The sequence below is a fragment of the Centroberyx affinis genome, unplaced genomic scaffold (assembly GCF_046629955.1).
Source record: "Centroberyx affinis isolate AG114_WGS23_722 - 3 ecotype Tasmania unplaced genomic scaffold, CSIRO-AGI_Caff_v1 ptg001908l_1, whole genome shotgun sequence".
NCBI classification, from domain to species: Eukaryota; Metazoa; Chordata; class Actinopteri; order Beryciformes; family Berycidae; genus Centroberyx; species Centroberyx affinis.
The window spans coordinates 75,465-209,215 of record NW_027280271.1 but is presented as its reverse complement, the minus strand read 5'-3'; the positions used below and the strand labels follow the sequence as shown (position 1 = coordinate 209,215).

The window sequence follows — 133,751 nt, the reverse complement described above, 5'->3', positions numbered from 1 at the left end:
ACTTGAACTTGATGCGGGCAGCAACTGGGAGCCAGTGGAGGGAGATGAACAGCGGAGTGACATGTGCTGTTTCGAGCCGATTGAAGACCAGACGCGCCGCCGCGTTCTGGATCATCTGCAGAGGTTTGAGCGTACATACCAGGAGCCCTGCCAGTAAGGAGTTGCAGTAGTCAAGGTGTGATATTACAAGAGCCTGTACTAGGAGTTGTGCTGCATGTTCAGACAGGTAGGGTCTAATCTTCCTGATGTTGTACAGGGCAAATCCACATGACCGAGCAACAGAAGCCACAACGCTCTAACGTGTTAAAAGAGTAAAAATGTTAAGGAGGTGTAGGTTAAAGTAGGTGAAGCGATGAAGATTGGGATATGTATGAAAGAGTATGGAAGACTGATGCTGTTAATGGGGTGTCAGGGTGGCATGTACTGTAGTAGCTATTGTACACAGAGGTGTTCCAGTTGCCCATTTTGCTTCTTCTATTATTGGTTTGATGGCTGGGTTATTGGTGGCTCTGTTGACATATTTCTACGTTCAAACTGTGGCTGAGGAGGCTGATAGGTCTGTAGCTGGTGATATTTTGTGGGTCTTTGCCAGGCTTATGGATCATGATGACAGTGGCGGATTTCCAGGGTTTTATGGCTAGTAGTCACTATTTCCTGAAATGATTGTAATATGTATAGGAGACTACAAATTGTATAACTTATAAATATAACTGTATATGTGTGACATTTTATATTTAACATGATGTCCTTGTTGGAGCTCCCCTGTTGTTAGTTTGGTCCACTAATTAAGGCACCTGGGTAGTGGAGTATATAAGAGGTGACTTGCAGTGGTGGAAAGTAACTAAGTACATTTACTCAAGTACTGTACTTAAGTACAATTCTGAGATACTTGTACTTTACTTGAGTATTTCCATTTGATGCTACTTTATACTTCCACTCCACTACATTTCAGAGGGAAATATTGTACTTTCAACTCCATTACATTTATTTGACAGCTTTAGTTACTTTTCAGATGGAGATTTGACACAATGGATAATATAACAAGCTTTTAAAATACAACACATTGTTAAAGATTGAACCAGTGGTTTCCAACCTTTTTGGCTTTTGACGTCTTACAAAAAGCAGTGTGTAGTCGAGGTCACATTTCACCAAATAGTGATTTTCCCTCTAAACCTCACATGGTTTCATTTCAATAAATGTTCAAATGATCCAATATTTCAGCAAAAATCAAAGATTAGAGAAAAGTCCAAAAACTGAAAACAGATTTGTGTATCAGAACTTTGTTTTTTCTTCTTTCCTCTCCCATTAATCATCTCACGACCCCTCAGATTTATCTGGTGACCCTTTGGAGGGGCCCGACCCCTAGGTTGGGAACGACTGGATTAAACTAGCTAACTGTATATAAAGTAGTTCAAACTAGCTCCACCTCCAGCAGCTACAACAGTAACATGCTGCTTACACACTGATGCTTCAGTATTAATAATCTAATGAATGAATCTCCAGTTTAGGCCAATGTTACACAGTATATACTATAGAAAAATTTTATAAACTATGATTCTCTTCAAAATATCACATTATGGATTGTACTGCACTATATACTATAGTAAATACTGTAGTATATTCTTCAAAATACTAAGGATAGTAGTGCACTACTAAATGCTGTAGTGTACTATACGGTAGTCTTTCTCACATTACTGGATCTACAATACTATAATAAGTTAATATGAAAGAATAAGTGAAGTGCAACTGCTACAGTAGAGCTGTAATACAAAACATACTATAGCCTACTAGAGAGTAACATATACTGCAGTGGACAAAATAGACCCTCACATAAATTCTGTGGTAAAGCTGGTAAAACAGTATTTCATTCATAACACAAAATCTACCACTCAGTATTTACATAATTGATTGTATTTATTTTATTTTAATTACATTTACAATTTTATGTAAAGCATTATTTTGATTCATCTGAACGTGATAAATTATTAGTTAGCTTATATTAGTCTTCATCTTTTTTTTATTATTATCATTATTATTATTATTATTATTATTATTATACCATTACTACAGGTTCCCAGGCTCTCACCAGCTAAAACCAGCTGGTCACCAGCATAAACCAAGAACCATCAACAAATCTTTTTTCTCTCTCCTCACAATCTTGTGGGATTTCATTTCGTGACAAAGAAATTTCAGAAAGTCAATATAGCGTATGACAATAGTTTATACTCAGGGGAGAGGGGGGGAATGAAAAATTGTAAATGTTTTTGGGCAGGACTCCAAGGAGGTTTTTATAACCAAGGTGGGTAGTACCACGACCGGCCGCTTCATACTGGAACGCCGTCGTCAGTTGTCTATTTAGTCTAGCGCGTCACACTTTTAACGCGCAATGTATTTTGTTGACGTGTAGCGCGCTATGTATTTTGTTCGGGCTAGGAAATTCCAGTGTTTGGCGGCGTTGCATTCAAGTGCGCCTAGGAAATTAGGGCATTTGGCGATGTCATGGTGTGTTGAATGTTCCATTCAGGCTAGGAAATTCCAGGGTTTGGCGGAGAGCTAACTACAGCATAGCTAATGCTGTGTTGCTTATGTTTAGTCTACATCTCAATATGAGATTTACTTGTTAAGTGTTATGAGGTAATACTTACAGTAAAATATATATTCTATCGTGTATAAACTGACCAAGTAAGATCTAGTGGTGCACAGTTTCGTTTTTTGGCTTTCAACCTCAATGTAGCAGGTTCAATCCATAGAATAGTAGTATGAGGGAGATATTATATTTTATTTTTTCCTATCAGGAATGGGAATTAGGTTTTAATATATCTTAATTTCTTTCCATTCTTCTACAATATTTTCTCTACAATATAATGTTGCCCTATGGGCACAAAAGTTCATGAACAAAGGCTGGGAACACACCAATATTTTAAAAGGGAAAAGTATTCCTCCCCAAGTACTAGAATTTTGAAAGCCAAATAAATAAACCAATAAATCACAGCAAACACATGCACTCTGTTAATACAACTTTATCCTGCCTGATCTGCTAAGTGAAACTACATGATCACAGCCATTGTATTGCCCGAAGTGATAATAATATTCTTTCCAATTTTTTATAGTAATCTCTCTACAATACAATACTCAAAGATATGTTATCAATAATACCCCTCCTTATTCTCTCACCCAAGGACACATACAATTAGCAAAAAAAAAAGCTTTTTATTCAGGAAACAAAGCCACAATATGAAATTAAATTAAAAGACATTTTTCATTTTTCAAAATAAAAGCAAAATCCCAATGCATGTTCTACATTAAGACCATTAAGCTCTACTGTAATGCTCAGTTCAGGAGCTTTAAAGATGTAATCCGTAACTTTGTCATGTTTAAAAATCCAATTTTTGTTACCATCACTCATATCAATCATCCTCACAATGATGATTAATTCCGATCAATTACTCTGCATTCCCCCGTTATACTGAATGGAAATTCCAGTGTCGGTAGCTGGGAAATAAAATCACTTCCAACCACAAACATAGAACACTGTCAAGGGGGAAAAATGTATACCAATAATCGACTACAATAATGGAATTCCACTCTCCATTTTCTCACAGAAGTGCAGTGAATAGGCAGTTTTAACAGACACAAAGCTCTAAGAATACAAAGTTAACTTTTTATATGAACACTTTTTATTATTTAATTTATTTAAATTCTGTTAAAATACTAAATGTGTTACTTGTGAACATATTTTGAAAGGTGGCGTGATGGAAGGGTGCAGGAGAGGGAGGCTCTATTTACGCAGAGTCCGTGGCCCCTCGCCTGAAGGTGGGGTGATTGGAAGGGTGCTACCAGTTCAAGGACCCCAAGAAGGAAGATGTTTATTCCTAATGTTTGTCTGGAACCTCCAAGGGGATCAATGTGTCCAACAAGTTGCTGCAAGTGAGCAGTGTCCAAAGTGTACTGGTTGAAAGGTACAGTAACTTCCTGTGACCAGTCTATCTCAGGTGCCTCTCCTGCTGCAGAGCCAGCTACCCCTGACCCAGCAGCATCACCCTGTCCTGTTACTGCTGCATGAGCTCCTTCTGTTGCTCCTGTTGGTGCAGTACTGTTTGCTCTTCCACCTCCAGAGGGCCTGGCACCAAAGAGGTCCTGCATTGCAGTGGTTGGCTGATTTTGGTGTGCTGGGCAACCCCTTACGAACATTTGGAGGGGGCTCTGACATCTCTCAGTACTCAGGCCATGGTTGTTCCACTGGTTGCAAAACATCTGCAAGTCTCTATTTATTCTGGGCAAGTATACGTAATGCAGAGCCCATATGTGCATTACGTTGTCCATGTCCAGAATGCCATCACTCTCCAGGAAATTGAACAAGTCATAGTAGACATTGGTCAAGCCACGCCACAGGTCACCCCATAGTCTCTCAATTCCCTGGTTGTGCGTGCTCCTTCCTCTGAGAGAGCTGCCTCCTTTGAGAGCCTCTGAAAATGTCCATGAACGCACAGCGCACAGCATTGTTTTCTCCCCCATGGTCTGTCCTGACCCTAGACGGTACTCCGTATTTCGTCACAGCATCCACAAAGCACTCCATCACAGTGCTGCTGCGATTGTTATTGGAGGCACACAGAAAGACCACAAGGCGGCTGTAGCCATCAATGCCCCTATGAATGACTATCCTCCACTTAAATCAGCAGAGAAAGGAGCAGGGAGACAGAGTAATAACTTAAGACATATTATGACAATACTGTGAGCTTCCCGTTTCCAAAAAGGACATGTATCATGGTTTTTATGAACGCAACAAAGGATTGCATTGGAGCCGAATATTGACGCTGGTAAGTTTCTCAATACTGAAACGCTCAGTGAGATTATGGACTGTATTTGTCACAGGCATGCCAGTCTATTGATAAATAGGGCCTAACTTCAAAAATAGTGGACCTATCCTTTATGTAATGATCATTATAAAGCAAATGCTCATCAGATGCAACATTTAGTATATTGCAGTTTATAACAGAGATGTTGAAAAGAAACTACAAAACAAAACCCAATAATGTTAACAATCTATAACCATTCATCTGCACGGTAATGACTTCCCTTAAGAACAGTGATATTAAAAAAAGAAAATAAATTATTTGTTATATTCCAATTTATTACAATGAAGATATATTGACCTTATCAATTTGTGGTTCCCATCGAGGTGCCACAGAGAATTTGGCCCAGCAACGAGAAAGATTGAGTTGTCTGAAAAGGAAAAAAGAATGGCATGTTATAGTGCTGGCATCACATAAATGCAGTTAGCCCCATAATTATTTGGACAGTGACACCTTGTCTCATGTTTTTGCTCCATGGTCTTTTGGCTGTGGAAGTGAAATGATCACATGATCAACAGTAAATATAATTTTCCCAATACTATTTTCACTGAAGTTTCTTAGAAATTGTTGAAGCTTTATCAGTCTGCTTTGAAACCGAATGTCTTGACCTTTAATGTGCAAGTTATTGTCTTCCAGTGTCCACAAATAAATGCAAGCACAACATGTTAGTCAGTTAATCTCAAGTTATCGTATTTTACCTGCCTTCCTGCCTAAATATTTTCATTGACTAGTTCAGGATCACAACAGTGTAACTGTTTTGAAGCAGTGGAGTGAAAAAGACATCATCACCCTAGGGATGCTTCTTGTTTGTGCAAGTTCTGGTTGTTGTTTTCAAATGTTAAATATTTAGCTTCTCAAATATATAGTCTATGTATTCACATCTACCTTTTGGTAATGAATTACTGGCAAAATATGCACTGAAAGACCAGAAACGATATTAGATGCATGTGTTGGGTTTTGGCCACGGTGTCCTTTTGTATCTTTTAAATGTAATGCTATGTTTTAAATAATTGGCGCTCCTATGTTGACTAGATTAGACTATGTGCACTTAATTAAGTGCTGTAATTTTATGCAAAGGCTGACATCAAAAACTCCTGTAGTCCAATAATTAAAAGTTTGCCTATAATTCACAACAAAAAATATAGAACAGTCAGGCATGAGAGACTATGCATGAGCAACCAGATGCTAGTAAATGTCCAACCGTATAGCACAGCCTGATGCTGCCACCTACTGGCATGAGATGATTAGCAGGAATTTGTCAACTACAGTTATAAAAGCAAGACATTACTATCAACTTGCAGCCCCGGGGCATTATTTTTACAATATCGTGATGAAATTGTATATCCCGATAAATTATGGAGAGAATATAGATTTTTTTTTTTGTGGTAAATGAGCAAACTATGATAAAGAAATACAGTAAATGGTTTTGGATTGTATGTGTTATGACCAACAAAATACATGCACAACATACCTTAAACGCCGCTTGACTGTAGACAGGGAAACATGTAGCATCTCAGCCATCTGTGCCAGTGAGAAACCACATGACATAAAAAAAGACAGTTGCTGTCGAGTGATGGCATAGCGTGGTGGACCTCTAGCTCCACTCCAAATCACTGGAGCCTGGTAACCAGATGGGGCTGAAACGACAGATACAAGGATCTTCAATTTAAGTATCAATTTGGGAGTCATTGACATGAAGAAGTTTGAGAACCCTACAGTAAAGTCTAACTTGACCTTGACAACAGTACATACACAGAGTGTAAAAAATACTAGGGACACCCACCCTTTCCTGAATTAGAATTAGACTGACCAGATCCAGGTGAAAGCTTTGACCCCTCATTGATTACACCTATTAAATCCACAGATGAAGATGCAGAGACAGCTGTTTAAGCCTTTAAGCCTTGAGACCACTGAGATGAAAGTATACCAAAACGCATTGCGAGTCTGTCGTCACCTGGCCGTTACTAGGCAACGAAGTTGTAACCCTTCTGTGGTTTTATAATGATGGCATCCCCTTCTTCACCAAACCTCTTTACTAATGCAAGTAAATAAACTTTTTTTGAGTACCCAACAGACGTCAAGCTACTCTAAAGATGTTTTCTTTTAACTGCCAATTGATAATTAAAGTGCACGTTTTGTTAAACTAATTTGAGCTCGTTAACGGTAACATTAACATTAAGGTCTGTTGTTCGGGAAGGTATTTAGCTATATCTCTAGCTGCAAGTTATAAGGTACATAGCTTATTGTAATGTGTTTTTTGTTAATGTCAGCTAGTGATAAGTCCAAAATGTGAAGGAAACCGCACACCTGGATTGGCGAAGTGCTGGCTGTGTGAAAATAAACAGAAAAAAGTAGCCGCACACATAACTCTGATGCATAGAATATTTATTCACCGACATATGGTCGGAAAACGCCTAGATGGGAGCGTTGGTGAATATTCTTTTCTGTTTAATGTCAGCTAGTGACACATACTGTATGTGGTTGGCTTTGAAGGAATATTGGTAACTTGTCAAATGTTAGCTGAAACATTTGTTTATGCGACTGGTGAATGCAGATGCAGGTTGATGATGAATGATGATGAATTAAGTGTCCGAATTCACTCATTAATCATGTGTGATTTACTGCTAATTAGTGCACTAATAGAGCAGCACTATATAGGGAAATACAAATGAGGGAATAGTGATCCATTCCGGTCACAGCCCATATTTTTTTTATTTTATAAGCGTTGTTTTTAGTTAGAACTAGACACAAAACTTAATTGGCCTTAACCAAAATGCAAGTATGAATAAAGATACAAAAAAAAAATCACAGTGGACATTAACTTAGCGTACCTAGTTAGTTAACATACGATTAGTTAACGTCAGCTTGCAAGTTCACAAATTCTGTATTTTTATTCTAGTTAACTATTTGAAGTGTAGTTATTTTTTCCAAAGACGTAACTCTTACCTTGTTAGTGTTGACTGAAGCACATCGGGTCCAGCATTATCGGACAAAAGCAATCGACAACTGTCAAATTTTGCTGGGCTGGATTGACTCAGTTGCGCAGAATCGATTTTCCCGCCTTTTTCTGCTTCTTCACTGGTGGCACGTAACGACGGGTCGCCGTTACTAGTTCTCGATTTGAATAGTAATATTGTCGCTAGAAGAAATGGCTTAATTGATACAGATTTGCATATATTGATACACAGGTTGAATAAACACACATAGTCAGAGGCACCCTGCCCTGGTGGCTCACCGAGTAGGGCGCGTACCATTTGGCTCAGGCCTTCCCGTAGCGACCTGGGTTCGAATCCGACCCGTGGTCCTTTACTGCATGTCCTCCCCTCGCTCTTTCTCCCATACCTTCCTGTCTCTCTCTCACTATATCTCTCGAATAAAGCATAAAATGCCAAAAATACAAAATCTTTAAACACACGTGGTAGTATAACAAATGTATTTATTTATTGATTGTTTGTACATTGCAGCTCGCGTGTGTCAGGTGTTTCACAGCGGGGACGCTGGGCTGTTCCGCCTCGTCGTTCACCTGTGAACGTGAAATGCGCATTGATTTATAATTCAATTGTAGCAAAGAGTTAACGAGTATAATGTGAGCTAATGCAATGCCAAATAACAGTATCTTAAAATGTAGCGTCACGCAAACTTACCTCTGCCTCTTCTCCTTCTCCCAAGGTGTGTGGGCAAAAGAATTCCCCGGGAACCCGCGCGCCTATTATTAGTTCCGGGAGGGTTACAACAAGCGGGAAGAGGGTAGAGGGGTAGTTTGGTGTACTGTTTAAATGTATTTATTGATTTAGGATATTTATTAGTACTTTGTGTATATATTTTGGGTATGTAAATATTTATAGGATTGTAACTATTTTTGTAAGAGTTTTATGTAAGATATTTAGTGTATACTCATGTGTGTAGATATCTGTGTTAGGTACCCCCTGTAAATGGTACGTGCCAGCTCATTAGTAGAGCAACACCCTTTATAAGGCGGTCAGTCTGTATATGTGTGGGGTGCTCGAAGGTGTATGCTGGCCGGTGTTGGGAAAATCTGTTGTTCACGGTGCAAGAAAAATAAATGTTTCCTGTTGGAACGCCACCCTGGTCTATCGCTCTCCTCATTTGCCTCCTCGACCGCTCGGGCAAACCTCACATGGCATTTTCATTGAAGACAGAGATGTCGGATGGAAGCCGGTTCCGTGGACGCATTGCCGAATTAAGGCACCAAATGAACCGCCTATTACAGCAAACATCTCCCGAGGACGAGGGAACTCTTGTAAATAGATAAGAAAAGATGTGTCTCTCCTTTATGAATGCACATTTCTAAAACACTACTACTACTACGCTAGGTACAAATATGCACTAAAGTTAGCTAAACATAGGGGGGACAACGAGACTTTTTGTCCCCCCACTTTCAGGTGTTATGGTAACTAACTGTTAAGCCAGGTATTACGGCAAGCCTACTCTAACATGATGGACCTTTAGATCCAATCATAATCAACCATTGTGTAATTCAAATGAAATCAAAGTGATCTGACATCCAATAAAATAGAAGGGGCGCACTGAGATAAAAACATCTCAACTTTTTGGAACGCTAGTTACCTGGAGAAAGCCTGGGAGATGAGAAAAAAAGCTCTTTATCAAGATAAACCGTAAGTTTGTAGCAGTTCTTTTCAGTGTATTGTTCATTTGAAACTTATTTCAAATATGTTATTTGAAAGAATATAGTAGTACTTTATAATGTGGTAATTTATTTTATTTATTTTTGCTCTTATATGTACCACCGGAAGATGTATGTTTTGTAAAATGGTGGTGTCCTGTAATCCCATGGGATGGGCCAGATGTTTGGCATGACACAGAAATAAAAACAAACTAACTAACTAACTACTACTGCTAATTATAGTATTAAAGGTATCTCATGACGATTGTGTCCTATATAGCCTTGCCTTAACTTGTACTATTCTCTCTGTTGAAAGGTTTGAAATGTTCCGCAATGAGCAGTCCTGGAGTGGACCTGCTCATGCTGGGAGGACAAAGAGGACTGTCACCTCAACTTTTAGATTGGTGTTGCTTAGACCCTTGGTGCAGCACAATGGCACACCCAATACCAGAGGTATATGTAAGAAGTCTTTTCAATGGTTTTGCTCCTGTTGCTACCTTTGTTGAAAATATATTACCTAAAATGTTGTGGTGTACATTTTATTCTGTTTGAAACTCAGAATAGTACAACGAATTCCAAAAGTGCTATACAAATTAAGTTTGTAATTATTATCTTTATTGTTACCATTCCTGTAAAATTACCCTAAAACGCCTATCCAAGGCATACCCAAATAAATTGAAAGCTGTTCTTGAACCATTTGGAGTACATGCATAGTTTTGATCTCTTTTGAAAGGTAACACACTGAAGTTTTCCCCAGCAGTCAGCATCACTGTAAGTGCTACTGGCATTGAGTAATAGCAGTTTGAACACACTGAAGTAGAAGGTTTTTATTTCCGCCTGAATATTTTTTTTGCAAACAGATGCCTGCAGATGACTATAGCTGGGACTTATTAGCTGGAAAACACAATGGGACCACAGCATGAAGCCTTACCTAGGTCCAAGTTCAAATTTGATAACAATACCACAGAAAATGAAAGTTTTACACATGTTTTTCTAAGGGTATGTCTAGGTGTTTTCCAAAAAAGGCCATTTGGAGACTCCAAAGGACCCTTGGTAACCATGGTCACATACCTAGGATAAAAAGGCTAATTTTGGGCTCTAATGAAAGGTGACACTTAGAGGTATCCTATCCCATATCCAGATTCACTATCAGTATTGCTGACACAGAGTAACTGAAGTTCCCATTTCCCCTGAACTACCCACATCCTTTTAATTTAAACACATAACTTTTAATTTGCTTTATTTTATAGAGGTCACTGCTATCCAGAGATTGGTGGTTCCCAAGCATCAGTCTGAGGTGGAATTCTTGGGTGCTATACATGGCATTTTCCCTCAGCTTGTTGGAAAAGAAATTGAGTTTTGCCGTGTAGATGGGCAGAGGAATGTTGTTCCATTGAATGCACAGTTGAAGACATCTGCATCAATAATTGACAGCCGCGTATTGGGTAGATCTGCCCTCTACATACGACAAAAGGTAATATCACATAATGCACCCAGTGGCCACCCTTCCACCCGTGCAGCACCCAGTGGCCACCCTTCCACCCATGCAGCACCCAGTGGCTGGGAATGATGCATACATCATTGTTTCCAATGATGATGATGATGATGATGATGAGTACGTAATAACTGTAAATTGTTTATTTTGTCAATTAAATTATTTATTTTTTAAACCACGGTTAACGGCCCCTTGCTCACTGTTTAAACCTGACAACTTGTTCATTACACCAAGAGTGTATGGATACCAATTATGCCACAATACATGCAAGCACACATTTATTTTTATGCAAATGTAACCTCTCTACTATGAGATATGAAAAGGAAAAATGTGGAGGAAGCACGGGAAGCTGTGATAGAGGTGTCCGACCAGCTCAACATGTTGGGGTTCTGTCCGCTTCGTTCAGACTCTCGAAGAGAGGGACGCCTTGGTGGACTCGGCCACAAAATTCTTTTTGGAGAGCAGGCTGCGGGAAGCTGTGGAACAGTGAGTTTTAAAATATCTACAGTGCCATAACTTGAGGTCAATTCAACTGACTGCCAGAGGTATTGCTTAATTATCCATCTCATGTGCACATACAGTTGGAGATCTTCTACCAGTAAAGTAACTTGTGACATAGGCTCATGATGCCCTCTGTATAAAACAATCAACAGAATCAACCAGCTCCTTTCATCTTCTCAGATCTGGAGAGCAGTGTTCAGACAGCACTTTGGTTGTGGAGGAAACGGCTCTTGTAGAATCTCATAGAGTAGTTACATTTTTTTTTAACATTTGTTTTCTAGATTTAAAGAGGGACTGCAGTGTCTCGGTCTCCTAGGACATGTAGACCGTCACCCAAACCTATTTAAAGAAGTCTTCCTCCATACTGAAAAGCCTCTCCTGGCAAAGGATGTGGTTTCCCTTTTCAGACCAGAGCCGTCTCCTGCTGGCAGCAACTGAAGAGCTCTGGAAAACAGAACCACCTGTTTCTGGAGGGACTGGCTGCTAGAAGTGGACGGTAAGACTATCACAAGAGGGAACACTTGATACTGATCATAATGGATGTGATGCAGCTGTGTACGGGCTTGAGTGTGACTTTGCAACAACTCTTTTACTTCACAGTTCAGTTTTACTTTATTTTTAACCTTAGTTTCAGCTCACTTTTTAAGTGCTATTTTTAATCACGAAGTTTTAACATATACTGAACAAAAATATAAACGCAACACTTTTGTTTTTGCTCCCATTTTTCATGAGTTGAAATAAAAGATATAAGACTTTATCTATGCATACAAAAGGCTTATTTCTCTCAAATTTCGTTCACAAATTTGTTTAAATCCGTGTTAGTGAGCACTTCTCCTTTGCCAAGATAATCCATCCACCTGACAGGTGTGGCATATCAAGATGCTGATTAAACAGCATGATTATTGCACAGGTGTGCCTTGGGCTGGTCACAATAAAAGGCCACTCTAAAATGTGCAGGGTTTAGACACAACACAATGCCACAGATGTCGCAAGTTTTGACTGCAGGAATGTCCACCAGAGCTCATGTTGCAGCATGATAATGCACGGCCCCATGTTGCAAGGATCTGTACACAATTCCTGGAAGCTGAAAACATCCCAGTTCATGCATGGCCTGCATACTCACCAGACATGTCACCCACTGAGCATGTTTAGGATGCTCTGGATCGCCGTGTACGACAGCGTGTTCCAATTCCTGCCAATATCCAGCAACTTGGCACAGCCACTGAAGAGGAGTGGACCAACATTCCACAGGCCACAATCAACAACCTGATCAACTCTATCTGAAGGAGATGTGTCGCACTGCATGAGGCAAATGGTGCTCACACCAGATACTGACTGGTTTTCAAAAAATGCATATCTGTAGCCCTAGTCAAGTGAGATCCATAGTTCAGTGCCTAATACATTTCTTTTTTCAAGATAAAACTGCACATTTTAGAGTGGCCTTTTATTGTGACCAGCCTAAGGCACACCTGTGTAATAATCATGCTGTTTAATCAGCATCTTGATATGCCACACCTGTCAGGTGGATGGATTATCTTGGCAAAGGAGAAGTGCTCACTAACATGGATTTAAACAAATTTGTGAACAAAATTTCAGAGAAATAAGCCTTTTGTGTGCTTAGAAAAAGTCTTTAGATCTTTTATTTCAACTCATGAAAAATGGGAGCAAAAACAGAAGTGTTGCGTTTATATTTTTGTTCAGTGTAGAAGTGAATGTATGCTTCTTTCTAACTCATTGCATCACAGTATACCAATATGGCGGTTGTGTGAATAAAGCAAATGACAAAAAGACTTTCTCTTTTTTTTTTTTTTCAGAAGGAATGTCAGGACCTTTGACACTGGAAAAGATCCTCATATTTGTGTCTGGTGCGTCAGCGATTCCGAGGCTGGGGTTCCCTGTGCAGCCAGAGTTGCATTTCCTGCACCAGGAGGGGAATGACGCTCTGAAGATATTCCCTGAGGCAAACACCTGCAGCATTATTTTAAGACTGCCAATTAACAGCACGCATGAAGGCTTCCGAGAGAAAATGGAGAGTGGAATCCTGCGGTCTCCCACTTTCGGGGTCATCTAAGGTCTGAGGGGCCACGGACCCTTTTGTAAATAGAGCCTCCCTCTCTTGCACCCTTCCCATCACCCCACCTTCAGCCACCAGTTGTCTTCTTTATTCATCATTCATTATCTGTTGTATCCATTTTCATTGTGTTGGCCGATTAGAATAACAACACTATTATTCAGAATCCTACCAATAATTATAGTTAATCGAGGCAATATTATCCATACCCTACTACTCCTACTACACCCTTCCATCACGCCACCCTTCAAAATATGTTCACAAGTAACACATTTAGTATTTTAACAGAATGTAAATAAATTAAATAAAAAATGTGTTCATATAAAATGTTAACTTTGTATTCTTAGAGCTTTGTGTCTGTTAAAACCGCCTATTCACTGCACTTGGAGAGTGGAATTCCATTATTGTGGTCGATTATTGGTATACATTTTTCCCCCTTGACAGTGTTCTATGTTTGTTGCTGGAAGTGATTTTATTTCCCCACTACCGACGCTGGAATTTCCATTCAGTATAACGGGGGAATGCAGAGTAATTGATGGACAGGACTGGGTTGAATCATCATTGTGAGGATGATTGATATGAGTGATGGTAACAAAAATAGGATTTTTAAACATGACAAAGTTACGGATTACATCTTTAAAGCTCCTGAACTGAGCATTACAGTAGAGCTTAATGGTCTTAATGTAGAACATGCATTGGGGTTTTGCTTTTATTTTGAAAAATAAAAAATGTCTTTTCATTTAATTTCATATTGTGGCTTTGTTTCCTGAATAAAAACCTCTTTTTTTTTGCTAATTGTATGTGTCCTTGCGTGAGAGAATAAGGAGGGGTATTATTGATAACATATCTTTGAGTATTGTATTGTAGAGAGATTACTATAAAAAATTGGAAAGAATAGTATTATCACTTCGGGCAATACAATGGCTGTGATCATTTAGTTTCACTTAGCAGAGCAGGCAGGATAAAGTTGTATTAACAGAGTGCATGTGTTTGCTGTGATTTATTGATTTGGCTTTCAAAATTCTAGTACTTGGGGAGGAATACTTTTCCCTTTTAAAATATTGGTGTGTTCCCAGCCTTTGTTCATGAACTTTTGTAGGGCAACATTATATTGTAGAGAAAATATTGTAGAAGAATGGAAAGAAATGAAGATATATTAAAACCTAATTCCAATTCCTGATAGGAAAATCTTTAATAAAATATCTCCCTCATACTACTATTCTATGGATTGAACCTGCTACATTGAGGTTGAAAACCAAAAAACGAAACTGTGCACCACTAGATCTTACTTGTTCAGTATATGATAGAGTTTATCCACGATAGAATATATATTTTACTGTAAGTATTACCTCATAACACTTAACAAGTAAATCCCATATTGAGATGTAGACTAAACATAAGCAACACAGCATTAGCTATGCTGTAGTTAGCTCTCCGCCAAACCCTGGAATTTCCTAGCCTGAATGGAACATTCAACACACCATGACATCGCCAAATCCCCAAATTTCCTAAGCGCACTTGAATGCAACGCCGCCAAACACTGGCATTTCCTAGCCTGAACAAAATACATTACACGTCAACACAATATACAGCGCGTTACACGTCAACAAACTACATAGCGCGTTGTCAACAAACTACATAGCGCGTTAGACTGACGCGCTGTCTGTTTAGATGGCCTTCCATATAAAATAGACAACTGACGACGGCGTAAACGACAAGCGAAATGTGACCCCCGTGGCGTTCCATACTATGACCTCCTTGGTCACGTGCCACTCCCTGTGAAAACACAACGACCGACCAGTACGGAAGCCCGTAAGGCAGACAAAATGGCGGACTCTGAAAACATGAGCAACGTTAGAAAGCCACTCGATTCTGACGTAGAACCTCTTAAACTATCCGACTTCTTAGATCGTGGATGGAAGTTATTTGAAGAGGTAGACACTACAAATGAACCGACTGGATCTAACCCGATACAGGTTAAAGTGAAACGGGGTATAACGATGTTGGAAGAGGCGTCCAGAATGGTCGCTCAGCTTGACCTATTTAGCCGCAATGAGGACCTGGAGGAGATAGCGACCACAGATCTGAAATATCTGTTGTTACCCGCGCTTCTAGGAGCCCTGACTATGAAGCAGACGAGCCGAGACAAGCGCTTAGATTTCGTCCAAACGGCTAGGGCGTACTTTCATGATTTCTTGCGGAGATGTAAAGAGTATAACGTGTCAAAGTTTGAATTGCCAAAGCCGATGATTGAAAACGCGGCTCTTGATGAAGAATCAGAAAACGGAAATTCTACAACCAAGGTACTTCATGTAGGCAACACATGGAAATGACAATAATCAGTGACATAATGCAGTGATTCTCAACCACCAACTCATATCAAGGACCCCTAATTTAGTCCACATTAGAGCCATGGACCCCCTTCTTATGAGATTTTGTCTCTCAGGCCCAAATCTGAGAATATTTTCATTGTTAGATATGATTTTGTCCAGAATCCCATGACTATCTGTATTGTAGGTAGAGAGATAACAGTGAAACTATGAACAAAACAGTCATTCTTCTACATTCTGTCAGTGGTGGAAGAAGTACTGAGATCTTTTACTTAAGTAAAAGTAGCAATACAACAATGTAAAGATACTCCATTACAAGTAAAAGTCCTGCATTCAAAATCTTACTTAAGTAAAAGTACATAAGTATTGGCAGCAAAATGTACTTAGAGTATCAAAGTAAACATACTCATTATGCAAACTGTCATAAATTATTGGAATATTAATACTGATTTATTGACATGTACATGTACATGTAAGCAGCATTTTAAAGTTGTCAACGTGAAGCTAATCTTAACAATTTAGCTATACTTTTGGGTAGTCTAATCTATAACAATGCTATTTTATAGTTTTATAAAGATGAAACATGAAGATGATCAAATGTTTTAAATATAAAATATTGATCTGAAAAGTAACTAGTAACTATAGCTGTGAAATAAATGTAATGGAGTAAAAAGTACAATATTTCCCTCTAAAATGTAGTGGAGTATAAGTACAAAGTAGCATAAAATGGAAATACTCAAGTAAAGTACAAGTACCTCAAAATTGTACTTAAGTACAGTACTTGAGTAAATGTACTTAGTTACTTTCCACCACTGGATTCTCTAATTGTGTTAACTCCTTGCAAATGAAATAATGCTGACGTTTATCAATTTGCTGGGGACCCCTGGAATCCCCTCAGGGACCTCTGGTGGTCTCCGCACCCCACGTTGAGAACCACTGACATAATGAAACCATAAATTTAAGTGTTTGTTTCGTCTCCCAGCTTTCCTCCCCCAGCCCTCCAGACCTGGTTGCCATGGCATCGCAGAGGCAGGCCAAGATAGAGCGGTACCGGCAGAGGAAGGAGATGGAAGCCAGACTCTCTGAAGTCAGGATATCCGTGGAGAGCGGACAGGCCGATGATGAAGTTACCCGAGATTTCTACCTTCTCAGCGTGCGGAGATGGGTCACCGTAGCTTTGGAGGAAATTGACAGCATTGACCAGGAAGTGGAGATTCTGAAGAGAATGGATACTATGAAACAGATGTCTGCTGAACCGCCGTCCCAGTGTAAACAGCAAGCCAGGACACCTATGAAACCGTTCATCCTCACCAAGGACGCAGTACAGGTGAGGCACTGTAGAGGAGACTGACATGAAGCTGACCACAGTGGCCAGTGGATTCATACTTTACCAGCCAATTCAGTTTCTTAGTTGCCATAGTAGGTGTAAGAATGGATAAGCAACATTGGAAATGAGTTGACTGAGTGCAAAATGGCATTTAGGGTTTGTATTTTTTTTTTTATTTGGCTGATGGGTTGTCTTATGCTGCATTCATGTCCTTTGGAAAAGATGGCAGATATGACTGTCCGACTAGAACAGTGATTCTCAACCTTTTTCATATCAAGGACCCCTAATTTAGTCCACATTAGGGCCACGGACCCCCATTTGATGCAATTTTGTCCCTCGGACCCAAATCTGAGACTATTTTTATTGTCAGATATGATTTTGTCCAGAACTCCATGAGTATCTGTATTGTTGGGAGAGAAATAACAGTGAAACTATGATCAAAATAGTCAGTCTACATTCTATAATTGTTCTTGTAAATGAAATAATGAAGTTTAACGATTCATCAATTTGCTGGGGACCCCCTGGGATGCCCTCAAGGACCCCTGGTGGTCCCCGGACCCCACGTTGAGAACCACTGTACTAGAAGATACCATTCACCTCAACTTACAGGTGGTAAATACTATTAGAAAAACTGTTCATCTCAACATACAGCTGTTGCTGTCTACCAGTGACTCTCAACCTTTTTCATATCAAGAACCCCTAATTTAGAACACATTAGAGCCACGGACCCCAATTTGATGAGATGTTGTCTCTGGGACCCAAATCTGAGAATGTTTTTATTGTTAGATATGATTTTGTCCAGAATTCCACGACTATCTGTATTGTAGATAGAGATATAACAGTGAAACTATGATCAAAATAGTAATTCTTCTACATTCTCCTTGTTAACTTGAAAATGGAATAATACTTAAAGGAATAGTTTAATATTTTGAACCCTGGGCCCAAATAACACGTTTTCCGTCATCATCCCTATCAGTAGAAACCATAACTTTGCTAGCGGCCTGCTCTGCCCGTCCGGTAACACCGGTGTTATACCCTAACTGGTTCCGACACTATATGGTTACCATACGCGTGCGTGAGAGTGTTTTACTTACTGCAGCAGATGTTGTACGCCTCTGTCAGCAGATTCACCGCAACTCCACAAACTGGAAACTGACAGTACCACATCGCTTACAGCTTTAGTGTCGCTTTTACCGGTGACTGGCACACATATATATCGTTTTGTTTTTTTTATCATTGTCAACATAATGCTAACAACCCTAAAACAGGAAAACAAAAACTTACTTTGTGTCCAGTGGGATTCGAACCCGCTAAGCTCTGTTTATTATAAGATATTAAGATATTATACTTATTATAAGAGTCATGTTGTACTAGACACGCCACACAACAACAACATAATGTGTCCTATGTAAGATTTGAATGGCGTAGCCGAAGTGAGGACCTCAGGAAAACTAGCTGTCATTAATTTGGCAGAAAATGGGCATCCTAATAAAACAATAACACAATAAGACATTGCAACATAGCAGAGAAATCACTGAATAGATTAATAACTGAATAGTTGACAAGAATATGATATTATGGGGATATCTTCATATGAGCCTAACATGCAATGTTAGCCCGACTTACAGACATATGAAGAAGTTGTTTTAGTCTATAGATCTTTTGAAAAGAATATTACACCAAAATCGTCAATCTGAAAATCCATGTCAGTGAAGGTAGCCTACATCAGCCAGTAGCCTAGCTTGTGGTAAAACATAGCGATCAAAACACAAGCTTTTATGTATCCTGTTTAACACAATATGTGTGGCTGTAGCATAGTAGCCTAGTCGCAAGTGCAAACAGGGCTTCGTAGCTCCTTGCCTACACTGGATGTGATTTTAAGTAGCCTAATCACTAATCATAATAAGGCTTTTAATTCTGATTACAATTTCAAGCTATTTTCAGTGGCCTCATACCAGAGATCACAGCCATTGTCAGTTCTTGTAAACCGTGCGGTCCAAACTATCAGCCTGCAGCGAACAGTGCAATATCTTCATGGGTAACAAGTTAATTTAACAAGCTTCCATATAGGCTATAGCCAATCACCGGTGTTGCACAGCCAGTGAATTGACTAGGGTAACTACAACGAGACCTGTAGCGTAGAATGATAGAGCACGGGTTGGGGATGATACTAGTTTTTGTATTCGCTAGGCCTGCAACTAACGATTATTTTCATTGTTGATTAATCTGTCGATTATTTTCTCGATTAATCGATTAGTTGTAGTCTATAAAATGTCAGAAAATGGTGAAAAATGTGGATCAGTGTTTCCCAAAGCCCAAGATGACGTCCTCAAATGTCTTGTTTTGTCCACAACCCAAAGATATTCAGTTTACTGTCATAGAGGAGGAAAGAAACCAGAAAATATTCACATTTAAGAAGCTGGAATCAGAGAATTTTGACTTATTTTTCTTAAAAAATTACTCAAACCGATTAATCGATTATCAAAATAGTTGGCGATTAATTTAATAGTTGACAACTAATCGATTAATCGTTGCAGCTCTGGTATTCGCGGGACCGAAACCCGCAGGTGTACTTTGTTGTTATTTTTATCAGTGTGATCAGTGCTTTGAAAAGCTGTAATAGTTCACCAATATATTTGTGCCAATCGACATGAAAGCGAACATTTTAACCAGACCAGGGAGAGAGAATGCCAAGAGAGGCGCAATATTTGTTAAAGGTGAAATGTGTCAAAATACCATTTTAAAGTAAATATTGTGGTGCTGCAGAGATGTCCTGGCCTACACATCATATTCTACAGACTTAAGAAAACATCTTTGTTTGGTACAGATCCCCGCAAAAATCACACCATAATCATTTTAATACGTTTTTCAATGAAAATGAGAATAATGATGTCAAAATGATCATTCCCTCTAATATCGCAAATTATATTGCAATTGCAATATCGGTCAAAATAATCGCAATTAGATATTTTTTCAAAATCGTTCAGCCCTAATAGAGAATAGAATAGAGAATAGAAAGCCTTTATTATTGCTGTACAGAATACAATGAAAATTAAGAGCGCTACTCCTGATCAGTGCAATTAAAAGACACAGGGAAACAAAACAGAAACAAAACAAAACAACCTCAGCAAACAAACATCCACAGCCAACAACACAGGTTCTAAAATAATAAGTAAAATAAATAAATAAATACAATGTAATTTTGCACTAGAATAAGTGTACTTGTTGCACTAGAATAAATGTAATTATTGCACTTATTCTAGTGATTTTTTAACAGTATTTCCGGTGTTGTGTGAATGGTAGCATTACGTTATGGAAAGGCATATCTTGTCAGAACAACAGAAACTGCTACTTTTACCGGGAAAAATCAAAACAGCAATTTTACAGGTCTCGTGTGTGAAAGAGGCTCTTGTCTAATTCTATGTAAGGGAATATGTTTGTTGTGATCCACAGGCACGGGTATTTGGAGCCGGTTACCCCAGCCTTCCCACCGTGACAGTAGACGAGTGGTATGAACAACATCGGAAACATGGAGCCCTGCCCGACCAGGGGATACCCAGGAGGGTCGCCGTCGAGGAGGACGTTGACGCGAAGGAGCAGGAGGAAGAGGAGAAAGAGAAAAGGGTGGAGAACGACAACGAGGAGTCCCTGCAGAAAGCCAGAGATTGGGACGACTGGAAAGACACTCATCGAAGAGGCTATGGAAACCGCCAGAACATGGGCTGAACAAGCCCAAACAGCCACAAGCAGCAGGCATGTCAAGATAGGCTGGGGCTTTAATTCATTTTCATTCAAAGCAATCCAGCAAGTGGATTTTCTTCAAAATTCAAATACTGAAAAGCTTTTGGTATGAGGTCATAAAATCAACTAAAAAAAAAGGAGAAGCTGCAGTTGATTTACTAACGCTAGATTATTTGGTCTCAGTTATTTGATAAGCTGGATATGACAACCTCTTCTTACAAAACGTTTTTCAGTTTTCTTTTGAATTGATTGAATTGAACCCAGCCCTGACGCTATCTGGTCTGTAGTGTTTGTTCCCTAATACTGTCATTTAGAAATAATAAAGAAACAGATCAAACCACATGGCAATCACCTGGGCATATTTCCAAATAAAGTGATATTGGTAACACTTTACAATAAGGGTACATTAATTAAAGGTTAGTTAATGCTTAATAAGCATTAACTAATGCTTAATAAGCATTAACTAACCCTTAATTAACAGTTAACTAATGTGTCTGGTAATCATTTAGTAATGGTGTTCATGTTAACTAAGGTATTGATTTATACATTATTTAATAGTCATCTTTATAAACTATTAAATAATGTATAAATTAATACCTTACTGAGCATGATCACCATTAGTAAATTACACATTAGTTAATGCTTACTAAGCATTAACTAACCTTTAACTTAGTGTACCCTTATTGTAAAGTGTTACTGTGATATTTCTCTTGAGTAGAACATTTTCAGTTTTTAGCATGAACACCGTCGTAAGAGTTGATTAACAGCCAGCTACCAGTACCGGCTGCACTGGGGACAGATGGTCACCACCACTTACTGACTTTTGTTTTGACAACCCAGTTCAAAAATAGATAAATAGCCATAGCTAAGTGATCCCAGTTAATATTACACACATTTGCAATCAATCAAGCTGGGAGAAGTCCGAGTGCCAGTGTATGTGACTGTGACAGTACCAGGGCAGTCTATGTTCTATGATATAAATTGCGTATAGATGTAAAAGTTCAGATATATATTGTGTGACCCACTCAATAAGAATTATAAACCCAAACGCAGATCCTGATAGTATCTTGATACACTGTTAAATGCCTTATTATAAAAAATAGGATGTGGTCTACTGCAAATTTGTAACAGTGATGGACAATGAGCACGAAATGACAATGGGGAAACATGGCTACCACAACTTAGATTAATTAACTTAAACTTTACATTTCTTAATAGCATTTAATAAGACTCACATGGAACACAGACATATCACCTTGTGAAGTGTTTTGTTTTTTTTTTACTTTGGTTTTCACTTTTAAGTAGAAATGTGATTCATTTTTGAAAAGGTTTTCAAATTGAAAATTAGGTGGTGAGTACGTGTACCCAGAGTGACAAATACTGGTATTTGACCATTCATAAACTCCAATAGAAGTATGTACACAAGAGAGGAAATATTCTACCAGAGAGAAATACTACTGTTAATAAAATGGGTAATCCAAAACCTTTATATTGCATGATGAATCTGCCTGCTATTGAACAGAAATCAGTTTGACATTTTCTTCTCTTTTTTTGTCCACTTTTGTAAAACTGCATTATTGTGTTGTGTTGTCCCAAATTATTACTTTTCTGTAAATGATTTTATGTCATTGCATTGAAATATTCGCAGAATAAATATATAAGCCAGCATGGTCAAAAAATGTTTCTGCCCACAAGTACGTCAGGTAAACATCATGGATGGATACAACAGTCAGGTCCAGCTTGGTGACAGTTGTCACTCTACCAAGATCTTTAATAATTTTACAAAGGACACGATTTATCTACGTGGGCCTAACAGTCTGAAAACATACAATAAGTAAAAGATGAGTAACCATGCAGAAAACAGATAGTTTATTTTGCTATAAATAGTGCTGAAAAAATACGAGCATGTAAAAGCAATAGCCTTGGCCTACCTGCATCAGTGTGGACAAGGCCTCAAGCTTTAAGTGTTATGTGAGATGGAGCTCACCTTGTTTCTTTGATCTCCTCCTTTTGAAGATCATATGGTGCTCAAACATAGAAGTGATCAAAATTTGCCTCTGATTGCCTCTCTGGCTATGTCACACCTACTTGGTGGAAGAGGAAATGTGTTGACCAAATTGTTGCTCTTACATGCTTGTGCTTGAACCCCTAATAATTAATAATTTAACGAAAAGTTCCTTGTTATAGCGCAACCATCTGGCCAATGTATGTGGGCTGCCTTGCCTGAGGGGCCATAGTTAGTTAGGGGGATTTCACCATTCTCAACCGTGCTTTTAGTGGCAGCCTCGTTGGGCTTTTATTTTGAAAAGAAAATGCGCTTCGGCAATACAACCGGAAGTGACATTGTGGCTTCATGGAACTTGCTTAACTTGACGAGGACCAGAAGTGACCCTGCTTGGCCTTCATAATAAAAGCGTCAAATTTGTCACAGAGAGAAAAAAGGGTGTACAAAATAACTTGTATAGATTATCATTATTAATATATTTTTTTTACAAAGTGTCCTTTTCACAGCCTATATTAATAGACACATAGGCCCAGTGGTGATCTTACCATTCAGCAGATAGGCCACTTAGGCCCTACAGCCAGAGGGCCCCACAAAAGATAAGGATATTAAGTAATATGAGGTTATTTTTCAGCAATTTCAAATATATTTACTTATTGAAAAACACTCTTTGTTACAATAAAAAATATTTAAATATTGAGGCATACCAACCCCAGTCAGACAATGTGTGGGCGATTCCACTTCCACAAGATTTGCCTCTTTACTGTGAGCTCATATTCTTTGTCAATGTACCAGTTGCTGCGGGAGAAGTAAAAAAAAATAAAGCAAAGCTGCCTAATGGCACACACAAACACAAAAGAGAGGAAGATAAAAGCTTTGTTGATAACACATTTCTCTACCATTTACAATAGCCTACTTTTGAAGATGAAAACACGAACAGCACCGAAAACATGGTGATTGACACCATGTGTGTATTCTTTCTCAGTCAGGTGAGATCAGATCCAGTGTCAGTGCACAGCCCATGTCATGGAACACCAGCCCTTGCTTCTTTACTTTGCTCCAGCTTGAATGCAATGTATACAAAGGATAGAAAGGTGCTATATAAATAAAGTTAGAATGATTTCTTGACTAAGGAATTCTCAAACACCAAACCTATTTAAACAAGTTGGAAGGGTGTTAACTATTTTATGAAGCCTTGTGATTGGAAACGTATTCTGAGTGAACCCAGGAATTGGGGCTCCCATTATATAGCATTTAGGGACAATTGTGCTACTGAAAAAGATTAAAGTTAGAGTTAGATTAGAGTTTATAAGATAGTAGACAGCTTTCCAATGTGCCCACACTCCCAATGTGTGTAATTTAAGTTTCGTTTTTGAATATTTCTTTGTATATTTTTGGCAGCCCCTTTACATATGACGTCTTGCCTGTATGACTATTAATCTATGCTATGTAAAGGACATTTCCAAAAAGACAGCAATTGCATTTTCATTGTCTGTTCCCTCTTTATTTTGACGCGCATTGGTAAATAAAGGTTTTATTTTGAAAGTTGTGACCGGAAGTTTTTTTTTTTTTTAATAGTTAGCTTGACAAGTGGTCCAAACAGGTATTCGCCCTCTGACGCCAGCTGTTAGCTGTTAATGCTAATACCAGGAGTCACAGCAAGGCCAACAAACTTCCCTGTAGTTTGAGGTACTATTTCTATCTTTCTGTCTGTCTGTCGTTTTCAGCCGACAGTACATCAACTGAGACAGAGAACCAAACGGCAATGAATGAACGAACCTAGCTAAACAATTTGAACTTAAGGCAGTAAACGAATAACTGTTTTTGAACGACTCACGTTTTTGAACGACTGAAACACAACTTTCTACGGTCACATTCGGTAATTTTGGCTGTCACTTTGAACGGTCAAAGTCATTACATTTTTTGAGCCGTTATATCAGTTAAACTGTAAGTTTCAACTGTCTATGAATGCTAAACATGGTTATCTATTGTTTTTGCATTTGAATGTTCCCAGAATAGCTATACAAGCCAGCATGATCAAAAATGTGCAGTGCCAGTGTTACAGATCCACTGGTGATATGAATTATCTGGTGATATGCGCGTGCATGAACCAGATGTTACTCACCGCTGTCTTAGCGTGGTGTGTCGGTTAACCAGGAAATGAAAATTCAGCTGATTTGTCACTGCCTCATTATCACATTATTTTAAAATACAAGGTCAAACATTTGTTTTATCAGTATAAAATAAATGATAAAAGTATTAGCCCTCACAGATAACTTTTCATAAGAACACACTAAAAACTGTCGAGATTTGATTCCTTGGTTGAGTGTGTATATACACATACATATATCCTATATGTGATAACCATGTGCTCTCTTATACTCAGATTAACTTGTAATAGTTTACTGTGTCATCTCATCTACTTCTACAAGTGCATTGAATTTTGTGGAAACAGTCCTTGTAGCTATGACTTTGACCACTACTACGAAACTTACTGCAACTACTACTACTACTACTACTACTACTACTACTACAACTACTATTTGATACAACTGCTACAACTACCACTACTGCTGCTACTATGTCCAGGACTACTACTACTACTACTACTACTTAAGCTGTTACTACTACTACCACTACAACTACTGCTACTACTGCAGCTGCTACTGCTATTACTCTCAGTACTATTGTTAGTCTAAATACTACTACTGTACTACTACAAATAATATGACTGCTAATACTACTACTACTACTACTACTACAACAACTATATTGAAAATATTATTAACTAAAGGACTTCTGGCTAACTAATGAATTGCTTTAGCTTCAATAAATCAAATCTAAACATATTTAAACCTTGTCTAATGAATTATTTCTAAATTTCAAACTGAAGCAAGCACACATTTTTCTTTTCTTTTTTCTTTTCTAGTTATGATACATTGATGTTTAAAATGCTATATGTAGTACCTTTAAGAAACCATGTGTACTCATGATTACCAATCTTATTTATGGGCCATTTTAGTTCTGTAGGCCTTATCAATCTACAGAGACTCAGACTGTTGTGAATAAACTGTGTGTCTGTGTGTGTCTGTGTTTCTCTAAATACCAGTGTGTGGTCTGTTGGTGTGAGCCATCTGGCTCTTTGTAGACATGCTTAATATTTGCATGTGTGTGTGCATGCATGCCTTTTTCTATGGGCCTAGTTGGTCTAAATGTCAGCTGCTGCCGGTTCATGTTTTTGAGGCAACTGGATATGCTGTACCAAAGGCTAATTGCACTATTTTATGGAGGCATGAATAAAGTGTGTGTCTCTCTGTCTAGATGCCAGTTGCTGGTCCATGGGTCTAAGCCGACTGGATGTACTTTACAGAAGGCTGCTCCTCACCAAACTCTTCATTCAGGGATGGGGGAAGCCTGAAGACCTCAAGAGGTAATGAAAAGGAGTGAACACAACACAACAGAACACAGCTGGAAAGAACAGTGTGGAGCATAATGTAATCATATAGAGCATAACAGAAGACAAAGTTGCTGCTGCAATTGGTTTCGGTTAGTGATCAGAGATTGAAGACTTGCTGAACATTTATGGGCAATAATGGCTTTTTCTGAAGCCCTAATGCAAGGATCAATACTATTTGGAAAGAAGGAAGCAAAGATGCTATTTTCATTCGTTATCATTCCAGCCTGCAGGTCAGTCCATCGGGCTGCCATTTTCTCCATATCCATCACTGACTCCTATATCTGTCTGCACATTGGCTATTGCTGTTGAGTACAGAGTAATATTGAATCACTCAGAAAATACCCATTGTAAGCCATGTTAATGAAATTCTTTCAGGTGCATTAGCAGCTCCTTGCAATATTCCACTTAGTTTTAACATGGAGGGTTATTCGGCTCTTGACTGCCATGAAAACCAGAATATAATCTACTCACCAAGATCGGATGCAGTGGGGACGAGTTTGTAGCGTTTGGATTTTTACTTCCCATTCCCAATGAGGCCACGAAAATAGCCTGAAAACATTTAACACGTTGGTGAACAGATTCAACAAAAGATCCCGCTACTGTGATTTTCAATTGAAGTTTGGCCATATTTTTTAGAACGTCATTTCGCCAAGTAGTATATTTATTGATAGACGAGAAAATAACAACATAACACGTTGGTGAACATAGCGGAGGGATGCTATTTTCACCAACGTGTTAAATGTACGTTTTCAGGCTATTTCGTGGCCTCATTCAAATGAATGGGAAGTAAAAATCCAAACGCTACAAACTTGGCCCCTTGCTTAATCACTTAAACAATGGCTCATGAAGTACAATAGAAATTCAGATTACAAGAGAGCATTTTGAAGTGTTTGCCCATGGTCAGAGAGTCTATGGTGACCAGCAGGGTTTGAGTTTGAGAAGGCAAAGATACTTGCTTGTGTTGTATGCAAATCTCATGTGTAAGTCGCTTTGGATAAAAGCGTCTGCCAAATGTGAAATTGTAATTGTAATTGCAAAGAGCAAAGACTGTATATAACTAGAGATGCACCGATTGCAATTTTCTTGGCCGATTCCGATTTCCGATTTTTTAAAAGTCTGACCTGCCGATTCCGATTTTGGCCGATTCCGATTTTCTTTCTAAGAACTATAATTGACAGCACACACAAACATTTTTGTAACTTTTCTTTAATTGAAAATTAAAATTCAATTGTATGTTCATAATAAAACATTGACTATTAATAACTTACATTTTCTCCAAAACTGCACCAGGTTACAGGACCTTCTCTCACTCTCACTCAAACAAATCTCAAAATAAAAAAGTGCTCCAGGTTACTGGACAGAGCTTTTTTGAACAAATAAAATCCAAATGAAAATGAATTGCAGTATATCCCACTTAATACTTTCCCGAAAGAAAACAGGTGCAACAGATCTATATAACAACACACGGACTATTACTATTATGGACTATTATACAACAGGTAGTTCCGACTAAGCAATCTGATTGGTCAACTAGACATTTAGAACGTGATCAAATCAGCATGACAGCACACCTAGCCGTGCTCATCACTAAATATTACTCCGCCATATTATCATACAATATATTTAAATATAACGCTACGCTAACTCTGTTCAGCCTTGATGTTACCAGACGCTCTGCATCCTCCATCAGCTGTGCCGGTGAGTCGGTGACACGGCGCTACTAGCTTAAAAATACATGTGAAGTTCGCGGAGATAGTAGCTAAATCTGTCCATGGAAAAATTATTTTTTTCAGCAGATATCTTAGTTACAACAAGATTGAGCTAGCAAGGCAGTTTTGTGTTTATATGTGTGGTATTTATTCAGTTTGGGAAATCCCGCGATCTCTAGAAAGCATTAGCTCAAGTTGGCTGGCTGACTCAACAGGGACTAGAAATCGTCTCTGTTGCAGGTCGTTACTAAGGCTCCGCCTACTTGCTGGAGGAGTAAACTAGGTTCCATTACATAGGAGTCTACTGACGTGACTGATTGTTTTCCAGTTATTAGTCAGACCTCATGTATTTCCAGGGAAACGGAGATAACACTAGCACGTTTTTTATTTTGAGAGCGAATTGCACCACGATATGAATACATTTTGTTTGTATCTTTTATTTTGTTGGTAACTGTTGTATAATCGCAATATTACACCCGAGGGTGTGCGTTACCGTCATTATTGGCACGACAGTGATGCGGTCAGGACCGAGGCGCTTGCGCCGAGGTCCGTAAGCATCACGGTAACGCACACCCTCTCGTGTAATATTGCTTAATTACAGCGGAGTTTTTACTGTTGTCTTAAATTTGACCGGCACAGAATCGGATATATGAGACTGATCGGCCGGTCACCGGTCATGGCCGATCAGCTGAAAACCGGCCGATTCCGGTCACCGGCCGATCGATCGGTGCATCTCTATATATAACTGAGGCATTCAAATGATGATTTATCTGCCCAAGATAAATTTGGTGGGTGTTAGTTAACCCTGTTGTACAGTCAGTGTATAATTGAATCAACATATATTGATTTTTGACTGATCATCTATTGCTGTCTTCTTTTCTTTTCTCCAGAATCTTTGAGTTCCGTAAGATCATTGGGGACAGAGAGAGGTGTAAGGACCTGGTGCCCAAGGACTATCCGGTTTACATAGATAAGGTACTAGATCTCCTCCTCTGTCTCTTCATAGCACCCAGATCGTCTACCTCTGTTTTGTGCCAGGCTGTTTTGTCATGTATTTTCTAAAACTAGTGCAGTGCCCGTTCAAAATAGGCGTAGGCTATCAGTCGCTTTTCGCTTGTTTATTCAAAGTTTATTAATATTGACCGTGTTGCGTGTCCAATCCGACACCGCACGTCCCTGGGTCCCCAGCAATACACCCGCCAAGTGTGAAGTCGATCGGACGAACGGTTCTCGAGATATGCAAAGGACACACATACAGACAGAGATTCCTTGCTTTATTTAGTATGATGCAATAGTTACTAAAAATTAGCCGCTAGTAGTCCTACTTCTTTTTTAGTCTTGTCACTATTCTACCAGCTACAAGTCGCTATTGTAATTTTACTAGTTGCTATGTAATAGATACTAGTTCTAATTTAACAGGTACTAGTGACTAATTTGGTTTTTACTAGTCACTTTTATTTTTTTTACTGTCAACAATTTAATAAATACTTGTACTTATTTTATAGTTACTAGTGACTGATTTCAGTTTTAATATTCTCGTGCAGGCACAAAAAATTAGGCGCTAGTACTTTTTTAGGGATTCATATTTTTTCTGAAAATACATTTTCCATCCCAGGAACAGAAGCATGTTGTCCCGGGAATCCCGGGAAAATTTACTTGTTTTCAAAGCATAAGCAACCAGCCAAGACACAGTGGTCATTTTCAATAGGAAGGACTAAATAAAATAAGGAGAAATATGCATTAAACTTATGGGTTCCCAATATCCATACCCTGTCACCTTTAGTGTATTTGGTGTTATTATTATGACATATGTACACCAATTATGTTATTAATCAATATTAGAATGCATTCAATACGAACTTGGGATGCACAGCATGCAAGCAATGTCAAATTCTGAAGTTCATTGCCCGTGATCTGTCTGCTACAAGAACAGCCTAACGTGGAATTGATGTTTGACAATACTTCATTGTATATCGTATCGTATACCATTAAATATCGTTAAACCCAGAAATTTGGCACTCTCAACAAGACATTCCATTAAGATGAGATTATGCATTCAGAGGCCAGTGGCACAGGCATATGTATATAGCTGTTCAGTAGCATAACATGATAATGATGGACCCCAGTGCAAATGTTTTTGTTGGGCTTTTCCCCACATGCATGTACACTACCACCTTCTCCATCACATACAAATTAGCAGGCATATCTATCACAGAACAGATAATTCCAAAAGTGTGAGTACCAAGGGTCCACTGCTCTACCTCTCATATCACCAACAGTAACCTGTCCAGCACCATGGACAGAAGTCCTCTGATCCATCATATAGCCTACAGCTTTAACACTGAATAAGGGGCCGTGTCCACCAAGTTACCTCTTGAGCGCTTGAAGTGCTGGTGCAGAGCGCTTGGCAGCACTGGGTGAGCAGGGAGCAGGGAGAGCAAGAGTAGGAGACAGGACTATGTTGCCCTCTTTCTATCTTCCTTGCACTGGCTTTCTGGTTTTAGAGTTGATTTTAAGATCTTATTGCTAGTTTTCCTATATCACCACAAACTCCTCCTGCATTCATATATTACCACCACCTCCTCCACTCCCATATTACATCACCTCCTCCTTCACCACTCCCGGGCTTCAATACCATCTCCTTACTTTTTTATTATAACACCATTATACTAACGAACAGCATTCCCAGTTTCAGATCAATGGAATTGTTGTGTTTTCTGTTAGTATTATTATTATTTGTAGTAGTAGTAGTCACAATATGCATTATGTATTATTAGCATGATTTGTTGTTGTTGCCTATTTGTTCAGACAGATGACCAGGTTGACTGTCAGATCCATGATGGATTCTTCATCTCACCTCTGGAGCACTTGGTTCCTGGAATACTGCCACCAGAGGCTGTTAAAGCCAGGTATAAAACATTATATTATACTCTACTTCTTCTACTGCTACCACTGTAACTACAATTTATCTATTTAACAGCTGGTCTTAGGAGGGCGGGCGTCTAACCGGCATCTAACTGGCAGATATAGAGAAAAACCTAGGGTGTGTATCCCAGCGAGCGGAACTCTTTTGAATTCTTTACTGTATTTTATTCCACCAAGCAACAAAATGCCAACTCGTTGTTGTGTGCCAGACTTCAAGGCTCAAATTTTTTCATGTTTATTGATGCTCATATGTGCGCACTTATGTCATATTTTCTTTTGTTTTTATTTTATTGTTTTATTCTTTACATGATCCATTTTACTTTGTCTAAGCACTTTGTAACAATTGTTAAGAAGAGTGCTATATAAATAAAATTATTATTATTATACAGTTACTTTGTTAGTGACAATTTTTGATTGCAGACAAACACTGTCTAACCATGGTGACCATTTCACACACAAACTGTACTGAACAAGATTTAGGTTACTGTTAGTGACAACAAAATGCATTAGCTTTTTTATTGCAGTTTGAAAACTTATTTGTACTTACTTGGTGGTCAATGTGCTAGTTTGGGGATCCTGAAAAATGTCTCCAAAGGATCTCTTTTCATATGGGGTTCAAAACGTGATAGGGGACTGACTCTTCACTCTTTGTCCTTTTTTTTTTTTTTTTTTATCAGCCATTGATTCCAGCAGAAACAACATGGTCACATTCATTACAACAGTCAATCTCCATTAGCAGAGCAGTTGTCACACAAACACACCACCCGCTGTTTACTGAAGGAGGCCAAGCAGTAGTGGCAAAATCTCGGCTTCTTCTCCATCTTCCCCTCAGCTCTCCTGCAGTGTATTCAGGCTATATCAGATTCAACAAATTCACCAAATGTATTGTCATCCAGTATGTCATCCTCTTTTATACCGGAAGCTATGCTTGGGATATCGGCTAAACCTAGCTAGCTTTAAGTCTGCTACTGACTGTAGTGAACATGAGTGCTCCCCCTTCGGGCAGGTCATAAAAATCTCCCTGCTGTAGTTCTTCCTGAACAGCAAAGGTGAAGAGGATTACATTATTTTGATGTTAGCCTCATTCCAGAAACCGTGATTATGAGAACAATTTACAATTTACAATTTCACATTTGGCAGACGCTTTTATCCAAAGCGACTTACACATGAGCTTTTTATACAACACAAGCAAGGTTCTAGTTAGGAGAGAACAACGAGAGTAAGTGCTATAAAGCTAAGTTCTGGTCCAACAGGACATAGGTGCTACGAGGCAGTGCTACAAGGCAGTGCTATGAGGCAGTGCATAGAGTGCATAGAGGCAAATTTTTTTTTTTTTTTTTTTTTGGGTTGGTTACACGGGCCATTAGGTGAGAAGGTATTCGCTTAAGAGCTGGGTCTTTAGCCTTTTCTTAAGGATTGAGAGGGACTCGAATCGGATCGAATGGAGTTTGGTAACTCGTTCCACCACAGAGGAACCACAGAAGAGAAGAGTCTAGCTAGTGACTTAGGGCCTTGCTGTGGTGGCAGCATCAGGCGCCGCTCCTTGGCAGAGTGTAGTGAGCGGGAGGGAGCATAGACCTGAATGAGGGAGTTCAGGTAGGTCGGAGCCGTTTTGGTTGCTGTTTTGTAGGTGAGCATCAAGGACTTGAACTTGATGCGAGCAGCAACTGGGAGCCAGTGGAGGGAGATGAACAGCGGAGTGACATGTGCTCTTTTGGGCTGGTTGAAGACCAGACGCGCCGCCGCGTTCTGGATCATCTGCAGAGGTTTGAGCGTACATGCTGGGAACCCTGCCAGTAAGGAGTTGCAGTAGTCAAGGCGTGATATTACAAGCGCCTGTACCAGGAGTTGTGCTGCATGCTCAGACAGGGTCTGATTTTCCTGATATTGTACAGAGCAAATCGGCATGACCGAGCAACAGAAGCCACGTGCTCCTTGAAGGTTAGTTGGTCATCAATCATGACACCCAAGTTTCTGGCAGACTTTGTGGGAATGAGCTGAGTTGATTCGAGCTGGATACTGATCTGTTGTTGTACAGAGGGACTAGCTGGGATGACAAGGAGCTCAGTCTTTGATAGGTTAAGCTGAAGGTGGTGTTCCTTCATCCAAGCCGAGATATCGGCGAGGCATGCCGATATCCGTGCCGAGACTGTGGGGTCGTCTGGTGGGAACGATAGGAGGAGCTGGGTATCGTCAGCATATGAATGGTATGAGAAGTAGGGCTGGACCCGAATATTTGACTATTCGGATATTCGTTCGTTGGGTAGGTATTCGGTTTTCAATTTTGGGATTCGGATATTCGTTTTTTTTAAATGTAATTTTATATGTAATCTGTAAGCCGGTTGCCATTGACCCTGCGAAGCAGTTCCCTTTTTTTTTGCATTCAAATGTCAGTCACATTTGCTGATCGCCATGGTGGCACAGAGAAAAAAGTACGACCTGAAATTCAAGCTGTCAGTTTCAAATTTGCTGAACAAAACTCAGGAGAAGCAGCAGCAAGACATTTCTCCATTGATCTTTTTTTTTTTTTTATCCTTTTTCTAAGGTAGGCTACCGGTATTTTGATACGGGGCTCTCTCTCTCTCTCTTTCTCTCTCTCTCCCTCCTTCTCTCTCTCTCTCTCTCTCTCTCTCTCTCTCTCTCTCTCTCTCTCTCTCTCTGTCTGCGCTTTAGACCGTAACCGCTGTGAAACAATCAGAAAATAACGTTTTATTTCTCTGATTCACCGGCTTTCTCGTTACTACCGCTCCCTCTCTTCATTCACTTTCTAGCTCGCTTGACCATCTCTCTCTAGCTTGCTCAACCATCTCTCTCTCTAGCTCGCTCGACCATCTGAGGAGGAACTGTGACTATGTGTGAACTTTGTCAGGTGAACTGTTACCCGTGTATGGAAAGCCAAGCAGTTTGAAGGTTAACACGCTTAACACCACCCCCCACCCACCCGTGGCCAAAGCTTCGAATATTCGCTGTTGATTACTACCGAAGCTCTGAAGCCCAAAAAATGGTATTCCGGACAGCCCTAATGAGAAGCCATGTGAGCGGATCACTGCACCCAGTGAGATGGTGTATATTGAAAAGAGAAGGGGTCCAAGCACTGACCCTTGAGGTACCCCTGTGGACAAGCAGTGGGATTTAGACACTTCCCCTCTCCAAGACACTCTAAAGGATCTCCCTGAGAGGTAGGACTCAAACCAGCAGAGAGCAGATCCTGAGAAGCCCAGCTCAGCGAGTGTGGAGAGGAGGATTTGGTGGTTAACCGTGTCAAAGGTGGCCGATAGGTCAAGTAACATTAGGACAGAGGACTGACCGGCAGCTCTAGCTGATCGCAGTGTTTCCACTACAGACAAGAGCGCTGTCTCGGTAGAGTGTCCGCATTGGAAGCCAGACTGGTTAGGATCATACAGGCTGTTCTCAGAAAGGAATTCAGAGACTTGATTAAAGACTGCACGCTCAAGTGTCTTGGAAAGGAAGGTGAGTAGTGAAACCGGCCTGTAATTATCAACCTGAGATGGGTTGTAGGGAGTGTAGGTTTCTTTAGCAGTGGGGTAACCCGAGCTTGCTTAAAAGCAGTGGGGAACACACCCGTTGTAAGTGAGGAGTTGATGATGTGCGTGACCGCAGGGATAAGTGATAAGAGAATTCATCACAGAGACTGATTTGTCTCTGTATATATGTCAGACCTAAAGCTTTTATATTAGCTCAATGTTATTATGCGGTGGAATATCCCTTTAAGCCAGAGGGGATGGTATGCCTCTGCAGAATAGAATGGTACTTCTGTTTGGTCAATGTGTATTTGATCCTGTGCAAGTCACCAACTCTCCATGAGGCATCCCCGCACCTTAAAGAGGGGATATCCTAGGATCTGGCAATTCTTAGTATTTATGGTGGTTTTGGTACTTGGGGATGTGAAGTAATCACAGCAAAAAAAACTGAATCATGTTACTATGCCGTTTACCCACAGTCACCAACTATAAAACATGGCCCCTTGTACAACACTGGAGCAAATTCTGACTGAATGCTGATTTGATTTTCCCTGTCATTAGCGCATAATAATCGTATAATAGTGATTTTTCCTCACACTATAATCGTACCATCAAATGCTCAAACCGTTGCCACCTGTGACCTGGCCCAAAGAGTATTTGATCTATGCAATGATTGGGCACATAGCAGACTCCATTAAGAGTAACCTGGCTGCTAGAGTTTGAGCGACAGACAGACAGGGACACAGACATTCATAACTAGTTTGTGCTCCTAGACTTTGCTGTGTGCTCCTATGTTTTTTTCAACTTAGGACTCCCTGGCAAAAAGCTTACCGTAGAACCCTGGTTACATGTTCTATTTGTATACCAGTGTATACAGTATATATATATATAGTATACCATGTCCAAATTTAATAGGGTTGCTGGTAGAATTCTTATTTTTTAGCTATGACCAGCAGCCAGTATAAATCGGTTTGTTGTTAGGGTTGGTTGGGTCGGTCTGTTGCACACACACCCGCCCTCCCCGAAAAACAAACAAACAAACAAACAAACAACACTGCACATATAAAGCTGTGGTATACAAATGCGGCACACACTCAACAGTAAGCCTAAACTACAGATCTTTGATTAGGCCTATTCATGAACTGCCTTATTAGTGACTACGCAGTCTAAACTAAAATAGGCCTACTTTAGGCTACCACTTGTCATAATTGCCCCAGTAACCTGCGCCAATCTAGTCGCAGCTCATTATGAATTTGCAGATGTCGGGAGGTCAAACAAAAAAAAAACCGAACAAACAAAAAAACCCTACTGCGCATGTACAGCAATGGGATACAGAAATACAATACCTATACATTTTTCAGCTAGCCACACTGGTGCTTTAGCTCAACTGGTAGGGCAGCGGACTTCGTATGTATATGCTTATTTATATTATATACGTAGCTTAGATATATTATATGCATAGTCAATTGAAAGTCCTCACAAGTATAGTTATCCAAAGTGTGTGTGTGTGTGTGTTTCCAGGTTCCAGTTCATAGTTCCTAAGAAGTGGCAGAAGAACAGACCTGTATGTATCCACCTGGCTGGGACTGGAGACCATGTAAGGATCTTAACCCCTTATCCTAACCTTAACCTCAGCCTATATTTACTTAGTCTTAGCATTGTTTTCTCCTATTACTTGTTTTCTCTCCATTAGTATTATATGCCTTAATATATACAGTATAAAGGATTAATCATTTAATGTATATGCAGGGTTATCTTTAACAGTGGAACAGTGCTGATGCACCACCTTGCAGGTTTCCTAAAGTAGAACCTCACTGAGAAAATCTCATAGAAGTTATATAATTTTAAAGTGGATACAGACAACTTTTCAACTTTCCCCCCATTGTCCCCCCCTAGCGTTTCCAAGTGGTATTATTGTTTGTGCCGCTGTCGCAAAGACAACCAGATTGCCTTCTGTTAGAGCCTAGCTCTGTGCAATAGAACAAACCACCTGTCTGCTTATCAACTCCTTGATCATAATACAATATAGTAACTTTCACCACTGCTCATTTTAGAAAGGCCACTGCAAGAAAACATGTTCTTTGTTTAGATTATCAAATGGACAATGGATCATTTGTTTCTGGCTGCTAGTGTAGCTAGCGTTAGCAACAGTTGCTAACGCTAGCTAACGCTAACCGCTATTCTTACAACCGTAAGAATCCCAATTAGAACTAGAAACCCCGATCTCAGTGCCATGATAAAGCCAGAGTAAAACATCCGGTAGTATGAATAAGTAGGCAGGTTGTGTGTTTTCCCCGGTAGCTACTGATAGCTACCGATAGCTACCGGGGAAAACCTATTCTATTCCTCTTTTGGTTGCGCAATGGATGACGCACTTCCTTTGTGCCGTAAATCGAGCCTTCATTCTCCTGGGAGATCGTACCCGGTGGCAGACAGAATTGCATAGTGAAAGCGAGGCTTATAGGGAACCAATCTAAACGCAGATGTGTCATTATTCTATAGCCATTACACTATGCAATCAACATTTACTTCATAATGATAAATTAAAGCAAAAAAGTTGTCTATAGGGTCTTTAAGAATCTGTTTTAAAAATACAAGTTAGGGAAAATAATAAATACCTAAGACTTGGAAATACCGTTGAAATGTATTCAGAATCTTTTTTGCTGAAGTGTAACATTGAGCTTGGCTCCAGGTAGATCTTTTGAAGTCTGTGGAAGAGGCTGTGGAAAAATTGGTTCTCAATGGGTCAGAGAAAATAGAATAGAAATGGTGGGAAACCATATAATGCACAAAACAAATAGTTTATTTGCTATAAATAGTACAGAAAAAATACAAACACTTCAAAGCAATAAATGAACACAAATATAGGCTTGGTTTAGCAGCTACTCAGTTGCAACACATTTCAAGCTGTGGAAGTGCGCCAGGTTTGAAAGCAAATAAATGATTTGTTTCGTGCATTATACAGTTTCCCACCTTTTCTATTTTATTTAAGATCTTTTGAAGTAACACATTTCCTGATTCATTAAATCCCAAGTTAAAGTTGTAGCTTGCCAAAACAAGACCTTGGACATTTAACTCAGCTGATGAACAAAAAAGGGAAAATTCACATTGACACTGATAATAACTGATAATTCAAATTGCCTTAAGCCCCCATGTGATGCTCTGACATCACTCATAGTAAATAGTTTTTTTTTTCAAATATTATGGTATATAACACATGAATTCAACAAATTGAACATCTTCTACAGACACACTTCTTAGAGAAATGAGAGGAATGAGAGAATATAGATATAGAATATAGATAATGGCTTCATATTACAATGGTTTGTGATTTTTGTTAAATTTTCGACAAGACCTCAGGCCAAAGTCCTGTTCCCTGACCTGACTGGCTGTGTTAAGTGCTAGATTATCCCCGGTTTCTGTGGGGATGTCAGGCTTGTTTGATACCAAAATGCCAAATGTACTTCTGGACCACTCATCTAGATTAATAATAATTATTATTATTATAATAATAATAATAATAATGCAATGTTAATAGATGTTCCCTGTGTCTGTAGTTTTGATATTGTAATATTTAAAAAATTTAATATTCTGTGTGTGTAGTTTTTCTGGCGTCGTCGGACCCTGATGGCCAGACCTATGATCAAAGAGACAGGAATGGCTTCGCTACTACTGGAGAACCCTTATTATATCCTTTCATAATTCTACAGTATTTGCTTCTTTCTGTTTTGTTTTTCTGTTTTTCTTTATTACTTCTGCTAGTCACCCCTAATTTAGCCTCTGTATCCTACTCTGCTTAAAATTATACTATTTTTGGCCTCTTGTAATGAGCACAGAGATGTGCTGAGTGTCTGAGTCTGTCCTGTTTCTCATTAATTGGCCAATACCAAGGAGGTTTTATCTAGGTTTTATTGTGTAGATCTTCTTCTAAAAATATTTGTGCCTTGTAGATTAGGTGACAACTGTTGATTTTAGAGATGTTCCGATACCATTTTTTCCTTCCCGATACCGATTCCGAAACCTGAACTTGCGTATCGGCCGATAAAATTTTAAATAGTACAGTAACAGTATAAATTTAGTATACAAGTATAGATTTCCGGGAAAATGGCCGTTTTATCCGGGTGAAACTACTTTAAAGTAGATTTTTTTCGGGGCTAATAAATTACGTGATATCGGATAGACTCGCGTACTCGCCGATACCCGATCCAGCAGTTTAGGCTGTATCGGAGGCATTTCCGATACTGGTATCGGTATTGGAACAACTCTAGTTGATTTGGGTGAAAATAACCAAATGCTAAGGAGTTAAGAATATTAATGTTTGTGCCTTATAGATTAGGTGACAACAGTTGACAACAGAAAATAACAAAATAAAACGTGCTAGTATATCTAATTAAGAACTCTATTTGTGTGTTCTTGATATCCTTTACATAACCTTACTTGTATAGAAATTGATAAACTGTCTGTAAGTGTTTCATTCCTTGACTGATCTTTCACATGGCTACCGCAAACCCAAAGACCAACTGTAAGTCAGCTGACCTTCACGCCCTAGTAACTATTTGCTAATCTCAGCTAAATCAAATCTCAGAAAATCAAGCTTTTCAGGAAAATTATTATTTTTAAATTTTCACATACACTCAGTCGCCACTTTATTAGGTGCTTGTTCATTCATCAAGGGTGGGATGGGGTGAAATGTGGTTGGCCCCCCTTGGTGCGATCACCTTTGAACAAGACAGTATTTGTTTTTGGGCTGTCATTGGGCGCTGTCTTTTTTCTTTTTTTTTTAATAAACAAACTATAAGAAAGTTTCAGTAAGGTGGCGTTCACATGAGCATTTGTGATAGGTCCAAAAAAAATATATCGCAACTCCATCCGTCAAAAAAGCTGAAACTGTTTACACTTTTTATAGAACCACAGGCTTCGTCCATCTGCCAAGACAACAACATAACAGGTTTTAAGAGCAAATCATTCCATTGTAAAATCACTCGCTTCATCCATCTGCCAAGACAACAACATAACAGGTTATGCCGATGATATATTGCTCTATATAACCCCTCATCCTCCCTTCAATCAGTCCATAATCTGATTGACTGTTACAGTAGGGTGTCTGGCTACTCTATTAATTGGTCGAAGTCTAAGATTCAGCCTCTAACCAACCCCAACTGGCTTGCTGAGGCCGGGGATCTCCCGTTCCAATGTACCACTTCCTCCATCAAGTGTCTTGGAATCCATATCCCTTCTAATCCCAGCAATCGCTTCAAACAAAATTTTGGCCTGCTACGTCAGATGATAAAAGCTGACATGAACTGCGCTTACATGAGCGTTATTTTTTCATTCTGAATTAATTCATTCCGATTGAGGATTCACCCCCAAGTGTTTACATGAGCGCCAAATAAAAGGATCGCATGGTGTGTGTTTACGTGCTCCAATGTATGTAATCATAATAAAAGTTTCTGACGTGCAAAATATAGAATCCAGCACTCTAACATGGGCTTACGTTTTTAAAAGATGGACCTGCGTTGGTTATTTCTTTACTGCTGTTCTTTCTGATGAAGCAACAGTTTTATTAAAACATACGACTCCATAAGTGTCAGAAAAAGACGTTTTGTTTTGCCCCCGCAATGATTGGGTCCATTTGTAATTTTCACCGCTGTAAACCAAAACTGGCCCGGAGAGGCGGAGTCAGCACTTGATATAAAATTGGGCTGCAGCACCTACATCAAGCCCGAGCGCCCGGGGTTCATAACAAGCTCATCCATTCAAATTCTCCCGGAAAAAAAACTTAATTGACATTACTTACGTCAAATGCGCGAGCATGTGCAGAAAGAGTCGAGATATTCCAACCAAAGAAAGAGATCGGAATGAGTGTTTACATGACAAAAAAGCTGGACAGCTTGGCATGTGAGGTGAAAACAGACACGCATGTTGTGCGATTAGAGCAGGTTGTTTCCCCACAGCCTGTAACACACAGTGAAATGATTTTTCCTGTTCCAGCCTGCAGTGATGTAATAAATTGACCAAATCATTTTGAATTAATACACGGTAATTCATATCTTGAAGGTTACCGAAACCTGGCCAGTTTTGGAACTTAAGCCTTGCATACAGACTGTCCAGACTCACTCCAGATGATCAATTGTTGATTTGGTGTGTTGGCGTAGGTCGGGGCGGAGCATTTGATTGACAGGCAGATGGCACAATGTCAACTAACAAATGACTACATCAAATGACGACTACTCTTGCAGCCATCAAATAATGAATGTCCATGTCAAATAATGAAATCACAACATCTAGTGGCGAACAGTAGACCCACACCTGAACATAAAAATTTGATGTGGTTGTCTGTTACTGTCTGTGTGTGGAGAGTTTTTTTATTTGACTTGTTCTTTGTTATTTGATGTTTGGCTTTTCATTTTTTGACATGAATATCCATTTGATGTTTGGCTTTTCATTGTTTTACATGAATATCCATTTGATGTTTGGCTTTTCATTATTTGATGTGTGTATCAGTTACTCGATGGTTGGCTTTTCAATTTGACGTGAATATTCATTATTTGATGATGTTAGCATTCCTTATTTGTTGTGGTCATTTGATATTTGTAGATTGCATGTTGTTATCATTAGATGTGATTATTTTTTGTTGGGTTGTGGCACACAAAATGTTCCATAGATTAGGCAGAAAAATATAACAAAAATAATAGGCAATAGGTCCAACTTTATCTGTGATTCATTAGAATTTGTTGATGAAACTGGGCCCTGTTTGAATATCTCTACAATGTATCTTTTTCTCCGCCCACCATTTCTCCTATCCTTTACATTTAAGAGCTGCTGAAGGCAATTTTTGTTTCCAGTTTGTCTTGCTTTCACAAGTCTAACCATGTTAGAATCAGTTCTGAAACACAGGGCTGAACAGGGCTGAAGGATTAAACACCCTTTGAACATTCTGATCGGGAGCCGTATTTCCTGGTTAATTTAAATGTATTGTGGTTATTGTAGTCTGTGATGTAGTTGTGAATTGTGAGTATTCTAGGCGGTCCAGTCTGAAGAATGTGTCAGACCTGTTTGTGATGGGTGGTGCTTTGATCCTGGAGTCAGCGGTGCTTCTCCATTGGCTGGAGGGAGAAGGGTACTGGCCACTAGGAATGACTGGCATCTCCATGGGTGGATATGTGAGTTACCATAGCAGCACACACACAATTTTACCTTTTTAATACACACATTTAAACCCACATAGCACTACATAACTGGGATGCACCAATCTCGATTTTTGGAGCCGATACAGATTGCTGATATTCTGCCAGCCATATCGGCTGATACCCTGCCGATAATGATTTATTTTCTGTGTGTGGTGGTGGGGGGGGGGGGGGGGGTAGCAGTAGTATGCCTGTAGAGTAGAATTTATTTTTCCTAAATTATTCTAGTCCATTCTATTAGATAGAACTGAAACATTGATAAACGGCCTGATTGTTGAATATCTATGTATTTTTAAAAATTATCTGTAGCCTACTATAATGAAAAAGGTTCAGCCTTGATTGAATTGCTTTACCCACTGTATTACACTCATAAGTTAACAACTATTCTATTTTGCTGATTACTGGAGAGAAATGTTCATCTTTGAGCTAATTGCCAAATAAATAGGCTATAAAATATTTAGAAGTAGGCTAACTTGTAACTTGGATTACTGGGAGTTAGGCTACAACTGTATTTAAAGTTTGTTTCAGATCAAGTGCAAACTCAGCCCGGGCTCACCATTCCCGCCCCGCAGGTTTGACCTTGGTTGATATTCCAATCCCCTTACTCTAAGAGCCTATGCTATAATTAGCCTACTTTTATTGTCCATGAAGATTTGAGACTTTTTAATAATCAAGTAGCCCAAAGAAATATGAAGTCTAGAAGTAAAACAAATGGTGACAGTATCTCTGCATCTCCACTTTTTTGGCCGACAGTCTGTTTGTCTTTAATTCCAAGTTATACAAGGCATTTCTGAACAAGTGCTCGCTATCCACACATAGAACAGTCATATTTTTGATGACCAATTATTAAGGCAGCTATTATAGAAATAGGCCTAATTCACCCAAAATTTTAAATTTGGTCCTTATATACTCACCCTGATGACAGGAGTGTGTCCACATAACATAGGCTTATAGTTTAGAGCTCTAAAAAGGCCAAAAATGACCATACAATTACTTGTGCAATTCCTGCAGCATAGTCCAATTCTTCTAAATCCAAACGATTGCACTCGGGGTCTGAAAGTCCAATATTTACCTCATTAGCTCCAAGATTTCCCACACTCACAGAGCTGCAGCCACCCTACAGCGATCTGGTGGGAGAGTCTTGCTGCCTTCATGTGCTCCTCCTAAGTTTGTACTTCAGAGTTTACTTTTATTCAAGTACTTTTTTTCTGCCCAAAGTTACAGTATTTCCAACGGTATTTGAAGGCAGCATCGGCTTGTTGCTACTGTTGTGACAGTTGGTGGTGCAGAACAAGTGCGGCAAATCTAGAAGGTAATGAGATGAATATTGGACTTTTAGAGCCACAGTGCAATCATTTGACTTCAGAATACATGGATTATGCTGCAGGAGTTGTTTGGAGTAATTTTGTGGTTCTTTTTTTTTTTTTTTACCCCTTTTGGAACTGCAAAGTATAAAGCCCTGGCAGAAGGTCGACACAGAGCCGTGTTAGCTAACTCTAACTAACTGTGTGTTATGCGGATATACAAACTTCACCGTTAACACTGACATGAGGGTGACCAGATGTTCATTTCTGGGTCCTTGATTTTTCCAGAAATAGGCTCAGCATAGGGCTATTCTAAATTATGTAATTTTATAATTTTGGTTGGCTTTGGTTGGCATCATCGATCGGTTCTCCTGATCGGCCAATTCTTCAATCTCATATTTAGAGTAAATATTGGCCGATTTTGATCACAGGCCGATCGATCGGTGCATCTCTACTATATGAACAGTCAACCTGCTGGCCACTCTAGAGACCCATAGCCACCACCACTCCCTCACTTTAAATTTGAAAACCTATTCTAAAAGTTTTACATATAAACACATATACAAACACAGAAAAGTAGACTAAGGGCTGGTTCACATGCTGCGACTTTTTTTAGAGCACTGCATGTGAATCAGCCCTAATACTAATACAAATAATACTTACTTATACCCAAAGGGCCATATTTTTTCAAGTACTCTGTGTGTGTGTGTGTCCATGCGCGTTTGTGTGTGTTTGTATGTATCTCTCCAGATGGCGTCCCTGGCAGTAACTAACTGGCCTAAGCCCATCCCTCTGATTCCCTGTCTGTCTTGGTCTACTGCATCTAGTGTCTTTACCACGGTAATACACTCCTCTGTGTGTTTCTCTCTACTTTCAGATAAAAGCTGACATGAACTGCTTGAGATTGATAGAGCTTAATTAAAGCTTATAAAGCTAATAAAAACAAGAATGCTGTATTTCCTCTATGTAGTAGCCCAATATATTGCCATTTTAACATATGGCACAGTAATCACTAGGAATGCTGCCCCTTTTGAACAGCCCGGTGGCTGCCGACACAAAGGAACACCTGAGTTCTCCTCCCACGTCCTGTAGCGTGGGAGGAGGAGTGCTCCTCATCAGCCTCAGCTCATCGCAGAGAGGGTGAGAGAGGTTCTCTAGGAAGGCATTCATCTTTCCCCTCATACTCCTCTCTGCCACCACCTCCAGACTGCCCAGTTTGAGTCCCACAACAGAGCTGGCCTTCTTCATCAACTTGTTCAGTTTGTTGGCAACCACCCACAATGGCGTCGGAGAACTTCCTGGAGTACAGATGCGTGCCTTCACACTTCTGTGTCCTGGGTCACGCCATCTGGAGTTAACAAAGATGGCTAGACCTCGTCTTTTCTTCTTACCGCTTTGTTTCTCCCTGTCCGCCACACTAGCGTGAAGCCGGCTAGTCTGGTATATTCCCATTTAGCCATGTGTCCAGTGAAACATAGCACACTGCACTCCCAGTACTCACACTGGCTGCTCACAAAAAACGTACAGAAAAAAAGATTTAAAAAAGTGGGAACTGGTAATACATAAATAAGAATACAGAATAAGCGGCCAATCTGCTAATTCCCGTCCCATTACTCCAGCTTTGCCATTTTCTCACACAGAGAATGTAATGACAAGCAAATTAACATGCATATCAGTATTCATTAGGGGCGCTTCATTAACCATCTATGGTTAATTGTGGGAGATAAAGGGCCGGAGTATGAGGCTTGTGCATGTGCGTACCATTTCACAATCATTGGTATTTATAAAACGGGGATTGCGTGCCGGTGTGCATATGCACAGTTTTATAAATCTGATCATTTTTGTCTGTACACACATTTCCATTTGTGTGGACCAAACCTTTTAGTGTGGAGTCTACACACAGTTTTAGAAATGCGTCCCCAGGTTTCTCATAATTATGAGTATGAGCTTACTCAGGTTATTCAAACCTGTTTATGATGTGTCAACCCAAAACCTGGTACATTGAGTAACCAGATCCCTTCTCTTATGTTCTGCATCCATCTGTGCAAAAAAGATAATCCAAAAAAACACCGCAGCCTGAAAAAAAATTGCTGAATCATTTACTCATCATAATGAGTCAAAACTAAATTTAAGACATGCATAAAGATAGACAATACAAAATGGATTGCTTCCATAACAAGGCTACCATCAGTATAGAGCCATCTTGGAAAAATATTTAGTATGAATTTTTTCAGCTATTGTATTTTTCCATTATTCTATTAACCCTGTGGAGTCGACAGACGCGGCTCTGCATCCATATTACATCATAGATGTTCTCATTAATAACTCATAGACAAGCGGGCAAAACATGTCAAAAGTGTGGACTTGGAACTTTCAAACGGTAGTTTATGTCTGTAGACCAAGGGGAGGCTTTTTTTTTGGAAAACCGTAAAATTCTAGTGCATATTTTTGCAATTTTTTGACATAAAGACAAACAGACAAATGATCTTGAATCTGCTGTCTGGCCTCTCATTGCATTTACTCAAGGAAGTCTCCAGACCAATCAGAAGTGAGCTAGGTTTAAAGGGCTCACACCAGCCAATAGGCTGCAAGCATGCCATTGCCATTGCCCACCCCACAGACCCAAGCCTGAGGGCCACACAGGGACGCAGGATCTGTGAACACTGCCAGACTGTAAAAAAGGAAAATGTGGATACCTTGGCAGTGGAAGACCTGTGATGTGGCACTGTGCCTCATACTGGACAGAAACTGTTTTGAAAAATGGCACAGCTAAGAGGACACAGACAAAGAGGACTGACCACTCCCAGAATGCCTGTGTGAAAGACCTTTTTTATTTGTGAATAGTTCTTTATAGGTTCATTGTTTTTTATTTCTAAAGTTTCTCTCAACATCTCTTGGCATTTCTGAATACAAAATGTGTGATTTTCTATAGGCAAGTTTCTCTTTATTGTGTGTTTTTGGATCTGTTGGATCTATATAGTATCTGAAAGTGAAAAAAAATTGATATATTCTAAAAGCTGAGGTTGTGCTGATTTTTTAAGGTATTAAAATAGTGCAAAATAGAAACTATAGCAAAACGTAACGCTTTTTTTGGCTTGGACTTTTTTAAGATCCTCTTCTTATTAAGTCATGCGTTCCAAATGTATAGTTTTTCCACTTGTGCCTTTAAATAAAACTGTATTCAATTCAGTTTATTGAATTCAATATAAACACTGATAATGAACACTGTGCTAAGGCCTAATGGTATCAGGCCTAATAATATCCAAAATACAAAGCAGAATGACAAAAACATATGTTGAGTGAGCAATTATTTGGTCATGGCGTCTAGAGTATAATCAACAATAAGAGCTGTTCATACCATACCATAAGGAGAAAGTATGTATGGGTCCATGTTTATATTTTCCCATGGTCTGTAAAGAAGTAAAATAATGAATTTGAGAGAACACTGATAACACTGACCCTTGGTTGTATGTGTGTGTTTGTTTATAGGGTGTACTGAGTAAAGCAATAAATTGGAGAGAGCTGGAGAAGCAGTATGCCGTTAATTCAGTCTATGAAGAGGAGATCATTCAGCTGTTGGAGTACTGTGGGGTAGGTTATCCCTAAACTTTAACCATTACATGATAATACATCTTGTCTTACAAGAGAAGGCAAAGGGAAATAGCCCTCCTTGAAGACCACTGACTTAATTTTGCATAAGAAATTAAATAGTGATCATTAAACCTGGAAAATAAGCTTGCAACTAGATTACATCTAGTTGCCAAATTTGAACTGCATGAAAATTGGTAAGCAAGTTCAAAAGAGTTCAAAATAGAGGTTAAACATGATTAGAGTTTCATAGTGATAGTTCAAATTGTCTGATGAGATTAGGTCATAAACCATGCCCACAAATAACCAAAATTCAGTTTTTGTCTAATACATGGCCCTTGATCATGTGTTATGAAGAATTATGAGTGCTGGCTTTTCTTTCTTCATATATCAGCCTTTGGCCGTGCACCTAAGGAGGATCTTTTTTGATCGAGTTGTGCTCGCACTTGGCGGACCTTGATCATGTGTTCCAAATTTCATTACATTTTGTCAACCCGGCCAGGCAGCCATTGTAGATTAGATGTAGATAATGTGTACAGAATGTTCACATGTTCATTACTAGCAGTCTACCCCATCAAAAACAGGGTAATGTCGTAGCAGTTGCTAAATAATTTAGGTAGGTACTTAACAGGTCATACGTAAATCAGTAGTTTGTGGGCAGTTAACTGATAATGTGTAAATCCCATTGTATCTGTCTCTTGGTCTGTCTGCGTCCTTGTCTCCCAGGCTGATTCCTTTAAAATGGGTCAGGACCTTGTCAAGAACTCTCCAGGTAGTTTGGGCTCTCTGGCGCATCTGCTGGGCCTGGCTGGGGATCAGGGAACGTCGGTTGGCCAGTACTCCAGGGCTGGAGGGGAGGCTGAGGCTGGACGGGGGCTGCTGATTGGTGGAGATCCTGGAGAGGGTCGGGCTGGAGCCAGACTAGACCAGTTATTTTTGTCGGTGAACAGCAGGAGCTTGGACAGTCTACCAAAGTAATTAAATGTTATTTTTGAAGTTATTGTGAACCGTTGCTATGTGTCCCACAATTATTTGCACTTCAGATTGAAGGCAATACTTCACATCATGATTTTGTTTACATTTGAAATATACAATTTTGTGATGCTGCCTGTGTTGCATCTAAAAATGCATATGTGCCATGTACATTGTCAGTTGAAAAGCTAGTAATCTGCGTATCAAAATCTGCACATTATATATCTAATATATATATCTAATTATATATCTGTAAATTGAATATATTGATAAGGTGAATAGTTTAACACACCTAGACACTTTCTGTAAATGTGTATGGTCTTCTGTAGACCTGATAATATGACTACAACACACATTTTGCACATCATGTATATAAGCTGTAATTTATTTTTTATGAACTAATTAATTATTATTTTTCATCACATTTTCATTCTCATCTCATTTGTTATAGATGTGCATATTTTTTTTTAATATTTTTCCCACTTATATTGCATTTCATATTTTTTTTGTATATTCTAATACATATTTTTAATTCGTTTTTTTTTTAATCCCAGTAGGTTCTATTGCTACGACTACTATTTTTGCACACTGCCTCAATGCTGTAATCCATACATTCATGCTTTGATTAATACATTTCTACTTTGCATATTCAAGTTATGAAATGTCAGTTGTATATGCTTTCATAATTCTCATTGGCTCTATTGTTATTGTCCCCCACACTGAAATCGGGAGGGGGGCTGTGGATTGGGCTGTTTATATTCTGTTTTTTTTTTTTTTCTATGGATGGTATTGTTGGTTGGTCAGTCAGTCGGTCGGTCCTCTGCAGACTCTGAAGCGGGAGACCCGAGTTAATTCCTGGCAGAGACTCTTCCACAAAATTCTACATTGCGGGGCTGTTAGACTCTTAGTCTTGTTCTTTGCTGTATCCTAAAAGTTTCTGTTGTAGTGACCCAGTTTACCCACAGGGATGACTAAAGTTTCATCTAATCTTATAATTTTCTGCTCCTAGAAGCCTCCATGCTCACAATACCCTCCATGCAAAGAACACGGGTTCAGGGAAGGGCCGTCGACCGTCATTACAGAGAGAGTCTCTAAGCTTCATGAAGGGAGTGATGGATGAATGTACACACATGGCCAACTTCTCGGGTTAGTATCATTGCACACACATACACACACACACCTACCTTGCTTCTCTGGTTGGTGCTTGCAGGTAACGGTGGTTGATGATGCTCATCCGGTTGATGTTTGAATTCTCAACTGTCTGTCCTTTTGGCTATCTACAGTTATTTTTTGCAGTACCCATTCGTAGAAACAAACAACCCCCAAAAAGGGGGTTGTTGAGATACACATTCTGTTATGGTAAAATATTTGACCGTATAGTTTTGTTCATACATTTTTTTTTGAGATCCTCTCAATTTTAAAAAATGAGGCCAGGTTTAATTTGATAGTACTGTCCACTTTTTTTTTAACATACTTTTTAAAAGATACATTTGAGAGTGATGTCAAGGTATTTAAAATCAGGCACCACCTTGAGATTTTCTCCAACAAAAACATCAGGTTGGTGAGTTTCTGTGGGCCTTTGTGAGAAAAACACAGACAGTTTATGTTCAGTTGTACACGTGAATTGCTTAATCAATACAGATACATGGACCATGCTGCAGTCAGTTTGTATGCAGCTTGCTGTTTGTTTTTAGTATGTATATAAAGTACTGTATCATCCGCATACATTTGTAAGTTGATAGATGGACAGACAGGAGGTAGATCATTGATATACAAGCTTAACACAATTGTGCTCAGTATTAATCCATAAGGAACACCATTGGTACAGTTTAGGTATGTCGATTGAGTATTGCCAATGCATACACTTTGCTTCCTGTTTGCTGAATATGACTTCATCCATGGATAAATTACAAAAATGGTTCATTGCTTCAACAATGTCTTCAGTAAAAACATGAAAAAGTTGTGTATTTGTTTATTTAGATTGTTCAGCTATTATTATCTGGTCTGAAGGTCAGTCATTTTAAGAGCAATTCATTTAGGAATCCAGTTAGGGTTCACAAACTTTTTTCACAACTCTGTATATATACATATACACTCACTGAGCACTTTATTAGGAACACCTTACCAATACTGGGTAGGTATCAGCTTTCACCTCAATGTCAACCGGCTACCAAAGTGCCATCCGCCTCAAGGTTCGATGTGTTCTGAGATGCTTTTCTGCTCACCACAGTTGTAAAGAGGTTATCTGAGTTACTGAAGCCTTTCTGTCTGCTCCAACCAGTCTGGCCATTCTCCTCTGACCTCTCTCATCAACAAGGCGTTTCCGTCCGCAGAACCGCCGCTCACTGGATGTTTTTTGTTTTTCGCACCGTTCTGTGTGAACTCTAGAGACTGTTGTGCGTGAAAATCCCAGGAGATCAGCAGGTTCAGAAATACTCAAACCAGCCCGTCCGGCACCAACAACCATAGCATGGTCAAAGTCACTGAGATCACATTTTTTCCCCATTCTGATGTTTGATGTGAACATTAACTGAAGCTGCTGACCTGTATCTGCATGATCTTATGCATTGCACTGCTGCCACATGATTGTATAGCTATATACCCTACTAAAGCAATGAGTCGGTTGTTTGCCTTTGCAAGTCAAAGTACCCTGGTATTCTTTTAACATCAGTTCTCTGGGTGATGTGCTGACTCACTCACAACACCCAGAGAAGTGCTCCTCAAGCATTAATCTATGTAGTTCATAATATCACGCAGCTGTTTGTCCCTTCCACCCTCACAGTCCCTGTAGACCCCAGTGTCATCATTGTGGTCCAGGCAAAGGAGGACGCCTATGTCCCTCGTTCAGGGGTCCTCAGTCTGCAGGAGATCTGGCCAGGTTGTGAGATCAGATACCTGAACGGAGGACACATCAGCGCATACCTGTTTAAACAGAACCTGTTCAGGTAAACTACTGGCTGGATAGATGAAAAGATGTGTGAGGCCAAGTATCAGAATGGACGGACAAACCAGTGCCTTTATCTGTCTTTATACAGGTTTATAGAAAAGTGAGTGCCTGTGACTATTTACACAGTGACACATTGTTTGATATTTCGCTATACTCTTATTTTGGATGTGGAATGACACAATAACACAGGATTTGATGTCAGCTTGACTGTTAGGATATTTTCTGTCATATGAGTTGAAGTCCCAATCTCTAATTGCAGTATGACACCCCCTGTTGAAACACGTCACGCTGTTATTTAGCATCTCTTCCCAATAGCAACAACTAATAGCTGATAGAGTAAAGCATTAGTGCAACTGTAATTTAATGTATCCAAATAATAGATATGGGAATATGTGTTATATAAGGGTCTGGTGAAAATGTTCTCAGCAGTAATGGCTTAGCTCTCTCTAATGCACAGAGTAAATACAGCGCTTTTTCCCCAAAGTAATGCTACTCAAGATGAGACATGCTGGGATGGTACAATTAATTTCCGAAACAATGAATGATAATTTTTTTGATTGATTTGATAAGCTTTATCAAAATTACCCTACGAAGAACATTCAATCTTTGATTAGAAAGCATAGAAAGAACTAAATTAAGGTGGTCAAATCCCAGACTTTATTTTCAACAAATTATAATCCTTTTTGTACATGGTCTTCCCGTTTCTGGAATTCATTGCATATCTGCCTGTTTTATTTCCAGGCAGGCCATCTACGATGCCTTCGACAGATTCCTTCAGAAATATTCCAACCTCCACTAGCCATGGCAGTATTTAATTCTTCCCTCCCATCAACACCATCAGGGCTGTATTTGTAATGTGACGTGACTGGTTACCATTTCCAACACAGGCTGAAACATGTCACCTGAATGGATGGACATTCAAGAAAATAATGCCTGTCGGTATTTCTACAAAATTGTGGTTTCAGTATCAAGTATGGCATTTAAGATCTTGAAAATTCTTCTTTAAGATTCTTCCAATGGGATTTTGTTTAGGTTTATGGTCAATTGAGCATGGTCTTATTCTATTTAGATATTTACCTTTTGTGATTCTATTTAGAGAATGGCATGTAACATTGATGCACCAAAACCTACTTCCTTTTCATTCAACATCAGTTGTATTATTTCAAAAAAAGCTTTATACCTTTATGAGTATCGAAAACTTCCCATGACCCCCAATCCTAGTGACCTTAGAAAAAAATGGAATTGATTGAAAATCAATGTAAAATATTTTTCAGATTGAAAAATGAGAGAGGGATGATGTTTTTTCCATAGGTTTCATTTCATAATATTTGGGCAGTCAAACAAAAGTTTTTGGCAGATAAGTTCTTGGATCAATTCAACATTATGTGGTGAAGACTGGTAGCAGTTTCACTTATTTGGGTCCAGATATCATATAGTTTGATACGATGCATGTTATTCTTTAGCACAAGGCACATTTATTGGATAGTACAAGCTAATTTAGCACATCTCAAAAGGACTGTTGTGCATTAAATACTAAACATGTGAACATGAAATTACTACCACTCTTCTTGTCAGACCACATTAAGGTGAGCAGTATGCTTGCCGCAGAAACTACTTTTGGCAGGTTCTTATGGACAAAAGGACATCTATGTGGAAAAACAAAGCCCTGATTAGCTTTGGACTCCACAGTGTGAATGGGTTTGCTGGCGTCAAATTCTCCACACACCAGTCTCCACTGTGTGTCCGTGTGCAATTAGTTTGAAATATCATGTTTGCTTGTGTTGTCTTGTGGTAAAGCTTCTCCTTTCCTCTTCCAGTTCATGATCTTTGTTTACATCTTGGTGCTAATGTCTCGTGCTAAACTCTAGGGCTTTTCACACAGCACATTCTTAGCCTAGGGTTATCTTAACCCTGGGCTAACAGTTGGCCCAGGGTTAGCTTAACTCCTGTTCACACACAGACATTTAACCCATGGCTAACTGTTAGCCCAGGTTTTACGATTCACACATCATTCTTGTTAACCCAGGGCTTATATGTCTGAATATTCTGTGGTAATAAAAACACTTGACCCTAGGAATGCCATGCATCGTTGCTTAGCAACATTGTGAAGGAGAAGTTTGATTTGATTTGATTTGATTGGACAACACACAAATGACACAAAATGACAACAATTTGCCTGTGTGAATTGTTTCTTAGCCCAGGGCTAAGTGCCTCCTTAACCCAGGGCTAAGGATGCGCTGTGTGAAAACCACTTCTCTGTCTTGTCTCCTTGGCTTTGTTTTTTTCTGGAAATGTCCTTTTGTCCGTAAGAACCTGCTAAAGCTAGTTTCCACAGCAAGTATACAGCCCACTTTAGTATACCACCCGCCTAAGAGATTATTTGCCAAAAAGTTGTATTGTGTTGTATTGCTTTAGTTTTTACCAAGATGTTGTTGTGTTTTTCCACACTAAGAACCAGTCTGGTCTTAGATTTTAGATGCTTTATTAAGCAAGCCACAGTCATGATCCAGTCAGTATGCCATGTTTTGTTGTTAGTAATTAATGTTATTTGTGTGCAGTGGATGTAGAGGACTTGTGTGATTTCCTAATGGAGCCCTCCATCTCAAAAGAGTTGTAACACTGACCCCACTGAGGCCCAAATAATTCCTTGTTCTTGAGAATATTGAGTAGCCAGTGTTTCTAGGCCACAACAGTTCCAGCAAGAAAGCAGTTTTTGTCTACTGTTGCTCAGCAGCTTCATTTCCAAATCTAGAAATTTCTACTATTTGTGAAAATAAAAAACTAATGGCCTTACATGGGACCAGTATTCCTGCTTGGTCCAAAAAGAATGCAGATCCTATGGTTGCCAAACTTCATCTTTATCAAGAAAACTGTGCTTTTTTGTGTTTTCTAGACCTGAGTAAGAGCTTGTATTCTTTTAGATTGAGTGCTCAGATTCTTATCGATCCTGAAGGATTTTAAAACCTCAGACACGCTAATCCCAGAACGTGCTGCGGTCACGTGAAAATCTCACATCTCTCTATTTTTTTAGGGATTAAGGGAAGAAAATAATTATTTTCAGATTGAGGGTAATTTTTGGTTTTATACAAATGGTTTGGAATTGGTTTCATGGGCCCTAGGGTCATGAAACTTTGCCATGTAACCCTAAAATCCATGAAAAAATGTAAAAATTTGAGATCTATCAGACAGATTGATAGATGATTATATACGTAGACAGACAGACAGATATACAGATAGTAATTTTTATTTACAATGAAGTGAATGAGCCCAGTGTTGCCAACATGTTGCTCATTGCCATGGGGGTAAACACATTTACTTTAAACTCATGGGATGGTAGATATTCCCCATTAACTTGTGGCACGATACTCCCATTCATTTTAGTTGGACTGGATAGATAAATGGATGCTCAGATTAATCTGAATGGGAAGTCAGAGGTATCTCTCTCTCATGGTCACAATCTCACCCCACTGCCTTTGTCTCTGCCCACTGTTAAACCAGACTCTCCAGGAAATGCTGTTTGTTTGTAAACTTGTCTTTGGTTTAATCAAAACTTCTCTGTATTCTCCTGTAAATATATTGCATGGGTTACAATTTTGGCCAATCACCATTGTTCAAAGGACCACAATTTTTACAAATCACCACCGTTTTAATGTGATTAACAGTCCAATCAAAGCACAAATTATTTCAACTTTGACTTCAGTCTTCATCAATTCTCACACTCAACAATAATCACAGTACACACCATAAATTGCCTTGCATTTAAGCAGTTAAGTGTTTGGTGGTGCAGGGATTTCAAAGGTATTCCTGGAGGGACTGCTGATATGGAAGACCCACAATGATAAATGAGTAGAAGAATAAGTAAATGAATGTGGAAATATGAAGAGGAATAAAAAAAAAAAGGAAAATATACAGTACTGTGCAAAAGTCATATATAGAAATATAATTTGGTGTGAATCAGAATTTAATGCTTTACTTTTTCCATTATTAGGAGCTGGCAGCAGCTCTGCTGCAGAAGCGAGAATATGTCTCAACGTCGCCTTTTGTAGTTAATAATCACAAAACCAAAACATACCTTGAATATTTGATTTTCACCTGTGGGTCGGATTAAATACATGTTGCTGCTCATTGGCCGATCCTGTGACTGGTCATCACTATATCCAGTTCAACAACCTCCCCTCACCAAAATAAGAGTTCAGGAGGTTAATTTTATAGTTTTAAAGAAATCCACACTGTTGAGCGATATTTCGGACAGAATACAACAAATTACTAAATATATAATTTAATTTTGCAATGCAATGTGTTTGATCTTGAAGTAGGCTATTAATGACTATGTAAAGTCAGAGGCCTACTGTTTGTTCTGTGGATGTCTTGAGTCAGAGGGCATGTGTGTATGATCACTGCAACGACTTGGGTTGCAACAATATGACAGAAGCACTGTGTGAACACTGTTTAGGAGTTGACTGTGTCTTTGGAAGACTGAAATTTCATTATAAAGTTAACACAGCTACTCTCCAATTCCAGAGAGATGTCTCATGTCTTTGTACTCTCATATATCATATTAAACCATGGATTATTGATCAGATAGAGACTTCTTGACTCCAGGTTTAATTCCTTTGCCACACATATATCAAATTCTAAAAATAACAAATGTAGCTTCCACTTAAATAGATAAAGCCCCGCCCCGCCCCTCTCTGTGTCCTCAGCTGTTAAGCAATCATGACATCAGTAGGGTAAAGGGTCAATCAATACAACATCTTATGGAATCCAGTAGTCAAAAGTGCAACAAATTATCCCAATAATTGCATATTATACAGAACTATACACAGTATGTATACAGGGATTAGATACCATTGTAATGGGACATCGGTTGTGCTTGACTTTCATTAATCATTACAAGGGTCTAATCTAGCAACACAGAGAAAGAGACTCCATTCAGTCCGTTCGGTGATAGGGTTTGTAATGTATATATCCAATATACTTCTCCCTGGTTTAAGATCTTCTCTACATTGCCACCTCTATCTGGTGGGTCCACCTCTATACCACAGAACCTGAATGATGAGATGCCATGTTTACAATCATTGAAATGAACTGCCACTGGGCATTCTCTATCATTTCTCCCGATAGAGCTCTTATGTTTGCTTATTCTGTGTTTTTTAGAGGGCGAGACGTTTTCCCAATGTATGCCAAACCACAAAGACACTTTATGGATGACATGAGAAGTAAAGCATGTTATTACATCATTAATTGGAAATGTTTGCCAGTATGAGGATGAGAGTATTCACATTTTATCATGCTGTTGCATTGTGCACATGCTCTACATTTGTAGCAACCATTGCGGAGTGGGTGTAAAAGAGTTTGAGTGACGCCCTTGCTAGGTTTGCTGTTGCTGTGTGTCCTGGAATTTCTTCAATAAACAACTCAGTTGACTGCTGCTGATTATGCTTTTATTTTACGTGCTCAGGAGAAAGGTCATCACCCAAGTAGCGAAACGCCCGTCTCACCGGACATTGAGTACCGGTCAGTATTTACACTTTGCTCGGGGGTGGAGCTAACAGAGGAAGAGTAGAAGCTTACATACAACCAGCCTGCAGTGACACCTACAGGCCTAGTGGCACACAATTTATACTGTATACAATTCCTCCACACCTGCACCAATCTATCCCTTAGATCAGTGGTTCTCAACGTGGGGTCCGGGAACCACCAGGGGTCCTTGAGGGGGTTCCAGGGGGTCCCCAGCAAATTGATATTGTTGTTATTGTTAAACCATTAAACAATAACAATTACGTTAAATTTCACCAATTGTTAAACTTAACCATTTTTATTATTGTTATTATTATTATTATTATTATTAGATAAAAATAACAGTACAACACAAAACAAACATAACTACATGGCAACTGTAGAGCAAAATGTAGTAAGTAGACAGAACAGAAATCACACCCCAATTATGAACAAAAAAACCTTCAACTTCTTAAACATCACTATTATTTCATTTACAAGAAGTTAACACAACTAGAGAATGTAGAATAATGTAAAACACTGTTTTGATCATAGTTTCACTGTTATCTCTCTTCCTACAATACAGATAGTCATGGAATTCTGGACAAAATCAAATCTAACAATAAAAATATTCTCAGATTGGGGTCAGAGAGACAAAATCTCATCAAATGGGGGTCCCTGGCCCTAATGTGGACTAAATCAGGGGTCCTTGATATGAAAAAGGTTGAGAATTACTGCCTTAGATTACGTCCCCTTCTGTATGGGAATATTTTTTTTTAAATAGTGCCCAACTTGTGAGCATTAGGGGGGTGTGTAGTGCTGAACATTACTCAAAGGTTCTTCTTTTTGGGAAGACTCTTTTGCAAGAGTTCTGCAGGGTTTATCTAGGGCGTGGGGTCCGGGGACCACCAGAGGTCCTTGAGGGGGTTCCAGGGTGTCCCCAGCAAATTGATGAATTGTTAAGCTTCACCATTATTTCATTTACAAGAAGTGAACACAATTAGAGAATGTAGAAGAATGACTGTTTTGATCATAGTTTCACTGTTATCTCTCTACCTACAATACAGATAGTCATGGAATTCTGGACAAAATCATATCAAACAATAACAATATTCTCAGATTTGGGTCCGAGATACAAAAATCTCATCAAGTGAGGGTCTGTGGCCTTAATGTGGACTAAATCAGGGGTCCTTGATATGAAAAAGGTTGACAATCATTGAACTAGGGCCATTTTAAAGGCCTCATGCAGCAGCTGAAGGGGATAACCACGTTCAGTAAACCTGTGTTTCATGTCTGTAGCTTTTTCTATGTAGTCATCAGTGGTCTGGCAAATATGTCTGAGCCTGCAAAACTGAATCTGAACAATATATTTCTGTCCATTTCTTTCCTGTACAGAGATGTGCATAGAGAACCACCGCCTTTTTCGGCCCACATATCTAGGAAATGTACCTTTTTTTTTTTTTTTTGCATCGTATTCCATTGCAGCCCAGGTTGTTGCAGTGATCTACACACATGCCCTATGACTCCAGACATCCACAGAACAAACAATACGTAGGCATATGGATTTACATAATCATTAACAGCCTACTTCAAGATCAAACACATTGCATTTCAAAATTTAATTATATATTTAGTAATTTGTTGTATTTTTGTTTATCGCTCTACAGTGTGGATTTCTTTAACCCCCTGAACTCTTATTTTGGTGAGGGGAGGTTGTTGAACCGGATGTAGCGATGACCAGTCACAGGATTGAGCGCTCATTGAGCCAATGAGAGGCAATGTGTATTTGATCCGACCCACACCTGAAAATCAGATATTCAAGGTATGTTTTGGTTTTGTGATTATTAACTACGAAAGGAGTGAGACATATTCTCCATTCTGCGTCTTGTTAAAAAAAAACAACGAAAAAACGAGCCGTAATCTCGTGTCTGCTGTTTCCAGTCGAATGCAGAAAACAAACCTCCCACACGGGAAAATCAAATAATCAAGTTGTGTTTTGGGTTTCTAATATAAACAATATATATATTTTCGTTTCTGCGTCTTGTTAAAAAACGAGAAAACAAAAAACAACTCTTTTTTTTCATGCAAAAATCAAACTGTTAGCCATCACAATTTTTTTAGAGACCTTTATTTTGCAATGTTTACATTTGTGAAGTGCAGCCGGAAGCACTGCGGTGACGTCAGATTGTCAGTTTACACCAGCTGATCAGAACAAAGTCAGACTCATCATCATTATTACCATTTAGGCCGTTGTGCAGAATATCTCCGATTCCAGCACCAGACCAGCTAACCTGGCACTAAAATACTGCTTATAAGCGGCGTCATGTTCAGTTGACATGTGAGCTTGACAAGGCCTGCCTGTTTTGGTTGGTACACAACCGAGGCCCTACCTGCGATGCTAAGCTAATGTGCTAACTGTCACCGCTCGCTGTTTACTGCAAGACTCAAGAAACTAAAAAACGGCTGGTGAAAATGGTGGACAGTCAGGGAATATTCTTCGACCCATTCTTGGCCAAACGATGAAGGTTTGACGGACGGCCGACGATTTTAATTTGACATTTTACACCGAACTATCACTGGGAAATTACGCAGAGTGGCGACTAATTTAACATAACGCTTCGGTAATCCAGTGATAATAGACGGGAACATCAGACAGAGAAATAATCTCCAAACTGCCATCCCCCGCCTCACCGAACTATAAAATGTGGTTAAAACTCTTCTTCCTGCTCCTGTATTTCATGGTGTTGTTTATGCTAGCGAGGTTTTTCGAGGCGGTAGTTTGGTATGAGACTGGTGTGTTCGCAACTCAGCTGGTGGATCCAGTCAGTCTCAGTTACAAGAAGTTGAAGACCATCCTGGAGTGCCGAGGGCTGGGATACTCGGGACTGGCCGAGAAGAAAGATGTCAGCGAACTGGTGGAAAAATCAGGTGAGAGCCTCTCGAGAACATGGAGGGGGAAAAAAAACCTAAATTATCTTAACATGGTCTTCGTGGAGTTATTGACTTTTGTAATGTACCACTCAGTAAACATCTTGAAGTAACTGAAGTGAATTGGCTCCAACTCCGAAACTTGCAGTCTAATCCGTGACAGTGTTTGTGTTCCAGTTATCAAAGACTATCACCCCCTCTTTAGGGTGAGTGTATCTCTGAGTCCTGGGGCCTGTCTCATGAAGCAAGTTTAACATAGTCAGGGTATGCCTGTGATAACGGGCTTCACAAACATAACAACAGCGGCCCTGAACTGGTGATGGGAGAAACGATTCTTTCTGAAGCTTTGAACCAATTGAACCGTGAAATGATTCACTGTTTCGAAACGCTCGAAACACCGCGCGCTGGCGACATCTGCTGGTCAAATGCGTGTAAATGCAGTGGGAATACCCAAAACAACACCTATAATGATTCAACGATTTGGAAGTTACTTGCATATATTTTCATTTAAGAGTAGTCAGTGATTCTCAACCTTTTTCATATCAAGGACCCCTAATTTAGTCCACATTAGGGCCACAGACCCCCATTTGATGAGATTTCTTCTCTCGGACCCACATCTGAGAATATATTTATTGTCAGATATGATTTTGTCCTGAATTCCATGACTATCTGTATTTAAGGTACAGCGATAACAGTGAACGACAGTCAAAATAGTCATTCTTCTCCATCCTCTAATTGTGTTAACTCCATAATGGTGAAGTTTAATAATTCATCAATTTGCTGGGGACAACCTGGAACCCCCTCAAGGACCCCTGGTGGTCCCCAGACCCCACGTTGAGAACCATTGGTCTAACATATCCTGAAATAAACAGACCTGAAGTTATGTAGAATATGGAGGCCTTCATATGGTTGTATTTTAATAATTTTCATATGTGTAAAGTATGTATGACAGTATAGCTTATATAGAATATTTATGTTCTATTTGTAGACTTTATAGACATATATAAGAAGGCATTTATATGCTTATACCTTAATTTGTGTATGAAATACTGTAATCTTAATTTGTGTATGAAATAAACATTTGTGTATAAAAGTAGTGTATGGAATAGGAAATTCTGCGTGTTATCAGGAATTATTTTTATTCAAGAAAACAATTTGTAATTGTTTATATTTCTTGCTCCCTCCATTTCTCCAAATCAACTAAATCTCTCTGAATATCAGCCAGAATGACTCTTGTCTCTCTCCTACATGAAAACCCACAACATTTGGCCATGTTTATTTGTTTTTATTGTAAATGTTAGTGGGAAGGTACATCAGGTGATCTGCAGGAGACCTGGGGCCTATACTACGAAGCAAGTTCAACAAAGTCAGGGTGTCTTTGAGTTAGCCGGCTTCACTAAACCTAACATTGACGATCCTGATAACCGGTCTCACGTAGCTGGTTATCAACTGTCTCTGTCAACCCAGGATTTACCTATCCAGCTATGGGCGCGTTCACATGAAAGAGGCAGGGTTTGTAACAAATAGCCAATCACATGCAACATGGACAGATCTAGATCAGACAATTCGGATAAGATAAGATGAAACTATTGATCCCCGTGGGGAAATTAGATTGTTGCATAGCAAAAGTAATATGATTCAGCGGAGAAAAGGACATAGAATAGGCCTATAAGCGCAAAACTATAAAATAATAGTCTAAAAATAGGCCAAAATAAAATATATTTTATTATTTTGATTAGCCTATAGGCTAATCAAACAATAAAAGCCATAGAGAATAGACCTAATTATAGGATGATATAAGCCCTAATATTTTCTGCTGACATTTTCAATCGGAAAGAAATGGATAGCAACTAACATTGGGTTCTTCTCTCAAGAAGAACAAATTCTTATAATGAATAACTGTCAGCATTACAAAACATAACCCCGAAAAGTAAAAGTTGTTTCTGCTTCCAAGCTAGAGAGGATTACTGGAGGAACTGTCTGTCATCAGGACACAGTGGGCATATTTTTCATTGGTAAAATAGTTTGTGGACACACTGAGGCTGTAAAAAGATTTTGCATGCTGCACGGCTAACCTGCTCCGGAGCAGCTTAGCCGTGCAGCATAAGTTGCCATGGTGATCTACCCCGGTAAGAAATGAACCACCTTCGTGAGACTGAAAACCCAGGGTTAAACCTGAGGTTACCTCGCTAACCCCAAATCCTGCTTCGTAGTACAGGCCCCTGGAATCACTGACTGCAGATCAACTAAAACTTGTTTGAGTCAGTCAGTTAGTATGAGTCCAAGTTATGACAACTGATTCGAGATCAGTAGTTGCCAGAAATTTGACACGGGTTCACTTTAGGCTCGAGCCCCTAGCGTCCAATCACCAAAACTGCGACACGTTTCGAAACAATTCGATGTAACAAAGCTTTGTTTGCTGAAATCATGTGACTTGGCCACTGTGATAGCATTGTTTCAACAAGCAGTGTCGCAAAAGTGTCGAAGCTTTCAAAACGCTGTTTCGAGTCCGCCCCAAGGTTAATATCGTTAACCTTGGGGCGAAATAACAAAAACTAGGTGTGAAAAAACATTTTCGTTAACTGAAATAAAAATAAAAACGAGGCTTTACCAAAAAAACGATAACTAACTGAAACTGTATTGTGTGTTTACAAAACTAATTAAAATAAACTAAAATTATAGAGAAAATGTCTTTAGTTTTCGTCTTTGTCAATTTATTTCATACATAAGCCTAGTATTTTGGGTGGGTATGAAATCTATCTTCCAATTTTTTTTATTATTTTTTTTTACCTTTTTGAATCTCGCCCCTGACAAATACCCCATATTACAAAAAAAAGACACTGACACTGAAACTAATAAAAACTAAACTAAAACTAAGCATTTTCAAAAAATAAAAACTAAACTAAACTAGCAAACCCGCTTTAAAAACTAATTCAAACTAAACTGAAATTGAAAACAAAAAGTCAAAACGAAATAAAAATAAAAACTAATGAAAAATGCAAAACTATAATAACCTTGGTCCACCCATCACTAAAGTCTAGGGGCCCTGACAGCAAAGGCCCTGTCTACTTTGTTTTCAACCTTGGAATGGCAACATAATAGGTTCTCTGTGTCGTTCCCACAACATACACATCTCGTTCCCAGGCGTTGGTAAATTGTGGCCACGACAATTTCCGAGCATAGGTTAACTTTCAATCATGGTTTCCCTTAAAGGAATAGTTCACCCAAAAATGAAAATTCTATCATCATCTACTCACCCTCATGCCAGTTGAAACACAGGTGAAGTTTGTCCATATAACACACAGGGAGGTTGCCAGCACAACTCCATAGCAGCCTTCTCCAAAACAACTAAAGTCAGTGGGGACCAGTTCTTCAGAATTTTTGTTTTTGGGTGAACTATTCCTTTAATGTGTGTATTCCTCCCTAAAATTGTCCAGTATCGGTTTGATTGATAGCCTACAACGCTTCAAAGAAAAATGCTGACATACAATTTTGTCCACAAACTTTATTTTACCATGGAACGTTCTAAAACCTAACTACTACCACATTGAAACACTCGCCTATTTTCATCATGGCAGCCATCTTTGTGAATGTACCTTTGACTGATCGATAGGAAGTCCAGCCAGTGACAGCAGTTTCAGTGGGAAATATGGCATATGATTGGCTTGAAGTTCGAGACTGGATGCCAGGATCCGTAGCTCTGAAATTTCAACTGCTGAAAAGTAGTGAGGAGAGTGTTGTAGCTTTGCGTGTAAAAGTTTTGTGATTTCATTGCGTGTAACCATTAATTAGACTAAAACAAACATTAAGTTACAAGCATTCCCATTTTTTTCAAACTAGAATTACAAAGACACATTCTTTTATTTCAAGTTTGCTAAACTTTAGGGGCGGGACAATATGCTTATCTCATGATACGATTCGATGCGCAATATGGGGTTCACGATTCGATACAACCATGATACGATGTAATAAAAGTTCAGTGACAACAAACAATTGACTGTGCAGAATTATGTTTATTTCTGAGACACAAATCTTTCTAGCAATGGCATTGGCTTGCTAGGATGTAATTACAAAATGTAGATAATAGAATTTGGATGGAGAGCTTGTGAAATTGTGATGGGCAAGCTGTCTCATTTGTGATTACTACAGCAGAATAAAATGGAGCTAATATCGTGATTCAATTTTCTACCCCACAATATGTATTTTCACTTTTTTTTCATTGCGATATATTGAATTTCGATATTGTCCCATCCCTACTAAACTTTATTACAACCACAGAACTCCTAAAAAAGAAAGTACACAGGAACTTCTATGGGTGGTGATGCCATTTTTCCAGAGAGCTGACTGGTGAGGAGCTGGGCTTTTTCTTTTCTTTTTTGGCCCCATTGAACCCCATTGAACATCTTTGGGAATGTGAAAAGGGAAAAGGCGAAACATACTGTAGCATCACATGGCATGGGATGCTCTAAAAGAGTGCAGGAATAATGTCGATTGAGGGACATAAAATGCTAACTGGTTATTAATAGTCGTGCAGTCATCTTGATGACAGAAACGTGTTATAAGCTAGGTTGAAAAACAAAATAAGTGATCACTGCTGGGGGACTTGACCTTGTAGAGTTTCGGGGTTTCCCACACATAGGTTTATTTGTGGCACACTATCATGCCACAAAATCAAAAGTTGGTCAGTATATAGAAATTGATCTAAAGCAATACAGCTTAACTAGGTATCACCGGTTGCATTTCAGTTCCATCCGTTTGTGTCAGAAGGGTCGGATCATATACGCAGCCATTTAAGCAACTTTGGAGATACGCATGGCTTCTGTTTTTGTCGGACTACGCATCCGTCTGTTCCTTATTGAGCAATATAAATTAGAGCTGCCGCGGTTACCGCATTACCGCGGTAAAGAAATCACGTCACGCCCACCGCAGAGTCAAGCTGATCACCGCTTCACCGCTGGGTTTTTTTTTTGTTTATTTTAGGCCTATTGTTTATGTTCCAATTTCTGCTTGTAAAAGTTATGTGATCTGAAATAAATGCAGTACTATTTTTTTTAAATAATAATAATTATAATTATTATAATTGTGTAGCCTATTTTCTTCACGCCAGGTGTTCGAAAGTTTCCACTCACAGTTGCGCAGTTAACGCTCTGATCGGAGGACCTGCCACCCAGAACGTGCTTTGTAACTGTTGGCTACGGAAAGTTTTCGCTTCAAATTAGGCTAAAAGAATGGATCTTGTAGCGAAACCCAACCTTACTTCTCCTGTTTGGGAACATTTTGGCTTTGAGACAAAAGAGGGAAGAGGGAGGCAGTGTGCCGCATTTGCAACAAGAAGATCAACGTCATGCGAGGAAACATGACAAATCTAGCATCGCATCTTATACCCTTATATATCCCATAGACTTACATTGTAAAAAAAAAAAGGCTAAAAAGGCATTTTTGGTAGGATCATATTTAGGTGATTTTCAAAACTTTCCCTTCATACAATTCCTTAGGACTTTTTTTCTCTCATTCAGAACATATTGAGTACACAAAATCCATTGAGTTTGTTTTGGTTGCAATTTGTGGGAGGTCAAGTTACATTATTACTGGACTATTAGGACCACTCATCACCCATTATACGATGCAGTGAAAGGCAGCCGGTCTACCTCGGGAGGTCCCGGCTCGGCACTACGTCAGTTAGGAGTCCCCGAGGCATTTGCCAGAGTGACTAAATACAACCGGGACAGCAACAAGTGGCGAGCACTTACAACAACTGTAACACTGTTCTAAGGTTTAAATTTTTTTTTTTTATGGCTGTTACCGCGACAGTTTGAATGGCTTCGCTAATTTGTGCGGTAAGGAAAAAATCAATACCACGGCAGCTCTAATATAAATGTATATCAATGGCAAGATTTTGCTTAATATGATCATTTATTACCATGCCAGTAAACAAAATAGAGGATACATAAACCAATGTCACTTAAATAAATGTTGGAAATGAGCTTATCTATGGAGCCGCTGAAAAGCCTTCTATTTGGCAACAGTACGCCTATGCTGCACATTTGGTACATTAAAGTTCCTCATGATTTCTTTATGGAAAAAAAACTAAATGAGATAACTGTTCACTTACCCATATGTAAAATGCAGATAGGCTCAACACAAGGGGTAGATTGCAGACGGAGCAAGAACAGCGTGAACCGCAATATAATTAATACCTCCCTAACTAACTTACTACTAAACTACTGACTTTAATATGTTGTATTCCTCTCTTGCAGATTTGTTGCAGGGGAAGTTTTACTAGGTTACAGGAATAGTTCACCCAAAAACAAAAATTCTGTCCTCATTTACTCACCCTCATGCCAAATGAAACACAGGTGAAATTTGTTAGTCCATATAACACACAGGGAGGTTGCCAGCACAACTTGGTAGCAGCCTTCTCCAAAACAACTGAAGTCAATGGGGACCTGTTCTTTAGAGTCCCAAAACAAAAGCAGCCAAACAATCACACTGAATAGAAAGACCTATACACCATTATTTGTTGCAAATCAATCAGCTGTAGTTAAGATTTGCACTAAATGATGGTGTAAATATACTGTAGGTCTTTTTGGAACTCTGAAGAACTGGTCCCCACTGACTTCAGTTGTTTTGGAGAAGGCTGCTATGGAGTTGTGCTGGCAACCTCCCTGTGTGTTATATGGACAAACTTCACCTGTGATTCAACTGGCATGAGGGTGAGTAGATGGTGACAGAATTTTCATTTTTGGGTGAACTATTCCTTTAATCAGAGAGACGAGACTGACTGACTTACTGTTCTCCCCTGTAGGAGAGTTGACGCAGGGGGAGCTGTACTCAGCCATAAAGAGAGAGAAAGAGCAAACAGAGGGAGGAGACGGCAGCACCACCTCCTTCAGTGGAGAAGTGCACTTCTATGAGCTTGTGGAGGACACCAAAGATGGGATATGGCTGGTTCAGGTAAAAACATTGAAATATGAGCATATATACACCTGCATATGGTTTCATAAATCCAGTCATAAGCTGGAGGACAACAAAGATGATATCCCATTGGTTTAAAAAATATAATTACAAATACAGATCATTTGATAACATATATTGATTTAAAATTATTTTATTACTAGCTAAATTAATTTTCAAGCTTCTACCAAAAAACTATTCCAGCAGGACTGTCTGCTGTAACCAAGGAGTTCAAGTTCAAGTTTGTTTATTTATATATTTATCACAAGCATGTCTCAGAGGACTTTACAGAGAATGAGCCTAACTAGATCTAACTAAACAAAATCAATGGTTAACAAAAAGATATAGGACAAGCATAGCGAAAAGCACAAGACGTCATTTTGGCTCAAGGTGTCACTATTTAAATTGATCAACAAAATTGACGGGACTTCTTTACTGCGGCATGATATAATTAGATGTGAAACAGCAGAATCAGAAATAACGGACATCAGAATGCCTTTCCTGGCCAATCAGAATTGAGTATTCAACAAAGCTATGTAATCACTATGGTTAGTATGCTGCCTATTCTCTTGAGCTGTCTGAGATCTGTGATGGCATTTTTTCTTTTTTTATTAAGTTAAAAAGTATATATCAAGTTCAAAGACAGACAATAAAACACATGGAAATCACATCACCTCTATGATGAGCCGAAAGGAAATTATTTCCGTCTCATTCTCCTCATTGTGTAAGCCTCACATAACAATTTCTATCATTTCAATTTAAATAAAATTTCCTATACCATGTCCATTGTAAAAATATATTTTTGACCCAGTATCCACAGCAGATACTGGGCAGTACATTTTAATGACGCAAAACATGATATTGCTTCAATACGCTTCTGTGGGATACAGAAGGTGACATTGCCTCCTAGAGGGAGAAACTTTGAATTTTTACTCTTCAATCCCTTTGTTCAAAAGGGTTGAATGAAGGAGTTACCTCTGAATGTCATGTCGTGATGGCCAAATGTCTGCTGCACTGAGAGAAAGTGTATTGATTATTGTTGTGACAATAATAACAATAATAATGACAATAATAATAACTAAAGTGAGTTTAGTAACTCAGCAGCCACACCATTAGCTATAAACATTAACGTGACCCCTAAAACCTCATTCAAATAATATTTTTCATAGTAACGTGTTTATGTGCAAGTGAAGGCTGGTTGCGCTTTTCATGGCCATTTGTACTTCATGATATGGGTAAACGGTACAGTGCTGGCAGTGCCTATATTAGCCAGCGATTAGCCACACAAAAAAAAACAGTTTTCAGTCATGCTAATAATTCCACTGTTTTTCAACCAGAAAAAAAACGTATTTGATGGATCATCAGCACTAACTCTATGAGCCAATTAACTACCTAAGAAAACAGAGACAAAGCTTTTTTTTTGACAGTAGCTCTCAGGGAACTGCTATTTTGCACATTTTATTTATGTAATGTTTTATTTAAAAGAGAATTATTTTAGTAACTTTTATTTATTCTATTCCAATTTTTTAAAAGCGGATATATGCTTTGTCTTCATGTTTGTGTCAGAAATATGTCTTCAGACTGTTTACAATACCAATGACAGCAAAAGAAGAGGGAAAAAAACTTTTGTTGATAGTATCTCTCAGGGCACCTTTATTTTGCATTTGCAATATCCCCTTTGTTAATTTTGTTTATTCAAACAATTCATCAAAAAGGGATTTACTCTAGTAATAGTTTTCATTATTTTTTGCATAGTAGTTTTCATCGGCACAAAATATCGTCTATCAGCAGCTTCAGTTAAAAAATATCAGAATGGGTATCAGGCTTAAACACTATCGAACCCTAGTCGATAGTGTTGAATGCGGCACTCGGGTTTAGTGGACAAGAACTGATACAAAGTCAGCATCTGCAATTAATCTAAGATCGTCAAGGACTTTAGCCAGGGCTGTCTCAGTGCTTTGCTTTGCCCTGAAGACGGATTGAAATGTCTCTCAGATGTCATTCTCAGAAAGGTGTTTAACTGTTTGGAAACCACGTTCTCCAGGACTTTATTCAAAAGGGGTAGATTAGAGATGGGGCGGTAGTTACTAAGAGCAGAGGAGTCCAAGTTTGTTTTCTTGAGTAAAGGTCTAACTATAGCATCCACTATGGTGGATATTAGTGTAAGGATGCTTGTCCCACAGGTGTTGCACAATTGCCGCCAACCACTACACTACCAACCACCGGGAAGGACGGGCTGTCGTCGATACATCCCCCAGCGTGGACAGAGTAGTTCCGAGGGAAATGATTGGAGGCTGGGAGCTAGCGCTCCGTGGGCGGGCAGCCTCAGGGGACGCAGAGCGCGCGGGCCGGGGCAGACGGTGACTCCGCTGCCGAGGCTTCCTCCGGTCAGGGGACACCACTCTCACGGCAGCTGAGGTGGAGGGCACATCTGAGCAAAACTGTCGTTGGCCAGCGGTGAGAAGCTGTTGGGGAGAGGGAGAAGGTCCTCCTCTACCTCAGGATTGAAAATGGGTAGGGTGCGCCTTGAGCCTCTCTAAACCACATCCGACCAGATGGCCCGAGGCAGCACCAACCACTGCCGGTCGGTCCCCAAAGCTCCGCAAGAAGGGCCGCATGCCCCAGAGTCCTCAAGGGAGGCCTGCCGGGAGCTGACCTGCATCTGCCGGTTGAGGACTGCATGGCAGGCGCTCTTTATGACCTAATCCTTGAAGTGCTGTCAGAATATGCAGAAGAGGGAGGACAGAGTCAAATTGACGCACAGGTGTTACTACAGCAGATGCAAACAAAGAAATTCATATTTCTCATTGTACGCTTTAAAGAACTGTTCAATAAGTCAGATTTTGCAACCAAAGGCCTACAGTCCATCAGCGTATCGGTGACAGACACAGTAGATTTGATAGAAAATCTTAAACAATCACTTACAGACATCCGCTCTCATGACAGCTGTAACAGTGAATTCCTTAAGATGCTGACAATGACGAATAAGATCATGAGGGATAATAATTCAGCAGTTGGGATATATCCTTGCCAGTGGTGGAAGAATTACTGAGATCTTTTACTTAAGTAAAAGTAGCAATACAACAATGTAAAGATACTCCATTACAAGTAAAAGTCCTGCATTCAAAATCTTACTTAAGTAAAAGTACAAGTATTGGCAGCAAAATGTACTTAGAGTATCAAAGTAAACATACTCATTATGCAAACTGTCCCCATTTAGAGAGTTATATTTTTCATAAATTATTGGAATATTAATACTGATTTATTGACATACATGTACATGTAAGCAGCATTTTAAAGTTGTCAACATGAAGCTAATCTTAACAATTTAGCTATACTTTTGGGTAGTCTATAACAATGCTATTTTATAGTTATTTTATAAAGATGATCAAATGTTTTAAATATAAAATATTGATCTGAAAAGTAACTAGTAACTATAGCTGTGAAATAAATGTAATGGAGTAAAAAGTACAATATTTCCCTCTAAAATGTAGTGGAGTATAAGTACAAAGTAGCATAAAATGGAAATACTCAAGTAAAGTACAAGTACCTCAAAATTGTACTTAAGTACAGTACTTGATAAAATGTACTTAGTTACTTTCCACCACTGATCCTTGCCTTCCCGCTCACGAAAACTCCCTCGTCGTTTCGGGGACAGTATTGTTACTGCCTCGCTGGGAAAGTCTACAAGGGTCCGGAGTGACAATGACCTGCGGGCTATGTTAAACCAACTGCCGACTGCCAGCTTAATGAACTTAATGCCAGGTTCCATGATGACTCGTATGGCCTGATGAGATCAGCGGCGGCTTTATTGGCAACCTCTTGTGACAGCAGTTTGGCAGAAAAGTCTAAATGATGCAGGAAAGCTTTTCCATATCAATGTGACAGAGTCTGAGCTTTCAGTGTTCCTCCAGCACGCCGCAAGGAAGAGGGCAAGAGGAGAAACCTTTAAGTCTTATTGATGTGATGGACATATGCAGGGAGGAAGTCTTCCCTCATATTCATTCCTTCTTAAAAGCAGTGGTCACTCTGCCAATGACATCATGCACTGTTGAGCTTGTCTTCTCCAGTGTCAAGAGAATAAAAACTGCCAGCAGGAGCTCTGTGCTCACCGCTCACCTGAACTCGCTCTGCCTGTTAACATTTGAGAGTGATCTTACAGAAACTCTGGACTATGATGAAATTATTAATATTTTCAAAAGCAAACCCCGCCGACTACTCCTGTAAGGTTAACAAATAGCCCAATGCGGCTCACAGATGAGACTTGTTGACATGAAGTATGTCATAGTAAGGAATTGGATTTCTTTCTCTTTCATTCCATGCAGCCTATTTTCTTTGTTGTTTTTTGGGTTCTGGCATGTTATTGAAAATGTAAACACATAATTAAATGTCAAAGCCTTGACAATGGCTTGTCAAAACTTGTTAATTTAAAGAAAACGTTTTACAGATTTACAAAATAAGTGGATGTGTCTGGCATTTAATCAAGATTTTTTTAAATAAATATGTTGCCTGTAATTAAAGGATTTGGTTTTGCATACATTTTCATTTAATGGGCTATTTCACCCAGTGTTCGATGTTGCTGTAGCAATACGCTGCTGTGTAGAATGCAGGACAGTTGTCAACGCCTATCAGCTGTTTAAGCGGCACAATAATAGCAAGTGGTACATGTTTGGCATGATAGAGCCATAACACCTACTATAAATGAATGCAATAAAAGACATGGGATGTGAAAACATAATTTCTGTAGTTAAAAGGCCCATCCCAAATTATTTTGGCCCATCCAAAAATGAAATCCTGGCGCCACTACTGCTGTATGGATGTGTTTCTCCAGCTGAAGCCACTCCTCTTCAAGGAGGCTAGCTACCTCTCCTTCCCACAGCCCATATCAGTGGTGATAAAACAGATGGCAGTCCAGAGGGCAGATAGAGCGGTAAAATCAGTGGACAGAGGCAGAGATAGATCTTGGACAGTTGAATTGACACGGGAGGTAGAGTGGGCCCAAATAAAGGGCCCGCTGCGGTGATCAGATGCTGGCTTAGCTAGGCTCCACAGCTAGCCAGACATGAGTGGTATTTTGTCCAGATAAAAATGGAATAAGATGTGGTGACTCGTCTGAAGGGTTCCCAACCTCAGGTGAAGAACAGCCTCTCTAGCTAGTTCAGAAGCCTTGCTAACCAGCTGGATAGCTAATAGAAAAAGAAAATAAATATGTAGTAACATTACCGAATAATGGGGATGGACATTTTCAGGTTTTTGTCCTGTCTTGTCTCTTGTCCTTTTTACATTGCATGGGAAAGATCAGATGTAACACTTTTCATTTTATTTAAAGCTGGGGTAGGCGATCTAGAAAAAAATCCGGTCTCTGTGGCTGTCCCAGGCCCTGTAATCAGCATCCCCAAAATCTCAGGGCACCCGGATCTTAACAACCAGTCAGGACAGTTCTTCCGAAAGGAGGTGTCCTGTCCCTAGCTGTCAATCACATGCACACAGACAGTCTAGTCCTGCCTGCCCTGCAAACTGCAGAGAGAAAACAAATATATCCACAGAAGATATGAGTTGAAACAGCCATAATCCAAACTGAGTACTGGGACTGGAATGAACTTGTGTATGGAAGCCAGATATTTTCCCCACTGTACAAGACCTGTTCATCAGGAAGGAGCCACATTCATGTCAGTCAGCCGGTGTTGGGTGATAATTTTTGTCAGCATAGATTAGTCAGCAGGGTTACAAAAACACATTGTGAGACGGACATTGGTCATGTTAGGTTCACTTTATATGGAAAGAGCATTGGGTTAGGCTTAGCATTGACTAAACTTGATAAATTCCAAACCTTTTATGCAAAACACAGTTCTGCTAGCTCAGTCTAGTTATAACTAAAACATTCACTGACCAAAGAACTTTTTTTTTTTGTTTTTTTCCATGAAAACATTTTTTTTTTTAAACGCATAGATTGGTTACAGGCTGTCGTATGGCTTTGTAAATGTGCTAGGGAGGGAGCAGAGAGTGGGAGGGGGAGAATTTTTTGTTGCGTACTTTAAAATTCTTGCTCATTTCTCCAAAGCCTACCCCAGCTTTAAGATTTAAAAAAAATCTCAAGTAAAAGTAAAAAAGTAGTTAATTGAGTAAAAGTTATTAGTGTATTCTTGCTTCCTCACCACAAAGCAAGAACACCAGTGTGTTCCAGTAACTCTCCACCCATGCCATTAACAGGAAAACAATAAACATAGTACATAATTAAGCAATATTACACTTGAGGGTGAGCTTTACCGTCATTATTGGTACTTCAGTGATGCTTACGGACCTCGGCGCTTAATTATACAACGGTTACCAACGAAATAAAAGATGAGATCAGCAGCTAGTGTTATCTCCGTTTCCCTGGAAATACATGGGGTCTGACTAATAACTGGAAAACAGTCAGTCACGTCAGTAGACTCCTATGTAATGAAACCTAGTTTACTACTCCAGCAAGTAGGCCGACCCGTAGTAACGACCTAGCAACAGAGACGATTTCTAGTCCCTGTTGAGTCAGCCAACCAACTTGAGCTAATGCTTTCTAGAGATCGTGGGATTTCCCAAACTGAATAAATACCACACATATAAACACAAACCTGCCTTGCTAGCTCAATCTTGTTGTAACTAAGATATCTGCTGAAAAAAATATTTTTTCCATGGACAGATTTAGCGACGCGACTACGTCCGTGAACTTCACATGTATTTTTAAGCTAGTAGCGCCGTGTCACCGACTCACCGGCACAGCTGATGGAGGATGCCAGGGCGTCTAGTAACATCAAGGCTAAACAGAGTTATATTTAAATATATTGTATAATAATATATGGCGGAATAATATTTTTAGTGATGAGCATGGTTAGGTGTGCTGATCATGCTGATTTGATCACGTTCTTAATGTCTAGTTGACCAATCAGATTGACCATCTCAGAAAGGTTAAAAGGAAAGATGAAGGGAGAGAAAAAGCGAACAAGAGAGAGAGACCCTAACTATGCAGTGTTTCTCATACATAGGCTCATCAGTGCTGCGTCGTCATAAAAAAAAATGTTGGTCAATGTATAGAAATTGATCTAAATCAGTCTCAAATTGATCTAAATCAGTCTCTTGGCGATGCACAGACTAGTAGCATTGTACTGCACTAGCCAACAGAACCACCAGCCCCAATAAGCATTACCAGCAGGAAATGTATTGTTCAAGTTTGGTCAAGTAGTAGATGATCTACCTAAATAAATGACACACACACACTATCGAACATTTCTGTTTATTATGCAAGTGTAAATAAACTCAATTAAATTTGTATTGTGTTTGAATAGTCATTTCTATCAGCTTACTCGTAGGTTAATGAAGTACAACAGTAATTGTATGGAGGAAGGCTGTGTAAAGTCATGGCAATAGCATGAAGGAAATAATTGTCATGAACAAACTTATTAAACGGACTTACTTGCCAATAGAGCTCATGACCAACATTTTAAACAGGGTATGCTGATATTATGTCTTTAAAGTTAGCTTGAAGGAATAGTTCACCCCAAAAATGAAAATTCAGTCATTTTCTACTCATCCCCATGTCGAAACACATAGCAACTAAAGGATGATTTATGGTTTTGCGTCGAAGTGTCCCTGTAGCTGCGCTGTAGATGTTTATGGTGCTGGTACAGAGGTTAGCGCAGTAGGTTTCGTTAGGGCTGGGCAATATATCGATATTATATCGATATTGTGATATGAGACTAGATATTGTCTTAGATTTTGGATATCGTAATACCGTGATATGGCATAAGTGTTGTCTTTTCCTGGTTTTAAAGGCTGCATTACAGTAAAGTGATGTAATTTTCTGAACTTACCAGACTGTTCTAGCTGTTCTATTATTTGCCTTTACCCACTTAGTCATTATATCCACATTACTGATGATTATTTATCAAAAATCTCATTGTGTAAATATTTTGTGAAAGCACCAATAGTCATCCCTACAATATTGTCGCAATATCGATATCGAGGTATTTGGTCAAAAATATTGTGATATTTGATTTTGTCCATATCGCCCACCCCTTACAACTGAACATTTAGCCCACTTCGTAGAAAATACCGAGATATATATCGTGTATCGCCATTCAGCCTAAAAATACAGAGATATGATTTTTGGTCCATATCGCCCAGCCCTAGGTTTCGTGCACCTCCCCAAAAATGTAACTGCGCGTAGGACGATCCAAGACCGCAAGAACTGTAATTGGCCCGCTTTGGTTGCTTTGTATTTCCTCCTACCTTCAGGCTAGACAGTTGATATCTGGCGATAGTTAAGACAACATGGAGCAGATCGACGAGAGACTGGCTGAGGAGGTTCGCAAATATGTAGGTCACCTCATCCCCAAATTATTAAGATTACCAGATGTCACTGAATAAGTGGTGAGAAATATCGTAGAACATGGGTTTCAGAGAATTTATGCACTACTACTTCTGTTATTACTTCCACGCTAACAAAGCATAGCACAACACTGCCATGTAGTGTTTCAGTGCTGTACTCACAGAATCGCCAATGCTATTATGCTCGCACCGCTGTAGCTGTGGCGACACTTTGACGCAGAACTGCAAATGAGCCTTTAGCACCCGTAGTTCCATCTCAGCCTTCTCCCAAACTATTGAAGTTAACCGGGACACTTTTCTACAGCTCCAAATAAAGCATAAAATGTCTGTCAGCTTGTGCAGCATAATTCAAGTCCAATAGTTACCTCATTATCTCCTATATTTTCCATAGTGAAGGGAGGGGGCTACACTGTGCTTTGGAAGCGCTGGTTATCATCAAACCTCTTTTGGATTGGACAAGCAAGTAGTACAAATGTACGCGCATCAGCCTCAGCCACACAAATTTGTTGCCAAATGCTTTGGGAGTCAATACATAAACATTTTCCCCAGTGATCTGAAATGATCTGAAGTAATTAGATATGTCTTTATTCACTTTTGCAAAGGCCAGGCAGTCTGAAAAATTGCTAAATCTAGTGACAAAATCGCTAAGGTAGTAACAGTGACTCCAAAACACCAAATTGTTGCATGAGATGAAGCAGCCCAGTTGACCTGCTGTTGTTTTTGGCTTAAGGGTTAGCTAGCAGCAACCTCATATAGCCAAGCAACTGCAACCACTAGCCTCTCTCACCATGTCTGTCTCTCTGGATCTCATTTCCTTGTCTGTCTCTCTAGGTAATCGCCCAGAACCGGGAGGCTCTGCTCAGTCAGTCTAACTGGGGGAAGATGGTCCAGAAAGTGTCTCAGTTTGGGATCCGAACTGGAACCTTCAACTGCTCCAACGACTACAGGTGGGAATGAGAGTTACTCCTCTCCTTAAAAGTACCATTTTTCACTCCATGCAGACTAAGATAAGATGGCACATTATTGATCCCCTTGGGGAAATTCAGGTACTAAAGCAGAAACTGGCGGACAATGCCAGGGAAGTAAAGTATGTTTCAAGTAGACTAGAGCAAACATTAGTAATTAGTATTAGTAAAGTGGACATATTAGAATTAGTTTTGATAAAACACAGTATTTGATAAAACACATTATTAGGCCTATATATTATAATGTTTGTTTAAGGAATACTTTGATAATTAGTGCATTAATCTTAGTTCTATCCTCGAACCATATAGCTACAGTGGATTTTTAGTTTGTCAGATTAATTTATTTGAAGTAACCCACAGCACAGTCATTGTGTTTTGTACTACTGCTAGCTTTATACTCCAGGACCATGTGTTCTGCTAGATCACATCATCCTAACCCACCAGCACACTCGGAGACAAGGGGAGCATTTGGGGGCAAGTTCGCTATTTTGTGGCTTTGACTGAGTGAGTCCCTGAGAGCCTATCATCTTTGATGTTTCTATCTTTTCAAATAGGGATGGGAAAAATATGTTTTTGATTTAACAGTATAATGCATAGTTGACAATTGTGGGGGGAAAACCATTTTGAAGTCAAAAGTAGGAAGTAAATTTTGTCCGATCTTCTATCTTAAGTGTTATCATTTAGCATTCCTACAGTGGGTATCTGCAAATGGTTCAGCTGCCCCTTAAAGTTGGATCCAGAGGAGGCACACACAGACAAGTCTTGTGAAGTTTGGACACTTTTGATTAGTTATGTTAGCTAGACTTTTGTCAGATTTATTATTTAATTGCAGCCACACTGTTCAGGTATTTACAAGGGCCAAACTTTTTGTTGGAATAGGGCTGAGCGGTATAACGGTATATACCGTGTGACGGTAGAAATTTAGCAACTGGTAGAGATTTGGTTCTACAATTTCTACCGCGGTAGCTATACTGTTTAGTATCTCTGGCTATCAGGGTTTCCATACAACATTCACCGGAATAGTCTAGAGTAAATTTAAATAGCAATAAACAGTATAAATCAAATGCAATGATACAACAAATTAGGTCTGGGCGATATGGCCTAAAAATAAAATCTCAGATTTCTTCACACCTACACCCGATTTTTACGATTTTAATTAAAAAAAAAAGACAAAGGCAGTATTCAAATAAGTTTTTTTTTATTTTAACAATATCAACAAACAAGATGTTTAAGAATAGCAAACAAACACTTCTTGAAGGCTCTTTTGTGTAGGAAGTGGCTTTAGAACTGGAATTGTTCCCTGAGTGCTGCTCCGTGGCTGCCCACTGCTCCTAGTAGTTAGTATGGGTTTTTGCAAATTGCAAAGGATGAATTTCCCCATGAGGATCAATAAAGTGTAAACCTAACTTAACAAATTTTAAAAAATAAAAAAAATGATGCCGCTAATGCGTTTGGGGGGCTGCCGCTAGCTTGTGAATCTAGCAGTGACACACACTTCTCCCACTCGGCTGCGTGTCTTTGATAGCGCTTAGACCCCCTAGTGGCGACAGGCGGTATAACCGGTATGGCTGGTGTTGAGGAGGGAAACAACACCGGATTGTTCCGCTTCAGAACAATGGGATTATGCTGTTTGGAGTAATTTTATGGTCATTTTTTGTCCCTTTTGGAGCCGTCTTTGCACAGAGAATTTAACGCCATAAAGCCGAAAATAAAAATTATGTGTGCGGTAAAAAGGAGAACTAGTTATTCCGGTATTGACCCAACCTCTCCATCTGCCGGAGCAGAACTGGGAATTATTCAATGTGGGCAAACGCATTCGCAATTGCCATGGTAACCAAGTCCTTGAGAGTTTCTTTGAAATATACAGACCAGTTCATGATCCGACCTGACCCGGTAGGCCTGTTGGTTCTGTGTAAATGGGAGAAATGTCTGTATAAATGCCAACCGCGGTGCCAACAAGTTTTATAGGTCACACTGATATCATTTAATTAGGCTGTTGATTGATTTGTCATATTTTCCGTCTTTTTACATACATAATTTAAACACATTTCGATTTACCATACGCTCAGTTTTCCTTCCAAATTTTACACAGTACTTCAAGATCCATAGTTGCACATACCCATAAAATTTTGTGTTGATGGATCATTGCTAACCTTGTCTAATTGCTGCTGATTAGCAGACGGCGGCCATGGTTTTTGGTGTATGACTACATCCTGTCAGACAGTGTTGGGCAGTTGTTTGAAGATGTGACAACATGTGTGCAATATTTCAAATGAATCACACTTATGGCCTATGTGTTATTAGGTTACTATAGCACCTCCTATTGGCAAAATGCCCCCAAATTTTGCAGGTTGGCTCACATGTCCACAAAATTTTACATTACGATAGCACCAAGCATTCAATGAGTTATAGAAGTTTTTGTAAAATAGGCCACGGCCACAACATTTTTCTGAACTTTGGCAACCAATTGTGGCCAAACGGTGTGGAGTATCAAAAATCCATTTCATAACTTATATTCGGTGCAGACCAGATATGCTGTGCACCAAATTTGGTGAAGGTGGGATCAAATTTGTAGGAGTAGAGAAAAATGTGTACAAAATTCAAAATGTAAGTTATAGAAGTTATAGGCCAAAACGTATAGTTGTTTGTTATAGCAGCACCATGCGGTCAATTGATGTAGTTTTTGTTGCCTAAGTAGCGGGTGAAACTTTGGACTTCACTGCCAAGTTTGGTTGCTGTAGATCTTATGGTTTCTTAGATCCAGATCCTTTTAGGGCAGAAGAAGCAGAAGCCAAACAAAAAGGCCCCAGCACCTGTGGTGCTTGACCCCTAATAATAAACCAGCACAAAAACAATAGGGTTTCAGCCCTATGGGTTTGAATCACAAATAAAATAATAGTAATAATAATAAATATAGCCGCATGTAGCAATGAATGGGGGCTCGTACGAGCGATTTAAGAGAACTTGCCGCATTCACCAATTTGCAGTTTTCTCTTAGGTACAAACAAAATGTACGAGTAGTCCAGACCTGTCGTACGAGTCACGTACAATCAACCTGCCGTTCTCCAAAGCAAAAAAAACCAACAACTTTGCTGTTGACTAATGGATTGTATCTCTGTCACTTTGAAGAAATGTTGAGTTTGAATATATAAATGACACTGTAAAGTAAAAAAAATGTTGAGATTAACCAGTACAGTGGTTACAGCAACAGGGAAAATAGCAAGGGAGCACTGATGGCTTTTTCAAAAGAAGGTAGTGCGTAATTTATTTTACCAGAGCCGCATAAAATCTCATAAGTATCCATGTGGGTTACATAGTAGCCTGTGCGCTCAATACAAAGACAAAACAAAAAACACTAATTTGCAGGTTATTTGACAAACACTCAGATGAGACAAAGGCAAGATTAGATTGTATTGGGGGAAATACATTATAGAGGGAGATAAATCTGATTTCTAGGCTATTTTGCTCCAGTTGATAACGTTAATGTGGGTGCAAGTGAATCTAAACTTTAAAAAGAGAAATGGCTTTAGGTCTTACCAGGTTGAGGTGCAGTGTCATGTCCACACCATGACACTGCTATATCGCCAATTATGGCAGGTATAGGCCTATTCTTTCATCTGTCTGTGTAATGGAGAATTCCTCCTGGCCCCCTCTTGTTGCAGTCATGGATCGCCTTGCTTTTTGCATCTAATTTAATGTCAAGCCATTTCTTTTTTTTTTTGTGATGGTGCCCTAACGACAAATCACTATAGCCCTATAATATTCCTATAATACTCCGATATGGACTTAGAGTGTCTGTACTCAATAGTGAGTTTATAGTGTCCTTATCATGATATTTTTGTCTTCTGTAGTATCACTATAATATTCCTATAGGGAATTAAAGCTTTGTTGGGATATTTATTTAGTATTCATCTAAAATGTATAGGAATACTATAGTTGTTTTTCGTAAGGGAACGCACAACAGACCACACTGCATTAACAGCACAAGTTATTTTCTCCCATTCCTTGGCTTTAGCAGGGCCTTTGATGCCACTATTGAATTATATTAAATAATATATGCTTTGGTTGACTTATTTCTGACTTCAGTCTCAGAGCTGGCTGACTTCTCCTTAGTCTTCCGTGTCATTTTTATGAATGAAGCTTCCCGACATATGGGCCCCTAACCTTATGTGGCATTATTGGGGCGTCAATTATGCAAATTCTCACAATTCTCATGAACGCGCATTCATTTAGAACAGGTGGAATTCATCATGTTTACGCAGGTCATTTACGACTGTTTTCTGAAGATACAAGCGTTTGGTGAATCTGACGTGGCACACTCGTACGAGTCCACCTCACGAAAAAAGTACGAGAAATTTAAGATAAGAATACGAAAATGTTCTTGCATGAGGCCCATTATGTTTAGTTGACCATGATATTAATGCTATTATTATGAGCTTGCAGAGAATAGTGCCCTCATGTGACAAAGTCTCGAGACTTGGCAGGTCTCCTATCCTATGCAGTAAGGCTGACTTGGACACAATGATGTTCATTTTATGGGAATATAAGCACCTTTTCCCACTTTAGCAGTACAATTCAATCTCAATCGCCAACTATTTGTCATTTGAGCAACTCAAGGTACAATGGAGGTGAATAACATTAATGTAAAAATATTTTATAAATCAAAAAGTATGAAAGTCATCATAATGAGACTTAACCGGCCTACAGTTGCTTGCTCTATGAGTAGCCTATTCATGAAGTAATTGATTATATGGATGGATGGACAGGTGGATGGATGGAAAGAAGAAGTTACTGGACAAAACGTAAAATTGCTTCTTAAAATTGTTTGAGTAGCAGTGACATAAGAAGGCACTTCTGCAGTTCTTGTAGAAGGCATTGTACTTCCTATACCATTACAACACACAATATGGACCTGCTGGCGTTTTCAGTGCCCTGGTTGACCCAGGCTTCAAAGTTAGTGTTGTTCATGGAACTGAACTGAACTGAACTGGAACTCACAACCCTTGTCTCCAAAGGCAGTTGACATTGTGGAGCCTCAGCAGCAGGGAGACACACAACTGACTCTAGAGGGGACCGTCAGCACCGTGGACAGCGCCAGCCCGAGTGGAGGCTCGGCCAGGTATGCGAGGGCCGGTACCTCCATCTGCAGTTACTGCAGACTTGGAGAGAACACAGCTTGGGCCCAATTAACAATCATCTCCTTGCAAGATGGAGGCGAGCCAGACTCCTCTAGAGTCAGAGCAGTGGTGTGTGAGAGGAAACATCGGAACTCACGGGGGTAAGCAAACAGGCAAGAAAGAGACCGTAATTAGTATATGCTGATACTGGCGACTGTGGACCTGTCTCTCACTGCTCCTGCATTACTGAAGACAGTGGGCGATCCTGATGGAGACAAAGATGCCACACACCGACGAGAAGCGGCTGGAAGCAGAACAGACGCCAAGCTGGACACCGGACTTCCCTCTCCCTGTCCCTCACCGACCTCTCTGTGTGTTCCCCAGGTGCCGCCCTGCCAGTGATTCCCCCTGCACGACAACCTCAGTCCGGGAAGAAACTGAGTTAGTCTCCTCCTCCACGTCCCCTCCCCTTACTTTTTGTTAATAAAGAAGCCTCTGTGTTTTGGAAAGGACAGTCCCCGCCTACTTCTACCAAACTCGCCAGAGTGTAATTGTCACAACATACCTATTGAGCCAGTGAGGGAGTAACACCGCTGTTGTGTTGCTCACATTATGACTTTACGAGTGCATGGCTTGAAAAGCTCATGCATTTTAGAGGTCTTTGCTTGTTATTGTCCAAGAACATATTTTGCTGTTATCGTATAGGTACTTGAGAATGTCTCCGCTCTTTTTGTCAAGTCCAAACAAACAAAAAATTTCTCAGCCTCGTCAATTCAAAAAAAACATTTTTATAAGAATTTGCACACTATAAAGGTAAAAAACCAAAAAGAGGCCAACTGATGAAAAAAATGCCAAAATTTATTTACATGGTGGTCAAAAGACCATAATCAGTTCTAAAGACAAAGAGCCACTGTTATCATGGAATCTACTTATGTGTCATTTCAGAATACTTTTGATGACATTTTACTGTAACTACCCAACGTATGCACCAAGTTTTGTGAAGACTGGACAAACGGTCAATGAGTTATGGCCAGTGTTGGGGAAAGTTACTTTTGAAACTAACTAGTTACTTTACTTACTTACTTACGCTACTTGCCCTAAGTTAGTCTTCATTAAAGGGGGAACCAAATTCCTAAATTATGTCTTCTCACCATAAAACAACACTGCAAGCAGTTTTGCTAGGTAGCCACACCACCTCCATTCATTTTCACTGGGAAGTGGCAAACTGCTTACATGGAGTATGATGGGATAGCTGGCGGTGCAGGACATAAATAAAGACTAATAAAGACCTTGCAATGATAAAACAAAGTTTATTGGCAGAGGCATACAACCGCAAGGCGGTTATTTCTAGTTTACATAAATCACAGGTTTATCACGAAAAACGAATGGCACTTAATTGCTAAATGTGATCTAGCAGAGGTAAATGGCAAACATTAACCCCATATGTTATTTTTATTTTGAAATGAGTTAAAGACAGTATATGTTAAGTATTTCCCAAAAACTAGAAATAACCGCCTCACGGTTGTATGCCTCCGCCAATAAACTTTGTTTTATCATTGCAAGGACAGTCTTTATTTATTGAACATATATAATTAATGTGATTATTAGGTCAACTTAAAGGATTTTGGTGTCTGCAAAAGTAAGTGACAGCACTTCCACCGTTTTTGTAGAATGACCCAAGATCGTTTTCTCAGCTACAGTGGTAAGCAAAACATTATGATGTCACAGTGAAGTTGACCTTTGAAGTTTTGGATATAAATGTCATCACTTCATAATTTTATCCAATTAGACATTTGTGTGAAATTTTGTCATAATTAGCGTATGAATTCTTGAGTTATGGCCAAAAACGTCTTTTGTGAGATCACAGTGACCTTGACCTTTGACCACCAAATTCTAATCAGTTAATCCTTGAGTCCAAGTGGACGTTTGTGCCAGATGTAATGAAATTCCCTCCAGGCGTTCCTGAGATATCGCGTTCATGAGAATGGGACGGACTTGAGGTCACAGTGACCTTGACCTTTGACCTTTGACCACCAAAATCTAATCAGTTCATCCTTGAGACCAAGTGGACGTTTGTGCCAAATTTGAAGAAATTCCCTCCAGGCATTACTGAGATATTGCGTTCACGAGAATAAAAAGAGCAAGAGCATAAAAATGTATTCTGTATTGCTTTAAAATCCAAATAATGTCCTGGGTCAATTTGACCCAGCAAACCTTACCAAAAGGTCCAGAAACTGAACATAACACAAGGGTTGAATAAACATTCTCGTTTACAATATAAATTCATTTGGTCTGATTCAGTTTTATATGGGGCTATTATTTACAAATTAATTTCAATACAAGAAATATCAAGTCATATCAATAATTAGCCAAAAAATATTGTGAATATTGTAAAATTGTTTATTTTTTGGCCATATCGCGCAGCACTAACTGAGCTGCTTTTTGCTGTTAGCTTGAACCAGTCTTGCCATTCCCACTTCTCTCATCAACAGGTGGTTTTCGCATTCATAGTGACGTAGATCAGCTTCTTGTCCATTCTAATATTTATTTGAACAATATTTCTGCATGTTTTGTACTTCTACTATATTTACACATGACACACTGTGTGGAGGATTGAGTTGTTTGTGTAAACAGAGAGGTGTACCTAATAAAGTTTCCACTGGGTTTAACATCACGTGTTTAAAAAAAGGTTAATCAGGACCTACAATAGTGTGTATGAAACAGAATCGCTGTATTTCAACGAAGTGTAATTGTGTAAATTAGGATTGCTTTCACTGGGGCCATTTGCAGGAAACTGACGTCTTCATCCACTGGCCATTGGACTAGACCATTCAGCTATCTTATGGTGCTGCTGTGCCAAGCAGGCCTGGGTTTTATGTATACTATTGTAATGAATTAGTGCTGTATATATTGACTGACTTGTCGGTTATGTTCCCTCCAGGTCGTGTGTGAAGCGTGGCTGGCAGCGTTCTACTCTCATCATGTCTGTTCCTCAAACTTCAGCCTCTAAGGGCAAAGTCATGCTGAAAGAATATGACGGCCACCGCATCGAAACCGAACACATCTTCCGCTGGATGACCTCACACGTAGCGCAGCGAATCAAAACCATGCGTCGGTCCGACCAGCTTGCAGAGGAGTGGCGCCCTGACCCCACCCACCCGGTGAAAATGTTCCTATTCGCCCGTCTGTCCCAGCCTCCCACCTTTTTCTCCGCACTGTCCGTCAAATTCACTGGGCGAATTGAGTTTATCTTCGTGGATGTACGTCACTGGGACAACCACAGCAGCCTGTCAGAGATTGGCGTGACACAGAGCCCCGCCTACATCCTTAAGATGCCTGAGGGGATCTATCGATATGGCAACAGGTGATGATATAATTATGAAATATTCTTAATTTAAATTCTGTATAAATAACAAATTCAACTTTTACTGAACTCTTTAAACCAGTGATTCTCATATCAAGGACCCCTAATTTAGTCCACATTAGGGCCACGGACCCCCATTTGATGAGATTTTGTCTCTCGGACCCAAATCTGAGAATATTATTGTCAGATATGATTTTGTCCAGAATTCCATGACTATCTGTATTGTAGGTAGAGAGATAACAGAGAAACTATGATCAAAACAGTCATTCTTCTACATTCTCTAATTGTGTTAACTTCTTGTAAATGAAATAATGGTGAAGTTTAACGATTCATCAATTTGCTGGGGACCCCCTGGAACCCCCCCCCCAAGGACCCCTGGTGGTCCCCGGTCCCCACGTTGAGAACCACTGCTTTAAACTACTTCATGAATACTTCAAATGACAGTTTAGAATGCCACATCCTCTCCTTTCCTCCTGTCTACTCCTCTCCCCCTCTCTTTTCCTCTCCTCTCCTTTCTTCTTCCCCCCTTTCTACCTCTCCCCTCTCTATCTCTCCACTTTTCCTCTTCTTTCATCCTCTCGTCCGCTCGTCCCCTATCTCCACGTCTCCTCCTCTCAACTCCTCCTCTCCTCTTCTCTCCCCTCCTCTCTACAGCACTGGGGAGTTCCTGTCTCTGGCTGCCATGGATACTTTCCTGCGTTCGGTCCAGCCGGAGGTCAACGACCTGTTTGTCCTCAGTCTGGTTCTGGTCAATCTGCTGGCCTGGATGGACCTCTTCATTACACAGGTCACTTCCTGCTTTCCCCATCTGCTTTCTTCTTGTCACAGCTTCAAGGTCATCTCCCAAACAGTGTTAATTTTCTCAACGGAAATTTTGACGATAAGTTACATAAATTGTAACGACAACGTAAACGGAAAAAAAAATATTGGTTGATTTCCTTTTTAACCAATCATTTATCTGCAAGCGCAAGTCAAATTCTCACTGTCCCTGGTGAGCGTGCGACAGAGAGAGAGAGCGAGATACAAAGAGAGAGAGAGAGCGAGAGAGAGAGAGCGCACAGAGCAATTAGGAGCGAATCAGTGGGGGAAAAAAAGGATTGTGTTTGCACTTTTTCTAGCAAACTTTAGGCATTCATTTTTATATGATATATGAAAGAAGTATGGTAAGTCAGTAACACATTCAACACATAGTTCAAGGTATGCTTACTTTTCATTGGAATTTTTACAGCCAGGAGAAATATCCTTCAGCAAAATCCATTACAGTATCATGAAACTGTCGGAGAAAATTATGACTAAAATTAGACTCAAATTAAAACTGACTAAAATTAGACTCAAATTAAAACTGAGTTCCACCAACTAACTCTTGACTAAAACAAAACAAAAAAAAAAGACTAAAATGTGACTTTAAACCAACTACAATTTTCAGTAAGTGACTAAAACTAAATTTAAAATTCTTGTCAAAATTAACACTGCTTCCAAAAGTGTTTTCTCGTTTTTTCATAAGATACCTCAGTGCTGGAGATGGTGGCAGCATGTCATATGGAAAAATTCCCAGTCGGCCAGATGGGGTGCAACAATTAAACGTCAAAATTTTAAAATGCCTCCTTACTGGTATCACTTACTGTATGTAAGATGACAGCAGACTTGGTTTTACCCTGTGTTTTATGACCTTTTTAACGCCATCTTAGTGGCATGGGCTCGCTTTCAATTCATAATGACATCTTGTGTGGCCAAAGAGAGCCTGCAAGTTCTTTATTTTGAAATATACAGTTGTAATAATATATACATAGAGAGAGATGGGGAAAGAGAGAGAAATGGAGAATGAATGTCATTTTTGCTCAATTATTTTTTTACAAAATATTGATTTATTTTGATTGGCAGGGTGCGACGGTGAAGCGGTTTGTAGTTCTGATCCGAACACTGGGAACCTACAACTCCTTACTGCTGGTCTCCTGGCTTCCTATTCTGGTAGGGAATCATCTACACCAGAAGTTCTTCACAAGTCCCTCCAAAACCTGGAAACTAGAGGGCGAAGACAGTGACTATACCAAGGTTGATTTTGAATTAGGGCTGAACAATGAATCAAAATTTTATCGAAATTGCAATATGGCCTACTACAATTTTCAAATCGCAGGAGGCGCAATATTCGTTAAAGGCGAGACTTAAGAAAACATCTTTGTTTGGTACAGATCCCTGCAAAAATCACACCATAATCATTTTAATACGTTTTTCAATGAAAATGAGAATAATGATGTAAAAATTACCATTCCCTCTTATATCGCAAATCATATCGCAATTGCAATATCGGTCAAAATAATCGCAATTACATATTTTTTCAAAATCGTTCAGCCCTATTTTGAATGTGGACATGAGTACAGTTTCTGGTTAATAACATTAATAATAAATTCTCAATTATTTCTTTGTTGGATATTTTGGTAGTTGGAACTTTCATGCCAACAATTTTTCATTTGAATGTTGAAGGGAATCCAAGAAACGCCTTACTTGAAGTCGATTATAATCCCATTAGAAGTGTAGATTTACAATATCATCAGACATCAGAAAATTACATTCAGTTTCATATATTATTTACTATACAGTTGTCCCATAAAGTATTCAACCCCTTAAATTTCCTACAGTGTTATATTATACCATGTTCTGATTATAATTATCATGTACTCACAATGTGCCTTATAATGCCTTATAAGTGACACTTCAAGTAAAGTAAACCAGTAACACTTCACAATAAGGGTCACTAACTTAAGGGTTAGTTAATGCTTAATAAGCATTAAATAACCCTTAATAAACAGTTAACTAATGTGTAATTTACTAATGGTGTTCATGTTAACGAAGGTATTAATGTATACATTAATAGTTTATAAAGATGACTATTAAATAATGTATAAATTAATACCTTCGTTAACATGAACACCATTAGTAAATGATTACCAGACACATAACCCTAACCCTGTTAATTAAAGGTTAGTTAATTCTTATTAAGCATTAACTAACCCTTAATTGTAAAGTGTAATCTTATTGTAAAGTGTTCCCAGTAAACCTTTAAGTAAAACTTGATCCCTCCCCAGGCCCTCCTCCAGCTGCCCTACCTGGACAGCCTGTATGTCTACAGTCTGAAGCTGCTGCGTTATGCTGACACCACGTCATTGGCCAGCCTGGTGAGAGCTGACTGGACCTTCTACTCCTCCCACCCAGCTCTCTTCCTGTCCACCTACCTGGCCCACGGCCTGCTGGTCGACTACTTTGAGAAGAAACGCCGCTGTGCCGCCAGGAGCCAAGAGGACAGCACCACCAACCTGGAATGGCTGGCCAGTCTGTGGGATTGGTACACTTCCTACCTGCTCCATCCAATCGCATCGCTGCAGCACGTCCCGACTGACCAATCGGATTGGGAGGATGATCCTAACTTCCTATTTGAGCGTTTGGCTTTTCCTGATCTTTGGCTCCGCCCCTTAGTGAACGTGGACTACATCAAAGCCCTGCCCACCTGGAGGTTCAGAGCTGTCGATCACCAGAGAGGGGAGGAGTCAGGGGAAGAGACAGATAGAGACACGGATAGATCTGAATCAGCCACAGAGAGTGGAAAGCAGAGTGATTCACCTCTCCTAGACCCCAGCAGGTCAACACAGAGCAGTAGAAACCACAACAGTTCACCATCAAACCAAATAAGTGGAAAAGCAGAACAGAGCCACAGCAGTCTGGACAGTGGCACCCAGCTGTCTGTCTGCTGCGACTTGGAAACAAAAGATAACAGACTGAACCCCGGCACCAGCTGCCTCTGTGTTTCTGATGCCGCTTCAACGTCCCTCTGCTGTCGTCATGGAAACGGAAGGTCATCATCACCAGCAAGGATGCAGAAGGATGACGGGCAGAAACCCGAGCCCGTCTGCCAACATCAGCAGTGCGATTGGTCCATGTGGCCTCGTGGCATGCTGCATTGTTCAGAGTGTGTGGTTTGTCTGGAGAACTTTGTCAGTGAGGAGCTGCTGATGGGTCTGCCCTGTGGCCACGCCTTCCACCAGCAGTGTATTGTGGTGTGGCTGGCAGCAGGCAGACACTGCTGCCCGGTGTGTCGCTGGCCCAGCTACAAGAAGAAACATCAGAACCAAACCCAGACCAGCCCAATAGGAAACACACTACAGGACTGACCTAGTGGATCTTCCTTGTGTCTTTGTTTGCCTGATCCCTCCTCAGCCTCCACATCTCCTCTCTCCTTAGTGTGTGAGGATTTTAAGAAATTTGATCACTAAGACTCATGGCACAGAGAAATGTTTTTCTTTTGAAATGTTTTTCATGTACTGTTGTGATGCTTTGACATTATGAATTTTAAGTTGCCTTCTTTCATGTGGCACTTGCCACATTGAAATAAATGTTTCAGCATTTGTCCTTGAACTACCCTAAAAGTGCTTGCAAGCATATTTCGCATTCCTTTTTAAAACAAAAGATTAATGCTACTTGCAAGCTAGTTTGTTAATGCTCTTCAACTTGTCGCTGCCTTCATTGGTTTTGATGAGGAATTCAAACAAGTTGTTTTTTACTGAGCAAACAGGGATGTCAATCCACTAAACCTTAAACTATGTCAAAGTCCCTGCATCTACTATCCACAGACTCTAATAAGTGGCTGGTGAGGAAAATTATTAGACTAAAACATGTCAATGCATCACTTTCAGTCCACTGGGGTTGGTAGACTTCAGTAGAAAACTACAGGGAGAGGAGAGAGGATTTGAATCAATCCGCTTTCCTTTATCTAAATGTCAAATCAACGTAGCGAAAAAGGAGTGAGGGGAGGAGATGAGGAAAAGGGAGGGTAGAAGGGAGGGAAAAGATAGGATAAAAAAACAGGAAGAATCAGAAGAGACAGTGTAAGATGTAGTATTGCTCTGTTACTCAGCCTGCCTTTCATCTGTTTGAACACAGACCGAGCCAGACAGAGTGATGGAAGGAACAGTCTCACTGGTTAATATACACTAGTTTATTATAGCAGTGTTCTTGAATCTGCCTGTTTTTGAAGAGACCATCTAAAATATTTTTTTGTAGTTTTGGAAATGTCCCTCATTTGATGTTTTTTCATGGAATTCATCCATGGACTTCTTAAACCATGGGTTAGAACCCAATGTGTCATTGGCCTGTTTCTGGTGGGTCCTCACATAATACCAGTGCTTGTATGATTTAATGGGGGTCCCAAGGTGACAGAGTAAAGTTGAGGTGAATTTTTTTTTTTAAAGGGTTTGATAGGCTTTTGTCTGATGTCTATGTCTCTGTGAGGTAATGATACATGGACAACTTTTTGAGGCAATCAAGACGAATAGTACTGCCTCCACCAGGAATGGGGATTGGTAACTGGGACTTCATCAATATGGATATAAATAGTGGGTATCATGAACATAGGTACAAGATTTAATTTCATCAAGCCACTTTGAGCCTTTTGGGTAAGCATTTGTTGTTGTTTCAGGTCAGTTGGTGGCACAAAATGGCATGAGTGGTAGAAACCATTTATTTGAAACTATTTATTCAGGGAGGTTTTGCTGAGCATGCATGCCTTTTTCCCCACAACCCTGCTTCATTCATTCAGCTCCATGTTCACAGATGGGAACTGACCAGTACAACCTAATGCTGCTTGCTGAGCAGCTCAACTGGAGGTTTAATGCCTGACAGTAGTTAACAAAGAGCATTAGTCAATTGTTGGTAAACTAGCCATCCTAATTGCATTAAAATGTGTTATTATCCTTGGCTGCAGGATCCCACACTGGTGGTCAAGGTATTTACATAGATCAATAAATCCATAAATAATAAATAATAAACAATAAATAGAATTATATAAAATCTTTATATCTGAAGAAATCACCCATTCAGTTTCAAATAATGTTAAAGGAATTTGTTTTCCTTTGAATCCTGGCTGACTGCATTAAATATCAGGCTGAGTTGGATGTTGAACCTGAGCTGAAATTCCCAGTGCTGTCTCCTGCTGAGATATAAACCTTCTAATATGTTGTTTGTCTGTGTTCATGTCTTATCAATGTTTGATGGAAAATGATTGAAGGGATATTTTGACATTTTGAAACTGAGTTATTTTTTCTTTTCCAAATACTTATCACACTATGCGAAGAAACTCTGGCAATATGATTATAAGCTACTGTACAAGAGAAATGACTTATAGGCAATGGTTGCTCATTGAAACTAATGGGTTGTACTGCTGATGCCAGTGCCCACTGGCTTCAATGAGAAATGCAAATCACTCTAACAAGCACTTCACTAAAAAGCTAATACAGAAACCTTTCCCCACATGTCAGGAAATTGGTGAAGGAAAAAATACAGATTCAAAATGTCAAAATGCAAAGTATCCTTTTAGCTTTATTTATGAAATTTTGGGGTGCTTAAATATAATTATTCAGCCCATTCCTGTCCTCTGTATGTCTGTGAAAGGAGGGAACAGAGAAAACAAAAAAAAAATATGTTGACCAGTAACATGATATTAAATTATCCAAATAAAAGCTGAGTTTTGGAACATTGTGTTTAAATGTGTTGTTTTGTCATCATTCTGGGTGTGTATCAGGGGCCGTATTCACAACTGAGAATACTCTGAGAGAGCTCTTAACTTAGCCTAAAAATTATTAGCAAGGAGTCCCAGCTTAGGAGTGATTTTTTTTGATCAGGGTCTTTTTATTGTAATTTTTCACATTATATCACAGGTCCAACAGAAAAAGAAAAGGAAAGCTTAGAAGTGATTTGATAAATAAAAACACTTTGACTTTGACTTTGATTTAGGAAAGTTCTCAGAGCAAGGAATGAACTTTTGAATCTTATCAAGAAAATTCAGTATGCCTCTTTAGTCATTCAGAATGCACGCAAAGTGATAATCACATAATTTAGTCTTTATTATGGGTAGGTTATCAGTGATGCAGACGTGTGTCCCATCAATGACCCCGTCAACAACGGGGGAAGCCCGCTATAATCATAAATACTACACTGGCAAGATGTCCAGTGGGAATTAAATAAATTACGTCACAATGTGAGGTTGTGAAAGAGCTGTAATTGTGTGATTACTCTGCTGATGGAAGGTTCAGATAGACCCACATCACCTCTGCTGTACTGTTGCATTTTGTCTACTGCCAAGTATCTTAACATTGTGATCACTTTCATTTCAATCATAATAGCTTCACTTCATTGAGTGTGAGATGTGTGAGGGCATCTCCAATGAGATCAACCACAAACAGCCCTGCACAATCTAATCTGTAGTTCTTTATTAACACTGTTATTTAGCGGTTGGAGAACATTTCTCATGTCCATTTTCTCCTCGCTTAAGAAAATCCTAATCTCTCGAAAAGTCCTCTCTACTCTTAACAGTTTCATCTTTTGGAGTCGTGTTAAGGGTAAAGATTTTGTGAATAGCTTTTAACTTTAGAGTGGCCAGTGATTTCTTGGTGACACACCAAATAGTTCTAACATTTGGTATGTCGTCCCAGACCAGACTTGTGCTTCTAGGGGTGTAGGGGTCTCAATATCACTCAAATTGCTGCTATTGATGTTGCCAAATCCAATAATTTCTTTGTTTTCTTTGAGGTGTCTATTAAGTCGGAACTGCAAGCTAGGCCAAAAATTGTTAGAAAAATACTACATCAACGGTAATACTGCTGCAGCTTTACTGAACGCCATATCCATGTCACATATCAATGCCCACCGCACATTTTTATTAATAACCTTGTGGAAAAATGTTATTGAAAAATGAGGAATGCCATCGATGACATTGCACCTGTTAAGATGAAAATCTGTGGTAAGCAAAAAGCACCCTAGAGAAATGCTGTCTGTAAAACAATGAAGAGAATGCCGAAAGGCTGAAATGGCGAAAAACAAAACTCCAAGTTCACTATGATATCTATAAAGAAGAGCTTCAAACTACAACATAGAACTAAGAAATGCCAGACAATCCCTTTTTTTTTACAAGATCATTAGTGAAAATACAAACAATGACTGATAAATTCCCCAGCATCAGTTGCCCCTGAGCTTCTTTCTACTGCCAAATGTAATGAATTTGCCGCCTTTTTCAGTGATAGGATTGTGAGTATCAGACAACCTTCACTGCTTCCATGTCAAGCAGGAAAGGTATGCCTCCCATTTCTTTGACACAAAAATAATTGAGTTAATATGGAACATTTTACTACTATTGACATTTGAGGAAACTATACAACAGCTTACATTGTCCACCCTCTGCCCACAAGTGGCGCAAATGGTTAACAGCTCTCTTTTGTCTGGTCTTTTCCCAAATGCTTTGAAAACTGTTCTTAAGCCAGATGCCTCTGTGATCAGTAATAACAGACCAATTTCCAAACTCAGCAAGGTCCTGGAAATGCCCACAATGATCATTTCCAATCCAGATTTAGACCCCACTGAGACTATTGGGACAAGACCTGAATTGGTTCAAGACCTACCTGCAAGGTAGGAGCAACTTTGTGTCTATCCAGGGGCGGTTTCTGGCATAGACAACATGGGCAATTGTCTAGGGTGGCAAATGCTTGGGGGGTGCCAGGCCCTGGGAGCACAGCCTCTGGCCTGCATATTCCCCACCCACTGTGCTGCTGTGCTGTCCTTCCCACTTCTGCTGCTGTCTCCTCGTCACCAGCGAGGAGCCCCAGATGAGCTGGCTGTCAAAGAGCACCTCCCCTCATCAAACTGTCTCACTACAGGTCAGTGAAAACAAAACAACATTAAGACAGAATTGTATCCATTTCAGTTTAAAAGAAGAGCTTTAATGCAAGAGTACACAATAAGTGCTGTAGCTAAAATTAGAGCAAGGTCAGCTATCTCTCCTGTTTCTAAGGCAAAAGAAGTTAATTTTAAAGCTATAAGTATACATATATGTATATAATACATATATAATACATATATGTATATATTATATGTATATAATACATATATGTATATAATGTGTGTATAATGTATGTAATGTGTAATAACTCATGTATATAATGTAACCTGTTACACCAACAACTCCATATTTATTCCAGCATCTTTGCACTCTGCACCATTGCACTATTGTCCTAGTGTTGTTTACATATGTATACATATATATATATATATATATTTGTACATAGTAGTTAAATGTTTAGGTTTACCTCTGTTCATCTTGTTGTCCTTGTTTTAGCTGTAGGCTATATTTATTCTGTGTAAGTACATTGAGAGCAACGAAAAACTGGAGTCAAATTCCTTGTATGTGTACATACTTGGCCAATAAAGCTGATTCTGATTCTGATTCTGATTCTGATACATATATGATTGATTGTCTTCCAAACATTACATTATATATATAGAATATTTTTGTAATAATATTATGATTATGGCCAAACATTTCATACATAAATGTTGATTTTTTTTAAGACCCCTCCAAAGTTTGTTCCTTTCATAAATGATATCACATTATTTTTCAAATCCTTGAAAAAATTAAAAGCAAATGCCCTAAAGCTATATGCAATATAATGAAGAAATGTAGACATTTAGCCCCTTGTATGTACTTTATGTTAGACTTTGATTATTGTGTTGTAAGTTCTTATTGTGTAAATCTGATTTTCAGGTGTCTTTATTTGTAGTGACTACTTCTTGTAACTGCCTTTTGAATTATGTCGATGCAATAAAAAAAAAAATCCCAGACCCAAAGCAAAATTTGAGTAAAATGCATAGGTAAAATGCCGGATTTGTGTCTGGCCTCGCGAGATGCATCTCGTGACGTCATCTTCGCAGATGGGTGTCATGCGCACGCGTACTGTCCTTGTCTCTGTGTGTCTAGAGGGGTTGACAGCTTCGACAATGAACTGCTGATCTGCAGGTTCAATACGTTGTCATTGAAGAAACGCGAGTAAGTGAAGACCATGCTGCGGGCTTCTCTGAGAAGAGCTAATACTACAGCTCGGGTAAGACCTTTGCCAAAACAACTAGTTTACTACCATAACCATGTTAGCATTAGCCTGTTAGCCAAAGGTGTTGTCATTCAGTGACCCACAGCCTGGCTCAAGGCCCTCCCCGCATATAAATGTTGCTAAATACAACTTTTGTAAGGCCCGCACTCTCGGAGTTTTTATCTACATTTGAGAGTGCGGGGTTTTCACCCACTTCTGCTAAATACAATTTAAAAAACGGTTGCATTAAATACAGGAAGGTCAAACCCGTTATCGTGATGGGAAAAAAAGCATCTTCGTCACCGGTGCTGTCATATGGTCAACAAACAAATCAAACGTTTCCTTGCCTGGAAAATGCGGGGTTTTTTTGTTTTAATTTAAATTTTTAATTTAGCCGCTCTCAACGTCCGTGTAATCACTCTTGTCCGAGGGCGAGGCTATCACTTTTTCTTTCACCGGCCTACGCCGAGACAGCACTTTAAATAAAATCTGTAATAATAATAATAACGTCTGCACTTCAATTTTAGACAGTATTGCATCTTATAAGCTCAGAAAGACTACCTTAGACTGCTCTATGAAGTGTAAGTGTTGCCACTATCTTACTGTCCATCGGGGTAGTCTAAAAGGATAAGTTTGGCGATTTTGGACCTCTCCAGTATATAATTTGTGTAGTGCTAGGCCTCTTGCTGCTAACAGTCCAAATGGGATATGTCCCCTCAAAAAATGTGTTGGACATTCTTGCTTCTTTCAACTCAGGAAAATCTCAAAGATAATTAATGCCCTAGGGCACAATGTAATTTTATCTATTACATAAATGATGAAGAAAGTCCAAATATTAAAGCTCACTGATCATTATTTACTGAGTTCCCCCCAATTTTGTAGAGTGAGGGTCAAAACGATAATTTTCGCCTATGATTTGGAGCAAGTTTATGGGTCTAAACGACACTGAGAAAGGAGGCAGCTCCACTCTTTTTCTTTTACAGAGAGACTTGTAGGTAGACTACAAGATTCTGGCAGTTTCAGCACTTGATTTTGTGATGTGTGCCTATGGCCGTAGCTGAAAAATGGAAAAAAAAATCATCACAAGTGTTTTTTTTCAATCACAAAATATCTTGGTGTCTATGCATTTGCAAGGCATTTTTATTTTAAACCAGAAAGTAAAAGGATATTGAGGTATCTTTGAGTCTTTGAATCTTTGGAGTGATTAACATTTAAACTCTTAAAAAAAATGATGTTTTTTTTTTTTTTTTTTTTTTTTCCATTTTTCAGCTACTGCCATAGGCACACATCACAAAATCAATGATCAGTGAGGTTTAATATTTGGGCTTTCTTCATCATTTATGTATATCTTCCACCAGGAGAAAAATGATCAAAATTAAAAGTTCGAGCCGGCGAAGTTCCTGAAATTTGGTTGATTTGACACGGAATGACCCTGTTTAAAGTAAATTAAATAGGAAAATTATTTTAAATATTGTCGACTTGAAATAAATATAGATGGTGAAAGTCCTTCTACTTCCTTGACGTTCATAGAGTTTTAAAAATCAGCGTCACTTTCACCTCTTGCAGCAGGCCCTGGGTCACGTTACAGGATCCTGCTGCTGGAGCTGCCAGAGAGGGGCCTGACGCTGGAGGTCTACAGCCAGACCCTTCTCAACTTTAAAATCCATTAGCGAACTGAGCAGTACAATATTATTCATAAAGATAAGCTGAACATTTTTCTTTTCATTTTGAAAATATCGTAGATAGGACTATGGTTTAGATTTTGAAAAAAGAAAACTATGGAAAACTGATTTTCAGCACCACACAGCAGCACTGGCTAAAATTCATGAGCACATTCAGCAGCAAATGTCCATGGACAGCTCATTAACACTGACTGCAGTGTAATGAATCCCCCCGCTCACACTTAAGTTTATAGAAACTAGGGCTGGGTAATATATCGATATTATATCGATATTGTGATATGAGACTAGATTTCGTCTTAAGGCTGATTTATGGTAGGGCGCTCGACACCTTTGATAAGTGTCGCTCGACAGAAAATAAAGAGCCGCGCAACGTTTGTAATTTATGCTTCGGCGCAAGGTTTCAGCCGTCTCCATGGTAACCAGACGCTATCCTCCAGCCGCCTTGTTTAGTTACATTATATCATCCCGATCGGTGTATAGCTATCCTTCTGACAGCTTGTTTGTTTTATATCTATATTTGTGCTACTTTGTATCCTTCTGCATTTTAATAATGGAGGGATTTGATGAAATCAGTGAGTTAATTGAAGAGGAAGAGATTTGAAGTTTCACTTTTTTCCCGAGTGGTTATTGTTTAGCCTACTGTAACATTTTCGTCTAACCAATAAAGATAGCAAGGATAGTAAACATAGCCTACCTTTCCCGTAGATTTTTCCACGGACGTTTGCACTCCAACACACTGATATTCAGGGTATCGGGAACCTCTTTCCACGACGTCAATGCCATCTGCGCATCTTTGTATTCTTTCATTGAAGAATCATACAGGTGGCGATACTGTCTAACTTGTTCTGCCAGTCTTTCATCTGAACCCTCCATATTTGCTACGAGCTAAGCTAAACTAATTAAACAAGGACGAAAAAGTTACAGACCAAAATATCAATAAGGACGTTCAGTTCAGTGAAAACTACAATCTCCATGGCGACGTTAGTGTGACGCAATGTGACTACCCAATCACATTGCGCGACAAAATGTGACGGTGTCCGCGACATAACAAAATTCTCCAGGTGCGCGACATGACCAAGGAGGAGTATTAACAACAATGGCGACCGCTATAGACAAGATAGACGCTGCTATCCAGGCTGTTCTAAATCGATTAAAAGTACCAATTACTTTGAAATCCGAACAGCACTCTGCTTTGAAGGCATTTATTCAAAGGGGAGATGTTTTTTTGCATCAGTGTCGACTTAAAATGACGTTAGATTCAGGCGGACACGTTGGTCTCTGGTGATTGGTTAGGGAAAATCGAATCCCCCTCCCCCACGGAAATCGGTTAGAGTGGAGGCAATGTCAGATTGAAGATGGTAATGGAGTGTAACGAGTTGACAATTCTGTCTGATATCAGGCAAGCAATATCAATATCGAGGTATTTGGTCAAAAATATCGTGATATTTGATTTTGTCCATATCGCCCAGCCCTAGTTGTTCCTAAAGGTATTAACCGGAGATGCGCACGGAACGTTGAACTTTTCACACAGGTTCCTGATGCTTCTTTCCCCGTACCCAGGAGGTTGAGGCTCTGGCCAGTTGTCAGACTCCAGAACTCGTAGATGCTCCAACAAGTCTTTGTAGTCAGACTGAGACTGAGTTTGGTGAACTGAGCTGAGGCCTCTGAATGAAGTAGCGGCAAACATACAATGTTCCATATTATTAATTAGGCTGGTTAAAAACTGTTGTCGATTAATGGCAACAATTTTGGCATTGTTTGTCAGAGAAACAGACCTCAGCTTGCCCTTTGCTGCAGCGATTTCAGCCTCAAGTGTTTTAGTGCCAGGCTTCTCTTTCAGCCCTTCAATGAAATGAATGCTGCGTTTGATCAGCTTGTCGGCATAAACAACAGAGGCTGTGTCCCACCTAATCCCACCAACATCTGACATCGAATCAGACACAGCTAACTCCAGTCTATGATTAAGATTTTAAGAAAACAATCAATGTTGTTTTGGCACTCAGACTCGTGGACTCATCTATAATTATGGAGATAGTTCCATCTTTGATGTCGTTGCAGATTTTTTTGCGCATCTCTCCTGCAACATGGTCAATAATTTGAACAGCACTATATCATGAATGAAGGCTGTGTCCTGTATCCACTCCATTTAGCTTTTGTTCAAGCAACTCAAAATGGCCAGAGTATGGTCTGTCTTTCTTAGCTAGAAGATAAGCTGACCTAAAAACAGCATTTGTCGCCGGTAGGACACGTTCATTTTGTCGCAGATTTTCTCAAGAGTCTCTAACTTGGATGTGTCAATCATGTGTTGTGCATTTACATGTGCTTGGGAATTTTTGTGTCGGATTATCTTTTTTTCTTAGTGAACGCAGTTGAGCTAGGCGGTCTGACCCATACTGGGTTATGTTGTTAGTCGCACCCCCTGCAGTTTTAAATTTAGTTTCCCAACTTCAATGCATACTTTATAGCTTGCCATCTTTTGTATCTATCCAGGGATATGCTTGTTGGTTGTTTCTCCACATGTCCTCATTCCACACATCAGGATAGTGACTAGATGAGGCGAGCGGCTGAGAAATTGCTGCCGGCTCTTCACTGTCTGTTGGGGCGAGAGATGGAAGCTGTCCTGGTGGCACTCGAAGAAGGTGCAGATACAGCTGTAGCTCCATCTGGTACCATAAAACCATTCCATTCAGCTAACTTCCCTTAACTAATAGTCTATGCAGCAGTGCAGCCTTATCGATTAATAGATAACCTAAGTATTCTTTCATTTTATTATCTTTGTCAGTGTCACTGATGTCACCATGCACAAGGTTGGAATTGGTGACAGGATTGCTTGCTAATGCTTCGTCAGGGAGAGCAACATTAACATGTCGGCCGTTATCTTCACCACCTGCTTGGTTAGTTGTAGCCTGTACAGGAATGTTTTCTTTTTTAAAAACGATGCAATGTTAGATTGTCTACTAGGGCTGTCCCGAATACCATGTTTTAGGCTTCGGAGCTTCGGTAGTAATCAACAGCGGATATTCGAAGCTTTGGTCGGGGGGGGGGGGGGGGGGGTGTCGTGTTAAGAGTCACGCACCTTCAAACTGCTTGGCTTTCCATACACGGGCAACAGTTCACCCGACAAAGTTCACACATAGTCACAGTTCCTCCTCACAAAAACACAGCGCTGAAAACATACTTAACATACATAAAACTTCAATTAATAGCACAGGCTTTTATTTGCTTCAAACACTGAACTTAACCGGCCTATATTTGGGACAGGCATCTATATATGGGACAGGCCTTTAATTCCTTTCGCACAAAAGAGAGAGAGAGAGAGCGAGCCAGCGGTGGTCGAGCGAGCTAGAAAGTGAATGAAGAGAGGGAGCGGTGGTAGCGAGAAGGCCGGTGAATCAGAGAAATTAAACGTTATTTTCTGCATGTTTCACAGCGGTTACGTTCTAAAGCACAGAGAGAGAGAGAGCCCCGTATCAAAATACCGGTAGCCTACCTTAGAAAGGATGAAAGCAGAAAAAAGATCAACGGAGAAATGTCTTGCTGCTGCTGAGTTATGTTCAGCAAATTTGACAACTGACAGCTTGAATTTCAGGTCGTAGTTTTTTCTCTGTGCCGCCATCTAATTGAGACCGGCCTTTATTTGTCAAAACGTGTAGCCACACCCGGCCAGTAAAAGTGACTCGGCGTTTAATTAGGACTCAGCTTTTAATTGAAGTTTTACGGTATAACATAAAGTTAGAGACAAGGGCTCAGACAAGCGAATTCCCCTTACAAAAGTAAACTCTGACTCCGCAAGAGCGGAAGTGTGACGTCACTATATAGACACATTTAAAAAAACGAATATCCGAATCCCAAAATTGAAAACCGAATACCTACCCAACGAACGAATATCTGAATAGTCGACTATTCGGGTCCAGCCCTATTGTCTACATGTAGCCATCACAATATGCTAAAATGATAAAATATTGTCATAGTAGCCCGCGAATCGTGGTTCTCAACCATGATGTAGCTGTTATAGGCATGCGTGGCCCGATAATCAGACCCATCAAGTGATGCATTCTATCGCCTGCAGGGGGCAATGGCCATCCACTGACTATGCTGCAGATACAGATGAACACCTTCATTATTTTCCTAAATTTATTTTCCTCTTGCAAGCAACTGAATTCATTTTTCTGCATGACCAAACCCAAAATGATTTTCTCATATTTGAGTTATTGTGTAACTTCATGGTTTCAAGCTGGTCCTACTGTAATCAGACCTCTTAAGATGATATACAATCGTGCAATAAAAATTCTTGACAGGAAGCCAATTAGGTTTCACCATTGTTGTGTCATACAGAAATTAAACATTTTAAGTTTTGATAATTTTATTAAATTTGCTAATATAAAACTTATTCATACATGTATTCATAATCAGGCTCCTCATGTTCTCTGTGATATGGTGAAATCTCTTTGGGTCTCTGGCATAACCACTAGGGGTGCTGCTGTGGGGAAGTGCCTTATTGCAAAACCTCCCTTGGACAAACAGCTTTCTCTGTACAGGGGGTTAATATATGGAATTCATTACCCACACATCTCAAACACGATCATAACTGGGATCATTTTAAATACAGATTAAAACAGTTTCTGAAGAGTAACCAGTCATGTAGTCATGACTGACTTTGTCTCTCTTTCTTTCTTTATTTTCCTGTTTTTCCTTTCTTATACCAGGCTATGGTCTTTCTTCTTTCTTTTTTTTTGTACCATGTTTTTATTTTTTTTTATTTTTTTTTCTCTGAGATCAATGATGCCACCAACTGCACCAACTGTTGTTTTTTATCTTTCTTCTGCAGACAGGGCTTTAGCCATCTGTCTTATGTTGACAATGTTCTTATGTGTGTGTATTCTATCTCTGTTGTATTGTCTCTGTTTTAAACAGTGTTTTTACAAAAATGAAAATGAAAATTGCTGAGGGAGCACCCCCCCCTCCCCCCCACTACACCACCGCTTGCTGTTTATCTGGAATAAAAAGACAAAGAGCTGGGTAGTTAGGATGAGCAGTGATAGCCACCATGGCTGAACAGGCAAAGAAAATGGTGCCACCTACCGAAACTCAAACTTCATCAACATAAAATCCAAGTAAAAGACATCACAGTCCCAGACACACTGTTCGATTGACAAGTGTTCTCCGGGAAGTGGGACTTCAGAAGCCATATACAAAGTAGAGATTTGTAGATAGATTGTACATATAATTTGACACTTTATGGATCGAAAGAACACTTTGAAGGGTTACCAAAAAGTGTAATAGGTACAGTATGCACAAGGCTGTAATAAACTGAAATACTGAAAGTGTCCACAAATTGCCTGATCCCAGATAAGACCAACTGGTGTCCTATCTTACCTCAGGATACACTTCTATTCCAGCTATTTCTGATTGAATCTCTCTCCTTTCTTTCTACCCCTCTCTCTCTCTAGAAATGCTTCTGTGGGAGACCCCCCGCCCCGAATCTGCAACACTGTCGACACTACACAGCAGGGGAGGCCGGGTAAGACAAACACACAAACACACACACTCACACACACACACACACACACACACACACACACACACACACACACACACGCACATGTGCATTGTTTTAAGCCCCAGTCCATAAATTCAGTAAGGTGCCTCCTGTTGAAACATTGGCTGTATTTCCATGCCAGAGTAACCTGACTTGATGATGATACCCATTCACTAGGTAATGATAGCCACTCACACCAAGTCCCTATAGTAATAATATAGGAATATTATAGTGATTTTTCAATCTGTGTTTTCAGGCTGTATTTTAGCCTACCTTTTTTCCCAGGGTTTTATTGCTCTGTAGCCTAGTTTGTGTGCGGCCTGCGGGCCAACTCCGGCCCGCCAATCAAGTCACACCGGCCCGCCGATCAGTTCTGTTTACAAATAAATACAATTTAAAACCTGATGGAAAAAAAAAATTGAAGCGAATAACGGACATTTTTGCCACAATAAATCCTTCCTGTGTAATGTAAACTAGATCCTGTTCTACATACTCCGGTACGGTAGGTGCAGTGTTGCCAACTTGGCGACTTTGTTGCTAGACTTAGTGACTTTTCAGACCCTCCTGGCGACTTTATTTCTCAAAAGCGACTAGCGACAAATCTTGCGACTTTTTCTGACTATGGGAAGCAAAGTTAATGTGTTGAATCCCAAAGCATTTGGCAATGAATTGGTACGGCTGATGCCGGTTTTCTCTACTTGCCTGTCTAATCCAGAGAGGTCTGATGATCACAGCGTTTCCCACACACATAGCCCCCCTCCCTCTGCTGAGAGCAGGGACTGTAGGATAGGGTCCACTTGTAATTGCTACCGGTGTACGCCGAAACTGGCCCGGGTGGGCGGAGTCAGCACTTATATTAAAATGGGCTACGCCGCGGCGTGCATAACAAGTGCAGCATTATATATTGATATGCAAATTATCGTATGACATCATCAATGTCACTATCAACGCTGAAGAAAAGAAAAGTTGATGCCGAAAATCGTCAATTCAACAGCGACTGGACTGAGAAATATGTGTAAATAAAGAAAAAGGAAAAAATAAAGAAAATCAAATTAAGCACTTGGCCTAATTACATAAAGAACGCCTATTTATTTTCTTTTTTAATTTATGATTAGGCTACTTTTGCAATGTAGTGAAATAAAAGGTTTGGAAATGTGGTGGCGTGTTGTGTCAAGTGTACATGCATAATGAAATTAAATGTCCGGCCCCCTGGCCCTTAGCTTTCTGACAATGTGGCCCCCTGAACAATATAGTTGAATAGCCCTGGCATAAAGTAACCTTTTTATTGTGCCAGGCCTTCTCAAGGTGACAGTGTATGCTACAGCTGTAATTCAATGAAAATATTAAAACAGGGCGATGGAAAATTCATATCAAAAACATATCAAATACAGGTAACGGCTTTACTATTTTAAAAAATAAATTTGCCGGCTGAGACGACAGGTCTAGCCCTATACATTTAAATAGAAGAAAACCCTTTGAATTGAATTAATCCATCACAATGAACATTTAGTCGCCTTTATTGTTTGGTCAAAGTTACGTTACTGTCGCATTGAGAGCGGCAACTGTTTTGAAACTTATGATGTCCAGGGTTTTCTTGTTGTTTCTCTTAGGGGTTCGCTTTTCTGACAACACAGCTTGTGATGTTGTGTATTTGCAGTGCAAATTTGAACTGAAAGACTAGATTTAATTTTTTTTTTAAATAATAGAATATATTCTATAATAGATTATTCGAATATTAGAAATACCATTCGATAGAATATTTGATTATGAAAATAATTGTTAGTTGCAGACCTAATCGTATCGAGTATGAGCTTACCCGGGTTATTCTAAGTAGGGATGGGCATTTCTAGCAAAAATACTATTCGATATTCACTGGGAACTATTCGACCATTCTTCGAAGATCACCCTCCCCCCCAACGTTAGTGGAATTAGGTAGTTTAATTGATAACCGTATGACAATGCCTTGAATTGAGTTCAAAACACGCGCTCTCGGCCTGTCAAAGATATGCGCTTGTTTTTTATCAGACAAAATACACTTCCAACACTTACCATAAAAACAATCAACTTACATCTCTCTTCTTCTCTTATTTAGAACACAAGCTTTGAACAAGTGTTTTCCCGTGTCTGTCTAGTCTTCTCAGTCATGTCTCTCTCTGGAGTTGTTCTCCTTCCTGCCGGTTTCTGCCCGCTCTGCATGTGCGCATTTCATCACGTGGTGTAACGCACATGGTGTAACGCACATGGTGTAACGCACATGGTGTAACGCCCCCTCTGCCCCCGCGGTCACTCCGCTTATGCGAGCCATAGCTATTTACTACTAGCAAGCTATGAAAATATACTTTTTAAGACAAGACGATAGTCGCATAAACTATCCGATTTTTTATAATTTAATGACTATTCGAAAATCATGACCCATCCCTAATTCTAAGACAGTTATGACGTTAACATGCACTGACCCAAAACCAGGTTAGTTGAGTAACCAGGTTAAAGGTATATTTCTTGATACATGGAAACAAAACCAAATTTCATCCGACTTCTAGCCTTGTTTATGTGTTGATTCAAGCAAAGGCTTTTGAAAAGTGAGACAGTTCAACCTTCCAATAAAATGCAAGTCGACTTGATGTGTTCTCTCTGACTGCTTTTAGGTTGCAAACAACCCTCTTGAGATAATCCTTAAATTTGAACATTCACATTTCCATGCCACATGTTCACGTCAAATTCATGTCTGTCCCCTGGCCTCCTGTCTTTACCAATGCTTTCTTCCTTCCTCCACAGTGGTGCTGGTAAGGTAGTTGCAGCAGGCTTGGTGACATTATGCGGGGGCATTGGAGGCACGATACTCTATGCTAAATGGGACCCAAAGTTCAGGACAGCGGTGGAGAAGAATGTTCCATACTCTGATCAGCTGTTGGGTCTGGCCTTGGGGCCCAATCCCTACAACGCTGCCCCCCCCGCCAAGAAACAGGTTAGAATGGATAGCAGCATTTCTGGGTATTGTGCTGCAGCGAGTTGGAGTCCATCTATAAAGCATTTGGTTTTATTGACCTGAGAATGCAACATTGTGTGAAATGTGTGAATGTCACATTTGGTCCTCCATAAAACCCCCTCCACATAGCTCATAATATCTTCATATTAAAGCTACACTAAGCGATTTTCCGCCCACTAGAGGGTGACAGAAAGATAAAGGCTAATGGCTAAAATAAACGTACCTACAGAGAAATATCGGCGGTTACCAGTCTCGCTTTGCCCTGCTGAAGGTTACATGTCCCACAACGACAAGTGAAGAGGTAGGTAGCAAGTTTACTAGTTGAACAAGTTTACTCACTCGCTTCATGGATTCCGCCATTACCAGAATTTATTTTCAGGGATGGGAGGGGTAGAGCGCCGCTTTCAAACAGCAAGGGAGGAGACAAGCTTTAGAAAAGAGGTGAAAATAACAACACAGCTGGCTATTTGTTTATATCATTACGTCTCACGGAAATCTCCACGTAGTACACGTGAGTTTCAGGATTGGTTACAGGGTCTGAAATTGCTTATTGCAGGTTTAAAACAATCATATCATTGGCTACATACATACACAAAGTAATATAATGCAATTGTTTGAAATCAACTGCAGTAAATAAGAATGTACTGTATTTCCCTCTGCAGAGGGTACCAGGCCTTTATTGGAACCAGGCTTATATTAGAGATAGGCCTTTATTTCTAATTCCCTCTGTTTGATAAGTATATTTGTTCATATTATAGTACGAAGCCTCCTTGTTGTCTGATCTGCTTCTGTTGGGGTTCGTTAGGTAGCCGTTTTTTTGTTACTGCAATGCATTACCGATAATTATGGTAATCGACGACGGCAGGCTCCAGAGACTTCCGCTGGCCGAGCCATCTTGTGGCATACTGCCATCTTGTGGCACTTGTACGTTACTACAAACTACAGTTACATTATATAACAGGCACCAGGAGTTTACCGGTATCCACTGTTGTTTTTTCCTTTGTTTTTTTCCCCGGCCTGTATTTGGGGCCAGCCTTTATTTGTTCCTGTCGACCACGGCCCCGGCCGTTATCGGAGACCCGGCTTTTAATTGACTACCGGCCACTATTAGAGGAAATATGGTATGCTATATTAAAAAATTGTATCTCTCATTTGTCAGAATTGGGAAAATAAATAATGGGTGTCTGGAGGGTGATGCCTCTACAATTCAGAGACTCCAGGGTGTCAGCCCAGTGGTTCCAGTTCTTCATTCATGCCTACCACTCATTCAGGCTTTTCCATACAGCTGATTGCAAAATATTATTTTGCCCAAAAATACACTCAGAAACTTGAGCCTTTCTTAAAATTGTTGCTGTTGTTTCTGCATAGTTGGAGTTGTCCCAGCCCCCCTCTATGATTGGAGAGGAGTCTAAGTCCTCCAAGACCAAAGCAGAGAAGAAGAAAAAGGAGGAGGAGCCAACAGAGACAAGCCCTGCCCCTGAGACAACCTCTGCCATACAGTCAGCACGGAGCATAGAGGGTGAGACTCTGGTTTATTCCCTTGTCATATTTATTATTTAGTACTGGCTATTTTGTTACACATTTGGCAGGTGCTTTCAACATTAGGGTTCGACTGATATTTCAGGCTGATACTGATGTTTCTTGATGAAAGCCACCGATAGTTGATATTTTGTGCCAATATTCAATATCTCTAAATTTGACCATTTTCATGCCAAAAGTTTTTTTTTTTTAAATGGCAAGTATTCAGGGTTTCCACCAGAATATTTAGACCAAAAAAGTTGATTGCATTGATCAGTTTGTGGCTCACTATGTCCGACAAAACTGCAATTCAGATCATTCCACCCACACACCGCCCTAATTTAGCAGAGATTAGCCAGGCTGTTGCAGATGAGAGCATGGGCAGGGTTTCGAGCACTATCAAATTTCTGCTTGCTCAGGTTTAGAGAGGAATTTAGAGATTTGGATTATAAATAGGTTTGTAATCTGACAAATTCGTTAGAGTTTTCAGTTGTAGTGTTAAAGCATCTGCTGGAAAACAACATATAGCCTATGAAGTTTGTGTCTTGCACGCCCACGCACATTTATGCACATACACAAAAAACTGGACTAACTGAGCCATGCTGCACCACAGTCCATTAAAGGCAGACTGCGCAAGGCCCCGCACCGAAAAATAACGTAGCGAATAAGTGAACCGTTACACCACTACCCCAAAACAATGGACTAAAAGTAATAGATTGGATTTGCATTGGTAGCATTGTTTGTATTGACAGTTTTGCACTTGAAGATGGTAGGTAGTTGGAAAAGTAGTCAATTTGTAATTGAGTTTTGAAATATTGAAATATGGACAAAATTGTTAGGATGGAAGTCCTGTTAAACGAAAAAAAACAGTGGATTTGACAGCTATGTTTAGAACAGACTAGCCTCAGGCTTCAATCTGGGGGGGGGTCGTGTTAAGAGTCCCGCACCTTCAAACTGCTTGGCTTCCATACACGGGCAACAGTTCACTCGACAAAGTTCACACATAGTCACAGTTCCTCCTCAAAAAGACAGCGCTGAAAACATACTTAACATATATAAAACTTCAATTAATAGCACAGGCTTTTATTTGCTTCAAACACAGAACTCAACTGGCCTATATTTGGGACAGGCCTTTAATTCCTTTCGCACAAGAGAGAGAGAGAGAAAGAGAGAGCGAGCGAGAGAGCGAGCGAGAGAGCGGTCGTCGAGCGAGCTAGAAAGTGAATGAAGAGAGGGAGCGGTGGTAGCGAGAACGCCGGTGAATCAGAGAAGTTAAACGTTATTTTCTGATTGTTTCACAGCGGTTACGTTCTAAAGCACAGAGAGAGAGAGAGAGAGAGCCCCGTATCAAAATACCGGTAGCCTACCTTAGAATGGATGAAAGCAGAAAAAAGATCAATGGAGAAATGTCTTGCTGCTGCTTCTCCTGAGTTTTGGTCAGGTTCAGGTCGTAGTTTTTCCTCTGTGCCGCCATGGCGATCAGCAAATGTGACTGACGTTTGAATGCAAGTAAAAAAAACCAAAAAAAACGAATATCCAAATCCCAAAATTGAAAACCGAATACCTACCCAACGAACGAATATCCAAATAGTCGAATATTCGGGTCCAGCCCTACCAAGCCTCTACCTAGCTTAGTGCTAGGTAGGTGGTAGGTACAATTGCTGTAAACAGGGCTCTACGGTGACATTTTTTCCAAGTAGGTAGCACAGAAAGAAATTTAGTAGCACAGATTTCTAAAGAGCATTTTACACTTTATATGTACTATTTAGGTGCATAAACCGGTTAGACAGCAATTAGTAGCAATGCTGCAAAGAATGTATATGCTATAATAATAGGCACATACAGTTAGTGAATACATTTTAAATTATCAGAGAAATTATTAGATGTGGAGATGTTGTCTATTCACCTTGAGTATTTAAAAGTCTCAAACTTCATGGACAATAAAAGTAGGCAAGTTATAGCATAAGCTCTTAAACTAAATCAGGGGATTGGATATCAACCGAGGGCAAGGTTGCGGGGAGTGGTGCGACCGGGCTGAGTTTGATTTGAAACAAACTTTAAATACAAATCCCAGCAAGATTTAGCCTCCTCGTAAATATTTTGTTGCCTATTTATTTGGCAATTAGCCTAAAGATGACAATTTGTTTCCAGTAATCTACAAAATAAAATGTTTTTTGACTTATGAGTGTAATACAGTGGATGAAAAAGGAATTGAATCAGTGCATAGGCTACAGGTAATTTAGAAAACAAAGGTCAACAATCAGGTCCTTTGTCAACGTATATGTTCCATCTAATAGAATGGAATAGAATAATTTAGGAAAAACAGTTATGTTCCACTCAAACAACTCTCCACACACACATACACACAGGGGAAAAAACATTTATTAGCAGGGTATCGGCCAATATGGCTGGCAGAATAGCAATCTCGGAACCCATCATCTATCCGTCTGACGACAGATTAGACTCTGGGGGCGACGGCCAATATTTGGGGGTTTCCGGTGTAGCCAGCGGACATCCGGGCCAAGACTTCCTCTTCTGTGCTCCGGTCATTGTTTACAGTCCGATTAGCAACTTGAGACGCGAGAATGGAGTCGGAGTTGAGAGACAACGTCTCATATGCAGATATCTGTTTATAGAGATTAGCCGAAATGTCGTCTGGACCTAAAACACCTACAAAAAGTATCGATGTTTGTGTATTGTGTGGAGAAACGTTCGACTCGTCGCGCCTCAAGTTGCTAATCGGGCTGTAAACAATGACCGGCGCACGGAAGAGGAAGTCTTGGCCCGGATGTCCGCGGGCTACACCGGAAACCCCCAAATATTGGCCGTCGCCCCCAGAGTCTAATCTGTCGTCAGACGGATAGACGATGGGTTCCGAGATTGGGTGCTGAGTAGTTTAGCTGAAACTAGTTTAGGTGAAACCATTGTAATTTCAAAGTGTTTGACTTGGGGAAGGCCAGATCGTGTTCAACTAGTTAATTGCTGGGAGTGGCTTGAGCTCCACACCTGGATAGTTAAAGCCCCTATAGACAACTTTTTTGCTTTAACTTATCATTATGAAGTAAATGTTGATTGCACAGTGTAATGGCTATAGAATAATGACACCATCAGCGTTTAGATTGGTTCCCTTGCTTTCACTATGCATTTCTGTCTGCCACCGGGTACGATCTCCCGGGAGAATGAAGGCTTGATTTACGGCACAAAAGAAGTGCGTCATCCATTGCGCAACCAAAAGAGGAATAGGATAGTTTTCCCCGGTAGCTATCGGTAGCGGTAGCGTTAGCCATGTTGCTAACGCTACCGCTAGAAGCCAGAAAACGAACCAGGAGCTACAAGGAAGCCAGGACCAGCCAGAAACAAACATCTATGTTTGTTTCTGGAACAAAAGAAACAAACATCTAACTCTCTGGCTGCTAGCGTTAGCTAGCGTAGCTACGCTAACACTAGCAGCCAGAAACAAACAAATGATCCACTGTCCATTGTTTGATAATCTAAAAAAAGAACACGTTTTCTTGCAGTGGCCTTTCAAGCAAACTAGAAACGTCCTGCAGCCTCATAATTCTTGTTCTTTCCTTTCTTCCTCATCTGTGATCTGTGGTGTATGGAAAGCAGCCAAACAAAGTTATTATCTAATTAATTGTGTAGGTTTCAACAATGTCCACTCTGCCATTCCCACTCCACTGGTACACATCATATTGGTCAACTGTTCAGTAACTGACGCACTGAAACCTTTTTTCCCATTCATGGCCCTGTATTGTTGACATTTGCATTAGCAATGGTTTGACTTTGTTTCAGGGTCACGCGTACATGTTGAGTGTTAAGCCACACACACGCATACACAAACACACACTTGTTCTCTGTGCCTTACTGTATTGTGTCCCTGCAGAGGCTTCAGCAGAGGCATCTCATATCATCTCAGCCATCAGTGAGGTTCCTTCAGTACCTGCTCCTCATGACACTGAGGCTGCAGCACCCACAGGTGACCCCATGACCTTTAACCTCTCTCTGACTCCTCTGTGCACTTGCATATCTTGGGGTTATAAATCCAGTCCACTAACAATGCGTTTCTGTGGGTTGGACACACTACCACAGAGGTTATGACATAACTACAATTCCCAGCATGCCAGTTCCCTGTCATTAACTTCCACTCTGTCTTGTGTTTTACTTGCATGTTACTAACTTTGTGTTATTTACTTGCATGTTACTAACTTTGTGTTATGTTTGGACATGTTGTATGTTCTGCTATGTTGTCTGCTTCAGACTAACTCAGGTGCCAGGCATTCATCTGCTCTAGATAGAGTTGCAAATTTTGGTGGCAGCCATATTAACTCTATTCATTTGTTTGTGTGTCTGTCACATGTGTGATTGTATGTATGTGTGATGAAACTCGTGTTCCAGCATTTTCAAAATTACACTAACTGGCCCAAGGAGGGTGTTACAATTACGTGTCAAAACATAGTGACATATATGTGACTGATTGGCCCAGAGGGGGACTGCATCATTGCTGGGATGATGTATGTAACATGTCATGTAACACTAACATTAACTTTTTGTAACTGTTGGAAATGTTGACATCTAGTTGAAGCAAGTCTATATAAACAGTACTAAATGAGTTTTTTATTGAATGGTCTTAACTCTGTGAGTGTTGGTGTGTGTGTGCTTGTTTTCCAGAGGAGTGTAAGGAGTGCCATCACCATGACGACACCTCAGCGACAGTGACGGCAGAACCCGGCGACGTGTCACCAGTGGCAACAGAGGAACAGTTGAAAGAGCGTCCTGTACATGAAGTGGCAGCTAGACTGGCTCAACAAGACCAGGAGGAACAGGACATACTGGCATGTAGGATGGCAACACACGCACACACACACACACACACACACACACACACAAATGGATAGAGCAGACAAAGTGACAGGCAGGTTGGCTCAAGATGACTTGCTGCCATATAGGAACAGACGCACAGAAACATAATAATCTTAATTGCTATTTTCCAAGTTAAATTGTTTGTTCAATAGCATCCTGATGGCTCAGTTGGTTGGGTGGCAGCAGTCTCCTGGGTTCGGGTCCAGCCTGGGACCTTTGTTGGATGTCGTCCCCTCCTCTCTCTCCTAATATTTCCTGTCTGTCTCTACTGTAAAGTATCAAAATAAGGACAAAAAAGCCCCAAAAACCAGGCTAATCCTAATGAGTACTCTAAACTACTCATTAATAAATATTAAAAATAATTGTAAGAAATACTTTTTCAAGGTGCAGCATCAATGCAAGTTAACGGTCAATTAATTTCCACATATTTCCTATACATATATATATATATATATATATATATATATATATTTAAACATGAAAACCCTGGTGGTTAAAAACTATGAGTCAGTTAATCCTGAGTTTGTTATTGTGATAGCATGTTCTAACTGTAGCTAGTTCATGGTAGCCTTTTTGTGGCCTTTTTATTTTGAAGTTCAAACACTGTCAGAAGGTGCTTCTACTTTTTACATCCCATTGCATCAGTGACCCAATGTGATTTGAGGATGCAAAGTGTTGAGGTGAAAGCATCTCATACTCTATATTCTTCTCATTCTACCCTGTGTAATGCCCGTTAGCTTGTTGCTAGTGGTAACCACTGAGCAATACTAACCGTGTAATGTTCCCTGTCTGTCTGTCAAACCTGATCATCTTGTTTTGAAGACCCACAAAGCTACCCTGTGAATAGAATAGAATAGAATAGAATAGAATAGAATATACTTTATTGTCCCAGAAGGGAAAGTTGTCTCAGGCACAATGCTACATACAGTTGCTCCATATAAAAGACGCATTAAACAAGACAACATAACAAGACACATTAAGACAGTAAAGCAATTATAAGTTATCTGTGCAAGGTTTGATCACAATAAAGTGCTGTGCAGTTGTAGTAAAAGCTTATCAATAATATATAGTCCTTTTACATCAAGTGTCCACTGATAAGAACATTTTAAGTGCTTATAGTGGTTGCACCCCCACTATGAGTCACAATGTGTATTAGTCAGCATTACTGTTCAACAGCTTGATCGAGGCTGGAACAAAAGAGAGTCTCAGGCGATTAGGTTTGCACATTGGTACTCGATACCTTCTCCCAGATGGCAAAAGTTCATATTCTGAGGGGAGGATATTAGAGCTGAACGATTTTGAAAAAAATATCTAATTGCGATTATTTTGACTGATATTGCAATTGCGATATGATTTGCGATATTAGAGGGAATGATAATTTTTACATCATTATTCTCATTTTCATTGAAAAACGTATTAAAATGATTATGGTGTGATTTTTGCGGGGATCTGTACCAAACAAAGATGTTTTCTAAAGTCTGTAGAATATGATGTGTAGGCCAGGACATCTCTGCAGCACCACAATATTTAATTTAAAATGGTATTTTGCCACACATTTCGCCTTTAACAAATATTGCGCCTCCTGCGATTTGAAAATTGCAGTAGGCCATATTGCGATTTCGATAAAATTTCGATTAATTGTTCAGCCCTAGAGGATATGTTGTGGGTCCTCGAGAATTTTGTGTTCTTGCTTTATGACAGCTGAATGGGCTCGAAGTCCTTCTTTCCTATTATTTTCATTGCTGTCTTGAGCATGCTGGTCAGTCTGTTTTTCAGTTGCACGGTTATGTTGCCTTACCATGCTGTTATTCCAAACCTGATGATGCTTTCCAGGACGGCCCGGTAGAACATCAGCCTCTGCTGGAGTCTGTTGCACAGGCTTTCAATGTGGATTTTCCAGCTGAGAACATTGTCAATGTAGACACCAAGGTACTTATATGTGTCTATACATCTCTAACGTTTCCTGTCCATTTCTTCTTGTCTGTTTTCCAGCTGTATCAGCCAGTCTTGAAGACTCGCTGGCCACCTCGGCTAAAGCTACACTGCAGGCTATCGGAGCTCAGGAGGCAGCCTTGCAGGCTATTGCACTACACACACACAAACTGAAGGAGGCTATGGAAGCAGAGGTACATGCATGCTATGGACAGAGATGCCAGCCACTATGCATTTTGCATAGTTAATACAATTTTTATGATCAGCTATGTTACACACACTAGGACTACTATGCTTTAAAAACAAAAAACCCACCAATTTTGAAGTGATTGTCGTGCCTATGATAGGCTATTGTTTCTCTCCTTCTGTAGCTTGACCAATCTAACTACACAGCATGCGTAAAATTTACATATCAAAACTTATTGTGGCCCAATTGCAGATTTTTTTAGCTGCTACTCTAGGTCCATTCTTGTTCCGCCCGCGGTCTGCCCGTTGTGTTGCATCTATTTAAATTTTACCTATGGGTAAGTGAACATAGTTAACTACTTTTGCTTATTTTTCCATAAACAATTAAGTTGTACTGTGAAGAACATTAATGTACCATATGGGAGTACTTATGTCCCTTTTTTTTTTTTTATAGAGTGTAGGCCAAGTAGAAGGCTTCTCAGTGGCTCAACTTTATCTCCAACATTTACTTTACTTTACTACAATGAGCCAAATCTTGGCATTTATATACATTTATATGCCTCAAATACACAACACACCACTGCATAGTCTGACAAAAATAGAAGCCATGTGTATCTCCAAAGTCGCGGCTCCGATCTGGCTCCATTTTCGGAAGACTGACGCACACACCCGTTGCAGGCGGCTAGTGAAGTTATAGTTTCTACTAATAGGGATCATGACGGAAAACATGTTATTTGGGCCCAGGGTTCAAAATATCAAACTATTCCTTCAAGTGAATGATTTCTGAGTGGTTTTGTGTCTGCCCTGTTATCTGTCACCTTTTTCACTCTCCGTGAGTTTGCAGCCCTGGATATGATATAATGTATTTCAGTTTTAAACTGTTGTGTATTACATTGGCTACAAATGTGTGTAATATAATATGAAGACCCTAATAGAATGGCCATGGTCATTGTCATGCCATTGCCATGTTTATTGTTTTTATGTTCGGTGTTGGATTCATCAAGCAGTTGCAGTGTTCCCTTTATGTTGTGCAAAATCAGTCACTATCATATTTTTTTTATTGTGTTTCGTGAGAGAGAATTGTGATTTCAGTTCTAAGCAAGAAAATCAGGATTCTCATTTTAGAAGAAAAACACCACTGCGGGGGCAGGTGAAGTGGGTACCCAACATGGCTACAGCTGCAGCTTGTGTATGTGTATACCATAGGCTGTAAAAGAAAATACCCATACATTTCAATTTGGCTGCTGTGCATGCACACACACAAAGCCCAAAACAGATAAGAGGTGATGTTAAAAAAGAGATAAAAGACAGGGACTGGATATTCCAGCAATTCCAGCAATTAAAATAGGGTTCCATCTCCACTGCAAGGCAGGGAATCCTAATAATAGGAAGGCTCAGCCCCGCTCTCCCGTTAGTCGTAGAGATGTGAAACTTGTTACAGATCTGTATCTGATCATGCCTCTAGTACCCATAAAGTCCGCCTGAATTTTTTTTTTCTGCCATTTGGGATTTTTAGAAAAATCATATTCGGATGAACTGCAAGTCAGAATGAATGACTTTGTTTGAAAGTAGCTAAGGCATTGGGGATAAAATGGCAGTTATTGACCAATGCAGTGGAACTTGCAGTTATTAATTCATTTTTCAAGTTTGTCACAAAAAGTTCATCCGATTGTAATCAGTCAGCTTGAAATATGTTAGGGTGGTCAGAAGCATCATATTTAAACAACATGTCAAACCCATAGACTGAGCTAGACTGAAACCATAGATTTCTGAAAGGCCCTTTTGAAGCCTGGAGATGGGTGATGAGTGAGAAGTTCGGTTCTGGTCCCATTGACTTGCATGGAGTTGGGCCGGGTTTGGACTGTTTTTGGAGCCAGCCCCTAGCAGATGTTAGAGGATTTGCTGCCTGCCGCCACTTCCTTATTGACTTTAAAATAGAGCCTACTTCTGGGAGGAAGGGCAAACATGCAGTAGAACAGACAGTGACAGCTTCTAAAAACTAATATTACACCGGTGTTATCCTTTAAGCTGTTGTTACTGACTTTCACACCAGCAGCATCAAAGTAATGCCAATAATGATTTGGTTCCAGGGTCCTCCTGAGCAGAAGTCAGCCCAGTGGAAGGATCTAGAAGAAGCTCTGACTGAAAGAAGTTGCACTGTTAATGATGCTGGAGCCGCTCTACTGAAGGCCAAGTAAGTGTATTTACACACGTAAACACACTTACACACATGTACAATGCTTGTCAAAAGTTTGGGTACACCTTGCGTTTTCTCAATTTTCAAAGGACTATTTGATTTTCTCTGTTATTTTTCAATGAATAAGTAAGGGAAAAAATGCCTGCAATGCTTTTGTTAACATAAAATCCTAATACTTTGGATATATTTATTTAACACTCAGCTTAATGTTCAATAAAGTGTCTTTGGTATGAAGAGAGGGTTTTTCCTACCAACCAGTTCCACAAACCTCTGAGTCCTGCAAGAGGCATGGCAGAGCAAAGTGTGCAGCACTTATAGCCGCTAAGGGAGGTTTTTTGATCAACATATAGTTTAATTGGTTGTGTTATTGTCACAATTATTTGCATTTAGGGTTTCTTTTTTTTTTCGCGAACTCAACCCAGCTGGGGTTAGCTAGGAAGTGAAAATGCTACTTAACATTTTCAAACTTTCAAAACTTTTGTATGGAAGTGTATTTCCCCCAAAACAAATTGTATGTGAAATTGTATATAAGCTTAAATATAAATATGTTCTTCAAATCTATAAACAGGATTGTAACCTAGGTTTTGCAATTGAAATCTTCAAGTTACAGCTAAGAATCACTATTTATGCCTTCAGTTGTCATTTTACATCTCTGTTTATCGGTTTACAGATTCGTTTTTTACATTCAGACTTTTGGCTGTTTGTATCCCCACAGACAGAATATCTCTTGATTCTGGACTGGAAGTAATGCATTTTTTCTGTGTTTTCCTCTGTGACATTTTCAAAATATTTCCAAATCACCCAGTCAAATGTCAGCAGCCCCTAAATAAGCATTTGTTAGTCCAATCTTCTTGAAACTTGGCACCTATTTGCTACTGTTATCCAAGTACCAGACTTTTCCAATTTTCTAATAGGGGGGCACTACAGGGTTAGGGTTAGAATTTAAGGTAGATGGCTAGATAGATTCTTTATTGTCCTCTGCTGCTGTTACATAACAACCCCCCTCCTCTCTCCTCTCATAGGGATGCATTGGACTCTCTGAGGTCAGTGATTGACAAGGCTAAAGGGTCAAAGGTTGCCACTATCCGCCCACTGGTTTTAGCAGCAGAAGAAAATCTCCACAGCATGGTGGTGGACTTAGACCAGGTTGTCACTAAGGTAAGGACAGTATGTGTCTTTGAGGACTGATGGTAGGAGCAGGAATGGAGTAGGGGGTGTTAATTCTCTTCTTGTATTCTCTTCTTGTAGTCTCTTATTCTCTTCTATAGTCTCTTACTCTTCTATATAGTCTCCATTTTAAATAGTCCGTTTGTCAAACAAATAACCTGTATATATCTAAAGTGCTCCCTTTCAAGTACTTTGTGTCAAAGATAACATCACTTAAAAGTATAAACAGTGCTACAGTGCTACACTGTACTGTGTTTGTTGCTTGCTTTTGTCTACAAGGTACAGAAGAATAGAAATGAGGCCCCTTTTCTGCTGCTTTTCTGCCCCTCTGCCCTGCTACATCTCTCTGTGCTGTCAGTCTCACCTGTATCTTTACATCGTTACATTACTAGCCTTTGACATTGTTACTTTATCTACTCTGTTTTACTGCTTAGCAGCTCCTCTGGTCCAGACTGTCTAGGTGGGTAACTAGACAGTCTGCTCCTCCTCAGGACAAGTCCTTTTCCTTCTTTGAAAATATTAATCTGGAGGGAGCAAACATTCAGTCAGAGTAAAAAAGTAAATATTAACGTTATTACTCCACTCAGTGGATACTGACTAGCAGCTATATACAGCGTGCTAATTTCGGAAACCCAGCTGTATTCTGAATAACATTAACTGTTAGTTCTTCTTTTCGGGAATTCAGCCGGCCATCTTCTTGGCATGGACACAAAAATATCCCTCACGCCCCAAGGAGGTTCAATATTAACGCCGGCGTGTGCAATGGGAGGTGCACAGACGGTTCTGTTGAGTGAGAGAGAGAGCGCAGAGCAAGTAGGGGCTGAGCGTATCAATGTGCTACACGCAGCTCTACAATTAAATAGTAAAAAAAAATGCTGATATTGTGGCGGGCCGCCACAAAGTTGTCTATGTATGGGAAACCCTGGTAAGGCTAGGATAGTTTTTCAGTACACTGAGCTGCTAAACATCAAGCCGCTCCTGTGTGTGTGTGTGTGTGTGCGTGTGTGTGTATAGGTGCAGTCTGCAGAGTCTGAGGCTAAGATCGTCTCCCAGTACAGCGAACTGGTTAATGAGGCCAAACAACAGTTCCAGAGGGAATTAAGCAGCCTTACTCCAGAGATCCAGGCCAACTGGAAGGGACTCAGTAAGACTACACACACATACACACATTGAGTACAGGCAAGGTACTGTATATTTGACAGGGGGGTTAGCAATTACTACTGGTGGTTGACATTGCCTCTTTGCTTTGCTGTAAAACAAACTCACTAAATACGTGTTTATAAGTGTAAAAAACTGGTCAATAGCTATGATCAACCAAAGCCTACAGAAAACTTTAATAATGGTGTCATGACTGCTTCAAATGAGTATAAATCCATGATCGCTTCCATATTGTCATGTTATTCAGTGAGTATTCTCACATCACATAAATGCAGTATACGTCGAGTCATTCGCTGAATATTTGTGTCACATGAGCGCAGCACATGTCAAGTTGTTCACTGAATATGCCCACATCACATGAATGCAGCCAATGTCAACTGGTTCATGGAATATTCCCACATCATTTGAACACAGCATATATCAAGGCGTTCACTGAATATTCCCACATCACATGAATGTACCATACCTCATTATTTACTGAATAGTCCCACATTATGTGAAAGCAGGGTACGTCACGCTTCATTCCTCAACGAAGCATAAGTTACCACCTAATTCACAAAGGAGGGGGGGTAGTCATAGCGGAGTGTGACACGGAGGGCCAAAGACCGATTCAAAATAAATAAAAAAAACACTCAGAGAAATCAGTATTCACCATTTAGACCGTTGAATTCAGTTTTCTTGGTCAAAAGATGGCTGACACGATACACTCTACTTTCACCCAGTCCTGTATGTTTGAATCGGTACTGCTGACCTGGTCTCTCTGATTCAGATATTGTTACACCCCCAAAGTAGAGTATATTTGCTAAATAACGTTGTGTGTTTGTGTGTGTATCAGCTGGTAAACTTTCTGTGGATGATCTGAACGCCCTGATTGCTCATGCACACCGTCGCATCGACCAGCTGAACCGAGAGATGGCTGAACAGAGAGTCAGAGAGCAGATCCACATAGAGGCAGCTCTGGAGCAGCAGAAACTAGAGGATCAGAAAGCCCTGGAGAAAGCTGTTAACACTACCCTGCAGCACAGCAAGGAGGAGGCCAGACTGGACCAGGAGAGGAAGGTATGGAGGGATGATTGATGGGTTTGGGGGGAGGGGGAGGGGGAGGGGGAGGGGGGGCTCATTAACTGTCAGGGATCGTCAAAAACCTGCAGGACACCGGCCCACTGACAGAACAGCAGAACCTTCCTGTGAAGGGGGCAAAAGAAAATAATTTCCCTATAGGGAGTGTTGTCGAATTTCTTCAATAAACAAACTCAGTTGACTGCTGTTGATTATGCTTGGATTTTATGTGCACAGGAGGAAGGTTATCACTCTAGCAGTGAAACGGTCCTTCTCACCAGACACTGGATTTATTTATTGTCTGTATTTATACTTATTGCTCTGGGAGGAGCTAACAGAGGAGGCTGCAGTGACACCTACAGCCCTAGCGGCGCACAGCTTATGTTTAGAATTTCTCCACAGGAGCAATAGATGAGCACATATGATGTTTCTGACCACATTAGCATATTTCAAGCTGACTGATTACTCTGGCATGATTTTAGAATCAGTTGAACTTTCCAAACTTGAAAGAGTCATTGGTCAGTAACTCTCAAAATAACTTTCAAATTAAAGGCAAGTCCAATAAGCCTGCACAACAAATTTGGTGTCATTCTGACTTGCCGTTCATGAGAAGATTTTTGAAGGTTTTTCAAAAAAATAAATAAATAATGGAAAACTTTTATAGGTAATTTTTATGGGTCCTAATAGCAAAATTGTTCAGCATGATCAGCTACATATGTGCACCAAGTTTCAGAACTCTACAACTGACAGGATGACGGTGGCTGAGCCTTAGACTTTGGGACCTTGTGCCCCCTATAGGCCAATTGGTGGCATTTTTGTATCCCAGTAGCAGTTGACCATACTATTTGTATGCCAGAATGGAGTTATTGAGCAAAATACAGGAAAAAATAATAGTAATTCCAGCAATTACAATGGGGTTCCTTGCTTCGCAGTGGAACCCTAACAAGGGGACATAAGTGGTTTCAAGTATAAGGCCAGACCCAGATGTACTGTAGATGCATGTACACATGCAGCAAATGGGTGCATATGCACATGCATACACCACACTACTTATACACTGGAGACACTCGGCATGCCCCACCACAGCATGCCAAGTGTCTGATGGTCTGCAGGAGATGCCTGGAGGTATTACAACGTATACACTCAAAATATGTAAACCCCATAAGGCAATGATCAGAAATAAAGTAGAACTGGATATACATGACTCTCACTGAAGAGCAATGGCTATGCACATTTGTACACACCTATACATACACATGCTCTTTACACACATGTACAGAAAGTGTACTTATGTGTACAATTTGACAAACCTATATGAGCATGTTGGTGATCTAAAATAAATATTTTCGTATGGAGAGGAGTGTGCAAGCTTCATAATTACTTACTCTGTATGCTGTACCTAGAAATAAAACCATGCTATACTTAACTGTAGTAAACACTGAGAGAAGTGATCTTTCTCCCTTCATTCCAATTCAGTCTGTCCTCAGGGACAGAGAGAGAGATGCGAGGGAGGTGAGGAATTGGATACTGGGAGGGAGGGAGCTTTACCAGTAACTGTGTGCATGTGTCTGTGTCTCTGTCCTTCTGTGTAGCTGTCTGAGTTGAGGGAGGTGATGGAGGCAGAGATGAGGACTCAACTCCGTCGTCAGGCAGCAGCTCACACCGACCACCTCCGAGATATCCTAAAAGTCCAGGAACAGGAGCTCAGAGCCGAGGCTGACCAGGTACTATACTATACTGTATTATACAAAGGCATTTCATTAAAACAAGAGATTATATAAAGAATTGTCAATAATAAATAAGAACAAAGAATTAATTATTATTACAGAGAGCAATTTTAGAATGGGTTTTACAAAGAGATTGAAATGACTGAATTGATTTAGCTAGTCATAGCTCAGGTTGTTAATTACATTACATTCAGTAACACTCTTAAAATCAAATCAAACTATTTTAATTAACTATCACACACTATTAAGTTATACTTCTGCAAGCTGCATGCCATGTGGCCATAATAAAAAGCTGAATTATAGCTAGCTTGGTGGTTGTTAATAGCCAAAGTAAGCAGCAGTGCTAGTTGGAGACATTGGAGCAAGAGAGTCACTATTACAGTCACAGCCACAGTAAAACTGACCCTGACAGACCATATATCTGCAAGCCTTTATGTTCTGTTTAAACGTCTGATGTGGGCTCCGTTCAGGTCCTGAGCAGTAAGATGTTGGAACAGGAGACCCACTACCGTCAACTAACCCAGGAGCAGCTGGATAACTTCACTCTGGACATGAATGCTGCCTATGCCAGACTGAAGGGGATGGAGGAGGCCATAGACAGTAAGATATACACACCTTAAACTATTATGCAAACTGTTTAACTGTGTGTTTTAGTGTGTATATTCAAACTGGACAGCAATGCTGGTGGCACAAGGTTGAACAGAATGGAAGAAGCTGTAGATGGTATGCATATACACAGGATTTATTGGGGAAATTAGTAGTGTTGTTTAAGTCTTGTTTAAGCCTGGCTTGAAACTCAGCAGCAGGGGCTTGATGCAGGAACTGTGTACTCCTGGAAAGACAACTTGGCAATAATAAATCAAGATCCTGATAATATTTATGACTTGTAAACTGTAAGTAGTTATTGCACAGAAATCCTCATTGTGTACTACTGTGTAATACTTGTGGAGTGCACTATAGATATCTCCCATGTAAATCCACTGTCTTAGGACTGATCTTGCTGCCAAGTGTTAATGGCAGCTTTCACATTGACCTGAATATTATGAATATTTATGAGAATGCCAACAGACACGTCAGTATTTATACAAGTATACTTTTAAGAGAAGTGGAGAGAAGTAGAGAAAGTGGCGTAAGAAGAAAAGTAGTAGAAACTTGTACACAGCCAGCCTGCAGTGACACCTACAGGCCTAGTGGCGTGTGGAACGGCTGCGGAACGGCACCGATACGTAGCTCTCTTCCTTTCGGCGCCCATGTTAACGGGTCAGATTGTTCACGTTGTCCGCTCGCGATCTGTAGTCTATTTTCTCTGCACATATTTCACAGGAAAACACCATGGAAATACACTGTAGATGGTCCTATCTCCATTATGTCACCCACCACAGAAGCCCAGTTTTTTCACTGTTTTTGATTAATCCACGTGGACTGAGGCAAGTTTTAAATGCAACACATTGTAGGATGGTGATCTCATGTGGTTTTGAATCATCACATAAAGCTTTGTAATAGTTTAGAGCTCTCTCATCTGCCAACAGCAGGTCAACTTGAGAGAGGAGTAGAAGAGGCGTTAGTGGAGTTGACATTGGCCTTCCCATTAAAACTTCATGTGGTGATAATCCTGTCTGTCTATTTGGTCTTGACGTCATAGACATTAGTACAAGCATCTGGCCATTTTAGTCCTGTTTCATTATGTAATGTAATGTTTCATTACAGAGCTTGGCCATTTTGCCTCTCCACAGCTCCTGTGCTGAGGTTTTTCACCACCTGAGCTAAGCCACGAAAATGGACTGAAAACTTACATTTAACATGTTGGTGAACATGTTCAACAACAGACCCCACTACTGTGATTTTCAAATCACTGTGGGTCCAACATTTTTTAACATAATTTTGCTAAATAGAGTTTTTATTGACAGAAGAGAACATAGCGGAGGGATACCATTTAGGATAGATAAGATGCTCCTGTTTGGGAGAATGGATCTACTTTTATTTTTAAATACAAATTTTAGTGTAAACCAAGAATAGAAATGCAAAATGACGACAGACCCAAGATTTCTTTGTCTCAAAAGCAGGATCTGTTGTTGAATATGTTCACAGACATGTTAAATGTAACTTTTCAGGCTGTTTTGGTGGCCTCATTCAAATGAATGGGAAGTCAAAATCCGGATGCTACAAACTTGCCCCAGCTGCATCCGATGCTGGTGATTAGTTTAGATGATGGTTTTCATGGTGGTCAAATGCCGAATAACCCCCATGTCAAAACTAGGTGGAATATTGCTTTAACAATAGATTTTTGGCTATTTTGCTTGATCCTTACGCTCCATTATAATGATAAAACTACAAGATAAAAATCAGACTCAATCAGGCTTAAGCTATGGAGAATACCACACACTGACATACCCAATTCACGTCCATGCGACAAGCCTCCAACAAGCCTCCCTGTCATGTTTTTAACTTCTGTGTCATGTGTTTCCAGGTCATGTGATCGCAGAGGAGGAGGCCCGTAAAGCTCACCAGCTCTGGTTGTCTGTGGAAGCTCTCAGCTATACCTTAAAGACTGCCAGTGCTGATTCCCCCACTGAGCCTCTAGAGAGCGCCGTCCAGGCCGTCCGAGACAGCTGCCACGACAACGAGTTCGCTCTGGCTCTGGCCTTGGCTCTTCCAGAAGAATCCTTGCGCCGTGGCGTGTACAGTGAGGCCTCCCTCCGCTCCCGCTTCAACTCCCTGCGCTCACTGGCGCGCCAGGTCGCCCTAATCGACGAAACCCACAATTCTTTATACCAGTACTTCCTGTCCTACCTTCAGGCCACACTGCTGTTTGAGGAGAAACAAGAAGTACCACCCACCCAGCTGACAAATGAGGATTTAGACCCATTTAAGCTTCTGTCATATGCCAGTTACTGCTTGGAGCATGGGGATCTGGAATTGGCGGCTAAACTAGTTAACCAGCTGAGAGGAGAGGCTAGGAGAGTGGTGCAGGACTGGCTGACTGAAGCTAGACTGACACTGGAAACCAGGCAGGTAATTAGTCTGCTGTCAGCCTATGCCAACGCTGTAGGCTTAGGAACCACCCAGGCTCCATAGGCTGCAACTCTCATTAGACCTTACAGCCCTAAACCCCTAACACTCACCCTGTTTCTACTCTCCACCAAGTGAAGCCATCTTTATCCCCACCCGCCACCCCAGAGAGGGAACTGTAACTATATAATAGGAACAGATAGCTCCTTGACCTGTAGACCAGGCCCATAGAAAGACAGTCCAAGCTGTACTTATAGGCCCTGTTGAAAATGTGTAAAAATGTAACAATCTCCTCCATACCATCACCATGGTGAGAAACCCAGTACCATAAAGATCAGGTGGCATATGAATCACCAGCAACTTACCAACCGCATGAAGGATAGTGGCACTACCACAACATAATCTGAAACCTGCAATGGGCAAATTGTCCATCTGCATTGGCTAAATTGTCTGTTTGTAGTTCTGGTAGCATGGGAGAGTTGTGTATCCGAGCTTTCTATCCCTGCATCTATTTCCTCTATTGTAAAACACAACCTGCGGGTATACACACTTAGATTGTCTAAGTTATGATGCATATTAAAATAAAATGCCGCAGAGGCACATTTGTTTAAAAGCACTAAGCCACTATGGATGATTGTAAAACATCACCTGGATCACTCACAGGTTTGGTCCATATGTTTATTTGTGGCTGTTTTCCGAGGTGTTGTGGAAAATTAAAGTGATTATAATATAGATTAAACATTTTGTCATGCTAATTTTCATCTAATTTCTGTCAATATCGGATGTGTAACAATAAATCATGCAAAACAGCTCTGTTGATTCTAGTGTCTTAGTTCTCTGTGTTCCTCCTCCACAAACTCACCTATTATAGTGATATAGTCTGTATTCAATTCAAATGTTAAGTGCAAAAACCCTTTGAGCAGAAATAATAATACTAAATATAGCCGCAAGCGGCAATTGCGGGGTCCAAGTGCAATTTGAAAGACAAAACATTACAGACGGTAGACATACAAAAACTGACATGTTTGGGAAGATTGGACATGCAGTCTGTTAGTTATGCCTTTACACTTCCTTTTGTGTTGGCCCATGACCATGGTCAAGTTAATCTTTTCATAATCACATTGTTGAAGTTATTCCCAATGGTCAAACTTTCTATTTTTTGTTCTTGATGACTAACGACTTCGGAAAGGTCAAGCCTGGATTTGAATCCACAAGCTTCCACATGAAAGGCCGATGATTTACCTACTGAGCCATACACCTGTTAACAGTTTGCTGAGGAGAAACTAACTAAAGGGAGAAGTATTGTGATACTGCAACCTATGATTGACAGACTGACAGTGCTAATCACTTCATAGAACATTGTAGTGCTCTCCATTAACAAATAAAACAATACTAAATCACATGGTCCAGAAAACTGCAGCACTGCTCTCTATGGGTTGAAACGCCTGGCGTCACTTCAATCAGTGATGCCAATCAGGTATTTTGCCATTGACATGATGTCATGATTTAGTGTTGATTTACTTTTCATGAAACTTCAAAATTATCACAGTGAACTCACAACCTTGTGGGCCAAAGCCCTGAGCTTAACCACTCTGCCATATTCCACTTTGGTGTGTCACAGTGTAGAAACAAAACAAAGGGACAAGTGATAGGTCATAGGTGCTAGTCCAAACCATATTGAAAGCCTCAGAAAGAATGTTATACCTGTATTACTGCCCCACATTGATCAATTTACACATGGCTTTACAGACATCATCTTGACAGTCCAGACATCATGTCTTTAGTTTGATGAAGATTGATCAAACTATCTGGAACATATCACATTGTCAATTTATCAAACTATTTGCAGCTGCACATTTCCATCTACCGTACGCTCAGTTTTCAAGATATAATGTTTGGGCTGTTTACTAATTAAGGTATGACAATTTCAAAAATCATGTTGTTTTTTTCCTGTAATGTACGGTTTAGGAGGACAACACTGTGGGATCACAGTCAGTTTTTGCTATAAACACAGGGGGGCGACGTCAGAATCGGGGGTAGGTACCAGTGTACGAAAGTTTTATCTCACTTCAGCCGACGTCCTGAAAATTTCAGCTTTCTAGGACATACGGCTGATTTTTTTAGGAAGTTTTGAAGTTGTGACTTTAATACCTATGAATATTTGATTATTATGCAATAAGCCGCGCCCACTTTAATCAATACTGACCAAATTTCATGGATTGACTTGGACATCATGCTAGAACATGCGTACAAAATTTCATAAAAATCTATGCAGTCAATTATGAGATATGAACTTTTTGCATTTGTAGCACCCACTAGTGGTAGAGCTGAAAACGCTTTTGTGGGTGTGTTCACACAACACTTTTGGCTTAATTAGATGAATGGTTAATGAGTTATGGCCAATTTAGTGTTAAAAGTTTGTTAAAAGTTTATTTAAAAGTTTATTGGTCGATAAAAGCCAAACCATACAACTTTGAAAAAGGACAGTCCCAAGATTGTACACAAGTTCATGTGAATTGGATGAATGGCCTAGGAGGAGTTGCGAAAAAAGTGTTTCTTAAATAATTACAAATGGCAGACAATACAATATGCTATACATTGAAAGTGATATATGGGTTGGACTCGGCACATTCCAAAGAGTCTATGATACACGGTTCAGAAGTTATTGGCCAAAACGTAAAGTTGCTTGTTATAGCGCCACCATCTGGATAGGCTGCCTGGCCTGAGTAGTGGGGGGCCGTAGGAGCCCACCTGCCAAATATGGTTGCTGTAGGACTTATGGTTTCTGAGCTGCAGACACTTTTAGGGGAGAAAAAGAAAAAGAAAGAATTCCAGCAAAAACAATAGGGTTCCAGCACTACGTGCTTGGACCCCTAATAATATAGCCACAAGCGGCAATTTGCAGGGTCCAAGCACCTGATGACCTCTGGGGTGACTGTGTGATGTGGGCCGACGTGCAAGTGTGATCTCTGTGAGTTTGTACTGTATATAATGACTGAGATATAATAATAATAATAATAACTTTATTTATATAGCACTTTTCAAAACACAGTTACAAAATGCTTTACAATAAAAACAGACAATTTTAAAAATGCAAAGAGAATAAAAACAAACTAAAAGCTATAAAAACTAAACACATTATAAAAACACAAATAGAGTAAAATGAACTAAAATGCCATAAAATATAATGAAATCACCAAAAAGCAATTTTAAACAAGTGGGTTTTTAACAGTGATTTAAAAGACAATACAGAGTTTGCAGCCCTGATCTCCTCAGGCAAGTCTAGGAGCCCTGACTGCAAAGACTCTATCCACTTTATGTATCAGTCTGGACCTTGGAACAACAAGTAAAGACGTATCCGAAGATCTCAGGGAACAGGAGGGGACATAGGGCAATAGGAGATCTGATAGATAGCTTGGGGCAAGGCCTCTCTGGGCTTTGTAAGTAATCAATAAAATCTTAAAATCAATTCTAAAAGCAACAGGTAGCCAGTGTAGGGAAGCCAGGATCGGTGAGATGTGATCATGTTTCCTAGACCGATGTTTCCTAAAATCCTGGCAGCAGAGTTGTGGATGAGCTGTTGGCGGGAGAGGGATTTTTTGCTGATGCCAGAGAGCAGGGAATTACAGTAGTCCAATCGACTGGTTATGAAAGCGTGAATGACAGTTTCCATATTTTTGGCAGAGAGAAATCTAATCCTTGAAATGTTTCTGAGGTGATAAAAGCAGGATTGAACCAATGAATTAACATATTTATCTGGGTGCTTGGTGTCAAAAATGACACCAAGATTTCTGCAATGCTGAGTTATTGAATGAGAGTGAACCAAGACTGTTCGAAATTTGGTTGTTTGCAGTATCTTTTGTTTTTGTCTTTTTTTACAATATTTTTATTATGCTTTTTAACACAAACACAGACAAATTCAACAATACATAACAATACACAGTGGCCTCAAGAACTAAACATCTTACTTAGGTCCCTGATATATGACACACATAGCACGTTATATACTCGAAGAAATAATTGCACACAATCACATATGTCGTGAAAAAGTATAAGGAAATGCTCAGTCCATTACAATTGACAGTGATGCAACAACTAAACATCTGGAGAGAAAAAAGGAAAAAAGGGAAAAAAAAAATATATATATATATCATACACACATACATATATATATACACATACACACATACATATACATATAAACATCGAACAAAAAGTTCGGAAATTTGTGTTTGGTAGATTATTTCTCTGTTGTAACAATGCTTCTTGGCAATACATTTTATACCGTTGGAAAGCCTGTTTATTTCCCTTTTAAATGGTGCCACATTTGTAAGGAACATGCATTTGTGGGATGAGCAGCACAGCTGAGTATGTGGGTTGCGCTCATGAAAAATTTGCCAAATCTTCTCTGCCAATGTCAAACAGCTTATTCCACTGTTGCTATTGACTCTTGTTGGCAGATTGGCAGCACCTGTGAGCATGGGCCCTGCTACAGTGGTCAATTGGTGTCTTTTCCAAGAATCGGCATGCCACGTTTGTCTGATCTCGATAAGGCCTGTGCGATAGGGCAACTTCAAGCTGATGTTCCACAAAAGCCGGACAATATGGCACACGGCTCTCGGCCCAGACGATCCGGAACAGACTGCACGCAGCCAATCTCCGGGCTCATAGGGCTGCCAGGAGGCCTGCCATGACCGCCCTTCACCGTCAGGCCCGTTTGCGCTGGTGTCGGCAACACCTGCACTGGAACCTGAACATGTGGAGGAACGTTATGTTCAGCAATGAGTCCAGATTCTGCCTACGGAAGTTGGATCGTAGGGTCAAAGTGTGGAGAAGACGGGGAGAACGCTATGCTGATTGCTGCACCGATAGAGTAACACCTTTTGGTGGAGGCAGTGTGATGGTGTGGGGCGGCATCTCCATCACTGGAAAAACGAGGCTTGTCATCATTGGAGGCAATCTCAATGCAGAGAGATATCGAGATGAGATTCTGCAACCAGTGGCGATCCCATATCTCCACAGTCTGGGACCGAACTCCATCCTCCAAGATGACAACGCTCGCCCCCACAGAGCGGGGTTTATCAGAGACTACCTCCAGAATTTGGGAGTACAGAGAATGGAATGGCCTGCCAACAGTCCTGACCTCAACCCAATTGAACACTTATGGGATCAGCTTGGGCGTGCTGTTCATGCTAGAGTGTCCAACACAACCACGTTGGCTGACTTGCGACAAATCCTGGTTGAGGAGTGGAATGCCATCCCACAGCAGTGTGTGACCAGGCTGGTGACCAGCATGAGGAGGAGGTGCCAGGCTGTTGTGGCTGTGTATGGTTCTTCCACATGCTACTGAGGCTCCTGACTGTTTGTTAAATTAATAAATTGTAAAATTGCCAATATGTCATGTTTCTTCCTTGTTACTGATAGACTTCAATCATCCAATCCACCAAACAACACCAAACAAGAGTCAATAGCAACAGCAGAATAAGCTGTTTGGCATTGGCAGAGAAGATTTGGCAAATTTTACATGAGCGCAACCCACATACTCAGCTGTGCTGCTCATCCCACAAATGCGTGTTCCTTACAAATGAGGCACCATTTAAAAGGGAAATAAACAGGCTTTCCAACGGTATAAAATGTATTGCCAAGAAGCATTGTTACAACAGAGAAATAATCTACCAAACACAAATTTCCGAACTTTTTGTTCGATGTTTATATAATTAAAGTAAATAAATTCAAAGATTTAGAATGTCAAGAAAACCCAGAAAATAAAGCAGAAATGAATAAATAAAAATCAATCAACAAATAAATAAATGTACCACCTCATGACCCAAAAATGTCACTTTGCCAATTTTCAGTACTGCAATCCATCATTCCCTTTAAGACGTTATTCGTAAGTCTTTTACGAGCATATTTAAAGAAGGATGTCCAAGTCCTAAAAAAATCACCCATTTTATGTTTGCAGTATCTTGACCTATGATCAATATCTCTGTCTTATCAGCGTTTAGCTGCAGGAAATTTTGTGACATCCACTCGTGGATGTCATGCAGACAGTTTAGTAGGTTGACATCGTTCTGAAAGTTGTTATCAGGGTCAGAGTTTAGATAGATCTGAGTATTGTCTGCATAAAAATGGAAACTGATATTATGTCTACGTATAAGGTGGCCTAGAGGGAGCATGTAAATAGAAAAGAGGATTGGACCTAGCACCGAGCCTTGGGGCACCCCACAGTGAACACCTGTTGTAGCTGACCTAGAATCAGAGATACCCTTATCATTTCCCCTCCCTCATCGCCACCCGCTTCTGGCCTGGTCACTCTGACTTCAGTTTTCTCCGACCTCGGGGTTCCCCTGTCTGCGGAGAAAACAGAGGGCCCCTCCACATCCCTTGAGTTCCTCGGAATCACTCTCGACACAATCCTGTTTCAGGCTTCTCTCCCAGTCGAAAAGCTTAATCGAATCAGCCTTCTGATTGCCCATTTCCTGCTTGCCCCGTGCTGCTCCCAACGCCAACTTCTCTCCCTCCTAGGCCATCTCAACTTCGCCCTTCGCATCATTCCTCAAGGGCGGGCCTTTATCTCTCACCTGCTATCCATCGCTTCTTCCTCCCCATCTCTCTTGACCTCCATCTCCCTGGGCAGTCCAAGCCGCGCCGAACTCCGTCTGTGGCTCAACCTCCTCGCCAACTGGAACGGGATCACCTTCTTTTATGATGACCATCTGACTCACCCGCATGACATCAGTCTCTACACGGATGCAGCTCCTTCCGCTGGTTTTGGGGGTTTCTACAACGGAAGATGGTTCGCAACAGAATGGCCCCCAGAGCTCGCAAAAAATGCCAGGTTGCTTCGAGATCTACCCCATAATAGCCGCTGCTATTCTGTGGGGTCACGAATGGTCCCGCAAGGCCATCCTCATTTACTCAGACAACCTCGCAGTCGTTGACATAATCAACAAAGGACGCTCCAACTCTCCATCCATCATGCCGTTCATGCGCCGCCTCGTCTGGCACTCCGTTACTCACCAATATATTCTCCGCGCAGCTCACGTTCCCGGCCATTCTAAAGCCATCGCTGAATCTCTTTCTCGTTTCAGAAGTTCAGAAGCTTGGCACCTCATGCAGATCCCTTCCCAACGCCGGTTCCTCCATATTCAGCACTGACTTTCAACTTGTAAATCCTGTCCTAATACCCCTGATCGTCGAATCCCAGAACTCCATCATCAACAGCCTATCACCCACAACCCTATCATCCTACTGGACAGCTTGGAAACGTTTCCGCTACTTTCACGTCCAGCATAATATAACCTTCCCGTCATTCGATCTCATCACCCTGACTAGCTTCATTACCTACGCCCATTCCGTGATGGCCATCAAAACACACACCATCAAAGTTTATCTTAGCGGCATCAGCTTCTTCTCCAAGCTCATAACCGGCAGTCCAAGCCTAGCTTCCAGCCATCCCCAGATAACTTCACTCCTCAAAGGACTCCTACGTCAAGAGCCAGCAAAAGATCCTCGCCGCCTTCCTCTAACTGCCGACTTACTGTCGGCCTGCATCCACACCATCCGCTCCAGATACGGCACTCCCCACGTAGCTCGAACCCTAGAAGCCATGTTCCTGCTCGCTTTCTTCGGTTTCCTCAGATGCTCCGAATTCACCACCTCAACCGTCCACTTTGACCCATGCCGCCACGCTTGCATTTCATTCTCATTTCATTTTTCAGAAGACACCATGGTATTCTACCTAAAACAAACCAAAACCAATCAATCCGGTCAGCCTACACCCATCTTCTACTTCCAAGCCCAATCGCCACTGAATCCCTTCCAGACCCTCGCAGACTACTCCACGTTCCGGAAATCCCAGAACACAACACCTTCAGATCCTCTCTTCATCTCCGAATCCGGACAAGTGGCTACTCGATTCTGGTTCCACCATCACCTCCGCCACGTACTCTCCTTGTCCGCCATTTCTCCCGTTCACTACTCCGGACACTCCTTCAGGATCGGAGCCGCCACTTCAGCCTCCCGCAACGGCATCCCAGAACACTTCATTCAACTCATGGGCCGCTGGTCTTCCCAAACATATCACCGCTACATCCGTTCAGATCTCAAAGATCTCAGATCCGCCCAATCTCATCTCCTTAAGTAACTGGAGGTTTTTGGGGGTCCGTCATTGCCCGGGTGTTGCGGCGGATTCCCCAAGAAGCCTCCCCACAAGGCATACGACTACCAGAACTACGCTCATCATCGTCCTCCAATAAATCATTTAAATACATCTTGTTGATGGTGTGGTCCTTGCTAGTGAATAAAGGATGGGGAATCAGCAGACTCACAAAGTTGGAGAGACTTTTGCTGGAAGAACTGTATGAGGTTTTTCATAACCCCGAAAATAAAATCAAAACAAACTGGACTTCAGAACCAATGCTGGAGACAATGTGGGCACTTATTGGCAGACCACACCCACATTTTCTGGTCCTGTCCCATCTTGCAGCCTTTCTGGGCAGATGTCCAAGCCGCCACTAAGAGTATATTAGGATTTGATATTGAGTTCACTTGTCTCTCTCTCTACTTAGGAAACATATCTAAGGAACTGGATAGCAGAGACAGATATTTACTAAAAATTCTCATGGTAGCAAGCAAGAAGGCAATTACAAGACGCTGGCTTCTTAAAGAGCCTCCCACCCTGAACCAATGGATAGATATTGTAAACAGCATATACAGTATGGAACGTATGACATTCAGTTTAAGATTACAGAAAGAAAGGGGAGAAGAGTACTGGGCTAAATGGGATATATACCTGTCTAACAAAGACTCTGACAACTGAAACTATAGTGATTGCAATTGTGAAACACAAAAGTGAATGTGAATGAAAGTATAACATTCTATGAATAACAACTCCTATGTACATCATCCAATGTAACTGAGTGACCTTATTTTTGCTGTGTTATAAAACAGAAAAAATAAAGTATAAAAAAAAAGTGTGAGGGACCCATTTGCCAACGCATCTGATATTTCCCCAAAAGCGCAAGAGTTCCTCACGTCACTTGGCGTTGACGAAGGTTCCCTGCAACTGGAGATCATTGACATGCAAGCATCATCTGATCTGAAGCATGCACTTGAGAAAGAGGGCTTCACAAAGTTTTGGACCAAGTGTATTGATGTGGAGAAATTCCCAAACACGAAAAGACTGGCCATTTGTGTGTTAACAATGTTCGGATCAACATATACCTGTGAATCCATCTTCTCTCACATGAACGCCATGAAAACGAATGCTCGTACCTCCTTGACAAACAAGCGTTTGCATCACTGTTTGCAGATTACCCTCACTTCATATGAACCGGCCTTCTCTGCCATTGCCCAGTCAAAGAAGTGCAATCTCTCTCATTAGTAGCCTATAGGCATGTAGGCTAGGGCTATTTTCTGATTTGTGAGAGTTAAAGAGAACTGGAGAATATTGAATGGATGTGGTGCACTGATGTGCAACTGATGTTTGTCGGCTAAAATAAGTGAAATAAACATCGCACAAAAAGTTCGGAACTTTGTGTTTGGTAGATTATTTCTCTCATTTGTAAGGAACATGCATTTGTGGGATGAGCAGCACAGCTGAGTATGTGGGTTGCGCTAATGAAAAATTTGCCAAATCTTCTCTGCCAATGCCAAACAGCTTATTCTGCTGTTGCTATTGACTCTTGTTTTGAGCTTCCGGTACCCCCAGGTGCTGACAATCAGGTACCTGATTGGCACCTGCACTGGAACCTGAACATGTGGAGGAACGTTATGTTCAGCGATGAGTCCAGATTCTGCCTACGGAAGTTGGATCGTAGGGTCAAAGTGTGGAGAAGACGGGGAGAACGCTATGCTGATCGCTGCACCGATAGAGTAACACCTTTTGGTGGAGGCAGTGTGATGGTGTGGGGCGGCATCTCCATCACTGGAAAAACGAGGCTTGTCATCATTGGAGGCAATCTCAATGCAGAGAGATATCGAGATGAGACCAGTGGCAATCCCATATCTCCACAGTCTGGGACCGAACTCCATCCTCCAAGATGACGGTTGACAGATGTGGGTTGCGCTCATGTAAAATTTGCCAAATCTTCTCTGCCAATGCCAAACAGCTTATTCTGCTGTTGCTATTGACTCTTGTTTGGTGTTGTTTGGTGGATTGGATGATTGAAGTCTATCAGTAACAAGGAAGAAACAAGACATATTGGCAATTTTACAATTTATTCATTTAACAAACAATCAGGAGCCTCAGTAGCGTGTGGAAGAACCATACACAGCCAAAACAGCCTGGCACCTCCTCCTCATGCTGGTCACCAGCCTGGTCACACACTGCTGTGGGATGGCATTCCACTCCTCAACCAGGATTTGTCGCAAGTCAGCCAACATGGTTGTGTCGGTCACTCTAGCACGAACAGCACGCCCAAGCTGATCCCATAAGTGTTCAATTGGGTTGAGGTCAGGACTATTGGCAGGCCATTCCATTCTCTGTACTCCCAAATTCTGGAGGTAGTCTCTGATAAACCCCGCTCTGTGGGGGCGAGCGTTGTCATCTTGGAGGATGGAGTTCGGTCCCAGACTGTGGAGATATGGGATTGCCACTGGTCTCATCTCGATATCTCTCTGCATTGAGATTGCCTCCAATGATGACAAGCCTCGTTTTTCCAGTGATGGAGATGCCGCCCCACACCATCACACTGCCTCCACCAAAAGGTGTTACTCTATCGGTGCAGCGATCAGCATAGCGTTCTCCCCGTCTTCTCCACACTTTGACCCTACGATCCAACTTCCGTAGGCAGAATCTGGACTCATCGCTGAACATAACGTTCCTCCACATGTTCAGGTTCCAGTGCAGGTGCCAATCAGGTACCTGATTGTCAGCACCTGGGGGTACCGGAAGCTCAAAACAAGAGTCAATAGCAACAGCAGAATAAGCTGTTTGGCATTGGCAGAGAAGATTTGGCAAATTTTTCATTAGCGCAACCCACATACTCAGCTGTGCTGCTCATCCCACAAATGCATGTTCCTTACAAATGAGGCACCATTTAAAAGGGAAATAAACAGGCTTTCCAACGGTATAAAATGTATTGCCAAGAAGAATTGTT

General features: G+C 40.1%; 4 protein-coding genes and 1 pseudogene across 8 annotated transcripts; 4 read left to right on the top strand and 1 right to left on the bottom strand.

Moving 5' to 3' along the window:
• The first annotated feature begins 15,391 nt into the window (after positions 1-15,391).
• igbp1 (immunoglobulin (CD79A) binding protein 1) lies at positions 15,392-22,623 on the top strand. The gene is made up of 3 exons (XM_071530282.1): positions 15,392-15,868; positions 16,878-17,222; positions 20,676-22,623. Exons 1-3 carry the CDS (start codon positions 15,392-15,394, stop codon positions 20,946-20,948), a joined length of 1,095 nt encoding a protein of 364 aa, XP_071386383.1. The 3' UTR covers positions 20,949-22,623.
• Positions 22,624-24,571: 1,948 nt separating this feature from the next.
• Positions 24,572-55,930, top strand: abhd18 (abhydrolase domain containing 18). Its single transcript, XM_071530279.1, has 14 exons — positions 24,572-24,912; positions 26,287-26,395; positions 29,022-29,106; positions 30,940-31,040; positions 36,060-36,135; positions 38,142-38,226; positions 39,033-39,060; positions 41,563-41,701; positions 43,780-43,869; positions 46,519-46,620; positions 47,344-47,591; positions 48,599-48,735; positions 50,372-50,534; positions 51,278-55,930. The coding sequence occupies exons 2-14, from the start codon at positions 26,304-26,306 to the stop codon at positions 51,333-51,335; spliced, it is 1,404 nt and encodes a 467-aa protein (XP_071386380.1). The 5' UTR covers positions 24,572-24,912; positions 26,287-26,303; the 3' UTR covers positions 51,336-55,930.
• On the bottom strand, positions 32,459-33,191 carry LOC139653276 (uncharacterized; annotated as a pseudogene).
• A 2,316-nt stretch (positions 55,931-58,246) lies between the features above and the next one.
• Positions 58,247-90,228, top strand: rnf103 (ring finger protein 103). 5 transcript variants are annotated; one of them, XM_071530276.1, is made up of 8 exons: positions 58,247-58,963; positions 65,769-65,917; positions 75,110-75,225; positions 83,302-83,724; positions 84,379-84,511; positions 85,606-85,692; positions 86,808-87,330; positions 87,487-90,228. In XM_071530276.1, exons 1-8 carry the CDS (start codon positions 58,738-58,740, stop codon positions 87,885-87,887), a joined length of 2,058 nt encoding a protein of 685 aa, XP_071386377.1. In that variant the 5' UTR covers positions 58,247-58,737; the 3' UTR covers positions 87,888-90,228. The 5 variants fall into 5 exon arrangements, with proteins under 5 accessions (XP_071386377.1, XP_071386375.1, XP_071386378.1 ...); XM_071530274.1 differs by having other exon boundaries at positions 86,808-87,404; positions 87,501-90,228; XM_071530277.1 differs by having other exon boundaries at positions 86,808-87,408; positions 87,586-90,228.
• A 3,279-nt stretch (positions 90,229-93,507) lies between these two features.
• On the top strand, positions 93,508-123,458 carry immt (inner membrane protein, mitochondrial (mitofilin)). The gene is made up of 14 exons (XM_071530271.1): positions 93,508-93,641; positions 100,759-100,829; positions 103,623-103,812; positions 105,202-105,352; positions 109,238-109,330; positions 110,023-110,190; positions 112,207-112,340; positions 114,423-114,526; positions 115,552-115,687; positions 116,711-116,840; positions 117,690-117,913; positions 119,506-119,637; positions 120,111-120,240; positions 122,108-123,458. Exons 1-14 carry the CDS (start codon positions 93,600-93,602, stop codon positions 122,713-122,715), a joined length of 2,313 nt encoding a protein of 770 aa, XP_071386372.1. The 5' UTR covers positions 93,508-93,599; the 3' UTR covers positions 122,716-123,458.
• The last annotated feature ends 10,293 nt before the right edge of the window (positions 123,459-133,751 follow it).

Coding starts and splice junctions, on each gene's coding strand:
- immt (XM_071530271.1), top strand. CDS start 93,600: ATGCTGCGGGCTTCTCTGAGAAGAGCTAATACTACAGCTCGG. Junction 110,191..112,206: donor GGAACAGGACATACTGGCAT/GTAGGATGGCAA, acceptor TCTGTTTTCCAG/CTGTATCAGCCAGTCTTGAA. Junction 114,527..115,551: donor GCCGCTCTACTGAAGGCCAA/GTAAGTGTATTT, acceptor CTCCTCTCATAG/GGATGCATTGGACTCTCTGA.
- abhd18 (XM_071530279.1), top strand. CDS start 26,304: ATGGGTCTAAGCCGACTGGATGTACTTTACAGAAGGCTGCTCCTCACC. Junction 29,107..30,939: donor ATCCGGTTTACATAGATAAG/GTACTAGATCTC, acceptor CTATTTGTTCAG/ACAGATGACCAGGTTGACTG. Junction 36,136..38,141: donor TGGCTGGGACTGGAGACCAT/GTAAGGATCTTA, acceptor CTGTGTGTGTAG/TTTTTCTGGCGTCGTCGGAC.
- rnf103 (XM_071530273.1), top strand. CDS start 58,738: ATGTGGTTAAAACTCTTCTTCCTGCTCCTGTATTTCATGGTGTTGTTT. Junction 58,964..65,768: donor CGAACTGGTGGAAAAATCAG/GTGAGAGCCTCT, acceptor TCTCCCCTGTAG/GAGAGTTGACGCAGGGGGAG. Junction 85,693..86,807: donor TCTCCTGGCTTCCTATTCTG/GTAGGGAATCAT, acceptor ATCCCTCCCCAG/GCCCTCCTCCAGCTGCCCTA.
- igbp1 (XM_071530282.1), top strand. CDS start 15,392: ATGGCGGACTCTGAAAACATGAGCAACGTTAGAAAGCCACTCGATTCT. Junction 15,869..16,877: donor ACGGAAATTCTACAACCAAG/GTACTTCATGTA, acceptor TTCGTCTCCCAG/CTTTCCTCCCCCAGCCCTCC. Junction 17,223..20,675: donor TCACCAAGGACGCAGTACAG/GTGAGGCACTGT, acceptor TGTGATCCACAG/GCACGGGTATTTGGAGCCGG.